Source organism: Gadus chalcogrammus, chromosome 15 (assembly GCF_026213295.1).
Source record: "Gadus chalcogrammus isolate NIFS_2021 chromosome 15, NIFS_Gcha_1.0, whole genome shotgun sequence".
Classification (NCBI taxonomy): Eukaryota; Metazoa; Chordata; class Actinopteri; order Gadiformes; family Gadidae; genus Gadus; species Gadus chalcogrammus.
The window spans coordinates 28,153,935-28,298,113 of record NC_079426.1 but is presented as its reverse complement, the minus strand read 5'-3'; the positions used below and the strand labels follow the sequence as shown (position 1 = coordinate 28,298,113).

Below are 144,179 nucleotides of genomic sequence, written 5' to 3'. Positions count from 1 at the left end.
CGCCATGTATACACTTATTCCGCATAGATTGGGGTTTAACTTAGAGCAGCCGCAGTAGTTCACTGAGCTCCGTCGGTACTTTTAAGCACACCGAACTTCACCGCTGTCAAGGAAAGTGGATTTATTGCCTGATTCACGTCTTTGTTATCACTCCGTAAAAGTAGTCCGGTAAGCGTGTCCGGTTGCTAAGTCGACGGGACATGGGTGTTTATTAATGAGGTGTCCGCGCGCGTCCGAGATAACTGTAAATGAGTAGGCTACTACTAGTACTTTTGCAGGCTGAACGTTAAAATACTTCTTAACTTAGAGAGATGGCAGCTGCAGTAGTGCGCAATTGGACCTTCGAGGATTCCTGGTCACTAAATTCCCGTAAGACCACTCTCTCCCACCAGTCTTGGCTGTGGACTCGCATCCAAATTCCTCTTGTTTGCGGCGGAGCATATAGGGTAAATATAAAGATCTGACGAGAAATTGACGTTGCTGCACTGTCCTCCTCCTTCTTAATTGAAGGAGCAGGCAGAGAAAAGCTCTCTCCTGCTGTGCTTTCATTAAAATCAAATGCAAAATCCCCGATAGTGATAAGACATCCATTATGTCGCCGCCGGTCCAGAGACGTGTCAGGTGTGCGCGAGAGACATAACGGACACTTTTGTTACTGCCATGTATACAGTACATTCGGAACACATTTTAGGAACAGATCTATGCCGCATAGAAATCTATGCGGCATAGATCTGCCATGTAAACGCGGCTAGTGTTTGGGAGTAACAGAATACATGTAGGGCCTACCGGCGTTATAATTGTTTGTATGTTCCGATTTTAATTGGACCCCAGGAAGACTAGTCTGCCGCTTCTGAGAAAACTAATGGGGATCCATAATAGGGAAAAAGGGCAAAAGGAATAAACAAATAAACGGCAATCCTATCAAGATCTTCTCTTGACTCTCGTTCTCCTCTTCCTCGTCGTCCTCCTCGCCTAGCTCCCACCAATCCACTGCCTCTCTGTCCTCTCCCTCTCCCTCTTCCTCTCCCTCTTCCTCTCCTTACCGGCGTTGAATCGCCTGATGATGATCTCTGACATTGGACGGACATCGAAAAGTAAACGGATAAAGAATGTTTCATTACTAATAAGCACATAGTTCATGCGTTGTAGTAGAGTAATATAAACTCTAGCCTACTAAAAAAAAGTTATAGGCCTGCTATTGCTGATTAGATTGAATTTTTCTATTTCTCTACTGATTGCCTCGACAATGCAACATTAAAAGTTACTTCCGACGGGCCGTTTGTCCGACTTTTCAAAAAGGAGGCGCATTAGGCCGACGGTTCAATATGCCGAATAGGCCTACATATAATGAGTATTATACCTCTCTCTCTCTCTTTTGTCATTTTTGCTCTCAGAGAGAGAAAGAGATACACAACTCTTTATATGTAGGCCTATTCGGCATATTAAACCGTCGGCCTAATGTGCCTCGTTTGACTTATCGGACAAACGGCCCTTCGGAACAATGGGTTGCGTTTTCGTCACATTGTTTAAATAATGACTATCGTGAATGATGACTGAAATAATTCACTATCTTACACTAATGATTCAATGCCGTTTGACGTTTGTTAAAAATAACCAACCTCATCATCATCACTCGAATGACTCGATGAGGTAGTAGGTGTCATGTCACAGCTTCTTGGCACATACTGCCCACCGTAGTTTTTGGACAAGCGAGCACTATTAGTTTGAATGCAATATACAATTGTACCACTAGATGGGAGTAATTTTTACACAGTGTCCCTTTAAAAACAAATACGATGGTCTTCCCCTTGGACCAGCGTGAGCCGTGAGCCTCCGCTGATTTAAGTTTCGATGCGTCAGCGCCGGCGGCGCTGTCATGATGACGCACGCTGATGACACACAGCTCGTAGCTGTGTTCGAAATCGTTACCCTATCACGGATATAGTGCACTATATAGGGTGCTCGCTATTTTGTAGTGTTGTTCGAATTCTCACTGGTTAATTTCATGCCCTATATAGTGCACTTAAAATACCCAAAATGTGAGTGTACATATGATGTTCCCTACGTGTTACTCCCATATACCACAATGCAATGCAGTCTTGTTTTTCCGGAGGAGAAGAAGAAGCTCAATAACCGCAAGCGGCGACAACGACTAAATTTAATGATGGAGTCTCAGGCTTTCGTTTAGAAATATCAACAATTTATTTGGGATTTAACAAGAAAATGAAACATTCAAAATTAATAGGAAAAACCTTGTTCAAGGAAATGTAACATTCAACATCAATACAACCTCCAGCTTTCATCTAGAGTGCCCGGTTTGTTTACACAATCTGGGCGCATCTGTCTGCGTCACACAAATACCCGGCGCATTTACTGACGCAAATGACATTTAGAAATGTTCAGCGTAGTGTCCGAATTCTCGTTTGTTCGTTCCCTATGTAGTGCACTATATCATGAACACTATAGGGAATAGTGAGTGAGTGAATAGGGAACGATTTCGAACACAGCTCATGTGCCACAGCTGTGACCCGGAAATGGTGCAGCGGGGTGTGATGTCATTTCGCCGTGCTAGCAGACCGGTAGCACTCCTCTCGCGGCAGTGAATGAATACGGCAGGTCAGCGCTACATAGTATGTTTTTGTGTGCCAGTTAATTTCAATTACAATTTGCGGGGCTTTTTAAGTTGAAAAAATAGCTACCACAGCGCTTTAAAAAAAATAATAAAAGAAATAATAATAATAATTAATTAATTATTAAAATATAATTATCGCCTTTTTATCGGCTACTTGAGACGATCGACGATGGAATCCATCTATCGTCGATAGTCGATTCTATCGATAGTCGATTCTATGATTGGGCCTAATCAATTGTGTTGAATATCTTTACCATTCAAATGATTGCAGTCTATTCTTTTCGTAGGATGCTCTGCTGTTGGCCTTGATGGGGAGATATTTTAACGCTTTTTAACCCCATTATGGATATCATACGACATGAGCCCGGCAGCTCCCCGACGGCGGGCCGCCCGACCCCGGTCCACGGCCGGGCTGCAGAGCCCGCGGCCGGGCTGCGGAGCCGGGCTGCCGCGGAGCCCCCGGCGTGATTATTAACAGAGAAAACACTTACATTTGTGGTCTTCCATCCTGTTGCATCTTTTCGCCCGCCATCTTGCCTAGGATTTTTCTTGATTTTCCATTTTCTCGCAAGGTATTTTGGGAGTAAGTCAATACTGGAGCGTTCTCAGTTTTAGTGTGTGCCCATCGAAAATATATTTTTTTAAGGGATGTTAGCCCTCCCCCTTACCCCTTACGCTAGCTTTTAAATGGTTTTCGGACATGGCTCCACGGCGCGTGAACGCAGAAGAGTGAGGGGAAGGGCTGAGATTTTCCTATGAGCAATAAAATTGGACAAGGCCTTAATCCGTAATCCGTATCCGTAACTACGGAGACCTCTCCAGCATTCGAAGTTCTCCGTCGGTGTGTCGGATACGCAATGCAATTCGCCACCCGATTGATCTCATATGCTGACTACAAACCATGTAAACAGTGTTGTAAATAAACTTCCAAAGCTTTTCAAAACTTATTTGGTGTTTTATTGGTCCTTAATGTGCAAAGTAAATAAGGTGTAAAGTCAAACCGGAGAATCGATTACCTAGCAAGAGATGAAGCTTACGTGTTCATCCAATATTTTTTTACTATCCGTCAACGCAACGGACACGGCAAGCGCTGTGATTGGTCCTCTAACAAAATCATTTCCGGAATCACTTTCCGGTTTGACTTTGCACCTTATTTACTTTGTACATTGTTTACTTTGCACATTAAGGACCAATAAAACACCAAATAAGTTTTGAACAGTTTATTTACAACACTATTTACATGGTTGGTAGTCAACATAAAAGATTCAGATTACGGATTAAGCCTTTCAACAAACATATTTTGTCGATCACCATTAGGCCTACGTCAACAATTTTTCTGCGCTACATGTAATAAAAGAGCTGCCATCTCGCTAATTTGTAACAGTAAATGACAGTATGAGATATGGAAAATAAAGAAGATCTTAAAAACATAATTTTACCATAGCAGCTTTTTATTTACATATGGGAACAAATAAAGAAATCAATTTACTGCAAAATAATAAGTTGTGTGAGGCTGGGGCAAGCAGCAAATTAACATTTTGTGCAACAATCTTTTGACATAAAGTGTAGGAAAAATAACTTTTTTTAACTGTACACAACATATTTGAAAACAATATTTAATGGTAACATAAAATAACTGTATGGGAACGAAATAATGTGTGTTGTTTGGGGCAAACAGCATATGGATATTTTCCAAATATAATTCTATTCACATGCCCCTGCCAGTCTCAATACCAATACCAATACAACTGCGGACTCGTGGACTTGGAATTTCCCACTTGGCAAGTCCGGACTTCCAAGTACAAACCTCAGAGGCCGGGAGTACGCACCTGCAATTGGAACAGCAGCGGACTCGAAGACGTCACCACCTCAGCTCGTCTGTCAGCTGTGCTACTGCCTCATGTAGGCATATACTACTGAACAATGTATACAAATTATATAAAACAAAACACCAGCCTCTTTCGTTATAAAAAAAATAATATGTTAATATTTTGAATGAAAAGTTACACGTCTTCACACGGCACACCAGCTGTACCCTACACATAAACAATCAGTGGCTTGAAAAAGATTGTATGAGATTGCCGTTTCTCAATGTCCCTATATAGCCTATTATTATATTATTGGAGAGTAGGCTATTGATATAAGAATTACGAACGAGCGAGAATAGAATAGACACACACACACACACACACACACACACACACACACACACACACACACACACACACACACACACACACACACACACACACACACACGATCGGATGGATCTGACCGGGATTTCCTTTGCCGTTGCGATGGGTTTCCTCTATCAGCGACTTATACAATATAAACAAATGATATAAAACAAAACCCCTCTTTCATTTTAAAATAAGAGTATGTAAGAATTTTTAATGAATAGGCCTCCATTTTTGTTATACTTTTAAAATGTTCCTATATAGTCTATTATTGTTTAAGCATGAGCTTACATACTGATATTTTAAAACATAGGAATGCGAAATGCATCCTGGGATATTTAACGGTCCCAAGTCCACACAAGCCACCTCCAATGCATCCTCGATGAAACGCATGAAGAACACTTCCGGGTTTTAAGACAGTACTTGACTTGATGCGTACTTTGAATTGGAACAGTACTTGAGCTACGACTGATGACGTTTCACAAGAACGCAAGTACACAAGTAAAGAAAAGAACGGGAATTGAGAAACGTCTGTAGAATCCTTAATATTGCCACTTCAGCAGGGGCAGGTTGTAGTGCAGGAAGCACAGCTTTTCAGCATTCTCTCCCTTGAGGGAGCTCGTTTCTCCTCATAAATGTTGCCAATAGTACTGAACACCCTCTCACTTAGCACAGAGGAAGGTGGACAGCAAAGGTATCTCCTGGCCAGGCCTGACAGTCCCTTGAAGCGGAAACTGTGGCTCTTCCACCACTCCAGTGGGTTCCCCTTTTTTCTGTCTATGACAGGCTCCCTCATATATCGTTCCAGCTCATCAATGATCTTCTCTGGTTCCTCTTCCTGAGTGGTTGAAGAGAGCATGCTGTCATACAGACTGTCTAGAACACTGTGGGCCTTTCCCTCCACCACTCTCTGTCTTTTTGGATCTCCCTCTTCTTCACAGGCAGTTTCTGCTTGTATTGTGTCTGCTTGTGTCTCTGGTGGATTCCTCTGTGCCTCTTCTGTTACCCAGGCTTTTGCTTGAGCTAGTGTCTCTGGTGACAAGGGCCGCTCCTTGTAGCGTGGGTTGAGCAGACATGCGAGCACCACCTCTTTTGCCTCTTTCACCTTGGAGAACCTTATCTCCAGGCGCTCCAGCATGGTCTTTCTTAGAGTCTTGATTCCTCTACTGTTTGGTCCCTCTGACTCTAGCAGACACTTCAGCACTGCTACACAGGGTATAATGAAGGAAGCAGAGGAGTCGGCCCTGCTCATTTCAAGTGTTATATCTTCCTGTGGTGTCAGGGTCTCCGCCAGGTTTGCTGCCACATCCCGCCAGGTTTGCTGCCACGTCCCCTCTGCACTTGGACATACAAAATGGCTGTGGTCACAAGAATAGGCTGTGATTGCTCACTTTTGCTCAAGCATCCTGGCAATCATATCCAGTGTGGAGCTCCACCTGGTTTGCACCGCCTGGATTATGGAATGGTTAGGAACACCAACCTCTTGCTGAATGACAGAGAGTCATTGTTGTTCTACAACTGAGTGGTTAAAGTGTGTGGCTATTCTTTTGAGGTTCGCCAGGATCTCCCCCACCATCCTCTGGGAGCGGAGGCCATCATCGATTATCAGCTGAAGTGTAGGAGCAGTGCAGCTCAGGCCAGGCATCTCTGCAAGTCTCATGCCTTTTATCATGTTTGCGCCACTGTCCCTCAACACCAGGTGTACACGCTGTGTGTCAATGTCCCATTCGGTAAGTAAGGTTAAGAAAGTCTCAGCAATGTATTCCCCTGTGTGGGACCCAAACATGGCCTTTACATTCAACACAACTTGGACTCTCTCCTAGTGCTTGTCAATAAAACAAGCTGTCAAGCTCATGAGAGCCTCAGTGGATCCAGACCAACAGTCATTGGTAAAAGCAATGCTGCTTCCTGCATTTTCCACGGAGAGAAGTTGCTTTACTCTTCCTGCAACTTGTGAATACATTTCTCCCATCAGCTGAGTGCGGAAATACTTCTCACTTTTTTGAGGATACCTGTGCTCTGCTATGGCCTGGACCCTTCACAACTGCATATGGCAAGATATCTGTGACAATCATTTCAATTATCAAATTTACAGCTCCTTTGTTCTCGGGTCATTTAGGTTCCACTTTGTTCCTATCAAACACTTGCAAGTGTGGGCTGATGCTGATAATTTTTCATAGGTACTAGTGCTTCTGCCTTTCTTTGTTTTTCCTCATGAGCCTGTCTTTGTGATTCCTCATAAGCTTCATTATGTCAAAGTTTTAGGTGTTGCCATAAGTTGGTTGTGTTTTTTGCGTTTTGACGGCTTGATCCCTGGCTCAAAGAAGCTGCACATGCATTACAAACGGCTTCACCAGTAGGGCCCTTGGTGAAGCAGTCCCAAACCTTGCTACGAGCCATCTGTAAAAATAAAGAAAAATGTGAATTTAAAAAAGTGAGACATAAATATGCATTGGCTTATTCCGTGTGCAAGGCATATACATAAATATATCTTATATACAATTTATGCATTTTTAATAAGATACCGATAATCCAATGTAAAATAAATAAATAACCCCAGTGTGCTGCGCTCCTGAGCAGTGACTAACACGTGAGCACTGAGCAGTTTGGCCGTTATACAGTCTATATAACACGTTAACATGGGACCTTAAGAAAACCGGCACAACATGCTCAAATAAGGCGTCTTGTGTACAGGGGTGACATGAGCGCGCAGCTGCCTGAGTGAGTGTGCTTTCATATTGTACGGTAAAATTCATTATCCTCTTTTTGTCTCAGGCTAAAGTTGTTAGTTAGCAAGGCAAGGTTAGCTTAACTGTATTTGGAGGGTAGTGGGGGGTAAGCTGTACTTTTCCTTTGTTTAAGCATGACCTACACGTTTATATGGACCAATTGTTCATTCAAAAAAACTAGTTATTAAACTTACCGTGGAGGGAAACTCTGCTCGGTTCATCCAATGAGCTCAGCACAATCCAGCTACATGCGCTCTGGGTCTCCGGTGTTGTGACTAAAGATGAGTGTGGAGGGTGTGACTGAGAGCCTTTCCTAAGTAGGATGGAGTAAGAGCGCACTCTGGAGGATACATAGCGCAATTACATTTCTAGTAAAAAGAAAAAGTAAAAAAAAAAAATCTGCATTAACCTGCGACTTTTTAGCAGATGTTGATTATTTTAAAAAAGGCTATAATCGCCCGATTAAATCGGCAGGCCGATGAATCGGTCGGGCCCTAATTTTGATGGTTCTATAACACTTTATGGGTCAATTGGTCGCTGTTTCGACTCCCCCTAGCGCATCTTGGCGGAAAAGATGTAGCAAGTAGCGAAGGGATTTATTACATTCGTCATGGATAAGCCGACTAAAAGGAGACAGAGAAACCCAATGTCGGAGAAACAGAAGAAGAGAAAAGGGAGACTGTCTGACGGAGAGGCCAGACACGAGTAAACGTTGGGCGAGCTTCTCAGGAATAGCGTGAACTGAAAGAAAAAGAAGACTGCAAATCGGATGCCGACTTGCCATGGCTGTGTTGCTCTTGAAATTGTAAGTACCCTTGGGTGAACGTTGTCCTGTTGATAGTTTCTGTAAAAATGTGCTTGCTTGACCGTTTTGTTGTCGGCCCTGTGTGTTTCTAGCTTGCTTGCTGCGGTGTTAGCAGGCTCGCTACCAAACACGTTTGTTTTCATGGTTGTTTTGCTGTTCGTCTGTCTCGTCCCCAAAATTCAGGCTAAATCCCAGAATCCAGGTTTTTGTTTATTTAGATCACAGATTTTTCTAAGAGTGTATCCTATATCAAGTGATATGTCCGGCTGGCCATATAATGCAGTACCCTGCATGAGAGCTGCTAGTTAGCACATATTTGTCGGTAACGTGAACCTCCATTATAGCTTTAACCATGTTATACCTTTGGTGTAGTTCCCCGCTTGTAAACATCTTTGTAAAAAAATTGCTTAATTTTTTTTTTTTTTGCAGCCGTTGGCAAACAGCATTGTTATGAGGCTTGAGGGTTGATGACCCAAGACGGCTCAGCCTGCCTGCCCCGGTAAAGCCACCACCCACATCCAAACTTGAAGAACTTGAAGAACGAAGAACTGTCACTTGCATTTCTTTCAATATCCAAAATAAATATTTTTCTAACCAAAGTGTGTATTGAACAAATGAAATCAAGGTGGTGCAAACATCTGTTATTTAAAAAAATTGAAACATTTTAAAACCATATTATACCATTCTATTTATTTACAATGTTTATTTGCAAGCATTTACACATAAACATTAATGTGTCCCCAATCTTCCAGACAAAGCATCTGCCTATGACAACTCTCCTGCGGGGACTAGCGACAGCATACCGTCTCTATCTCTGAATCAAATTCCCTGTAATTCTGTACACAAGTGACGTACTTGAGCAGATACATAAATGTACCATTGCTGCGCAAATTGTTCATGCTATCGTTATGTATTATGTTGGCAAACACTCTTATGATCGTTCTGTTGATCGTTCTGTTCAACATCCAAAGATAAAACAATTCTAATCGAGGATATAATATCTCCCTGTCAACTATAAAAAAGGATGGATTTATTGTAACCTTTCAAAATGCATAACCTTGTCTACTCTTTATGAACATCTACCTCGGACATGGCTCCACGCATTCGCCGGCTACTTTGAAAACAAATGCACATGGCTAGCGTAGAAGTGGATGGGCAAGGGTCATCAACGATTTGTTACGACAGTGTTGTAAAATATCTCCTCCGAAGCTGTAGGGGGAGCTCAATAAGAGCGCAAACCAAGAAAACAGCGAGGAAGTGGCCAAAGTTGCATAGTTCCCCTTTGAATGTCTATGGAAAATAGCATGGGGGTTTTGAATGATTGTACGTGACAAACTCTGTAGGTGGCGAAGAAGTAAAAGCTGCTCAGGTTTTCAACTACACACTTTTTCCATTTAGAATCCACTTGGGTTTTGGATTGTCGGTGCCGTTAAAGTAGTTAACTATTATGAAGAAGCATTATGCTAGCACAGATCTGAGCCAACTTAGGACGTCACGACTCTCCAGTGTTTCCCCTATATGCACCTAGCAGTGGCGGCCCGCCGCTGCTGAATTGGCAGATTCAGAGTTTGCGGTTCAATAGATCATCAGTGAAACATTGTTGCAACACAATTGAGTGTAGTAACCCAGAGAACCAGCTACAACATTGTTTTCATCCAAACGAACCGTCTTTAGCGAACGGTGAGTTGCATTGGCTTCTTTGAGCTGTCAGCTTTCAGCCCGAGCTTAGGGACTGTCTTTAAAGTGCAAAACTGAAAACGACCACAATGGTAAAATTTCAATAGCGTCGCTATTATTGACTCTAGAGCCCCAAAACTTGTTCAATATAGGTATGGCCTCTTTATGGTCTTACTGCAACCTTTAGTTTTTAAAATTATATCCCTTCTTTAGAAAACGGTAAAGCCCTATACCAGGGGTCGGCAACTGGCGGCCCGCGGTCCATAACTGGCCCGCCAGACATAATATCTGGCCTGCCAGATTATAGATTAAGTTAATTGATTTTTTTTATGATTTTCTTTTTTGGAATGTCGAATATCTATATCTGTTAGCTTAAATGTAATGGGCCGGGTACAGTGAACTTTTTTTTTCTTTCAAAACCGTTTCTGAATTTAATTGTATGAAATCCTGCTACTGCTCCCGGAAGGTGAGAGACACACTCATCACGGTCACGCGTAAGCTGTGAGGGGCTGAGCGGGAGTTATTGGAAACTATGCAATATTAAATGACACGGAACCTCCCTCTGTAGGCCTATATACAACAACCATGGCGACCCGACATTACGTATTTTTGTTTGATACTGCACGTAGAGAAAGGCAGCAGCTGTTGACAAAAGTTTTAAGATGCCAAAGTCTGAGACTTTGCTGTAGAGTCTGTGATGAGGCTACTTCGCCTACAGGTCTTTTAACGGTGAGTAGGCTACGAACGGAGGTTTGTGTGTGTACGCAGTCAGTCAGCATCCGCCATGGTGTGTGTATATGTGCGTGTGCGTGCAGTCAATCATTACCCGCCGGGGTGTTTGTGTGTGTGTAATGAGTTTGTGTGTGCAGTCAGTCAGCACCCGTGGTGTGTCTTGTGTTGTGTTGTGTGAAGTGTTTTAAGAGTGGTTTGCTGCCTTTTTAGGTGCGCACTGCTGCTCTCTCTCCAGCATAAGGCCTTTCTACACTGCCAAGCCGGTTCTGTCAAGGCTTGGCACGCCCAGTGATTTCACCGTCTTATTTCAAGTTTCCTGTGTAAAATCGAGGGGGTAAAATCCATGGACATATTATAAAATGGACAACGGATTCCAAAATGGCGCCCATTCATTCCAATGTAAACTGCTCAATGGCGCAGAGCAACATCAAGGAGAGATATGCTTCCGCATCATGGGACCCTAGCCACTTCAGACTTCATGACGTACCGGATGCAGAAATATTCTTGTTTTTCAGCATTGTTAGCATTGTAGCATCGTAAGCGAGAGGTCTGAGCGATTGCAGTCGCATTGTTTACCGACCATGGAAGTACAGGTTACTATTCCCCCGATGATTCTCTATACGTTTAACAATTATTATTTTAGATTAGTTTGCCCCTTTTTGACTTTATAAGAAGAGCACCTTGTATATACCTTTTTGAATGTTAAAACAGAAATCATGATTACCACTCGTTTTTTTATATATTTCTGTTTCTGAAACGAGAATCTAATGCCCAATATATACACAGACCCATCAGCTGGTGTACCCAAGGAACTCACAAGGTGTTAGGAAGCAAAGGAGTCTGAAATGACCCCACATGGTATCATGGACCTATTATGTGTGGGCAGTGATGCCAGTAACGTGTTACTTAGTGACGCGTTACTGGCCTCGGACCACTTTTTTCAGTAACGAGTAATCTTAACGTGTTACTATTTCCAAACCAGTAATCAGATTAAAGTTACTCATGAAAGTCACTATTTTATATACTATTTTTTTTTTTTTTTTTTTTTTTTTTACCGGATCACCGATTGGCGTTGAGAGCGATGGAGTGGTGTGTGTGTGTGTTTTTGTCTGTCTGTCTGTCTGCCTGTTTATGTGAGAGTGCGTGTGCGTGTGAAGCGTAAATCTCCAAAGACTTCAATCTATCAGGTGCTAGAACGAGCTGTTTACATCACGCACGTGGAGATGCGTCCGGTGATCGCCCCATAAAGCGGAAGCGGTTGAAAGCCATGTGTCAGTGTGTGCACCCAGGGCCGTAGCACCTAATTCTGGGCCCTGTATACAAGAGGTACTCATGGGCCCCCCCCCGAATTCCCCCTACCAGCCCGGGGGGGGAAGAACAATTGTTAACATGGGGGAGGGGGGGGCAAAAAATTAGTATTGGACAAACCGGTTGTAATTTTTTATTTTGAGGCGGCAGGGGGTGTTGTCGCAGCTAAATGTAACTAAAAAAGTAACTTGTAATCTAACTTAGTTACTTTTAAAACCAAGTAATAAGTAAAGTAACTAAGTTACTATTTTAAGGAGTAACTTTTAATCAGTAATCTGATTACTTTTTCAAGGTAACTGTGGCAACGTCAGGTTTAAAAAAAAAGTAATACTGAATCTCAAACTTGATCCTAAAATGTATTTAACATGAAATATCGGAGGAGGCAGTCAGGTGTGCAGGAAGAAAACAACAGGAGTATGATGGACAGGGATCTGACATGGACAGGGAATTTTTTTATTTAAACATTCAGAGGAAATCAGGCCTACTGTAGGCCTATGTAAATAAGATTAAAGATGTCTAGGATAGTATAAATGATAACTGTAAATGGCAGGTGTACTTTGCTTTTGATGGAGCCATAATGTTCTATTAATAATTATTAATACAAATTATGATAAAATGCATTTTATTGATCGGCACCTTTCAGGCCACTTAAGCACACCTTACATGTATAATTAATAAAAGATTAAAAACACTTGGGTGGAGCGTGTTTGTCACTTTTCTGAAAGAGCTGGAAAGAGCTGGAGTAACGGAATAAGATGCAGCTGGGCAGGGCGCTGAGAGGTGATGCATGAGGCATGATGGTGGCATGGCAGACAAGTAGAGGAGCATGATGGACTGGGATCTTATGAGGAAACAAAAAAGATTTTCTAACTTAAGATAAAATATACTCTGAAGTTTCCAGTTTCTGTAAACAGAAGAGAAGGGGTTTAGTTAAGGCTTTGTATCATTAATAAGATAGACTGTGACAAACAATCAATAACAAACAAAAAAATATAGAAGGCCTGTCTTAGTTTAAAGCCCACTCACCACGTCAAGGTGCAGGCCAAGAGTGGGAACATAGAACAAAGACTCACATCACAAACTCAGACAGTCACAACATGAAAAAAACATAAATACATGAAACATGCATATAAGTACTAACTAGACTATAGACTCACATCACAAACTCAGACAGTCACAACATGTAAAAAACATAAATACACGAAACATGCATTTGTAGACCATAGACTCACATCACAAACTCAGACAGTCACAACATGTGAGAAACATATATATACATGAAACATGCATATAAATACTAGACCATAGACTCGCATCACAAACTCAGACAGTCACAAAATGTAAAAAAACATATAAATACATGAAACATGCATATAAATACTAGACCATAGACTCACATCACAAACTCAGACAGTCACAACATGTAAAAAAACATATAAATACATGAAACATGCATATAAATACTAGACCATAGACTAGACCATAGACCCACATCGGAAAACTCAGTCGGTCACAACATGTAAAAAACATATAAATACATGAAACATGTTCATAAATAAGAGACGATAAGATATTTTTGGGTTTCTCTTGTTTTATCTTAAAAACAAAATACATATAACATCAAGAAAAGAAGGGAAGAAAATAAAAGTAATAATAGATAAAGTAGTAATAGGCTATCATTTTTAATGTAATCTGTAGGAGTCACTATGAAGATTAAGGTCATCTTTTTGATCTTCAACGATCCAACAAATAAAATGTGAGATTACAACTACAATATAGAATAATATGTGTATCACAAATTGGTACATCACTTCAATCTAAAGTTTAAAACTTCATCGCTAGCATGATTGCTAAGCCTAACATATAACTTAGCTCTAACTTTAAGCTAATGTTTACTAGTTAACTTTTTTTATAACTAAAAAAATGATCTTTTACACACCTGTAAAGTGCTATCCTGGATTCCGTTCGATGCACGCAGTTGATAGCAACACAACCAGGCATTTTCGTCTTGATTGATGACTATCTTCTCGACTGACTTTGGTGGAAAAGGAAGCAGCACGTTCGCGTGATCAATTTATATAGAACGCATGCCCATCCCCCACTCCAGTCCAACAACAATATAAAATCATACCGTAATGCACCTGTTCTTTGTCTTTGGATCTTTTGAATAAATGGATCAATATATGGTGAATCACAATGATCGCAAGCAGAGGACCGTGAGAGTTATTGAGCAGCAGCTGAACCAGTCTAAAAATCGGACACGTTAACGGAGCACTTAACTAGGCCCTCTCGGATGCCAGGTCGAAACAACATTTGTTTCACTACGACTCCTTTCAGCTGCACACCCCTCCTTCTCCAGCAAAACATAATTAGAGAGGCTAATAAAACGCTTGCCCATTTTGAAAAGAAAAAACTTAATTATTTTTTATTTTTTTATGAGTGAAGACACCCGCATGCAAGAATGAGTTCCCGCCTGAGGGTAGGCTACAAACGGAATTAACTATTTACAAGTGCAAAAAAACTGCCAATATATTCTTTATTTTGCTGGCCACTTTTGGGTTAGGGACGGGTTAGGGTTTTTTATCCCGACAAAAGCCTCGTAAGGACAGTTCCTCTTCGTCTCTCTAGTAGATCGCACCATCTTTCAACGTCTTTGTTTAATATGACTGCATCATCTTCTCTCACATGATAAGTAGCTCGTGGATTTCACTTTCTCTCCGGTTAGAACTGCTCATGATGATACCGCTGCGTTGTGTCTGTGGAGACAGTGCAGCAACACCTCTACCAAACGTGATCAGGCATGAAATTTATGTGATTAGGTTATACACTTGTTTATATGTACATCTTTTAAGAGTCCTAGTGCTTGGTAGGCATATGACTAAGCCAGCTGATGGGCCTGCGTCACAGTTCCTGATTCACTTTCATTAATCAATTCCTTGAACTAGCCTTTAATAATGTTCTGGCCCACCACCTACTGGCTGGAAAAAAAATTGTCCAGAGGCCAAACTTAGTAGCAGACCCCTGCCCTATACCGTTTGAACTGTTATTCCCTATCATTTTGGCATCCAACACCAGGTATCAGCTAACAAACGCATTAAAGTGTAAAAGGCATCTATCAGAAATCAGGCTGCAGTGTCCAAGTCTTACGTCCCATACCGACTATGGAGCCAGATACATCCTGGTGGTTGGCCCTCACATGGTTAGCTCTCTTCTTGTCACTCTCATACTCTGTACTCATACTCAAGCAGTGCAAAGGGATGACTGAGTGGAGTGAGATATGTTGCCTATTTGTGACTGTGCAGTTCAGTTACCGTCATGCAATACAGCCAATCACAAAGCGCCCCCACAGAGCTGTTGATCTGAGGGGGATCTATTAACTGTGTCAACACCCTCTGTGTTGTTACCTTGCCGTGGTGGGGAGGCTTGTGTACTTCCGTGACCCTGGAGGCTATACCGGCGGGGGTAATACCCCTGGCAGGTCTTACCAAGCCGGGCAGGTTTTAGGGTAGAGGTCCGACTAAAGGCAACACCTGGTCCTCCAGGTTGGGGGTTAGGCGTGGGGCTAACAACCCCACCCCATAAAACAATACCTGTTACAGAAACGCAAACAAGAGTAAACCAAGATATCCCGCCCCGGAGTGAAGACGGACCTTCGTCAGAAGGACTTATGACGCAGGGTGGTGAAAGCCAGAAGCACCTGGAAGCCACTCTGCCGAAAACCATCCTCTCAACCGGTGTTACAACCACCATCGGTACATGGAACGTAAGGACCATGTTCGAAGCTGGAAAGACCGCACAAGTTGCCACCGAGATGAACAAGTACAACCTTGCCATACTCGGAATTAGTGAATCAAGATGGACGGGTTCTGGACAGAAGAGGCTTACCACAGGAGAGCTGCTGCTGTACTCAGGCCATGAGGAGGACAATGCACACCACACCCAGGGAGTCGCTTTGATGCTGTCCAAGGCTGCTCAGAGAGCACTCATGGGATGGGAGGCACATGGCTCGAGAGCAATAGCAGCTACATTCAAAACAAAGAAGGAAAGAATAAACATGAACATCATTCAATGCTATGCCCCAACCAACGATAGTGACGAAGAGAGCAAGGACGAATTCTATAGCAGAATACAGACCATCATCCAGAGATACTCAGAAAGAGACATTACCATCTTAATGGAGATCTTAATGCAAAAATAGGAAGTAACAACAGAGGCTATGAGAGGATAATGGGGCAGCATGGTCTAGGCGAGATGAACAAAAATGGAGAGAGATTCGCAGAACTATGTGCAAATAACAACCTTGTCATCGGAGGAAGTGTCTTCCCCCACAGGCGAGTACACAAAGCCACATGGGTATCACCGGACCTCTCCACTGAGAACCAAATAGACCATGTATGTGTCACCAAAAAGTTTAGGATGTCCCTCTTAGATGTACGAGTCAGAAGAGGAGCTGACATAGCATCAGACCATCATCTTCTCGTTGCCAAAGTCCAATTAAAGTTGAGGAGAAACTGGACAGGTGAGAAGAACCAGAGAAAGAAATTCAACACAGCACTTTTAACAGATCCAGCAGCAGCAGAAAAATTCAAGATCGAGCTAAAGAACAAGTTTCATGCCCTGCAAGAGCTAGATAAAGAAGGTGAGGAAAGAAACATAGATGGGATGTGGAAGGTGGTAAAGGAAACGGTAATTACAACCTGCAATGTAGCACTGGGACCACAGAAAGATAACCACAAGGCTTGGATATCAGCAGAGTCAATAAAGAAGGTGAAGGAGAGGAAAGAAAAGAAGGCAGCTCTTAACAGCAGTCGTACAAGAGCAGAGAAAGTAAAGGCACAAATAGAGTACAGGGAAGCAAATAAGAACGTGAAAAAAAGCTTGAAGACCGACAAGAGGAACTACATAGAGGCCCTTGCATTAGAAGCAGAAGAAGCAGCTAGACATGGGAATCTGAAGGACCTGTATGACACCACCAAAAAGCTGGCAGGAAAGACCAGTAAACCTCAAAGACCAGTAAAGGACAAAGAGGGAAAGCCAATAATGGGGGAGGAAGGACAGAAGAAAAGATGGTTGGAACATTTTGAGGAACTTCTCAACAGACCAGCCCCACAAGACCCACCACACATCCAACAAGCAGACAGGGATCTGCCAATAGACCTCAGTGTACCAAGAAGGGAGGAGATCAGGAAAGCCATTAAAAAACGTAGAAACGGCAAGGCTGCAGGACCAGATAACATCCCGGCCGAGGCACTGAAGACGGACGCAGAGACCATGGGAGAGATGCTCCACCCTCTCTTTAAGAAGATGTGGGAAGAGGAAAACATCCCATGCGAATGGAAGGAGGGCTATCTTGTGAAGATGCCAAAGAAAGGGGACCTGAGCAACTGTGGAAATTATAGGGGGATCATGCTACTCTCCATCCCAGGAAAGGTCTTCTACAGGATCTTACTGGACAGGATGAAAGATGTGATTGACCCCCAGCTTAGAGACCAGCAGGCTGGCTTCCGCAAAGACAGATCGTGTACAGACCAGATTGCTACACTGCGCATCATCCTGGAACAGTCACTCGAGTGGAATTCACCGCTATTCATCAACTTCATCGACTACGAGAAGGCCTTCGATAGTGTGGACAGGGAGACCCTCTGGAAGCTTCTCAGGCACTACGGAGTGCCAGAGAAATTAACTAACATCATCAGAAACACCTATGAGGGAATGACCTGCAGAGTGATCCACGAGGGACAACCTACCGGTGCTTTCAGTGTACAAACTGGAGTGAGACAGGGGTGCCTACTAGGGCTGTCACTTTTTCCAAAAATGAAATTCGAACGAATTTCGAATGTCCATAATTAATTCGAATACATTCGAATACATTCGGCCCCCCCCCCCCCCCCCCCCATAAAACTATTAAAAAAAAAAAAAAAAAATCACATACCTACTGAATTCATAACAGCACAGGATAAAAACACATCTTTGATAACACATTTGTAAACACAACAAGAGGAAGCTCCGACACACAAGTGCGGCTGTCTTTTAAGCATTAACAATAACTGCTCGGAGCGCGATATGCGGAGCGCATGTCGTCCATGGCACACACAGCCTATATAAACGAACAATCTGTGAGGCCGACCTCCAAAACGGCATGCTGCTCTTTTTATTCCTTACGGAAAGAAAATTACAAGTAGTCTCGCAGCTCTCCGTTACCGCTGCAGCTGCTTCTGTCCGCCGTGCTCAAACAGGCTGCCCATCGCGCCCAGCGCAGCAGCGGACTTTTTTCTGTCCCCAAACAGGCTGCCCATCGCGCCCAGCGCAGCAGCGGACTTTTCTCCCTGTCGTGTGCGATCAGTGTCGGTCTCCGTTTCAATGAGCTCGTGTGAGAGGCTTTCAGTCACGAGTTGTTTCTGTGCAGGGGAAAGGTGGACTAACCGGGAGAAGCGGGGATCCAGGAGGGCCGCTTTATTGAGGAAAAGCCACTCGCCGCTCTCTAGCGCATTTTTACAGTTCGAATGGAGAATTACACTTCGAATTCGAACTTTTCACCCCACCTTCGAACGAATATTCGAACTTCGAATAAAAAGTGACAGCCCTAGTGCCTACTATCGCTATTCTTGTTCCTGCTGGCAATGGATTGGGTAATGAAGCAATCCACAGCAGGAAGGAAAAACGGCATACAGTGGACAATGTGGGCGCAGCTCAAAGACCTGGACTTTGCAGATGACTTGGCCCTTCTCTCTCATACCCAGCAGCAGATGCAGGAAAAGACCAGCACCATCGCAACCAACCAAATCAACATCCACAGAGGGAAGAGCAAAGTCATGAGAGTCAACTCTGCCAACACTGCACCCATCATGCTGGAAGGTGAAGCTCTGGAGGAGATTGAGGTGTTCACCTACCTTGGCAGCATTGTCAACAAGCAGGGTGGAACAGATGCAGATGTGAGAGTCAGGATTGGCAAGGCCAGAGTTGCGTACCTCCAACTAAAAAACATCTGGAGCGCAAAAGACCTGGCCATCACAACAAAGATCAAGATCTTTAACAGCAATGTGAAGTCAGTCCTACTCTACGGTGCTGAGACATGGAGGACTACGGTGAATACAACAAACAAAATCCAGTCATTCATCAATACCTGCCTGCGACAAATCCTCCAGATCCACTGGCCTAACACCATCAGCAACAAAGAACTGTGGGAACGTACCAGCCAAAAGCCAGCGGACGAAGAGATCCTCCAACGACGTTGGAGATGGATAGGCCATACTCTCCGTAAACCAGCCACAAACACCACAAGACAGTCCCTCAAGTGGAATCCCCAAGGGAAAAGAAAGAGAGGTCGGCCGCGAAACACCTGGCGTAGAGACTTGGAGGCAGACGCCAAGAAAATGGGCTACACTTGGGGACAGCTTGAGATGTTGGCCCAGGACCGGGATGCATGGAGAACTCTTGTTTGCGGCCTAAGCCCCAGAAGGGGTAGTAGGCGATGATGATGATGAAGTTTGAAACATAACCCGGTTTTGGGTATTTAAACCCGCGTTCACCGCAGATTTCATGTGTTCACAATGGCATGCCCTTTTGATGAGAACTGCTGATATCGGAGCGCAAATTATACGTGCAATCCACCGGGAGAAATTGATAAGACCACGGCTCGACATCTTGGCATATCAAATGACTTTTTGCTGGAGTGGAGAGATAGGCCTATAGATTCTCGCGCAAATCTTTAATATATTTAAATAGCCTTACATAGCCAACACTACCAATAGAGGACCTGGCCTCAGTTCACTCCAGACTATTTGCGTAGCCCTCCATTTTTTGCAAATGGTAGTTTCATCTAGGCTATAATGTTGGAGATGCTGAGCACATCTCAGTCCTTTCAGATGACCCATCCAAGATTTGTATCGGCCTCCTATCATACAAAGAGCAATATTGTCTGAGTACTATGCCGAGAGGCACTTACAACACAAAGTATAAAATAGTCCTCAGGGGAGGACTATCTATAGTCTCTCTTTTATACTATAGTCTCCAGTGGACTTGCATCCACTGGAGAATGTTTGATCGTTACACGCACTAATCCATCTTGATCTGTGAAGTTGATGAATTGTCACTTTTAGGTTTTCTACCCAGTTACCAAAAAAATAAACATTTGGAATAGTATGCGCTGTGGCAAGCACATGGTATGCATGTGTTACTTCGAAGGCAAAAAAAATCTAAAATACAAGAAAACACAAACACCTACATTCAACCATTGGGGTATGGCCAGTGGCGGCGCCAGAAATAATTTGTTGCAGTTGCTTAACAGTTGCTGTATGAATTCAAGAAGTTGCTGGTCAAAAAAAAAAACCTTGATCAAAACACCTGAATTTGGCAGAGGCACGGCCGGGAAGACATTTTCGGCACGGGTTGGGGTGGTTGCGGTCCCGTACGAGGCAAGTTTACAGTACAGTAACAACACAGACTAATCGCACCACTGTGATTGAGTGTGATCGTATAATTTGACAGTTCAACGTGCGCTATCTTTCTCCCTCTCCCTCACACACGCACAGACATAAAGACGTAAAGACATAGAACAATATAGAGGAAGATCTTTAAGAAGGCCAACATGAAAATAGCCCAGCGGCATGTACACATTCACTGCTAATCCAGGTGGCACTGCGGCCACACGATAACAAACAACATAGTTCTCTCAATCAACAGCCCGTCAGCAGTCCCCCAACTACAAGGTTAGCTGTCCTGTCAATAGTGGTGAATTGCACATCTCAGACCCACCGTCGCCACGGTACATTCCAAAGCATTCACATTAGTTGCGCGATACGTCTCAAATGTAGGCCTATGTGGAACATTAATACATAGTTGCTATTATTGTTGATACTATTATACTTCATAATACTTATATTAAGGGCGGATCATACCAGGCTACGATAAACCCATCCTTTGGCATGAGCCAAACCTATAATCTAGTTCTACTTCAAAACAAAATCACATGGGCCCAGGTGCGCAGGAAGGTATTTTGAGTGGGGGTGCTGCGGTACTGTCTATAATATAAGATACAGTATTTACATGGGGGAAAAATATGCTTATATATACACAATATATAGGCTATGTGTTGCATATGGAAAATAAAAACTTGGACATAAACTTGAACACTCTCGGTCTCTCGCTCACTAGCGCTCGCTCACACACACAAAAAAATCGAATTGGCCTATATATCGGTTGCAAACTAACACTTTTTTTTCCACGACATCCGATCGACGAATATGTCATTAACACAGAGTATTAAATACGTCTACGTTAAGTATTCTGACTTGTACTTGACTATAATAAATCACCAGATATACGCAATGTCAGAGTTAATTTGAATGCTTTATTCCTCATGCCGTGCATGGTACAATCTTCAGGTTTCCGGTTCAATTGCATTTCATACAAGTCCTGCTTTTGGCAGTGCTAAACATACATTTTTTAATTTCAGTTCCAAGCAGCTTAAATCCAGACAAATTGCCCCCAATTAATATTCCCTCTGACTGGGGAATATAAATTGGGGCAAATGGACTCGATTTAGGCTGCTAGGAACTGACGTGGGACGCTTGGAATCGGGTGGAAATAGGCGATTGCATGTATTTGTGTGTTGGTCTTTTTCCACTATTTCTGAGAGGAGAGCATTAATTGGGATATTGTTGAGCGAAGCAATCATTCTAACAGACTCAGTGTGTATATCAGACAACTCGTGCTGGCTAAATTTTGTGGTGGGTTTACGCCAGTTACAAAAGCCTCCTACTACGAATGCGTGTGTCTTTCTATCAGTGTGTCTTAACCCCTTCTCTAGGACTTTGCAGCAGGTGAAGCAAAGAACGGCGTCTTTCTCACTAATATAATGCAACCATTTCCACTTGCCAAACCAGCTTTTCTGAAATGACCGCTCGAAGGTCTCGGTTCCAATTCTCCTCCCAGGAAAGTGTATGTCTGGACGACACGGCTCCTCAAATCCATTGACGCTAGCTGTAGCAGATGGCTGCGGCTCCTTGTCAGTGTTGGCTCGCTCGTGTTTGTCAGTAGCATTGTTAGCCGCTGAAACGTTTGCTGCTTTCTCTTCAGTGTGGTGGTCGTTGACTGAGGGCATTGACTCTTTTGCGCCATTCTGTTCGTTCACGTTCTTCTTTATTCTTTAACAACTTCCGCAAACCCTGTGAACCCGCAAACCCCATATAGCAAGATCTCCATGCATGCCTGTTATAGCTAAAAACTAGCAAACACATTTTTCCCACGTCTATTTTCGTCCCCAAAGCCTAATTATTTGTTATATCGTTTTAATATATATATATTTAATATATAAAAATTAAGAACAACTTTTTTTTTTCTTTTTTTTTCTGCAGCTAGGGGGTGCTGCAGCACCCTCAGCACCCCCCTTCCCGCGCCACTGCATGGGCCCCAAGTAAATATGCTGCGACGGGCAAACTTAATAACCAAACGGCCTACCTTAAATCGATGTCTTGATCACAGGACTTCTTGCAATATTCCACTTTAATCCATACGGTTTAACACACCAACATTGCTAGCAAGCATGTGATAACATTGTATTGCTAATTCAGAACTGTGTAGGCTACAATATTTTCTTCCGTTTCTTGACCTCAGCATAACCCCCCTCCGAACAACTGCCAAGTCCAACACAAGTCTGGCTATTAACGAGCCCATCCTCAGCCTCACCATCGCGAGTCGTGTTTGAACTTGATTTCTTTCGAAATAGTAAAAACTTGTCCATATTTTTTAAGCGCCAACGAGCCGGCAACGAACATCTCTGACTGATAATCTCGCCGCGAGATGTCCGCATATTTGAAATGTTATTTATTTTTCGTAAGACTATGCTATTAATGAAATTATTGTTTCATGTACATTAAATAATAATTAATTAATATTGTACATATTGCTTGGGATAGTTTGTGTTAATTGTGTGTATGTGTTTTTTTTTAATCTGTTCATGTCACTTACAGAGTGTGCGCATGCCCAACGCTCGGGAACTGGGCACGGTGAGGGGGAGGGGAGGAGAGGAGAGTCCCAGGCTGACTCGTGTTCATTTGAACGACAGTCCAGTCACGGCCCTGAAATGTTGACGCTACTCACTGATTATGCACTTAATCTGGTGATTCATATGACAGGAATGGTCGATATGGTGACGGGTACCGCATTCGGCCATAGGTTTAGTTGAACTTATTTAATACCATTTTACGGAAAATGGCATTATTTCAAATATGTTGTTTGAGTTTGACAAAAAATCAGGGGTTGCTCTGGGGCTTCTGAGTAATTGCTTGGAGTTCTAGCAACGGCAAGCAACCGTTTGGCGCCGCCCCTGGGTATGGCCCCTGACTCTCTGAGGAGGTACCTCCAGGTACCCCCTCCATGCCAGGGCGCCCTGAATTTATTTATTAATTGTTTATTAACAGCTCCTCCACCGGGGTCAAGACCATTTGAGGGCCAGATCCAGTCTGCTGACTGTCGGCCTTTTCACGATTGGCTTAAAAAAAAAGGCTTATTTAAATTTATACCAATACGATGGTGGGAAAAGCTTACCAGTTTGTATGTTTTTTTATACTTCATTTTTATACTTGATCCGCTGACCGCTTGGAAGCCATCGGAGTAGGCTACATATTTTTTTAGAAGAAAGGGGTTATGTGTTAGGATCTTTAAGAATGCTTAACTGGGATATTTATATAGTCATGGCTCAAATATTAAGGATCATGCTTTTGACGTGTAACTAACACATTTACGCGGTCAGCGATCCGCTGCCAGGCTTTGGTTCTCCGAGTTGCAGAGGCTTTAGCGTTCCCTTTTCTTGTGATAATGTCCTTCTCCTCGTCATAGCTCTCCAGGAGAACCTGAAGTTCCATTTCATTGAAATAAGCGGCCCGTTTCGCCATTTCGATCAGGGTTTCCATGATCCATACATCAAGTCTTTTTAGGTTTCGCGTGGACGCGCACAACCCTATGTTAACCAACCACGAGTTGATTGAAGCAATGCATAACCTCTGCTGTGGAACCAAAAACTCTGGGTTAGTCGGCACAGGGTAAATCAACCTAGAGTTCAGCGTTAACTCAGTGTTTGTTAAACCTCCGTTTGTGGAACACCCCTCTGGACGAGTGTTTCGCAAGCTCTCTTGCGTTGTTTGGCCGCATGCTTGCGCATGCGCGGTAGCCAGGCGACCGTGTGCTTCAAGATTCCGATTGGCCCCGAGAAATGTCAATTATAAGAAAGATTCTGAGGCAAGTGCTGAGATTCCGATTGGCCCAGAGAAATGTCAATGATAAGAATGATCCAATAATTTTCCGCAATTCTGCCCCCCCCCCCACACCCCCCAAAACAAAACTCTCCGGTTCTACACGATTCACGTGAACGACCAAATTGACCAATAAAACGGCAATTGTCGCCGAAAAGCGACAAGTTTGCAGCTTTGCACCATGTCACTCAATAAACTAAAGTTCAGGGTCCCTTTGATACCTGAAACCATGTAACATAATGACCATGCAGGAATGAATGTAATGATGAATGATTACACATCTGGACACTACATGAAACTTATTTCCCTGGATTGAAGAACGGCAACTCTCTGTAGACAACCGACCGTTAAAGGACAACGTTTACTTGATGCATCGGATATTTGTAAACGGCAAACATTTCAGAAATCATGTTTCCATATATCATATCAGATCACATGATATACAGTCAGGTCAGTGTTGCACAGATGTGTGTGCTGGTCACTCCTGAAGTGAATCTTGGCCAGACCGACGGCCACTCATCCAGTGACGTTCATTATTCCAGAATTCTCATGACAACTCTGCTCTCCACCTCTTGCAGGACCAGTCACACTCTGAGGACAGGAACGAGATGGACCTATAAGCAGGAGAAAGCAGAGCTGAGGCTCCTCCACCTCCTGGTGCTCCTCCCTCACTCGTGTGGTCCTTGGTCTTGTTTTTTCCTGAGGTCACACCTCCTCCAGCCTACACAGCCTGATGTTCTCCCCAGAGCAGGAGAACATATCCAGCCTCCCTTCCACCAAAGTGCCCGTCAAGTATGGAGAGCTCATTGTTCTGGGCTGAGGAGACATCAGCCTGATTCTGCCGGTCTATACTGCCTGCTCTGTTCATAATGAGGCTATTGTACCATTGACATGGGGGAGGCGGGGGGGGGGGGGGGGGGTGACAGTAGCTGAGGAGGTAGAGGTAGAGGTAGAGCTGGTAACAAGAAGGTTGCTTGTTCGATGCGTGGTTGACTCCGCCGTTGGTGTGTGAATATGTGAATATTCACAATATTCACACATTGTAAGTCGCTTTGGATAAAAGCGTCAGCAAATCCCCTAAAATGTAAATTTGACTTCTTTCGGGGGCTGAAATACAGAAATGCCCTCTCCCTCTCAGTGCCCCCAAAACCTTCCAGACCAGGGCTACCCATTACAGCTGGTTTTGTCCAATGCACCCAAACAACCTGTAGGAAGACTTATAACCATTTTTTGGTCCAGACGCACATGCACCCTTTTTTATAGATTTACGTTCCCCTCCTCTCTGTGGTCCTCTATAAACGTCCTCCTCCACAGCCACATTCCTCCACGTCACCATGCCTGGGCTGCTCTGAGGAAATGATTTGGAACATGTTCCACTATGCAACAAGTTTGAATTGTTTTAGTTTTCCAGTTTTTTTTTGTCAGGCTAACCATTCAGTCAGTATGGCATCTTATTTAATTTTACTATGACTATATCATCAATTCCATGTTGGTTAACATGCTTTTCATACATAAAAACCTGAAGAAACATTTGCAACTTCTTTGCATAAAAATTATGTCTATGTTTTCAGTGACCCATTTAGCCCTACTCAAAAAAACAGGGTGATTTATTTTACGCACACCGTGTCTATGATTTGGCCTCAGCATGAGAACAGGAACAAGCCTGATCAACTTGTTACGGCCGGCCTCGACATTACGCTTTTTAAGTTATGTTATGTTTCCCTTGCCCAATGGCAAAACATACTTGCCCAAATTGAAAAATGTAGGCCTTTTAAGAAAATAAGTATTTGTTGAATTATAATTCATTCAGATACAAAACATAACAATAATGGCTGTCAAGGTGTCAAACCAGCTAGCCCAACAGAAAAAAACACTAGGGCCTCAAAATGTATTAATTAATATATTCATATAGCGCCTACAAAAGTAATCAGAATATTACCCACATTTATTTCTAATGATCTTTGGTGAATATTTCAAACTATTAATTGCATCCCAATTTGCTGTAATACAAAATTATAAGCAAATAATAATATAAATAATAATAATAATATAAATAATAATAACAGCCCACCATTGGCAACTACTACAGCAATCAAAATGTATTTTTATGGATTTGTGGTGATTTCTTTCCCATAACAATTCCGCCTGAAGTCTGTGGGGTGAAATTTGTAGACGGCCCCGAAAAACAGATAGCAGCCGGAACGTAGATTTAAGTCCTGTTCTCGCAGATATCGATAGCAACATGTCGTTTTGATTTTTGTCGATACGGTGTCCTAAACTGTCCTCAACATACTACAACTGTAATGTAGTGAAATTGTGTTGATGAATCCGATTGCGGGGTAGTAAAAAACTGCAATCGGTTAATTTTTACCCGCTGTCAAGAGGACTCACGGAAACTTTCTTTGCCTTTTTGTTTCATATCCTGGCGGCGGCTCATTTTCAAGTGTCTTTATTTATTTATTTCCGTTACATTCACCTTGCACTTGGCCAGCTTTCGGAGGCTGAAGGAACATAACAAAGTAGCCGCGTTTACATGGACACTTCTGATCCGATAAGATTTCTAATCGGAATAGATCTATCCCTATAATGCAATCAGAACGTACTGTATATATGGCATTTACAAAAGTGGTAAGCGTACGTTCGTGTGTCTCTTGCGCACAACCGTTATGTTGGTCTGGAATTATATGATATATGTAGGGATAACATTGTACAGAACGCTGGTCATTATCGGAAAAATAAGCCCTGCCAGGGCAAACCGGACCCCGACGCGAAGCAGAGGTGTCTTGCTGTGCCCTGAAGGGTATTATTTTAGATAATGACCGGCGACATTCTATACATTATCCTGCGTATTACACGGCTCCTTTCCAAAACGAAACAATTCTTCACATGGTGTGTCTTTTTACAATTACCATTCATAGTGTTGATCAGCAGAGAAATAGTCTGCCAAAGACGTTGACGTCGCTTAGCAAGCGGACACCCTGGAGTGGTTAAATTACCAGACTACTTGCGGAGTGATAAGAAAGACGTGAATCAGGCAAAAATACACTTTCCTTGACAGCAGTCAAGTTGGGTGTGCATAAAAGAACAACAGGAGTGTACCAATTGCAAACTGACTGACTCTTCTTTTACTCTGACATGCAAACGGCGCACTGTTTGGCGCAAGTCGCTTTTTTCTCATACATTTTGGGGACCTGTGTGGTTCATGCAGATCCGAAGATTATTTCTTTGTGGGGGGGGGGGGGTCGATCAGTGTGCGAGTAATCTAATTGATTACTCTTCCAATCATTATAACGCCATTTCCGTTACTTCCAAAAAAGTTGCCGCGTTACTATAATTGAAGCAGTTTTTTCATCAGACCAACTAGATCTCTCTCTCTCTCTTTACTGTTCTTCCTTGGTTAGTCGGCACGAGACAATCGCATTAATGATACATTGGCTGAGGTAGAGTAACATGTCATGAGCCAATCAGAGGTAGAATTGGGCGGGTGTTGTTTAAACAAAGTCGAAAGCACGGACACACAACGACGACACAAGTCAACGAGAAACAGGAATGGCAAGCCCAAATAACTCAAAAACAGCCTTCTTTAAATGGAAGTGGAGTGAATTACTTTTCCCTCAAAGAAATGAAGGGAACGTGTGAAATCGTGAAATGCACGTTATACCCTGGACAAAGTGCCTCTCCACATCGGTGTCAAGTAATTAAAACATCTTGCGACATTGCATGCTTCTGTGCATGAACATAAACGTGTATTTTGAGTTCCATTAAAGAGGGGTGGAGGTGGGGTCCCAATTATTTGAGACATTTTATCATTTAAAAATGTACTTGAAAGTAACGCAATAGTCACCTTCCACAGTATCTATTTAAGTCTGGTTTACACTACTCCGTAAAGTGCTGTACGTAGACACGGAGAGCCCTCTCAGTCGTCTGAGACCCTCTCAGTAGATCTACTTGCGTATCCCATATTTTTTAACTATCCGTCGACGCAACGGAGACAGCAGGGACGGAAAGGGCTGTGACGCCTTTTTCAAACTACTTGCGTCCATCGACGGATGACCGAGGGCGGCTCTGACGTATAGGGGACTAGTCTTTGTAGATGCCTGCTGCAGCCAATCCAATTGCCTCCCACTATAAAGCCGATGTTTGGATAGAAATACAAAAGATGGCACAAACAACAGGTGACTAAAAGCAATACTATTATTCCACATTTCTTTAAATTAATATAACGGACAGATTTTTCCTGCTTCTCCCTGCTGGTTATTGCAAAATGGATCCAGTAGACGCGTGGATGGTATTTGCATAACCGCGATCTGATTGGCCGACGGATCCAGCGCTGCCTGAAAAGTTGAACATTCCTCAACTTTTTGACGCAGGCCACAGAGCCGAATGAACGGACGGACCCACAATGCTTTACGCGAGAGCCCCATGCAAAATCAGTGAGATCCTTCAACGAACGGAGGTAGCGTGAACAAGGGGTGACGCCTTGTTCACACTACATGCGTCCGTTGACGGATAACCGAGGGCGTGTCTGACGTATAGGGGATTAGTCTTTGTAGACGCATTAGCTGCTATGTACGGAGCCCCTCTGGTGACATCTGGGAAAAAAATATATATCTGTTTGCCCGACTTAGTGATCTGTTTGCATGACTTGATAATCTGTGGCCACAATTTAATAAATTGCGGGAACGAGATAATTAATTTGTGGCCACAGTTTAATAATTTGTGGGAACAAGATAATTCATTTGTGGCCACAGTTTAATAATTCGAGTGTGGCTGTGTTGTCTATTGTGACAGCAGGGGTTAGACGCATGTCGGCTATGGACAAGATATAAGAGATATCGTTCTATTTTAACCTCGGAATGAATTACAATGACATGCTAAAGTCACTTGCTGTTAGGCAAGGAGTTATTATAAGTAAGAGGCACTTAATTAGGCTGCTAAAAATGCACGGGTACAGCCGAAGACAATATGATGACCTCGGTGACGAGATAGACTTTATCATGCAACAGCTGAAGGGAAATGGAAACCTGCATGGATACAGATGGATGTACAGCAAATGCATGAAATTATTAAGTATCATTTGGAATCCTTGCAAATGATAATTATATCTGGCATACCGATTCATATGATAAATGAAAACCATATGGAATCTGCATCAATGGTTGCATAGACAGCTTTTCCCATAAAATAATTTGGCTTAAAGCGGCATACACCAGCAGTGATTCACGTGTCATTGGAGGCTACTTTATGGAGGCCTAGAGGAGTTCGGTGGCTTCTAAGGTCCGCCCCGACACTTGGTGCTGGTGTAGCTGTCAAAACGAGGTCCATCCTCTATCACGTCACCGAGGTCATCATATTGTCTTCGGCTGTACCCGTGCATTTTTAGCAGCCTAATTAAGTGCCTCTTACTTATTATAACCCCTTGCCTAACAGCAAGTGACTTTAGAATGTTATTGTAATTCATTCCGAGGTTAAAATAGAAAGACATGCGTCTAACCCAGGGGTGCCCAACCAGTCGATCGCGGTCTACCAGTAGATCGCCGACAGATCCCAAGTCGATCGCGAGGGGTGAATAAAAAAAAAAGTTTTTTTTTAATTTTTTTTTTTTTAATAAAATTAAATTTGCGCGGGACATATACGCGCGGTAGCGCATGTGCTGTTAACAGCAGTTGAAAGCCGTCAACAGTAGTTACACACTCCTAAACGTTGGCATGGCTGAGGGGAAACAAGCTAAGACCTACCATTTTCACCCTGAGTGGGAGGAAGATTATTGATTATCGTTGAGAAGGTGCCGTGCAGACGGAATGAAACCCCCACTGAAGTCCGTAGGTTCACGATACAACCCCCCCCCCCCCCCCCCCCGTCAACAATTGATGCGTCTAACCCCTGCTGCGACAATAGACAACACAGCCACACTCGAATTATTAAACTGTGGCCACAAAATAATTATCTTGTTCCCACAAATTATTAAACTGTGGCCACAAATTAATTATCTTGTTCGCACAAATTATTAAACTGTGGCCACAAATTAATTATCTCGTTCCCGCAATTTATTAAATTGTGGCCACAGATTATCAAGTCATGCGAACAGAGGGGTGTTCCACGAACGGAGGTTTAACAAACACTGAGTTAACGCTGAACTCTAGGGTGATTTACCCTGTGCCGACTAACCCAGAGTTTTCGGTTCCAGAGCAGCGGTTATGCATTAGTTCAATCAACTCGGGGTTGGTTAACACAGGGTTGTGCGCGTCCACACCAAACCTAAAAAGACGTGATGCATGGATCATGGAAACCCTGATCGAAATGGCGAAACGGGCCGCTTATTTCAATGAAATGGAACTTCAGGTTATCCTGGAGAGCTATGACGAGGAGAAGGACATTATCACAAGAAAAGGGAATGCTAAAGCCTCTGCAACCCGGAGAACCAAAGCCTGGCAGCGTATCGCTGACCGCGTAAATGCGTTAGTTACACGTCAAAAGCAGGATCCTTAATATTTGAGCCATGAATATATAAATATCCCAGTTAAGCATTCTTAAAGATCCTACCACATAACCCCTTTCTTCTAAAAAAAATATGTAGGCTACTCCGATGGCTTCCAAGCGGTCAGCGGATCAAGTATAAAAAACATACAAACTGGTAAGCTTTTCCCACCATCGTATTGGTATAAACTTAAATAAGCCATTTTTTTAAGCCAATCGTGAAAAGGCCGACAGTCGGCAGACTGGATCTGGCCCTCAAATTGTCTTGACCCCGGTGGAGGAGCTGTTAATAAACATAAATTCAGGGCGCCCTGGCATGGAGGGGGTACCTGGAGGTACCTACCTCCTCAGAGATAGTCAGGGGCCATACCCCACTGGTTGAATGTAGGTTTTTGTGTTTTCTTGTATTTTAGATTTTTTTTGCCTTTGAAGTTACACATGCAAACCATGTGCTTGCCACCACGCATACTATTCCAAATGTCTTTTTTTTTTGGTAACTGGGTAGAAAACCTAAAAGTGACAATTCATTAACTTCACAGATCAAGATGGATTAGTGCGTGTAACGATCAAACATTATCCAGTAGATGCAAGTCCGTTAGGACTATTTTATACTTTGTGTTGTAAGTGCCTCTCGGCATAGTACTCAGACAATATTGCTCTTTGTATGATAGGAGGCCGATACAAATCTTGGATGGGTCATCTGAAAGGACTGAGATGTGCTCAGCATCTCCAACATTATAGCCTAGATAAAACTACCATTTGCAAAAAAACGGAGGGCTACGCAAATAGTCTGGAGTGAACTGAGGCCAGGTCCTCGATTGGTAGTGTTGGCTATGTAAGGCTATTTAAATATATTAAAGATTTGCGCGAGAATCTATAGGCCTATCTCTCCACTCCAGCCAAAAAGTCATTTGATATGTCAAGATGTCGAGCCGTGGTCTTATCAATCGCTCCCGGTGGATTGCACGTATAATTTGCGCTCCGATATCAGCAGTTCTCTCATCAAAAGGGCATGCCATTGTGAACACATGAAATCTGCGGTGAACGCGGGTTTAAATACCCAAAACCGGGTTATGTTTCAAACTTAACCTGCGCAAAACCTGGTCCGACCAGGTTTGATTCAGAGCATATGTTATGCTGAGTATGCTGAGTTTTGTTAAGTCACGATCAGACTAGTGTCATTTGCATATTACAAAAAAAAAAAAAAAACGGTGACACTGTCACCTTTTTTCCTCTGAGGAGTTTGCAGGTCTGGTCTTATCTCATCTTATTTTTTCTTGCATGCCCTGACACACTGAACCTTAACAGACCACCTTAACACACCTAAATTCACATGCCCTAACCAGGCCTCGACATTAACGGTTGCCTGCTTGCCCAGGGCAAGTGAACTCTGCTGATCGGGCAACTTAAATGTGACATGTAGGTGCCCCTTTGGGCAACAACAGCTGTGCCTCTGTTATCAGTAAAACAGGAGAATAAGAATAATAACAATAATTTGTGTTCAGATATTTCCGTATAGCCAGCCACATATACCAGCCATATACGGAATAGAAGAAAACAGGGATGCAAACGTATAGGTAGACAAAAAATACGTATGTATGACAAAAAAATGAGAGAGCTACCCGAAGTCGGTAAAACATATTATGGCGTAATATCCTATCAACATGAGAAGACCTGTGCTATATGCTTCAGTAAATAGGAAATTCTATTTAGTAGAAGAAATGGCCGCGCATAACAGGTGATGGGCAGGAATGGAAAGGTCCTCCAGAAGAATATCCTTTTAAGACCTCTCATATGAGCGTGACAGCGATAAGGCTTTTAATTGGTCAGCCTGAAGGCTGATTTTTACTACTCCGTAAAGTGCTGTACGTAATAATAATAATAATAATAATACATTTTATTTATAATGCACTTTATATTCAAGAATCTCAAAGTGCTTCAGAGAAAAAAAAAAAGAAAAAAAAACTATTAAAAGGGGAACCTCAAAGAAAGTTTAGCTAAATGCTCTTTTAAAGAGATGGGTTTTGAGGTTCCGTTTAAAAAGAGCTGTAGTCTGTGGAGCCCTCAGGTGGTCAGGGAGGGCGTTCCATAGTCTAGGGGCAGCAGCAGAAAAGGCCCGATCACCCATGGTGCACAGCTTCGTATGTCGGGTTTGGAGGGTGTGAGTGGATCCTGAACGGAGTGTACGTGAATTTGTCGGGGGGGTGAGGAGTTCCTGAAGGTAGAGGGGGGCAAGTCCGTGAAGGCACTGGTGGGTGAGGAGGGAGACCTTGTATTCAATTCTGAGTGGGACAGGGAGCCAGTGCAGTGATTTCAGGATGGGGGTGATGTGGTCATGCTTGCGCACCCTCATCAGGACCCTGGCAGCACTGTTTTGAATGTATTGGAGCCTCTGGATGCTCTTGCCAGGGATCCCAATGAGGAGTGCATTGCAGTAGTCCAACCTGGAGGAGACAAAGGCATGGACGAGCTTCTCTGCATCAGCCAGGGTGAGTGATTGGCGGAGTTTGGCGATGTTCCTGAGGTGGTATAAAGCTGTCTTACAGAGGTGTTTGATGTGGGTGTCAAAATTAAGTTGTGGGTCCATTTTAACACCGAGGTTGGTGACGGATGTGGAAAGGGGGATGTTTTTGCCAGAGAAGGTGATATTGGTGATGGTGGGGGAGCGGAGCTGATGTGGCGTGCCAACAAGGATGGCTTCCGTTTTATGGCTGTTAAGTTGTAGGAAGTTGAGCTTCATCCACGCCTCTATCTCCTCCAGGCAGGTGGTCAGTGTGGATGTTGGCAGAGGGGCAAAAGAAGTAGGGGTTGTCCTGATGTAGAGCTGTGTATCATCAGCATAGCAAGGTAAGATAAGCCATGCCTGCTAATGACACTACCCAGGGGGAGCATGTAAAGTGAGAACAGTGTGGGGCCCAACACCGAGCCCTGGGGGACACCGCAGGTGACGTTGTTGGTGTGTGATTTTGCTTTGCCCAGGGCAACGTGCTCAGTTCTGTCAGTGAGGTACGAGGTGAACCAGTTCTTTACATTTCCTGATAGTCCAATGGTGTATTGCAGGCGGTGAAGGAGAATATTGTGGTCAACCGTATCAAAAGCAGCTGTTAAGTCCAGGAGGATGAGGAGAGATGGGGAGCCGGTGTCTGCTGCCATCAGGAGGTCATTTGTGACCCTGACCAAGGCTGTTTCTGTACTGTGGCCATGGCGGAAACCAGACTGGAATTTTTCAAACAAGTGATGTTGTATGAGGTGATCCTGGAGTTGTGCTGCAACTGTTTTTTCCAGAACTTTTGACAGAAATGGGAGATTTGAGATGGGCCTGTAGTTGGAGAGGACTTCTGGATCAAGGGTAGGTTTTTTTAATGTTGGTCTGATGACAGCAGTTTTTAATGCAGATGGGATATGGCCGGCCAGGAGGGAGTGGTTAATGATATTGGTGATGAGTGGAGAGACAGCAGAGATGTTGGCCTTCAGCAGAGCTGTAGGGAAGGGGTCTAGTGCACAGGTGGATGGCTTCATTTTCCTGATGACGTCCTCCACCTCTTCCTTTGTGATGCTGGAGAAGGAGCAGAGGGTCTGGACAGAGTCAATCGGTGGGTCAGCAGTTGGAAGGGGCAGGGCAGTAGTGGTGGAGAGGTGTGAGCGGATGTTATTCACTTTTTGTTTAAAAAAGTTGATGTGCATGTTACACCTCTCAATGGTGACATCAGATTGGGATGGTAATGGGGGTTTGAGAAGGTGATGGATAATTGAAAAGAGCTGTTTGGAGTTACCAGGGCTATTGTTGATTATTGCGGAATAGAACCTGGACCGTGCATTATTCAGGGCTTCAGCATATGCCCTCCTGTGTTCCCTGTATGCCTGTTTGTAAACGGTCAGACCAGAGGCCTTGAGTCGCCGCTCAAGGACACGCCCAGCAGCCTTCATTGTACGTAGTTCACTGGTGTACCAGGGTGCGGAGCGCGAGAAGGAGACTGACCTCGATGTTAGGGGGGCGTGGAGATCCAGGAGACTGCTCAGGGACTGGTTGTATAAGTCCACTGAATCAGCAACAGAGAGGGAGTCAGTTGAGCCAGAGGAAAGATGTTGAAGGTCCAGGGCCAGGGCATCCATGTTGATATTTTTCACATTCCTGAAGTGGATCTGCCGCTTTGGTTTGGTGTGGGAGGAAGGAAAAGGGAGCTCCATTGACACAACTCTGTGATCCGAGACGCCAAGATCATAGACCTGTAGGTTGCTGATGGGGGCGGAGCTTGAGATGACCAGGTCAATTGTGTGTCCTCTGGAGTGTGTGGGGGCATCAACATGTTGTTGTAGGTTGAGGGAGTCTAGCAGCTGAAGAAAATCAGCAGCGGGCTGGCATGAGGGGGTGTCAACATGAATATTTAAATCACCCAGAATGATGGTATTGGCAGAGGTAGTACAGAGTGTTGTGAGGAGATCAGACATTTCCGGGATGAAAGCAGAGTTGGGTTTTGGGGGCCTGTATATGAGTAGAACAGTCATGGGATGGGGGGGCTTGCATGTGAATGCAAGACATTCAAAGGAGGAAGTTGTAGGCAGCACCATGGGGGACAACTCCAGGTCCTGTTTGTGGATGACAGCTAGGCCACCACCGCGTCCAGTTCTGCGGGCTGCCTCCAAGTAACTGTAGCCTGGGGGACAGGCTTCGTTTAGGGCAGAGTAAACCTCTGGCTGGTGCCAGGTTTCTGTTAGACACATGAAGTCAAGTCCTTTTTCCCTGATATGCTCTTCAATCAAGCTGGATTTATTATTCAAGGATTGAGTGTTGAAAAGTTAAAATTTAACCAGTGACTGTGGAGTTATTCTCTGTACAGGTCGCAGAGCCTTAAAATCCACTCCGCGCAGGTTGGAATCCACTCCATGAAATCTATCCAGCCGGGAGTGCGGGGATCTCGCGATGTTACGTCTTTTGCCCTCAGCCGTCTCAGCGGACCTAATGGATGTGATGAAGCCGGCAGGCTGACCATAAATAAAGTTTCTCCCTGAGCCTCTGTGGATATATCGAGGTCTACGCAATAGTCCTAGCTGCTTAATGGTGGAAATACAGGGTGGGATGGAGCGATTGTTGTACTTCAGCAGCTGTGGGGCGAAGTACGTCAACATCGAACCTGATGTTGAGTGATGTTTGCCTGTTTGTAGCTAGGTACGGACCCGACGCATCTGGGGAAGAGCTGGGAGGCAGTGCAGAAAATCCACGAGACAGTAGAGACAGCTTAGCAGGTTGACCAGGGCATATTCCTCACCAGGATCACCGAAAAAAACGCCAGCAGTGACCAGAAAAATGTCACATCAGCTACTTGTTTTTAGCCGTTGTTATTAGCCGTTACTAGGGACGCCAAAATAACAAGTGAGCTACACGGCTCTTCACAATAACACAATAACACTGGAACAACTAAAGACAGTCCATAAGCTTGCTTTTCGTCACTGATGTAGCTTGCAGGGAACCAAGTAGAGATTATATGTCAACAAAAAATCACTTTTTAAAGTAGACCCGGAGAGCCCTCTCTGTAGCTCTACGTGCGCATCCAATATGTTTTAACTATCCGTCGACGCAACGGAGATGGACGGAGATAAGATTAGATAAGGTTTGGAAGTTTATTTACAACACTATTTACCTGGTTAGTAGTAGTGTTGGGCGAGTTACTTTAAAAAAAGTAATTAGTTACAGTTACTAGTTACTTCTCCTAAATAGTAGTTACTCATTTACAAATTATAAAAGAAGTTACTAGCTACTTCTCCCAAAAAGTAACTAAAGTAGATACTCAGTTACAAATTATAAAAGCAGGCCAAAGTATACTACTCCGACTCCGTAACTACGGAGACCCCTCGAGCAATTGAAGTTCTCCGTTGGGATGTTGGATACACAATGCAATTCGCCGCCCGATCGATCTTATTTGATGACGACTAACCATGTAAATAGTGTTGTAAATAAACTTCCAAAGCTTTTCAAATCGTATTTGGTGTTTTATTGGTCCTTAATGTGCAAAGTTAACAAGGAATCAATAAGGTGCAAAGTCAAACCGGGAAGCGAAGTTACGAATCCTATGGTGTGTCCCAGCTTTCTTGCGGCATTTCTCTGAGGCACGCCCCCTTTTTGTCTTCATCTTTCGGAAATCTGAGAGTAGACCGAGAGCAGTGATGACGCTCTCAACAAAATGGCTGCACCCGGGAAGAATTTTTTTATTTTTGTATTTGTACCACGTTGGTAATATTAATGTCGATTTAGTCACCTGTTGTCTATGTTTGTGTTCATGTGAGGCACAAAGTATTCAGAAACATTTGCCTCATCCTAAGCGGTAGAGTGACATAAACAGCCCAAAATCCGGTTTAGAGCAGAACAAAGAAGACATTATTTACGGACTTCTTGTTTTCACTCAGAGCTGCTTTCATTAAGACAAAACAGTCACAATTTGAATTCCCTTTTTTGTCTTCATAGTCTCGATTTATGTAAAAAACATTTGTATTATTGTAAATAGTATATTATTTCTTGTGAGAAACGCTATACATCCATTTTTGTTTCAATAATTAATGTTAATTATGAGAATATAAGGAGTTGAGGGGCCGGTAATGTGAAAGGAGAGGGGGATCCAGGGGTCATTCTTTTCTTTTCCACTATTCTATTTGTATGCGTAAACATCGGCCCCAATGACCTCTACCTACCTCTCCTGTGCTGGGCCCGGTTTCCCGATAACGTGCTGAAAACGATTGCTCAGCGATCGAGTTTCCATTTCATGCGCATGACAGCGTTCTAAAAAATATTGAAGTCTTTGCGAATAAAACATTGCTCGAAATCCTTCTAGTAGGCCTAAACATTTATTTAACAATAGGCGAACATAGCACAGCCTACACTGATTTAATAGTGAAGACCTTTAACATCTCGCGTATTACTACACGCGAGATGTTAAAGGTCCCATGGAATGAAAATCTCACTTTATGAAATTTTTCTTACATAAATATGAGTTCCCCTAGCCTGCCTATGGTCCCCCAGTGGCTAAAACTTGCGTTCGGTGTAAAACGAGCACTAGGTGTTCTGCTCGCCTTTGAAAAAACTGAGGCTCAATCGCGCTGATTTGGAATGTGGTCCCATGTGTCATCATAAAGGATCTAAGCTCCTCGAGAGTCGTACTGGGGTGACCGGCGACGTTCTATACATTATCCCGCTTATTACACAGCTACGTGCCAAAACGAAAAAAATTACTTCACAGGGTGTGTATTTTTACAATTTATTTGTTGCCAGCATTCGTAGTGTTGATTAGCAGAGAAATAGACCGCCAAAGACGTTGACGTCGCTTAGCAACCGAAGACGCTGAGGTTGAAAAGTTACCGGACTACTTGAGGAGTGATACCAAGGACGTCATTATAGGCAAAAAGTCCTTTGTTTACCCTGACAGCGGTCAATTATACTTCAACAATCCCCTTCTCTTCCATGTTGTGGTTCAGTCTACTTCAGATTGATGTGGACGTGGAAGAACTAGAGAGGTCGGAGAACCCAAAGCGGCCGATTCATAATATAGTCTGGAGGCTCACACAGCTTTTGGCCGTGATAATATCTATTATATGATATAGTGTGTTCTAAAATATAAACAGAACACGGCTAAAGGCTGTGTGCACCTCGCCATTGCGATACATCCACTGTAAACGGAGCGCATGGTACCGTGGATGCAGGCTACTCAGGGCCACACCCCCACCCTCCTCCTTGACCCGCCCTCTCTCCTCCTCATTTGCATTACAGCTACAGACGCCGAAACGGCGCATTTGGGGACAGCTCAACGTGCGACTGGCTCGTTGTGGCTGTAATTCTGCACCACGGCTGAATTTCGGGAACGTCTTCAAATACTGTGTTTGGGACCTACTAATATCTATATTAAGGCATCCATAAAGTAGCATGCCATGGGACCTTTAAGGTAGAACTTAAAGTAGAGGTTACGAATGACATAGCGTTAAGAAGGCTTTAAGAAGGTTTCGGGAACCCGGGCCCTGTACTCTGTGTTTTGACCTCTTGGCTCCCTGTCCTTCTCTCTATTCTCCAGGTGGACGCTGAGAGCCAGGAGCTGGTGGACGGCTCACTGCTGGACCTCTGCGGGGCTACCCTGCTGTGGCGCACGGCCGAGGGCCTGGCACACACGCCCACCCTCAAGCACCTAGAGGTACTGCGGCAGGAGAACAATGCGGCGCGCCCGCAGTGCCCTGTCGGCCTCAACACACTGGCCTTCCCCTCATTGCGGCGCAAGGCGACGCCCGACGAGATGCAGCCCTGGGCGTACCTGCGCTGCGGCCACGTGCACGGCTGCCACGACTGGGGCAGCCAGCGGCGGCACCACGAGGAGAGCCGGGGCCAGGAGGGCCGCCAGCGGGAGTGCCCCATGTGCCGCTCCAGAGGCCCCTACGTGCCCCTGTGGCTGGGCTGCGAGGCGGGTTTCTACCTGGACAAGGCCCCGCCCACGCACGCCTTCAGCCCCTGTGGCCATGTCTGCTCCGAGAAGACGGCGGCTTTCTGGAGCCGTATCCCGCTGCCCCACGGCACACACACCTTCCACGCCGCCTGCCCCTTCTGCGCCCTGCCGCTGGGGGCGGAGCCACGCTACGTCAGGCTCATCTTCCAGGGGCCGCTTGATTAGAGGGGCTCTATAGGGGGACGGGGGTCTCACTCCACACTCGGAGCTCCTCTTTGTTTGTTTGTCACATCTCATTGCCTTACTTACTACCTGGATCCTCTGGTTTTGTTTTAAGTGACCTTTTTCATTAATGAAAACGTTTTCTATATTTTAATGCAAATTCAGAAACACAACATAGCAGAAGGGATTGTCTGCTTTTTAAAAAATAATATGGAAAACTGTATTTATCTTTATGTACATCTCTGTACAGAAAAAACATTTATTCATCTCTTTAGTTTAAAGTATGCCTGTCTTCAATATTCTGTAGAACTTGTAATTTGAAAGACAACTTTGACGAGTGATCTTCAGAGATGCCGATTCTGCGGGGTATGTATGAGGGTCTCTGCTTTATGTGGTCTTGCATTGCATTTTTCTGTGTTAACTGGTCATCTGTACTTTCCTTTGCACAATGACGCTACATCAGCCCTACCCTTTAACAGTCCAAGAAATATGCAGAGACCTCCAACTGCATTGTGGGATGCGTCTCACATGGCTGTACGGTACCAATCGGATAGCCTTAGCTCGATGCCTGCTCCCCTTTAAGGTAGAGAACACACTCAGACCCTGCAAGGCAAAATGTGGGTTTATCTGTGAGAGCTCTGTGAGAAGGTGCAGTCCTCATAATATACAACTCGTTCTGTAATTTGGTGACTTCAGGTAACTGAGTCTGTAGTCATGTAGCAACTTCTCCCTGCAAACACATCAGAGAACAGACAACTCATATGACTGGGAGCACCAGAATGAATGACAGAATATCACTGATTTCTGTCCATTTTAAAAAGGTGTGTGCAGCAGGAAACAACGCTAAGGCCTCAATATATAAGGCTGTAGTGTCATATGCCCACTATGGTTCGTCACACACTGCAGTTCTCCACACTGCACACAGAGGATTTATGCACTGAATTATGCTCAGCCATACAGAAAACACACTGTACATGATCAATAGGAAAACCTCTTGACTCACTTTGTCCAAACATGTGCACTTCTGACCTAAAGGCAGGTTTGTTGTTTTTATATACTTCAGATAGTAACATTTCTTCACATGTTTGGCCAAGAGCCATGACTGCGCTGAGCTTAAAATATGCATCAGAACTATTTATGAAGTCTTCTTAAAACAGGTGTGTGTGTGTGTGTGTGTGTGTGTGTGTGTGTGTGTGTGTGTGTGTGTGTGTGTGTGTGTGTGTGTGTGTGTGTGTGTGTGTGTGTGTGTGTGTGTGTGTGTGTGTGTGTGTGTTCCCAAAGAGAGGGTTCCCTCTGAATCGAAGAACACTCAATATCCCAACATTATCCAACTGTTCAACACTGTTAACCTCAGGGATTACCAACAGGAGACTACCTGTGTGTGTGTGTGTGTGTGTGTGTGTGTGTGTGTGTGTGTGTGTGTGTGTGTGTGTGTGTGTGTGTGTGTGTGTGTGTGTGTGTGTGTGTGTGTGTGTGTGTGTGTGTGTCAGGGCCGCTGACAGGTTTGGCTGGGCCCGGGACAAAATTCTCTCAATGCCCCCCCCCCCCCCCCCAAAAAAAAAAACACACACACCTCTACTTTCTCAGTCCCTACCCTACCCTTAAATGACGGAAATTCAAAAAAATACTCATTACTCAACAAACAATTTATTTGAACATTTTAACATTAACTTTGTGTGCAACTATTTAGGTGCGAAATGCCATGCGCTAGACTTTTGTGGTGGCAAAGTCATCAATGAGGTCATTGAAGTCCAGCTTCTTTGCAAGCTTGTGCTCTATGGAAAGCAATGCCAGCCCGTTGAGCCTCTACTGTGACATCTTTGAGCACAAGTAGTTTTTTATTAGCTTCAATTTGCTGAAGGCTCGCTCACCTCCAGCCACAGTCACAGGCATGGACAGGAAGATCCTGAGCAAAATGCAGAAGTCCCCATAAATGCTCTGAAGCCCCATTTCGTATATGGCATTCAAAAGATCCAGGGATCCAAGATTTTCTTTGAATGTTGCACTGTATATTTTTTTAATGTGCAGGATTTGGTCTTGAATGGACTCCGTCAGGTCACTCTTGTACTTTTCACTGAGATTTTTGCATGCTTCCTTGATGCTGTCCTCCGGCATCTCCCTGAACTTCCAGAGGACACAGAACTCACTGCAGATCTGCTGCATGGACTGAAATCTTGTTTCTAAGTGGGACATTATACTGTCCATTGCAGCATTAAACACTTTGTCCCGAAAGAGGTCCTCTGGGCTTTGCACCTCTGTCTCTGTCTGTTGCTCATCAAAAAAGCGTTTCCTCTTTCGAGTCTTCACTTCAATCTTGGCACTGATGCCCATGTCAGTGGCAACAGCAGTTGCCTCTTTCAAAAAATTGTTCCAAGAGAAATGCAATAATGCAATCTCCCCCTCCAACTCTTTAATATTAGCTGCTTGGACATCCAATGAGATTGTTGAGGACTGACTTATAATGTTCCTGTCCTCGATACATTGTAGCACCTTCGTCCAAAATGTGAGGAGCAAGACAGCATTAAAGGATTGAAAGTAGGTTTTCAGCCCATGTGCCTCAGCTTTTGTGTCATTGCTCAGGTTTCCTGTTGAAATGAGTGTGTCAAGTGCCTGTGTCAAGTATCACGCTTGGCAAATGTTTTGCCACTGGGCGCACAGCTTCAATCCGAGCACTCCATCGCATGTCTGATAAGAGGTGAAGAGAACATCCCAAAACTTTTTTGAGGATTCCCCACCGTTGAGGACTTCCACTGAACAGTTTGTACAGCTGATTTACATAGCCAAAGAAAATATCAACTTCTGGGCAAGCTCTGGCAGCATGGACACCAACCAAGTTTAAGGTGTGAGATGCACATGGGGAGAATCTGGCCAAGGGGTTCTTATCTAGTATGCGCGCTTGCACCCCTTTCACCTTTCCAGCCATGTTTGCACCATTGTCATAGCACTGACCCGTACAATCAGCTAGGTCTATTCCATGCTGGTCAAGTGCTTCCTCCATCATGTTGGCTATTTCCTCTCCTGTTTTTTTGGAAAAATCTTTGAACTGAAGGAAACGCTCATTAATTTCCCATGCATTTTCAGTGGAGGTTTGATTGACATACCTCAGTAACAATACATTTTGCTCCACATTAGAGATGTCTGGGGTTGCATCACACATAATTGAATAAAATGAGGTCTCTTGCCTTTCCTTCAAAATAGCCTTCAGGACACGTTGTGCACAAAGTTCAATGAACTCGTTTTGGCTGTCAGGTGAGAGGTAATGTGCTTGCAGCCTTTTGCCCTGTAGCCGCTGCTGTCTGATGTTTTCCACATGATCCTTTAGGACAGCGTCATACCTCGATAATAGCTCAATTAAGCCCATGAAATTACCATTATCTGGTTCATCAATTTTGTTTGAGCTGCCCGTGAATGGCATATTTCTGAAGGCCAAGTACAGGGTCACATCCAGCAGTCGCTTCAGTAGTGCTTTGTTTTTTTCAATTTCTGTGTCCAACAATTTCTGTTGTTCACTATCAATTCCAGCTGTATGCAAGACAGAATGTTGCAGGTTTTTCCATTCCAATAGCAATGTTTGTGTGCCACATTTCTTTCATGTTCTGGGAATCTTTCATATAATTTTTTGTATTTGACTTTGGAAATCTGCATCCCATTTGTAGAATTTAGTGCACTTGTTGACCTTTTCTCTACTTCATGAGAGAAAAGTAAACATGGAAGGCAAAATAAGGCTTTCTTCGTCCTGCTATAGAGAATCCAGTCCCTATCGTTTTTTTCCCGTCCATTGTGAGAGGAAGAATATGTTAAATAGTGGGGAAATGCCCTGCCTTCTGCATCTGCTGGCAACTCTTTTGCCATCTCTGAAAATGGGATTCTTTTCGCCATTGCACGCACAACGGTTACTCTGTCAGCATCTTCCATTTTTGCTGGCCATAATGCAGGGTCATGGTAATCAGGGGAATGAGCCCCTCCTCCTTCGCTGTGACTTTGTCTCTCACTGGTACCTCTGACTCTTCCTCTACTCTGGGGGATGGATCCACTCCTCCTGAATCACTGTGTCTTTCTCTCTCTCTCCCTTCACTCTCCTCCCCTTCTCTCTCACTGGTAGCCTGTTCTTCCTCTATCTCACTGGTAGCCTGTTCTTCCTCTCTCTCATCCTCTTTGGTAGCCTGTTCTTCCTCTCTCTCATCCTGTTTGGTAGCCTGTTCTTCTTCTCTCTCATCCTCTCTAGCCTCTCCTATAAAGGTGAACATATTTCGATAAAAAGGGCTATATCTAAATTAACAGGGGTCAAAATGAACCATTTAAAAAAGAACAAATTGAAAACCCCTTAATTTGACGAATTAACACAAAAGAATAGACTGATCAACTTGGCTAACTCTATCCCAAAGACTACAAAAGTTTAAAAATCTAAGGTTGTTTTTTTTGTTCCCAAAATTGTCAAACGCCGAAACACAACCACAGAATTCCCTTGTGCTGCTCCAAAACACATGACGTCGGGATGACAAGCCCATTTATTACAGATAAACCAAAAGGATTATTTACAACTTTAATTGGATAGGCTATGGATATGGACTGAGTGAAGTTATGGCTTTCAGAATCATACCACAATAAATCTCACGCTATTGTATTCAATTCATTCGCTCATTAACTGCACATTTCATCTACCATTTTTCACTTGACCAAGGGGAATCATGTCAAGGGTACTTTTATTTATCGCCAGACCCGCGTTTATGTCCGCTGAACTTCCAGAGAATGTTTGGGGAACAAGGCGGAGCCCATTCATCTGGCGAGTTTCAAGTTAACGGCAATCAGAAACTAAGTTACAGGTGTGGGGAAAAACGGTCTGCCTAGTTACTGGACCAGATGAAATGAGACGGAGAGGTAATAAAGTCTATCGGCACGAGGACCTTGGATTTATTAAGTAAAGTGGCAACGGTTATACAGAGTCATAAAGTGTGAGAAATCGAATATGTCTAAGTCCCTAATCAGCGCTGATGGTTCGTCCGGAGCTTCGCCTCCGTGGAAGGTCTGCTTCAGAAGAAGGGTGAAGAGTCCCTGTGTGGTACAGTTTTTATGCTGTATCCTCCTCTCGATGAGGTGTGTGCGTTTGAGGTGTGTGTGGTTCTGTGTGTTTTGCTTGGTCTTGGCTCCCAGGCCCTGGGAGAGCTTCGTAACGGGGGAGAGCTCCTCGTGTCTCCGGTGTGATAAATTAAAACGGGGGAGTGCCCCCCCAAAATGTCTCCTGTGTGATAATTTATTGTGGCTCTCAGGCCCCTGGTGTGGGCAGGGGTATCTCTTGGTTCCTCCTAACGGGGAAGAGCTCTCAATATGTCTCCTGTGTGATAAATTAATGTGGCTCTCCCGTTCTTGAGGATGACTGGTGCATTGTCTGAGTGTCCACCATCTGCCAGCCTGGGAGATGGGGCCTTCAGCTCCGGCCTTGACCTGACTATATATTATCATGTTTGTGTTTGTTGGGTTAGAGCAAGAGTTGACTATATTGTAATGTGTCCATGTGATGTGCTCATCAGGCTAGGGTAGGAGTTAGCTATATTTATAATGTACATGTGATGTACTCAGCAGGTTATTTTTCCCAACATATCCCCCTCAAGTCGTCGCAAGACGACTTTTACTCATTTGGGGTACGAGGGATAGGACTCCAGCACGGGACTACCATCATAACACCATTAGAAATAACAGAAAGAAGGCAAATGACCATAAAAACAAACAACCATGAGCATGGGACTAAAACAACTCGCTGGACCGGGTGTATGGGGAACCACGTGGGAGAAACGCTACCCATGCTTCAGACATGGGTATGCCATACACACCCCACCTAGGGGGTAGCATCCACCCCGGCCTTACATCGCGAGCAGACAATACCAACAATACTGGCAGCAGATGATACACAACAAAACCAACACCAAACCATAACAACAACAACAAAATGCAACAACAAAACTAACAGTAAACAATAACGATATAAACAAAAATGCAACAATCACACAAACACTACACAATAACAATCACAGGAAAGAAATGTAACCATGAAACACCTAAATAATAATAATAATATCAGAAAGATATGAGGTACACAACGAATGGCAATCCCCCTCAACCCATCCCTAGATGACCACACACTAAGGATGTGAGGAGGAGTTAACTGGTCGTGTAACAATAAGCAATCACACGCATGGGGTACTCAGGGTAGGCCCGGGGCACGGGAACAACTAAGAAACCACGGAATAGTCCTGAGCGTCATCACGGGCAGGTGGACGCAAGGCGCCACCTGAGCATTAGACCCTTTTATTCAACTGCGCTCAGGACCTCATCTGATAAACGGGCAATCAAGGCCCCTGGAACACTAAGGATGTGAGGAGGAGTTAACTGGTCGTGTAACAATAAGCAATCACACGCATGGGGTACTCAGGGTAGGCCCGGGGCACGGGAACAACTAAGAAACCACGGAATAGTCCTGAGCGTCATCACGGGCAGGTGGACGCAAGGCGCCACCTGAGCATTAGACCCTTTTATTCAACTGCGCTCAGGACCTCATCTGATAAACGGGCAATCAAGGCCCCTGGAATCTCGCCCGTGTGTATCCCCAAGCTCCATCTAGTGGGACAGCGATATAAACAACAATATTTGCGTTCCCGGCGTCGGTTGCGTAGACGCGGGCATAGATATGGGAGTGGCTAAAAACAGTGAAGCGTACAGAAGCGAATACAGCCAGGGGCGCCCTCAAGCCTTAAGGGAACGGGCCGCAGCCCCTGGTACCGGAACGCAGATCCCTGGTCCGGGCGACGTGGGTGCATCAGGTGGGAGGGGGGTGGTGCCGTTGGCGGGGACGGGAATGGGGCAGCCCACCTGGAGAGGTTACTAGCACGTCACAGGCGGGGGGGGGGGAGGGGGGTGTGGTGGTGGGGTTTCAGCATACGGTGGTGGGGCCCGCTTGCAGTGGCTGGGATGGGGAAGGGAGGGGGGGGGGGGGGTCAGGTGATCTTCATGTATTGGTGCGCTGCATTGCGTGGGGGCTCTTGGACAGTGGGGCAGGGGGTCTATTCTATGTTCTCCAGCCAGATCAGGTCGGGCCCCTCTGGTGGTCCCTCGTCCAAACTCTCGATCCCCAGGTAAGCTTGGATGGCACCTGCTGCACCTGTAGCGCCCATCGCTCATTGGGCTCTCCATCCATCCTGTGAAGGGGTCATTAATGCCGGAGCTCTCTGCCAACTCTAATCTGAGGGACTGTAACCCTGCCAGCACCCTGGCCACCGACCCATCCGGTGCTGTGTTATTGGGGATAAAAGTACAACATGTCGTCTTTATCATCCCACACACCCCTCCTTGCTCTGCCAATAGCATATCTATATCTATATAGTCCCTTGACCTTATCCGTGGAAAAATTGACAAAACGTTGCTGATTATAGTATATACTATTTATACAATCAACATTTTTGTTAATAGTGGACCACCAAAACAGGACTGATTCAAACCCTGCCGAAATCTGATTGCATCATCCTTGGGTAGTTGGTCGGCTCCGGGCGTGTCTGCATCTGGCTCCTCCTCTGGCCCTGGAACTTTGTGTTTCTCTTGCTGGAATTACAACTTATGTACAACAGTTAGATGTTCAAACATATTTTCCTTAATTATATTTCTAATTACTCTAATGGAAGTCCCTTTTGGCACCCTCGAATGTTAAGTGAAGGCATGGGTCGACCCTTACGCCTCGTGCCCACTGCACCGTCAGTCAACGGACGTGGGAAGGCGTGGCTGACGGATGGGGGAGTAGTCTTTGCAGATGCATCCGTCAGCCAATCAAATCGGTTCGCCGGGTTCTTCCCGCTTCTTCCTGCTTGTTGCGAGGCAAGATGACCCGCTTTCCCGCTTTCCAGTATCGTCAGAGCCCGAGTCGCGTCACAGTGCTTACATTTGCATACGCGATCTGATTGGATGACGGAACCGTCGCTGCCGAAAAAGTTGAACATTTTTCAACTTTCTGACGGTGGCGAACGCTCCAACTGAACGGACGGATCCACAATGCATTGCGCGTCCGTCCCCATTCAAAGTCAATGGGCAACGGTCAACTGACGGATGTAGTGGGCACGGGGCGTTAAGCATTTCATGCGGGGTTAGATGCGTCGTTCTGTTAGTTTCATGCGATAACTCATTAGTGTCAGTGGTAGTGCATCAATTCAATTTAGTGCTTGCCCAAATGTTGTTAATTCATTGTCTTGAGCGTCCCATTCACTCTTTCCACCATACCTTGTGGTTGAGGATTGGGGCGTAATCTAGTCTTTATTTGACATGCAAATGTTGAATCACTTGTTTGAGTGTTCTCTGAATAAACGTTTTGTCTGAGCTTATTTCTGACGGAATTCCAAACCTTGTCATGCCTTCTCTAGTCCGAAACTTGATTACTGTAGCCGCACTTTGGTCTTTTGATGGGACTGCTTCTACCCATCTGTTGAACACTGTGTTGTTTTTTAATATATTTCACACTCATTTTAGCTGGATGTCAATCATTGTTTGCAAGTATGGTGAAGAAAAACCTTGTTTTCTAATTATTATTATTATTATATATATATATATATTTTTTTTTTTAATTCTCCTCAATACCTCCCCCCTTGCGCAATGGTCAAAACCATGCGCATTAAATGATAAGCAAATCTAAGAACGCCGTTGGTGCAACCAACGTAGAAACGTCTAACCTTAACCATCAGCAAATTAAAGCCAATCTTTTGGGAAGGGAAATCGAAACCAGTATGTCGAAAACCAAAGCCCAATATGGGTGGGTTTACCATCAGCCGCCTGAAACCACGCTGTTCCAAAGTCATGCACTAAACCGAAAAACGTACATGCGTTAGTGGGCTTCTATACCACAAAGATAAAATAAAATAAAACGCGACATGCCCCGTTCCAAGACCACCTCTGCTGCCAGAGCTGACATATCTGACCCCTGTTCCTCCTCCACCTTACACCCCACCCGGCACTTCCTATCATTGTTGCAGCTCGTGACTTCATGATCAAGTAAGCCAGTGCCCACAGCGACTCTGCCAAGTAATCGTGACTGTGCCTGCCTTAGGTCGTCCCGGGTGTCAAGGTGGGATCTTACCCGTCGTTGGCTAACCAGCCTTCCATACTGGCTCGCTGCAGGATGCCATACCTGGGATACAATCAATCCCCACCCATATGGTGGTATAGATCGCAAAGTGGAGGGATGGAGACAGAGTCTTCAGCCCCAACTGCCCTATGCAGCCAAATGTGTGTGCGTAATGAATACTCCTCAGGGAAACTATAAAACAAAAAGTCATTTATCAGAGTTAAAATTATTAAAGTGTTGCAGCAGCAGTAGTGGCATTTGAAAGGTAAACCCACTACTTCCGAATCCAAATTGACAACATAGCATGTAGGATCCCTTCCCAGCAGATGTGGCATCAATCCACCTGTCATCCTTGACCAAAGAGATACACCCCATATTTTAATAGGTGTAGTCCTACTTGTACAGTTTATCAAGATTACGTTTTTACTTTATTTATATATATTTTTTTAATTATTATCCTCATCTTTATCATATCCATATTTATTCAATTATTCTTTCCTGTGTGAAAATAATATGAATCACTTAGTTAATAGCAACACCTTCTTAGGCCAATTGCATTAGATTAGCATCACTGTTGTCCTATTAAAGTATCAACGTTATTGTCCTTATAACCTCCTCATGAACTTCGATGTTCATCATCATGAATGATAACTGTTGTCCTAGGAAGACAAAAAACAAAACTAAAACTAAAACAAATTAGCCATAATGTGAATATCCACTGTGTGTCTCCCTGTTTCTCTCTCCCTCCTTCGGGAGAACACGCTCTCTCTCCCTCCTCAGTACGGGGTGCTGTTTGGTGCAAGACAACAGATAAGGGTGGAATGTGGCTTCTCTCTCTCTCTCTGTGTCTCCCTCCCACGTTGGGTGCGGCCATAACGCCTTGAAAGCGAGTGTGCTCTGGGGGCTGGGTGTGAGAGAAACCATGGGTAGTTCCTTTTCTCGGCCAGCAGAGGGGTTGTTCAGGTGAAACCTATGGACAGAGACTACAAGGAACTTCAAACATGGCAGACAGGGAACTACAAATTTATCAAAGCCTGAAAACTCAACAGAGCTCTACCTGCATTCCTTGGATATGTGGTATTTTATGGCGTATGGCCACCACACGCTTTCAGTTGAACACACTCTATTTCCTTTCTCTGTACTGTGTGTTAGTGTGTCTCTCTGTACTGCCTGAATGGTGTAGCTCGACAAATGGGGGGGGAAATGTGTTCTCTCTCTCTCACCCTTCCTCACTCCCCTTAGGGTCAAGCAGCAGCTAGGACCGTTAACAGATAAGCCTGGAATGCAACATCCTCAACTCCCCATCATGGAACAAGACCTAATAACTATCTCTCACACACAAAAAGATCCTTCTGTCCCTTCATTCACAATTAACTTTTCACTTTATTATATATAACTTAATACTGCTCCCCCTTTCCAAATTTCTATATACACAAAACTAGAAGCTGACCACCGAAATTGGTACAGGCCTCGTCAGGCCGAACCAAAACACCCTCACAGGTTCTAACTTCCATACAATTCTAGGGAGGGGAACTACAACATGAGGTGGAGTAGAGGACTTCAAATATGGTGGACGGGGACCTCAAATGGGAGGACTACACATATGGGAAAGGGGATTACACTCTGGGCCTGAAAACCATACAGAGTCCCTTCTCGTGGTCCTGAAACAACCGTTCATTGTTAGAAAAACACGCACTCTATCGCTACCTCCAACTGTCTAGAGGGAAAATGGTCCCTCTCGATCGTCCTCCGACTTTAGCTCTCCTTGATATCTCTCCTTGCTATCTCTCTCGCTCCCTCTCACACATACACCTAAACAGACCTTTCTCATTCTGTCTCCTCCAAACGCACACACAGAAACATCACCTCTTGCGTACACGCGCACAGAGACGCACACAGCCTTTCTCACTCTGTCTCCTCTAAACGCACACACAGAAACATATCGACAGACCTCTCGTTCTGTCTCCCGCAGACGCACACACAGAAACATATCAACAGACTTCTCATTCCGTGTCCCGCACCCACAATCATCAGACACGGTAAAATAGCGTTGAGCATAACAAAGCAAGCAAGCGTTGCACACATAGCCGGGTTATCATTGATTGATTTATTTCTATATTTAGCCGGCCCACAAATACGCTCGTTCTCTTTCTTTCTCTCTCTCTGGGCCTCTTACACACACACACACACAGCCACTCCGTCACTCTCTCTCTGGGCCTCTTACACACACACACACACACACACACACTGTCTCTCTGTGTGTCACTCGTGCCCCAGGCATACTGTTTCCTCTGCAAAGGGACTCTAACCCTGATAAAGGACTCTAACCTTCTTACCACATAGAATTATTTAATACACATTCATTACTTGGCCATCGGTAGTCTTGTATCACTATGACCGATTCTTATAGGCCTTAGGGTCTCGAGGGTATTTTCTTCCCCATGCAACAAGCCTAGTTTTTTTTTTCTTCTCTTTCCCTCTGGGTTCCACCCGCGGCCCAGGCATCCCTCTGGGTTCCACTCTTGGCCCAGGCATCCATTACTCGGCCATCGGTAGTCTTGTATCACTATGACCGATTCTTATAGGCCCTTCTCTTTCCCTCTGGGTTCCACCCGCGGCCCAGGCATCCCTCTGGGTTCCACTCTTGGCCCAGGCATCCATTACTCGGCCATCGGTAGTCTTGTATCACTATGACCGATTCTTATAGGCCCTATGGTCTCGAGGGTATTCTTTCACCATGCAACGAGCCGATATTCGATGTGTCACGCGTTCAGGGTCAATCGGGTTTATGGGGAAATGCTGGAATGCAACTCTATTCGTCCCCACGAGATATCCCGTAGCGAACCGCTCTCACAGTCTCACCTCCGAATGTGGTTCCTATATAACTATGCAGAGTTTGGATTTTATCAACAGGTTCTGCCTACCTTTTGTTGGGCGTACGCGAGGTGAGACTGCAGGAATCGGTCCGGTGCTCCGGGGTCTCGAGGCCGTGCCGCTCTCCGTCTCTCGTTTCCCAGTTGCGGTTCAATTCAGAAAAAATCACGTCGGTGGTCACCAAATTGTGGGGAAAAACGGTCTGTCTAGTTACTGGACCAGATGAAATGAGACGGAGAGGTAATAAAGTCTGTCGGCACGAGGACCTTGGATTTATTAAGTAAAGTGGCAACGGTTATACAGAGTCATAAAGCGTGAGAAATCGAATATGTCTAAGTCCCTAATCAGCGCTGATGGTTCGTCCGGAGCTTCGCCTCCGTGGAAGGTCTGCTTCAGAAGAAGGGTGAAGAGTCCCTGTGTGGTACAGTTTTTATGCTGTATCCTCCTCTCGATGAGGTGTGGGCGTTTGAGGTGTGTGTGGTTCTGTGTGTTTTGCTTGGTCTTGGCTCCCAGGCCCTGGGAGAGCTTCGTAACGGGGGAGAGCTCCTCGTGTCTCCGGTGTGATAAATTAAAACGGGGGAGTGCCCCCCCAAAATGTCTCCTGTGTGATAATTTAATGTGGCTCTCAGGCCCCTGGTGTGGGCAGGGGTATCTCTTGGTTCCTCCTAACGGGGAACAGCTCTCAATATGTCTCCTGTTTGATAAATTAATGTGGCTCTCCCGTTCTTGAGGATGACTGGTGCATTGTCTGAGTGTCCACCATCTGCCAGCCTGGGAGATGGGGCCTTCAGCTCCGGCCTTGACCTGACTATATATTATCATGTTTGTGTTCGTTGGGTTAGAGCAAGAGTTGACTATATTGTAATGTGTCCATGTGATGTGCTCATCAGGCTAGGGTAGGAGTTAGCTATATTTATAATGTACATGTGATGTACTCAGCAGGTTATTTTTCCCAACACAGGCTACCCCAAAACGTCACGTTTATAACCCATTCGTTACATCCAACTCTATCTAAATGGCAATTTCACATGTTGCCATGCCACTGGCTTATTTTAAACCATGAGCCGCGTTACACTGGCTGTAATTCAGCTGACTGGGAATGATTCTCAAATCAATTCAGCCTGATTGGAGTGCGCAGCGCGTGCCTGCCTGAAACATTTGATTTGGACATGGGCCTATTTGCGGGGTAATGTGCATATTCTAAGATTCAATTAGATATAGGCGTATGAAACACAGTGTAATAAAGCCGTTGTGGTTATCAAATTATTCAATGCCCCCTGTCTGTCTGATATTGATCTCCTTGTGACTTGCTCATGTGGTCCTGCGCTAATATGTTTGACACGCCGCCTGTGCCTGTGTTACTTGACGACGGGGCTGGAAAAAGTTGGCTGTGTCTTACCTGGCTGTGCTGCACAGCTGCCTTTACTGGTACCTGCAGCATCACCTGAGTCTTTTCTGAAATATTTATAAAGAGATCCCCTCAGGCTTTCGGCTTCTTCCTCTCTTTTTCGCCTTTCTTTTTTTTTCAGGGCTCCTGACTTGTGCATGTTGAATCAACTCGCGCACTGACCACTAATGGAATGATGTCGTCTTTTTTCTTCTCCAAAGACCAAACCATTTTGGCATAGGGGTGATAGGGGGTTATTGGCCGTTTTTTCAAGGGCAATGAAGGCAAACAATCTAGGAGTCATTAATTGAATGCAAATAAAGCACTTTTCTTCTCTAAATCAACACATTTTGAAGTATACATACAATAATTAATCCCAACTTCATGGGGGTCCAGTTATGCCCCCCCCCCCATTCCAGGGCCAGTCCAGGGCCCGGGACAACGTACCCGTTTGTCCCCACCTGTCGGCGGGCCTGTGTGTGTGTGTGTGTAGCCTATCTCTCACACACACAGCTTTCTGACCCACTGTAGTTTGGAGGTCTGGAGATGACCTCTTTTTGATTTGTGAAACAAATATTTTCCTTTGCAAAAGTAAATAGGCTTCACATCCAAAACCTCCTTTGCATTGAGATAAGGGCTTGGTTTTCTAAATTCATGTTTCATCCACTTCCTGAACTCCCTCAGCATCACTCTGTTCTGGAGAGCCCTCTGGCTTTAAAAGCAGAAGATGACTTTTTTCAACAGGTTTTGTACCAACTTTAACAACAAAGAATAAAAGTGAAACTTTTGAAAGCGTTGATCTTCTCTTTGGTGTTATTGGGAGGGAATATGGATGTCCTAATCAAAATGGCAGATCATATTTTGCTCTTGGTTATTAATAGTAAAACTAGGGAACCTGATACAAAATACCCTAACCCCAACCCTAAACCACAGTTCCCATCATATACATTCACCGACTGAAGATTACAAAAATGAAATGGACATTTATTGCTAGAATTGTTACAGTGCATTTCAATGCCAAAACTAATAACAATTGTCATCCATTTTGTTTTGGCAGACAATATATTGTCATACCTGACGGTAAAAACGTCCATACTGCACACTAGTGATGTTATGGTTTGCGTCGAGGCATCGGGGCGTGTGTCGAGTACCTCGGCTCCTCCCCCAGCGAAGCTCCGTATCGAGTAGGATTCACATAGGCGAAATGACGTAGCGTGTGACGTTCAAGGCTTCATCTCGGGCTGTTCCGCGATATGAATAGAATAGAATTTATTGTTGTTCACAATTGGCACATTTTTACAAAAAGAAGACCCTACCCAGTTCCAAGATCACTTTTATGGATATGTAATTAATCACACTCATTCTCAGTCATCATGCAGTTCTATTATTACAATTATTAGTAGGCTACTGTAGTTATAAGACAATCTATTTTGCCCGGGATGACTTAAAATCTTTGTCAAATGATTTGTTCTCTACCATGAGCTCTGGAGATATTTATGAACGGCACACTCACACGTATCACTGAAATTACTTTAATTCTTAAACGTCTTGATGTTGTACGAAGCAAACATCACATCATCACAGGAAACTCTTTCTTTCATCATAATTTAATTCACCACTAGGTGTCCCTAGCGTACTCATTTGAAGCTTCGAGGTCGAACCACTTTGATGGTTCATCTGGCTGCGAGGCTTTGACGTTTCTTGAGGCATCATCTCGGCACCACTACTGCACACAACCAAGTTGGCTGCCACCAAACAAAAGGACGCAGGGTGGTGGTGTTGAAAGACCGGTTTATTGAGAAAGGGCTGTGAATAATGACACATGGCCCGGGCCCTGTACCACGAAGCTCGCTTAGAGGGTTAGCGAGGTATGTTGAGCTCCAAGCCTGGGTTAGTTGTACCACGAAAGTCGATCTCTTTTAGCGTCGCTGTATCACCATGGTGACTTATGCTCGCAACCAAACCTGGTCGGGAGCAGTTTTTAGTCTAGCCGGAGATCGGCTACTTAAATCGGCGTGCGCAGCTTCCTAGCCCCTCCTCTGACAATGGCGTCACCATTTGTGGGTGTTCCCGTGGACCCCGGCGCACTTCTCGTACAGGCGACTCTCCGGAGACAAGGGTTTTACGGGACAGAACCGGGGCCCGTTTCAGAAAGCAGGTTCAACAAACTCTAAGTTAAAACCTTAACTCTAGGTTGACCAACTCTGAGCTGTAAAACCGAATTTTCGGTTTCAGAACAGGTGATAACGCTTAGTTCAATCAACTCTGAGTCAAGGTAACTCTGAGTGAAGCTCGTGCATGAGGATATAAAAAGCCCTCATCAATGGAACACAGATAACATGATTCACCATGGCAACAAGTACTAACAAGCCTCGATCCTCCTACTTCTCCCCAGCGGAGTTGCAAATCTTAATGACTGCATATGCAGAAAGCGAGCATATCTTTTTACTAAAAAGCAATACTATGGCAGCAGCCAAAAAGCGGGAGCTCGCGTGGAAAAAAATAGCTGACAGAGTTAGAGTATTTGAGAAAAATAAAATGTTTTCTCTTGAATGTTCCACTTATTCAACAATTATATTCCATATGTGTGTTTGTGCGCACAGGTGCAACCCAACAGGCCCCAAACGGACTTGGCTGCAACTAAAAATGAAATATAAAAATGTAGTTCAAACAGATAAGGTATAATTTAAGTACAAGCAATTGTGATGTTGTTTAGCCTGCCCTCATTAAACAGCATTTAGTGGCTGCATTCAACATGTGAGAGATATATTTAAGTAATTAGGGAAATGTGCTAAACAAAGAAAAATCCCAACACTGCAAGTATTTAAAATTGTCTATATGAAAGCAACACCTAAATGCCTTTTATACATACAAGTCTCAAAATTTGTGTTTTCTGGTTATCTTAAAATTTGACCACCATTATAGCCAACAGAAAAAAGGCAGAGTCAGTTGGAAATGATTGAAGCATATCATGTCTCTAACAGCTCTTCCATCTCGTGCATCAGCAGGGGGGTCAGGATTATTATCTGGATCATTGGGGGAAAGAGTAGGACATTGTTCTCCTCTAATAGTGGCAATGTTGTGGAGAACCAAACATGCCACTATAATGTCACAAGCCCTTTCCGGGGTGACCCTGAGCCTACGAAGGCACTGGAACCGGGCCTTGAGTATGCCAATGGTCATCTCCACTCTGGCTCGTGTCCTGCAGTGAGCCAAGTTGTAGTGTTGCTGTGGGCAAGGGTCAGGGTCAGGGTAAGGGGTCAGCAGATAGCGCTGGCAGGGGTACCCTCTGTCTCCGAATAGATAACCATCAAACTCTCCTATGATAATACAAGATACACTTTATTGTTTCAGTTGTAATAGGAGGAAACAAAATATTGATCATAGGATATAACTATATACTGGATATATAAACGATATATATAAACTCACCACGGGCAAATCTGGCACTCAGTGTAGACTCAAGAAACATTTGTGAGTCATACACAGACCCAGGCCACTTCGCTTCCACATTATTTATCATGTGGGCTGCGTCACATATGATCTTCACAGTGGAGAACAGTAATTAGCTATATAGTGAAGCATATTTCATTTGGAATATTAAAGGCTACTATTTAGGCCTACCTGTACATTAATGCTGTGGACAGATTTCCTATTCACATAATCTCCTTCATTTATTGAAGGAGCTATGATAGGAATGTGAGTGCCATCTATGCAGCCATCACACCTGGAAACCCTAAAATATATCAAATTGACTGATTAGTGCTTCAAGTCTCAAAGCTTTATGACATGAATGAATTACTGCGTAGACTGATACCTGCAATTCTGTGGAACTCTTCTTTGAGAAGTCTGGTGGGTCTGTGACTTGGGAACACTACAAACGTGCATAGTAGCCGTTTCAGTGCAAGTGTCACATTTCGGACAGCCCGACAGACAGTTTCCTTGGACACATGCTCTGCATCACCAACGTTATACAAAAAACTGCCGTTGGCAAAACAAAACAAAAGTGCAATACAAAAAATTTGCTCGGAACTGAGCGTGTCCACGATGTGTCATGTGAGCGATGTGAGGGCTGAGAATATTGTTTATATAAATTATTGATGATGCAGAGAAACGGAAACGCTCAAACAGGTAGCTACTCATCAGGGAATGATAAAACATCCAAGTATCTGCGCCTCGACATCAACTGGCTCTTCAATAAAAGGACACGCCATGTCTGCCACTGCCTTCAGTCTGCAGGCTTCAACTTAAGAGCAGGAGAAACTCGGGGTTAGTTGAAGAAAACCTGCCAGCGAGCAGGTTAGGTTCACGGAGTATGTTGCCAGGGTAACTGACTCAGAGTAAAGCTGAACTGGCTTTGTGAAACTGAAAAACCAGAGTTTCTCTCATCTCAGGGTTTACTAACTCAGATTTTTCACTAAACCTGCTTTCTGAAACGGGCCCCCGATCCCTTGGCATTGTCTGACGATATTCAGATTTCAGACTTTATTGTCATTGTGCAAACAACGAAATTGGGGTTCTTTATGAGAGATACAGATTCTCATGAGAGGGTGTTCGTTATTTGATCGTTCTTTTGGACCTTATGTAGACAATGATTACTGTTGCGCATTGTGTCTCAATGACTGTGCTAGAGTGGAGGTAGCGCGTCAGTCTTGAATTTCTGCTCGGGGGGTTCGACTCCCAAGTGACGCGAATTTATGTGAAGCTTAAAAAGTCCTAATAGATAGATAGATAGATAGATAGATAAATACTTTAATAATCCCAGAGGGAAATTATTTAAATTTTATTTATTATTTAATAAAAAAAATTATTATTTATTTTTATTTAATTCTCATGCATATGGAATACTTATTCACTAAAGTTTGTGGAATTATATTTTTGTGCTTATTTCGAACTTGAACCCATATTTTCAAGGCCGTGCTGGCACCACATCTATGGGGGTAAAATGCATGTTGATAGACCGGCGAATTTGAACCCCGGTCGCTGGCGTTCGGGTCTTATACTAATCCACTATGCTACAGCCGCTACCTCTCAGCGGTCGAAAACATGCGATAGGCCTACATTTCTTAAATAGGGTGTATTTAAAGTGAATTCCCTAAATGATAGAATAAGGCAGGATGGACGTTGCTTATGCATTTTTAAATCATCATCATTCTATTTGGATTAATGGCGAACAATTCTGCATTTGGCAGTTATTTTACAGACAATATGCAGAATCTTTTCACTTATACTCATATAGACTGCTTGATCTATCGTAAAGGTGAGAAAAATGACGCAAAAAACGCCCCTTTCACGTGAACGCGCACTGAACCTAAAGCGGAAAACCTGGTTCAACTAATTGAATCTAAAGTGAGCTTCGTGGTACCATTTAACTCTGATTGCGAGTTGCGGCTCTGTTGAGCCAGGTTTTACCAAGAAAGCCTGGGTATGTTCAGCGAGCTTCGTGGTATAGGGCACTGGTGCTGTGTGGATGATGGCTGGTTTAACCTGTTGCATACTGATTACTCAATGTGCAACAGGTGTTCTGCCTCACCCAGCCCCAGCGTCCAATCAGACTCCGCCACCTGAGGCTGCTTAAACCAGCCATCACCACACACACTCCCACGGTGACGTTTTGCTGTTTCCTCGAAAAGTCGATCGGGAGTGCTGTACTAGCAAACGTTGATATGGATCGTTTTGGACAACCTATACAAACAACTGCCCTTTAGGTTGGAGATCACATTGTCCGATACTATTACCAGATGTTACCCAAAACACACAAAATACTGTGTTTTTAATCTCCTTGTGTCTCCAGCTACTCGTGGACCTTTTGAGTGGTATTTCTCATTCTCTGGTTTTGACATGAACTTTGAAAGCGAACTTGATTCTGTCACAAACGCCTCGGCTCAAAGGGGTTGAACATAGGGAGACAGACACCGTCGGGTAACGTTTATTACAATAAACTATATTTATTGACAGGCAGTTCCATAAATCAACATGGGCGCAGAGAAGACAATGCGATCCCCTGCATCCAGCCGTCAAACCGCGTCCATCAGAGAGAGAGAGAGAATGGGGCCACAGGACACTGCTGCCTCCAATTCCCTCATTACGCCAGGAACACTCTACCTCCTCCTGCAGGCCACAGGGAACAGTACCATACATAAACAATATAAAACCACAGTCATATTCCAATACCCTTACAGGCAGAGGGAGGAATAGGCCTAGTGCTCAAGGCACAGAGCCGGGCGTCACAATTCCTTATTCCCTCCCACTCTTTTAAGACCTTTAACGGTACAGCTTTGAATAAATATTGTGACAATTGTTGTCACTCGGCAGTCTCTGACTGTCCAGCCTGTTACACTGTGCATAGAAGTTCCTGATTGAACCAAGCATAACAGATTTGCCTGACTACTTATTGTGCAAACACTATTTATGTGCAGTGCTTCTTATTCATGCATGCATTCAGTCTAAGTGGGGCCCTCATCCTCTTTGTCATCCTCATCGTAATCCGCTTATCCGGGGTCGGGGCTGAAGCAGGGGGCCCCAGATTTCAAGACCCCCAAGTCTTCCCTTTCCCAGGCCACATTGACCATCTCTGACGGGGGGATACCGAGGCATTCCCCGGCCAGTGCTGAGATATAATCTCTCCACCTAGTCCTTGGTCTTCTCCTAGGTCTCCTCCCAACTGGTCGTGCCTGGAACTCCTACCAATGGTGGCGCCCAGTGGGCATCCTTACCAGATGCCCGTAGCACCTCAATTGACTCCTTTCTAAGCAGATGAGCCTTTCCTCTGCTTAGAACTCCTTCAATTGGACTAAGGACTCCATTCACCGGTTTCCTGCTAAGAGTCATGGTGTCCGATTCAGCGGTACTGATCCTCATCCCAGCCGCTTCACCCTCGGCTGCGAGCCGATCCAGTGGGTGCTGAACATACTCACATTCAGATTCAGCTTTATTGGCCAGGTTTACATAACAAACAAGGAATTTGACTTTGTTTAACCCTTTGCTCTCAATGTTCAACACTTAACCTATTGTTACTATATTAAAAAGAAAACAAAAAACAGAAAGAACAGTACGAAATATAAGGTATACAGTATTACAATACAATATAATCATTTGCAAAAAATAATATACAATAATGTAAGGGGAAGAAACAATATAAGGGGAAGAAATGGTGCAATATCTGTGCAGTCAATATACTGTCAGAGATTTAAGATTTCAATCTAAATATAAATACAGGGCAAGGGAGTTCAGTGCAATGCCAATATATTAATAACAATATTGGAGTTGAAAATGTTAAATATACATGAGGTAGATGCAGACAGAGCTTGTTCAGTGAAAGGGTGGGGGCTATTTCCGAACATTTAACAGAGTGACTGCTTGGGGAAAGAAGCTGACTTTGTGTTGGCTGGTTTTGACAAACAGCGCCCTGTATCGCCTACCAGAGGGAAGGAGGTTGAACAGTTTCTGACCAGGATGTGAGGGATCTAGGGTGGATTTTCTGCCCTTTTCCTGACCCTGGACTGGTACAGGTCCTCGATGGTGGGAAGGTCAGCTGCAATGATCCTCTCCGCAGCCCGTATTGTCCGTTGCAGTCTTGCCCTATCCCGTATGGTGGCTGACCCAAACCAAACAGTGATTAAGGTGGAGATGACAGACTGAATGATGTCTGAGTAGAAGGTGGTCAGCAGCTCTTTAGGCAGATTAAACTTCCTTAGTTGTCGCAGGAAATATAACCTCTGCTGGGCCTTTTTCTGAATAGACTGTGGGGACACCATTTTAGGTCCTGTGAAATGGTTGTACCCAGGAACCTTAAGGAATTGACAGGGGACACTGTCGTTCTGGAGGGTGAGGGGGGGAGTGGGAAGGGACTTCTCAGAAAGTCATCTCCACAGTCTTCTTGTGGTTTAACACCAGGTGGTGCTGACGGCACCATTGGAGCAGCTGTTCCACCTCCTGTCTGTAAGCAGACTCTTCAACATCCAGGTGGTGTCATCTGCAAACTTCAGGAGTTCTTTGAGGTGGTTCTTTGAGGTCGGCTGCTTTGAGGTGCAATCATTAGTGTAGATGGAGAAGAGCAGCGGGGAGAAGACACACCCCTGTGGGGCGCCAGTGCTGATGGACCGGGTTTCGGATGAGATGCTCCCCAGTTTGACATGCTGCTGCCTGTCAATCAGGAAGATGATCCACTGACAGGTGGTAAAAGGTACTGCAAACTGGGTGAGCTTCTGATGTAGGATTTCAGGGATAATGGTGTTGAACGCCGAGCTGAAGTCCACAAACAGTATCCTGGCATACGTCCCTGGGTAGTCGAGATGGTGCAGTATGTATTGCAGTCCCATGTTGACAGCATCATCGGCCGACCTGTTTGCCCTGTAGGCAAATAGCCTACAATCGCTCTGTACATATATTCTTTTTTATTACACTCATATTTTGTGATATCTTGTGCTTTTACATTTTTGCTTATAAACTCATATGATGGGACTGATCTCATTCATTTGAGGATGATGCACCGGTTTAGAGTGGCTGCATATCTCTGATACCTTCTGCTATACTAAGACGGCATAGTCAAAATCCTACAATCCTGGGCATTGAAGGCAGACATTCCACGCCACCCTCAACAGCGCTGACAACGATAGGAAGGATGCTCCCGATGAACAACCTTCCGAAAATAAAGTCATCAATCACTACATGTCAAGCAAGCTAGTTAATCTTATAGTGGAGCTTCCCAGTGACCGGACTCATGCTCCACTAAGACACATCTTAGCAGACCACCAGAAGATGAGCCCAATGGAGACGGCATGCACTCTCTACCCCCTCATCAATATCATCTTACCAAAGCAGGCCACAGAAGAGGACCAACACAGGAGGGGAAAGTGATCAGGTATTTTTCTTGCTTAAAATCAGCCTGTCCCTTCTGGTCTGATCAGGTTGGTCAACCTCAGGAAAACTATCAGGCCTGGAAAGCAATAGTCAACAACCTTGACTTCAGCTAGTGGATAGATGGGCCTGCTAGGCAAGTGGTCGGGTAAGAGGTCTATGACCTTACACTCAGGATCAGGTCAGTCCAAACAAAGCAGTACTCTCTTGGACTTGAGATGATATAGAAGGGACTGCTTCTCCAGAAGCCATGGAGAAGAGCATAATGTATCTTTCATTCAAGTCAAGCTCCTCTAAAATACCTGTGTCTGCACATAATAATTAGGTGTCCTCTGCTGCTAAGGGCCTGAGGACGGAAGAGACAAACAATACAGAACCCTGAGAGTCGAGGCTCTCTTACTGCTTCACCATTTTACATATTGTAGAAGCATCAGCTTGGAGGACTGTAAGACATTCTTGGAAGATGTTTCCGTGCACTTGTCATCAAGCATGAACCTGTGAGTCCTCCATCAGAGGCCCAGAGTGTGAGCAACTGGCCGCCCCTCCAACCAGGTCCACCACCCTGAACCTCTAATAACAGAGTTTAGAGATAATACCCCAAAACCAGGAGCAACATACCCCAAACACCACTTAAAGCCCAGTTCAGACCAAAGATTCACCTTGCAACAACTTGCAACTCGCAACTCCTTGCGACTCCTTGCGACGAGACTGGCTGCGACGTTCTAAAACTGGGCAGTTCACACTGGCTGCAACGCGCTGCAACGGGCTGCGACGGTAGGTGGTTTCCCTAGCAACTGTGAACGCTCTGGCACAGCTGAGAGCCGCAACAGCATCAACATATTTTGCTTGAGAGTAGGCTAGAGTTACTGGCCCTCATTTATCAAACGAACGTAGAAATGAGCGCAAATCTGAACGCATGATTCATCTTACGATAGGACCCACGTGAGATTTACGAAACCTTCGTATCACACCAATCCCAGCGTACGAAGGATCTTGCGTTGATAAATACGGCGGCTGAGATCGATCGTAATTAACGTAACACGCCCATATAAAAGCACGTCTTCAGAAGTCTCGCCCCTAACTTTTACGACATGGAGAAACGTCCAACGGTAAAATAGAGGAATTTTTCCGAGACCCAAATGGAGACGCTCGGGTCACTGGTGGATGCGAACCGTCTGGTTTTATTTGGTAGCCTATAGCTGGCATTAAAGGCCAGCAAAAGAATGCTATATGGAAGGAAATAACTGTTGCAGTGAATAGTGTTTCCAATGTTCGTCGGGCTACGGAAGAGGTTTGTTAATTAAATTAATTAAATAATAAATTAAATGTACAACTTATGTTATCCAGCTTAAAACATTTCACATATATGCTATTGTTTGCATTCCGTTAAAGTTATTTAATTCCGAATAAGGTGAAGAAAAAATGGTCCGACATGAAGCTCAGCACCAAAAAACGTGTTGCGGCTGTGAAGCCGGCCAAGCAAGAAACGGGCGGAGGCCGGTGCAGTGCGACTGCAGCGTAACTCCCCGAGATGACTCTGACCATGTAGTGCGCCCTGATGTAGACGATGCCCAACGTTGCTATTTTGGAAAATAAAAGAATCGTGCGTGCCCCCAGGCCATCGGGCTACCATGTTCAGGATTGACATTTTGGCATCGCAAATAATCGGAACATTAACTGAATGGTAGCTTTTGCGGTTGATGTAGGGCGTAATCATTAATAGATGGTTCATACGCACATGGGTACAATCAACCGCTCCAATCACATTTGGAAACCTATAGCATAAAAATCCCGTTTGATTCCAGTTTGCTGATCGTTATTATATGGGAATTTACTATAACGTTCGGAGAGGGACATTATAGCTGCCAAAACTGCTGGCATGGTTCGGCTAATACTTGGCTGGGAAATAGCAGACCTGTCCCCGATCTCCCGCTGCAAGATCCCGGTGGCCAAAAATCCCAAGGTAGAGCAAACCTGCACAGGTATTGCGTTTGATCGCCTAGTTTCTCGCCTTAACTGTGGCTCCAAAGCATTGCATAGCTCCATCAGGAGATGCCTTGGGAGACGAAAACGACTCAAGAGCCATTCATCGCCCTCCTTAAAAAAATCGGCGCGGTCTCGAAAAACTCTCTCGTCTGTGCGTTGAGGTCCTTAACAGAGCCAGATCTGCCATCGCTGAGACACGACCACCTATTTGGCAAAGCTCCTGTTAATATAGACAGCTGAATAAACATTTCACCTGTCACATTCTAATTATTTTCATAGCAATACTGTTTTTAATTAAACCTGACTTGATTGTAATTGTTTGAACGGCTGGGCTAATTCCAATTTATTTAGTAATTAATACAGATGTTGAACATGGGCTACTTGTGCTGCACTATTCATCATTGAAATACCCGTAGGCCTATGTTGCGCCAAAAAAACTTGCGTACACGAGCTCAGACCTGACGTGAGATTTCATCGCAGCCTGCGCTCACGTTCAAATTGATAAATGCCAAGCTCAACGTTGAAATGAGCGTAGATCCATTTTACGCACGTTTTCTGTCGTACGCTCGTTTGATAAATGAGGGCCACTGTGTTTTGTCATTCTCCACTACATCTGCATTGGAGTAATTAGCTGGAGCTTACAGTTAGTTAGATTACCCGTTGTTGGATACCTTGCATTTTCCGTTATTTGTATTTTAGTTTGATCTGTCTTTGTTTACCATCGGCTCAACTACTACTTGGAGATGGATAACTTAATTATAAACAGGCCCAATTATGTTAGTGAGAGTGAAATGGTCGCAGTTCTAAAATAATAAAAAATAATAAGGTCGGATTCCAGTCCGTTGTACCATAGACCCACAGAAAAATGTTCTGCCGTAGTAGAAAAATCATAAATTCTTCTTGAAAACAAGAAAGGCAGCCAGATCAACTTGTGACCCTACTATCCAGGTAGAGTTAAGACCATGAATTTGTTGTGTTTCCAAAAATAAGACGCCTTTACATCCAGTTAAAGGCGTCAATGTGACTTGCGTCACATTGATTTCCGAAGTCGCTACTTTGCTTACAGAGACGATCCAGTAAGGGGACAACTCCACATCAGGCGACCGAAATGTTAGAATGAGCGCAAAACAGTTTTTTTGGCTATTTTCAAGCAGTGGAGGGAAGCACAACATTAGGTTTTAAATAACTGGATGTAAAGGCGTCTTATTTTTTGAAAACGCAACCAATTTATGGTCTTAACTCTACATGGATAATAGGGTCACAAGTTGATCTTTGTATTTGACCTTTCGTGTTTTCAGGAAGAATTTATTGTTTTTGGCGTGGAATTTCTCTGTGGATCTACCGTACAACGGAATGAAATCCGACCTTATTACTATTTCCCACCATGATGGTATGAGTTCGAATCCAATAATGTATCCTATTTTAAGCCTTCGTTTTTCATTTATTTCGGCTTAAAACGGTTCTACGTGACAAGTTTCTTCCAATTACACTCCAAATACGAATGAGATGGGAATGTTTTTGACATGTTATTGAAAAACAAATCAAAGAGGTATTCGTAAGGACATCTGCGCGTCTGGTTCCGATTTCCAACAGCTGACGTAGCCACGACAACAAGCGACGCATTCGGCTGATGGTCACCAGTTAACACGGTCACGAATTGAACTAAAACACCACACAAAGTGCCAGCGCAATGTCGCAACATGCTTTCTTCTTGCTGTCCCTTTTGCTATACCCCTTACTGCCAAAGTCGGAAAGGACAGGTTGCTCCTCCAGCAAGCGAATTAAATTCTCCTCCCTCTCATCGGACCAGAAGTCTGCCATCTTCGGATATTTGTATGCTGGAGTGGACAGTACGGCACCGGGACGGAGTAAGGCTGTGACGTACAAGTTGTTCTGTGCTGGTATTGGCTGAAGAGAAATTGTTAAATCGCCGCGTTCTAAAACTGGTCCTTGCGATTTGACATGTTCAATCTCTGGCGACTCCTTGCAGCTCCTTGCGACTCCTTGCAACGACCCGTTCACACCGCCCCTTGCGACGTTCTAAAAGCGTCTCGTTGCAGGATGAATCTTTGGTCTGAACTGGGCTTAAGACAGATTGCAAACAAAATATGCCCTTTACTCAGAAACCCCATTCCTACTAGGGAGAGACATTCAGAGTCGTCTGCATCGGTGGACATTTTACCCTTTGGCGTACCGGTGTGGGTGTCAGATTGACTCGGCTGCCAGATCGACTCGGGGTCCTTGATGCGCAATGATGACGCACTTCCTATAAAAAAAGTTTCATTCATTCCTATTTTATTCTGCAATTTAGGTAAGTATTAACGATCTCCTTGTGTTTTCTAATCTATGAATAATAATCTAATGTGCAAAGATTGATCAGATAATATTTGTTAAACGTTAAATTTGTTAATTCATCACTATAGGATTACATTTAGGGCATTTAGAAGACGCTTTTATCCAAAGCGACTTACAATAAGTACATTTGTCATCAGAAGTACAACAGCTGTCGGTACAGAAAGGATGTTCATAGAACCAAGTGCAAGTACAACAATCGCTAGGCTAACCAATTCCTCGTGTTACAGCAATGATAGCAGCTACTGCAGTTGCTACAAAGTTAAGTACTATATTACAATACGATACAACACAATACAATACAGTGTACAACGGTGGCCAGAAGGGGGAGGGTGGCTATGCAGAGTCGAGGTGGACTCTGATTAGTTTTGTAGGTGATAATTACCCTATCCCTAATACCACGGAATTAAAAAAAAATCAGGACTTAATTCTGAAAACTGTCTTTGTCTTTGTTTATTACATTTATTTTCACAGAAATGGAAGCGTTTTACACTGAAGTGAAGCATTACCTGAAGCTAAACCAATACCACAGCCTAACCACCACCGCCCTCAACCCAGAAGGCAGGAAGGGTTACATAAGGAAGGTCTCAAAGATCTACCTTCAGGGGTAAGTCACAGTGTGTCAAACGCATTTGAGATAGTTTATCTGTAGTGTTCTGTATTTGCACTTTTCCTTTGCTTTTTTACCTTCCAAGTACTGCCCAAAATATTTGCTTGTATTTGACCTATATTTGTAGCAATTCACTTTTCAGGCCTGAATAACATTAAAAGCTATTTAATAATTGATTACATGCCGAGTATTGATTATAACCCTACACTTTCCATTGAACAATTACCCATTAGCATAAATTGCACATTTTATAATGTAATCAAATGCTCACACACTTGCTGCTTTCAGACACACGTGTAAGTCAATTTCACTAGATTTCCTGACGCTAATTGTTGTCATAATGTTACCTACATACACGGGGCCTGCCCGTAATTCCGACACCTCATTGTTCCGACGTCTCAATGGTCCGAAATATTTCCCATTAGATCGACATGCCACTATGCCGATGGTTCAATGTTCCGAAAACGGAACCCATTGGTCCGAAGGTCTGTTTGTCCGACTTTTCAAAAAGGAGGCGCATAGGCCGACGGTTCAATATGCCTACATATAAAGAGTTTTATACCTCGCTAGCGCTCTCGCTCTCTCTCAAAAATACAACATAGGCCCACATATCACGTTCACGATGAATATTGGAGAGCAAAGTGACAACGCATTCATTTCGACAGGGTGTTTCAGCCCCATGGACAGAGAGTAAGTATTAACGATCTCCTTGTGTTTTCTAATCTATGAATAATACCTAATGTGCAAAGATTGATCAGATAATATTTGTTAAACGTTAAATTTGTTAATTCATCACTATAGGATTACATTTAGGGCATTTAGCAGACGCTTTTATCCAAAGCGACTTACAATAAGTACATTTGTCATCAGAAGTGCAACAGCTGTCGGTACAGAAAGGATGTTCATAGAACCATGAGCCAGTACAACAATCGCTAGGCTAACCAATTCCTCGTGTTACAGCAATGATAGCAGCTACTGCAGTTGCTACAAAGTTAAGTACTATATTAACTGTCCATGGTTAACGAAAGGTTTACAAAATGCTTGTAAAAAGAAAAATGCATTATACAGGAATTCTATTAGACAGAGAACCAAAGAAGCAGAGGATAAATATAAAAAATATAAAATTAAATTAATCAGTATTATAAGGATAAGTAGGAAAGATTACTATGAGAATAAACTTGATCGTAATAAAGATAATATAAAAGGGATATGGAACATATTGAACAGTATAATAAGAGATGGTGTCAAACAAAACAGCTTACCTAAATATTTCAAAGAAGATGATATTGAAAATTACAATATGGAGGAGGGGGCAGATCGCTTCAATCACTTTTTCGTTAATGTAGGCCCTGATCTAGAGAGTAAAATTATGGATCGAGGGGTGGAAGGGAAGCATATGGGGGATCTGGTGACCAGAAATCCATGCTCAATGTTCCTTGAGAGAGTCGAAGAGAAGGAAATATTGGACATAGTAAAAAACTGTAAAAATAAACAATCAACAGATTTTAATGATATTGACATGTCACTGGTCAAACTGGTCATTGAGGGGATTTCTAAGCCACTTACTCACATATGCAATTTATCATTTCAAACCGGTTCATTTCCAAATAAAATGAAAATAGCAAAGGTCATTCCACTGTATAAAAATGGGAGCAAACAGCTCTTCACAAACTACAGACCTGTCTCACTACTGCCTCAATTTTCAAAAATACTGGAGAAACTATTTAATAGCAGATTAGATTCATTCCTGGAAAGACATAATGTACTCTCAGAGAGTCAATATGGTTTTGGAACTAAAATATCAACTTCTCAGGCCTTAATGGAATCCATTGAAAGAATCACAGACGCAATTGATAATCATCAATATGCAATTGGCATCTTCATTGACCTCAGAAAAGCTTTAGACACTATCAATCACAATATATTAATTAATAAACTGGAGAAAATTGGTATAAGAGGCATGGCAATAGACTGGATAAAAAGCTATTTGGACAGACGGAAACAGTTTGTGAAGCTGGGTAACCATAGCTCAAATTGCTTGGACATTGCTTGTGGAGTCCCCCAGGGGTCAGTATTGGGACCAAAACGTTTTATGCTGTACATAAATGATATTTGCCAAGTTTCCAAGTTGCTGTCTATGGTACATTTCGCAGATGACACTAATGTATTTTGCTCTGGTGATGAACTAGATGCATTACAAAAGAACATAAATGAAGACTTGTACAAACTGAAATTATGGTTTGACTGGAACAAATTATCGTTAAATGTGAGCAAGACCAAGTTTATGTTCTTTGGAAGGTTCAGGTTAAACACACAGTTAAAGATAGAAATTGATGGGGTTGCTATTGAGCAAGTGCACGAAATCAAATTTCTTGGTGTAACAATTGACGACAAGCTCAGCTGGAAACCACATATTACGCATGTAAAATACAAAGTAGCAAGAAGTATAGCAGTCATAAATAAAGCAAAGCAGGTTCTGGAACATAAGTCACTTCACACTCTCTACTGTTCTTTAGTCTTGCCATATTTAAACTACTGTACTGAAGTCTGGGGTAACAATTACAAAAGTTCATTACAGTCACTAATCATTTTACAAAAAAGAGCGGTAAGGATCATTCACAAGGTCGGCTATCTGGAACATACCAATCCACTATTTCTACAGTCTAAATCATTACAATTCACAGACATCGTCTCATATCAAACATCAATAACTATGTACAGGGCTAGGAACCATTTGTTACCAGTAAACATTCAAAACATGTTTAGTGAACGTGAGGGGGGGCATAGTTTGAGGAGAGAACTCAATTTTAAAATTCAGATGAGAAATTCCACCATGAAAAGTTTTCGCATTTCCATCACAGGTGTCAAGTTGTGGAACAATCTGAGCGAAGTACATAAGCAGCTTTGGTTGAACCGGAGGACTTTGAGGACGATGACAACGAGGAAGATCGCTGTGAGGACGGCCTCCCTCATAACTACGCGGCTGGTTTTCATGCACGTCGAAGAGTGATTGAGACTTTTTTTTAACCCCCTCCACCCTCCCACATGTCACTAAACATTCCCGTCAACGTGACCAATCCCCACCATATCCCAGCCTTTTGCCTGCTCCTTTGCATTTTTTTTAAATATTTTTATAATTAATATTTTTATTATTATTATTATTTATTTATTTTTACATTATTTTAGGCTACGTTTTATGAGTAGCCTATGTCAGTCTGCACAAATCCCCCCCACTTTCTCTCACACATTTTAAGTGCCCTGCCTGCTCAAACATTCCTGGACTGTCTCTCTCAAACTAAGAACATAATGGCCCACATTATGCTCAGACGCACGTGATACACCATTACCAATGTGTTATAATAAAACGCATCCAATACTAGGAATGTCCGCTGGTTACGCCACTGAGGCTATAGGAGGCTAACGAGGCTCTTAGCGTCCTACGAGTACCCTGGAGCACTCGTTAGCTACGAGCGTTTTCAAGACGTTCGTTACCAAAGATGCTTTCGGGAAACGGTGTGAAAACTGTACGATGCTCGTACGACCCACTCTGCGATCCACTTAGGCTAAAGATGCTTTCGGGAAACGGGGCCCAGATCCGATATGAGGTTTGTGTCTTTGTGTACTGTTGAAGATTAATCGGGATATAAAACACTTAGACTAATTCAAGAGAGAGAGAGAGAGAGTAAAATGAAAACGAGGGGTCCGGAGCAAGAATTGACAAAAGACTTTATCGTGAAGAAAAACAACAACGACAACAGCCTGAGTAGATCTATAGAGTCACTGCTCGAACATCGATTCCAGCTTCTCTTTATACACACATACTGAGCGGCTTCTCCTTGAGGTGTCTGCCTCCATTCAGTCATAAATCCATCTTAACCTGAATGGTCAGCAAATGGTCAGCAAAGATAGCCCAAAACACTAGGCTGAGGTCAGCATGCCTTAACCCCGTAGCTCCCTGCTCCTTTTAGGGGCCCCACCATCTGTTCTGAACCCAGACTCCCAGGCACCGTGTGTTTTCCACTATTAGATATACAGACCTCATAATAATCATAGTTTACCATAGAATATAATCATTAATTTCTACCACAGTTCCAAGAATGGAGAAGGCAACTTCCCCAGTGCACACAAGCAATGCACTTTATTGTAATTCTCACACATTCCTTCTCCCTCCCTCTTTTGATTATTCTTTCTTCAAGAAGATGAAGGTTAACTGAGCCGAATTTAACCTTGCCACTCTTGGCCTTGGCCCATATGTGCTCGAGACAACGTGTGCTCATCGACTCATGTCTGGCCGAGAATTGAAGTTGCTCAAAATTGATAAATGAAGTGAGATTTATTGTACACATTTAGAATTATGTCTGTTTATTTACACAGTCTGTTTATTACATTTAATCATATTCTTTGTATCCTTCTTTCACAGGAAAGACACCACCACTGGTTCTTATCAATAACCAAGGAAAGACACCACCACTGGTTTATATAAATAAAGTTCAGTTTGAGTGAAGTCTGCTGTGTGTTCTTCCTCGTATTAGTTGGAAGTTCTCATGATTTGACACATTTTCCTTTGTGGCTATTTGCTATACACGTACATAAAATTTGAGTTTTATGACTGACAATACAAATTCTCCCATGAAGACTCATTCCCCGATAAACACGCATAAAGATTTATTTTGAATGATAACATAAGAGAATATTTTGCGGATCCAGGACGACTTGCGGAATTGGCATATCCTGCCAGGACTAGCAGGGGCGGAGCCTTCCCCTGGACCGGTAGACTGGGGCAGATCTGGTGGTGGTGGGGTGGAAGGGGGAGCATCGAACAAAATACCTACGCAGCAAGAAACGTGTGTTGGACTACTCTTTATAAAGCAGGTGTAGGCAGGTGATTGGTTATTGGCAAACTGGCGCGTGTGAGTTTGAGTCCTCCTGGTAGAACTTGCGCTAAGGCTTACATTACTTCCATCCAGCTTCTGTGAGGTAATCCATGTAACTGCAGCATACTGTAGATAAAACAGAAAAAAATATGACCTATACAAGATGCAAGGGTATGAAATACTAGAACAGAACCATGATACTGAAGTAAAATAACAGGCAAAGACAAAAGATAAAAATATGAAAAACATGCATTTCTCCTGAAGTTGTAAATTGGATACGTATGACTACCAGGCTGTGACTATGATACTTACATATCTGAGGCAAAACTTAAATGGAGGAAATGACAGTGCCCTCAAACTAATTCTAAGACAGGGCAGGGCAGTCTGAGACCAGGGCAGACATGAGAGGCCTGAGGAAAAATCTAGAAATATCTTTCTGCCCTTAGACCAGGAGGCATTCACCTGCCCTCTGAGAACATCAGTCTCGAACAAATGTAGCCCTGGGACCAGAAGAGACAATAATGATTCAGGCTACAATGCCCTGGGGGCAGGAGAATGTTACTTCAGCCCTAGGACCAGAAGAGACTAAACTTTCCCCAGACAAATAATGATTTAGGCCACTTAGCCCTGGGACCAGGAGAGACTAAACTGGCCCCAGACAAATAATGATTTAGGCCACTCAGCCCTAGGGCAATACATTTGACGTTTCAGATTCTTCAGTTCAATTCATTTTACATTTCTGCATTTTTAGCAATGCTTTGTCAAGTCACTTTATTTGTTTCCAACCATTTACTTTTTCTTTAATGGTGTACATGTTGACATTTTTTACTCCATTTAGACTTTTGAACTTTTGTTCAAATCCCTTGACTTGATTCAAGCCATTTGACGTTTCTTTATGTCTTAATCTATGTGGCTTTATTAAAAAATATTTTCAACCTCAATTTGCACTACAGCCCTCACCGTATTTTCTGCAGGAAATGCTTTTTCTAGTTTCATACCGGCTTAGTTTTCAGTTGGTCTCATTGATTTACGTTGACGCTGGAGCGTAAGGACGTTCAGCAGTGTTGCCAGATTGGGCAGTTTTCCAGCCAGATTGGGTACTTTTGGAGGACGTTCAGGCAGTGTTGCCAGATTGGGCTGTTTTTCCCGCTCTATCAGGCTACTCTTAATCACGCACCGGCTCGCTATTCTCTTAAAGACACCTCCCCCCCCCACACACACACACACACACACCAGCAGTGAAGGGCAAGAGCAAGGTAACATGCCCAAACGATTGGCGCCCTGTTGCTCTCACCCCCATAGTGAGCAAATGCTTTGAAAAACTCGTTAAGGTGCTGATCTGCAGAATGCTGCCACCAGCCCTGGACCCCCACCAATTGGCCTATCGAAAGAACAGATCAACAGATGACGTCATTGCCACGGCAATCCACTCAGCCCTCGCCCACCTCGACAAGAGGAACACCTATGTGAGGATGCTGTTTGTGTATTATAGTTCGGCATTCAACACAATGGTCCCCTCCAGACTCGACAGGAAGCTCAGGGACCTAGGCATTGATCCCAGCCTATCTGGATCCTTGTCTTCCTGACGGATCGAAAACAGGTGGTGAAGATGGGTTCTAAGATCTCCGCCCCTCTGACCATCAGCACAGGAGCCCCCCAGGGCTGTGTCCTAAGCCCCCTCCTCTACTCCCTATACACCCACGACTGCTACACACGGCTCAAATGCAGTGATCAAGTTCGCCGAAGACACAACAGTGATGGGCCTGATCACTGATGGTGATGAGACGGCCTATAGGAGCGAGGTCGACTGTCTGGCTCAGTACAGCCAGGACAAAAACCTCATTCTCAACACCGAGAAAACCAAGGAGCTCGTAGTGGACTTCAGAAGGAAGAGACAGATTCAACACCCCATCACCATCAATGGGTCTGCTGTGGAGAGGGTAGACAGCATTAAGTTCCTGGGGGTCCACATCACCAGAGACCTCACCTGGGAGGAGCACACCAACCAGGAGGTGAAAAAAGCACAGAGGCACCTATTTCACCTTAGGCGGCTGAAAAAGTTTGGCCACAAAATGCCGCAAAATGCTGCAAAGGGTAGTGCGGACAGCTGAGAGGATCAGCGGATGTGAGCATCCCTCCATACAGGAAACCTACAAGGCCTGGTGTGTCATGAAGGCCCTCCGAATCATTGGGGACCCCAGCCACCCCAACCAGAAACTGTTTGAGCTACTGCCTTCAGGGAGGCGGTACCAAAGCCTAAGGGCCAAAACCCAGAGGATGACAAACAGTGTTTTTCCCCAAGCAGTCAGACTCCTGGAGAAACACACTAACCCCCAACCATCCATACGCACACCACAACTACAGACTGGTATTTAACCATCTATTGTATTTGCACAGCATTTATCTATTGCAATAACTCTACCTGTGGCTGCTATCACAACCACTTGAACACCCTACACTTCACACTTTATTACACCTCATTACTTTTTATTATTATTGATGCTGCTACTTACTTATTTCTTATTATACTTATTTTATATTTTTTACTTAGTTTCTTTTCATATGGTTTCTTATCTTTATTTATTTATTTTAACTTGTACTGTTGCTGCTATGTGTATGTTGAAGAACCAAGCCTAAGAATTTTACTCGTGTACTGTACAATAAGATGTAATATAAAGTGATTCTGATCCTGATTCAATACATTTGACCTTTCACATTCTTCAGTTCAATTCATTTTACATTCCTGCATTTTTAGCAATGCTATGTACTTTTCATTCAGCTGTCACTTTATTAGTTTCCAACCATTTACATTTTCATGTACAGCCAAAAGGCAGAACAGAGTGAAGCTGGATGGCTTCTATTCCACTGCTGACTCGGGCGGATGTGGCAAGGCCTGCAGCACATCATTGACTACAGGACCACCACCAGCACCATCAGCTCCACAGACAGCTTGCCGGATGAGCTCACACCTTCTACACCTGCTTCGAGACCTCCAGCCTCACCACAGAGAGGAGGCCATCACACACCAGGAGCACCCTCCCCCTCTCCCCCCTACCAACCATCTCATCAGGACAGGTACAAAGAGTCCTAGGGAACATCAACCCTTTCCATCAGCAATTGCACAGTTCCCACCTGCTTCAAGACCACAACCATCATCCCCCTTCCCAAGAAGAGCCCACCAAGCTGCCTGAATGACTACAGACCAGTAGCACTCACTCCAATCATCATGAAGTGCTTTGAGAGAATGGTGCTGACCCACATTCAGAGCAGCATACCGGACACCCTGGACCCCCTGCAATATGCCTACCGGCCCATCAGGTCCACCTCTGATGCTGTCGGTGCTGTTCTCCACTATTCCATCTCCCATGTGATAAAGACTCCTACATCAGGACGCTCTTTGTGGATTACAGCTCCACCTTCAATACAGTCATCCCCAACAAACTCACCAACAAACTGTCTACACCAGGTCTGCACCCCACCATCTTTGACTGGCTCCAGGACTTTCTTACTGGCAGGCCCCAGTCTGTCAGGGTTGGAAATAGGACTTCAGCCATCATCATCACAAACATTGGCACGCAACAGGGCTGCGTGCTCAGCCCCATCCTCTACACCCTGTTCATTCATGACTGTGTCGCCTCCCACATAGACAACACCATCCTGAAGTTTGCGGATGACACCGCAGTGATAGGACGCATCACGGGCGGGGACGAAGCGGCCTACAGGAGGGAGGTGGCCAGTCTGGTGTCATGGTGTGAGAAACATAACCTCACCCTCAACACGGACAAGACCAAGGAGATGGTGGACATAGTGGACATGAGGAAGAAAAGGAGTCCTCATCGGCCACTGTTCCTCTGGGAGCTTGAAGTAGAGGGAGGTTGAGCAGCTTGAAGTACCTCGGCGTCCACATCAGCGACAACCTCACTTGGACACTCAACACCACACAGCTGGTTAAGAAATCACTACAACGGATGTACTTCCTGAGGAGGCTGAGGAAGTTTGGCTCGTGGCCTGAGATCCTCAGAAACTTCTACAGCTGCATTGTTGAGAGCATCTTGACCGGGTGTATCAACTTCTGGTACGGCAGCACTTCTGCTTTGGACCGCAGACGACTGCAGAGAGTGGTAAAGACTGCAGAGAAGATCATCAGAACTCCACTGCCCTCTCTGCAGAGCATCTACCATCGCAGAGTCCACAGGAGAGCTGCCTCCATAATCAAGGACCCCACCCACCCCCAGCATGGACTGTTTACACTTCTACCCTCAGGACAGAGGTACAGAAGTATGAAGTCCAAAACAACCAGACTAAAGAACTCTTTATTCCCCACTGCCCTCAGACTCCTTTGCAACAGATAGGAGTCTGTTGTTATTTATTATTATTCTACCTCAAGACTGCCGCTGTCACGTTAAAATTGTACCGGGGGCGAAAATTGTACCGGCCTACGTCATCGTTTGTTTGCATCCTGACAACCTGACAACCTGCCCGGCAACAGACGACGCGATGCAGAAAACATGTTTCCAAACGACGAAATAACATAATACAGATAGCGGATCGCTATCTGTATTATGATAGATAGCGATAACACTTGTTTTTACTTTATTTGTTTTGTATTTAATTGTTTAATCGAAACAATAAAAAAAATTGCCCGCAAGACGGGCAATCGCGTCAAATGGCGCGTCAAATCACGTAGGAAGGTTCTTGAACATTCTAGACTATGAAACCTGCTTAAAACACTCAGTTGACTAGCTAAATTCGATTAAACAATTCAATACAATACAAATATAAAGTAAAAACAAGTGTTATCTAGCGATCCGTTATCTGTATTATGTTTCAAGAACCCTCATACGTCATTTGACGCGATCGCCCGTTTCGCGGGCAAAACATTTGTCATTTGACGCGATCACCCGTTTTGCGGGCAATTTTTTTTATTGTTTCGATTAAACAATTAAATACAATACAAATATAAAGTAAAAACAAGTGTTATCGCTATCTATCATAATACAGATAGCGATCCGCTATCTGTATTATGTTATTTCGTCGTTTGGAAACATGTTTTCTGCATCGCGTCGTCTGTTGCCGGGCAGGTTGTCAGGATGTAAACAAACGATGACGGAGGCCGGTACAATTTTCGCCCCCGGTACAATTTTAACGTGACACCGCCACTGTTTACATTTTGCTCATGCACTACGGCAAACTTTCTTGGATTTGCACCATTCCGTTTTATTTATTTTAACTTAAATGTTTTATGTTATCTAGTTGCTGCTCTTCTATCTACCTTGTAAATTGTTTATTTTATATTGCTGCTTTTTTCTATTTTATTTGTATATTGCATATTTTTTATATTTATTTCTTGCCATTCAGTCTGTGGTAAACAAAGGAAGAATTTCATTGTATGACTGAGAACACGTCTCTCATTGTCCATATGACAATAAACACTTTGAATCTTGAAACCTTTCTTAAATGGTGTGCATGCTTACATTGTTTACTCCATTTAGACTTTTGAACTTTTGTTCAAATCCCTTCAGTTGATTTAAGCCATTAAACGTTTCTTTATGTCTTAATCTATGTGGCTTTATTTAAAAAATATTTTCAACCTTAGCCTACTTTGTACTACAGCACACACCGCTTTTTCTGCAGGAAATGCATTTTCTAGTGTATATTTGCTACTGTTATCCATTCATGTTCTGAGAGATGATCTGAGACATGGTACAAATGTTTTGTCATGTAGAAACGTGTTACTGAAATGTATAATGTGATACCCTTTATACAAATGTACTAAAACAAATAGAAGAATGTATGTTTGTACCAACCAACCAACCAAGATTCGTCGCTGCTGGGAGCCTTCTACGTCACGATACAGGGCCGTAAACCTCATCATCCATGCTTCAGGGCATCTGGTTGCACGTAGCAGGAATGTATTGGTCGCCTCCTCCTTGTTATGAACACGTATCTCTACGCACGTTTTTGATTGGCAGACGCAGTCGCCTACGCGTTGATAACCATTGTTGATATTAGGGAATTTTAATATATTGTATCGTAAACGTGTCACTAATTACAGACGTACCCAGTTAATATTAGAATTATTATTGCGTTCTGCCGAATCCGGTCGAAATGCGGATGTTTTATATCCGGTGTTAGAGGTTATCATCACTCCTCATCAGGTCGCCCACGACTTCACCTCGACAGCTTCCCTCATATTCAAAGTAAGGACGTTTATCCAAAACAGAAACGTGTTTTCACACGTCGTGTGTGTGTCGTCTCACTTGGTTCAGTATTCAGTGTGAACTGCTGATGGTTGTCGCATAAAGAGGGTGGGTGAACGCGGATGTCGCTGCTCTCCAATTAATCAACACTCATCTCCTGGGGCTGTGGCGGGCCAACTTCACCCTGGGTGATCTCTGGATCAGGTTATCAGGTCATCATGTTATCAGGGTGGTGTGTGAATTTGACAGCATGATGTGACCGCATTCCTGGCTCAAGTAGCAATGCGTCGAGTCCATCATTCATTCATATCCTGAGTCCCGGGGAAAGTCGTACACTTTATTTTCATGGTTGTTTCCTGTGACCTACAGACGTCTGCTATGTGTTGGGTCGCCGCCGAGACGTCGGTTGTTTCGGATGAATGTAAACTGAAAGAAAAACCTCGACGTGTTAACAGTCCGGCCCAGGAGAAGAAGACAGGTCACTGTGACGTGTACGGGAATGGAGGCTGGCTCGAGCAGCCTGAGTAACTTAGCTCGAGCAGCCTGAGTAACCTGGCTAGAGAAGTATGAGTAACCTGGCGCGAGGACCCTGAGTAACTTGGCTCCAGCAGCCTGAGTAACCTCGCTCGAGCAGCCTGAGTAACCTTCGCTCGGGCAGCCTTAGTAACCTTGCGCGAGGACCCTAAGAAACTTAGCTCGAGCAGCCTGAGTAACCTCCTTCGAGCAGCCTGAGTAACCTCGCTCGAGCAGCCTGTGTAACCTAGCGCGAGCAGCCCGAGTATCGTAGCGCGAGCAGCCCGAGTATCGTAGCGCGAGCAGCCTGAGTAACCTGGCTCGAGACGACAGATAGTTAGGAAGTCTGCTGCGCCCAGGTTCAAAGGTAACGCGAGGTGATCCTATCTGATCTGTTATCATCTGTTCACCTACAGAGAGGGCTGGTGGCTACAGACGCCTTCATTCTCAAGGGTTCGTTGTGTTTTCACGCGGCTCATCCTAAAACAGAAACTTTCTTATGAACGACCGTCTGGATTTTACCCCGAGCTAGATTTTCCTGAAGAATAGACCATTCATGAGCGTATAGGCCTACTGCTTTATTCTGCGTCTGGAATACTACCTGTGATTATTGGAATTGTGTAGCAGTTTGACTTGCTTAGGCTACCGCAGTTGGAAAGTTATGGCACTTAACGTGGGAGGTGAGTTATGTTGATCAGTTCAAGTGTTGGTCGATTTAAAACACATTTTAATGTTAAATTTCCCTTCTCTCACAATTGTTATCTCATGCTTATTATCCGTTTCTGGTCACCACTTTGTCACATCTTGCATCCTATGCATATCTACTGATGATATCCTGCCGATATTGATGCTGTCATAAACCATTTTCACTGCTGTTGGTTACATTAGATATTTAGATATCATGTTTACTTTGGACCAACTTTATGTACAGTGTCTGGGTGGAACAAACATAGCTAAACTAGTCAATTTTAGCCATCTTAGGGAGTCTAAATACTCTTGTGACCACCTGTAAAACGAATACATTGAAGCATCACAAACTAACGAACGTACCCACATCTCTAAACCTGTTGTGTAGAATGTGTTTGGAGACGGTGGCCTCCTCTCAGTTGAATGTACCAGGGTTTAACATCAGCCAGGCCGCCTCCTCATACTTGCTTCTGCCACTGGTATTTCCCCCCTGCAGTTCTCGCAGGTTATGAATACGTATCCTCCTTATCCCTGCCCTGCTGTTTTTTTATGTTCAGATGGTACCTCTCGCTCCTCTCTCTGAGGCTGCCACTATTTAGTTTCTTCAATGTGCTCATTGCTCAATGTAGGAGTAGTGTGCCCTTCATTACGTCATTGTTTGTAAAGCCGATGCCCTTCCCCGTTTTCCTAGACCTGAGGAAGGGCGGGGCCTGCAGGGGAATGGCTCAGTTCCAGGAGGTCATGGTGCAGCAGCTGGAGAGCTCGATGGACCAGGAGCTGGAGCACCTCCTGCACACTGCGTCGGGCAATGAGAAGGAGGTACACGCCCCATGGGCCACATAACCACATATGGGCTCGGGAATATTGCCTTTCCTCTTTTGAGGGCTTTGAATATGTAATTGAATGTAGGACTTTCTATTTGAATAATATACAAATAAATTTCACGTAATACCAAACTCTTACCAAACGGATGCAAGCACACTATGACCATAGGGTAAGGAGGCAGGCTTAGATAAGGCCTCCACTGTATGTGTACACTGAGTAGTAGTTACCAACACTTCTCTCTCTCTATCCGAAAACCCAGCTGTTAGTCATTTGGAACTTGAAGGAAACACTGAGGGGAAGCATAACGTCACAAACCAAACACTTGTATGGGTGTTTGGTTTGGTTTCGCACACACAAAGACCAAAAACACAGCTAGAAACCATTAATATTACGTAGAGGACCAGCCGTAGTACCAGTCTACACCATGGTTTTACATAACCCAGTGTCATGTAGATTCAAGGAAGGCAATGCGAGATACAAGTTCTCTATTGTGAAAAGTGTCTTATTTCATCTTTTTATACCACTTATCTATCGGTTCTGCTCTTATTTTGTAGCAGCATGCACCCATGATGAGTTAAATAACAGATAATAAAGGATAGATTCCACAGCATGGATTAAAGATTCAAACTAATGGATCCTCAGTTTGATGCTATCAGATGGTTAGCGCCCCCTAGTATGTAGAGATTTATTGGAGTTATACAGACCATCCATGCTGTTTCCTGTTGCTCCTTTTTGTTTGTGCAATATGTTTTCCCCATATTTAATAGTAAAAAAAAAAAAGAATAAAGACTTCTAGTGGCTAGCAAAGGGATTTAAAAGGGAAAACTGTCGATGTTACTTTAACAAGATTTATTTTGTCTCAACATTGATCAATTGGAATTGTCCTTGTTTTGCTAGTGGGCTGTAAGCGAGAGAACAAGTTCCCCAACAAAAGAGACCATTTCCTTTGGGTTTCAGGTGTCCAGGAAAGATTTTGAGGGCTTCAAGAAGCTGTTCCACAGGTTCCTGAAGGTGAACGGCCCTTCAGTGGAGTGGATCAAAATCCAGCGCCCTCCAGAAGACTCGGTGAGATTATTTTGCTCTTCCTGAAGTTACTCATCTCAAATCCAAAATAAATTATTGATATTTTTCCATGGCAATCTTTCACTAAATATTTTTCCTTTCATTCTATGGCAATCAGAGTCACAATTCACAATCAATCCCATTCTGTTGATCAAAGAAGGCATTGTTATCCATAACGCTCCAGAAAACCTTGCGGTCAACATATCACAGTGAACCCATTGGTGGAATGTAGTAGTGAGTGTAGTGGGGAAGAGTTTACAAGAGGTCTGTGTCATTAGTTTTTATTGACAATAGCCAACAATGAAACGTTTTCCAACACGCCTCGCCCGGTCATCAGTGGCTCCTATTATAAACTATTTGATTATATTGGAAAGAACAAATATTTACACTGATTATATTGGAAAGAACAAATATTTAAAAACTCTATCCCAGTACCACAATGTGAGCGTCCATGTGTTAAATAAATCTTTGGACTGCCCTTTAACGTATAGATCAGTTACGTTTCAGGAACTTTTAGGTCTCTTTTTTTGTCGCGCTTCAATGCCGTTGAACTTCAACTGACTTATCTTGGCAATTCCTTGTCTGTTTCCTATTCCCTTTTCTTTTCTCCACAATGCTCTGTCTCCCTCTCACACCAGTTATATTCTCCCCATCTCTTGCGCTCCCCCCCAACACACACTTTTCTTCCCCCTTTGCTACCGAATTCTTTGCATCTTTCCCTCCCCACATCTTCATGAATTTATCTGTCTCTTTCTTATCCTCCATCTCAGCTCTCCGTAACCCGTCCTATGCTCATGGTGTCTCCACAGATCCAGCCCTACGAGCGGGTGGCGTCCCGGGGCCTGCCTCACAGTGTGGCCGACTGTCTGGACAAGCTGGTGGTGGTGAAGCTCAATGGCGGCCTGGGGACCAGCATGGGCTGCAAGGGCCCCAAAAGCCTGATCAGTGTCCGTAATGAGAACACCTTCCTGGACCTCACCGTCAAGCAGATAGAGGTACGGAAGTGGAGTCGATCAAAAAATCTAGATTTTTATATACTATATAAGAATAGATTCAAATATTTATTGTATAATGTGCGTATAATATGTCTAATAAAATCGAAATTCATCATTAATATAATGAAATGGTCATTATAATATTTGGCAACACCTGTTGTTCAAAGGGGAAATCCAGTAACCTGACTCCGCCAGATGTATTGATTTGCATTTGCTCAGCATATCCATCTGGGATCCTTCTGTTGGAGAACTTTTGGGAAGAGGCGAAAATACTGGTTAGCTGATTGGATAAACCATCTGTCCATCACCACCAATGCCATGTTGTTTAGACTTAACAGTCGCTACTCGTTGCGTCACACCTAAACCCGCCTCAAAACCAACGCTGATTGGCCGGTCGTTTAGCGAATGGCTCCAAATTTACTCCATCGTAGGCAGTGTTGGGCAAGTTACTTCAAAAGCGTAATGCATTATTTATTACTTGTTACTGTCATTTCAAAGTAATTAGTTACATTACAGTATTACTGTCTTTGAATTGTAAGGCATTACACTACTTTTACATTACTTTTGCATTACTTTCACCAAAATAACAGGAAATATGGATTTGGTGTTCTCAATAGATCTTCTTGTGGTCAATGCAGCTCATTACACAGCAGGAGGTGATGTGGTTGGCATAATGACTGAGCTAGGCTTAAGGCTAACAAATGTACAATATAATGGTCGCATTTATGGCTCATGCAATACATTTTATAATAGAAATACTGTATCTTTAGGTATTGAAATCAATAGATTGTAAAAAAAAAAAAAAAAGTCATGACAAGTTACACAACCCTTTTTACATTTCTATCCCTTTATTTTATTTCATTCACCGAGAATTCATAGCATAATGAATGACATAGCTAGACCTACATAATGGCTATGGCCATAGCCATTGGTCCCCCCCCCCCGTCAACCACTCAGTGCAGTTTAAACTTGGGCAGTGAGACGGAAGCCAGTAGCGCAGCTTTGGATTCAATTGTAGTGTAACAGACTGTTTGGAAAAGGAGGTGTGTCCCTCGTGAGTTCGGGGAAGTGTTACGGCTGATGTGTGGGTGTGTCCAGTGGTGTAGTCTACGTGATACGCAGGTATACGCCGTATACCCACTAGGAACGCACCAGGATTTGCGTATACCCACTTAAATATGTGCACGGATACGTATCAATCGTCTTGTGACAGATCTTTCAATTCTGTGTTTATTTTTCGCAAATACCGGTTGGGTATAACTGCAATAAAATACTTTAAGCAGGGGAAGTTATCTCCTACATTCACCATTCATAAAATTCCCCCTGCGCGCTCGCGCTCTGCCCTGTCTCTGTTACGAAGCGCGAAGCTGCCCCTGCATCTCTGCACGTTAGTTGGTGGGCCGAGCCCCTCCTTCTCGCGTGTGTGTGTGCGCGTGTGTGTGTGCGTGTGTGTGTGTGTCCAGTCCTCCCATATTAATGTATAAACCACATAACAAGTAGTCAACAGAAGATAATGTTTTAATCCCACTTTATATCTCCTTGTTACTTTTAGATGAGAACCCCTGGTCAGCCTTTCAGACTGGGTGTCAGGCTAGGGAATTTAAAAACAGGCATCCTTGGGTAGAGTGGAGGGAAAAAAGGTTAGGTAAATGTCAGCCAACATACAGTTGGTACACACAATTGAAATTCATAATGTTAATCACTATGCAAATGAGAGTAGCTAATTCATGGTCATTTTTAAGGTGCAGTAATTTCACACTTTTACACAATTCAATTACTGTATGGTATGTTAGATAACAACAGTAAGAGCTCAAATTAGAGCAATTGAAAGAGTGAAACATTAGTCTCCTGTCATCTCTTTCTCATGCACTGGTTAGCCATGGTTGTAAACAGTTCATTAAATTATTTTGAGTAGATTTTGTCCTTGTTTAGCATGTGCTATTGCTACCATAGATATACAAGGGACAACTTGTCATTTTTGTGTTCCATTTGTTCATACTGTTATTAAAACTGATAAACCTACTCGGCTTTCCATGATTGTTGATAATCGTTATACTCTTAAATCAGCGGGTTGTAGACCCCTGCGTTGGTGAGTGTAGTGCGACACCCCATAAGCGCCACACACGTACACGTACCGGTGGGACGGGTTTGTACGAGGCTGGGAGGGAATCATCACAGTATACCCACTAAAATAAAATAGACTACACCACTGGGTGTGTCTGAGATTAAAGTGAAGCGGATTTGGCTGCTGAACACAATATCTCGTCTCTGGTCCCGTTCATTGTTTTCTATAATACTACAGTATAGGCCAGAGATTCCCAAAGTGTGGTACTCGCACCCCCAGGTGTACTTGAGCTGCCACCAGGGGGTCCGCGAGATGAAAAACGATAAAAAAACATGAACAGTAAACATTTCCTTTCTAATCCCTTTTATTTTAAATCAAAAAACTATATTTTAAACTGTCAAGTGGGACGTCTTATGATAATGTTGTTAGTCATGAAGGAGGAGAGGGTTAGGGTTAGGAGAGACGGAGAGAATAGAGAAAGAAAATGAGCGGGAGTCAGACGATGCGCCGGAGGAAACCGAAGAGGAGGGAAGGAGATGGCAAAAAAGAGATCATGAGGGTGAAAACCAGACAGGGAAAAGAAAGAAGGAAATATGATGACAATTATCTGGGTCTGGGCTTCACTAGGATCGGCGATACAGATTGCCCGAAGCCTCAGTGCGTGGTGTGCAGTGAGGTTCTAGCAAACAGCTGTCTGAAGCCGTCTTCTCTCCGTCGTCACCTGCGCACGAAACATGGCAATTTAAGTCAAATGCCCCTTTTGCTATATTTGATTAAACATGAGTCGTTATATGGCGATAAAACAAAGCTTTGTTGCGTTTTATTTTCCTTCTTTTTGAAGTGGGGATTGGGGGTGCACCAACCCGGTTGGGACGTAGAAGGGGGTGCGCAGGAAAAAAAGTTTGGGAACAGCTGGTATAGGCGAACCCAGAACGCTCGGCTAAAATAGCATACCCATCTCGCAAATGTAGAGTCCAACTCTGCTGCTACTGTCATCTTCTAGCAGTAAGACGAAGTAAACATTTGCGCGGTTTTTTTTCTCCTCGGCGAATCTCGCGTGTTGGCGAATTTGTATAAAAACAACACAGCAGTTAATTTCGGGGTAAAAATGCATTGTAACGCGCGTTACTGAGATTTGTACCGAGTAAAATATTACCTTTTTTTTTTTGTAATGCCTTACATTACCGTGTTACAGCAAAAAGTAATACATTACAGTAATCACATTACTTTTGTAAAGGTTACTCCCAACACTGATCATCCACTGGAGAATGTTAGATCGTAGCCGGCGGCTCCATTACAAGCACTAATCCATCTTGATCTGTGAAGTTGATGAATTGTCACTTTTAGGTTTTCTGCCCAGTTACCAAAAAAAAACATTTGGATCATTTGCGCTGTGGCACGCACACGGTTTGCATGTGTTACCTCGATGACAAACAAAATCTAAAATACAAGAAAAACAGAAAAACCTACATTCAACCAGTGGGGTACCCTCACATGGCCCCTGACTCTCTAAGGAGGTACCTCCAGGTACCCCCTCCATGCCAGGGCGCCCTGAATTTATGTCTATTGCCAGCTCCTCCACCGAGGTCAAGACAATTTGAGGGCCAGATCCAGTCTGCCGACTGTCGGCATTTTTTTCAATTTAAATGCAGGAGTGACAAATATGGTATGATAATTTAAATCCTGGACTGACAAAATATACCAATACGATGGTGGGAAAATACCAGTTTGTATGTTTTTATACTTAATCTTTACTTGCTCCGCTCACCGCTTGGTAGCCATAGGAGTACATATTTTTTAGAAGAAAAGGGTTATGTTGTCGGAACGTTAAGAATGCTTAACTGGGATATTAATAGATTCATGGCTCCAATATTAAGGATCATGCTTTTGACATGTAACTAACGCAATCCGCTGCCAGGCTTTGGTTCTCTGGGTTACAGAGGCTTTAGCGTTCCACTTTCTTGGAAAGGAACCTGGAGTTCCATTTAATTGAAATAAGCGGCCCGTTTCGCCATTTCGATCAGGGTTCCCATGATCCATACATCACGTCTTTGTAGGTTTGGCTTGGATGCGCACAACCATGAGTTAACCAAGCCTGTGTTGATTGAACGAATGCATAACCCGTGCGGTGGAACCAACAGCTCTGGTTTAGTTGGCACAGGGTCAATCAACCTAGAGTACAGCGTTAACTCTTGTGTTCGTTAAACCTCCGTTCGTGGAATACCCCACAGGATGGTCTCACGAGGCTAGAAAGCCAGATGGCCGTTACAATGCAGAACAAGGTAACCTCATGTTGCCTTGGTAACATTCAACTGATCATTTTGACATGCATACATAAATGAATATCAATATCCCCCCAAAAAAAAGGCTTCACATGAATAATTGGATTTTAGAATGAGTCAAAATAATTTGGTTTGTTATCCAGACTGGTCTTAGCCTTGTCCTACCAGACCATTTCATTTGCGCATAGAGTCTGGAGCCACTCAATTGACTGATGTTAACTCACTTGAAGGCGGGTGTCTGATGAAGTTTAAAACTATTGGATCTGCCCAGTGCCACTCTGGATCTGCCATAACCAATCGCTAACGTTTGGCTGGGAATCATGTTGCGCACAGGCTGTAAACAAACCAAACACCGTGCGTGAAGATGTCCGTCAACGAGGGCTGACTTGAACGTCATTTTTCTCAGCTACTCCCTGTGTTCGCTGATTGGATGCATAAAATCTGGACTGAGAAAACCCAGGAATCTGCTGCAAACCCAGACTTAGTACTGAAGGGAAATGAAAATTGAGCGGAAGTACTCAGGTGGGCGGAGCCAGGCTAGACTGATCTATTACATAGCCAAAAAGTATGGAACGTAATCAAAAAAAATACTTCATTTGTCAGCTGGTCCTATGCTCATTGCTTGTTGAAGGATTGATCCTTGCAGCCTATTTATGAATTCAAAACATTAACACCACTTATTTATCTTTTTGTATCATTTCTATTTTAATTCAAAAGTTATCTCCAGGCCTACTTTAGCTTGGCACAACCGGTTCTTCCCGTTCTCCACGCCAGCTCAGGCAACCCAGGCAGAACTGTGCTAAGCAGTGATATATTAACAGGTGCAAACTAACTAAGCATCCATTGGTGATATGATAAAAAGTACATTAATCACCTCAAGAGAGTCAAAAAGCAGTCCAGGGCCCCGTTTCCCGATAACGATGGATCTTCGCTCGTACGATCATTCTCCCGATGGATCTTGCGATCCGTCGATAATTTCTTTGTCGCGTTTCCCGAAACTCCTCTTAACGTGAACGCGCATTCGCTGCACTCACGACGTCGTAGGATTGTAACTGTCTTCTGACACGGTGCTGAAATGGGCTCCGTAGGAGGGGGAGACGCAGGAATGTCGCAGGAAAATTGTGTTAAAAAGGGTTAAAATATATCCCCATCAAGGACAACAGCAGAGTAGCCTACGAAAAAAATAGACTGCAATTATATGAATGCTAAAGACATTAAAACACAATTGATTAGGCTTAAACCGACATATATCAGTCCTAATCCTGAATGCACTGTGCGTTTCACGGCATTTTCCCCCCTTAAATAATTCCTCTTCACACCTGTGAATAACCCGGGAGACGTCCATGATGAGGAATACAACGAAGCCCACCGTCTGGCCCGGTGCATCGTTGAGCGCACGATCGGGAGGTGGAAGTTGCGCTTTAGATGCCTTCACAAGTCAGGCGGAGGGCTCCAGTTTTCGCCGGCCAAGTCATGCGCCGTGATATGTTTGACGGCTATGTTGCACAACATTGCAGCTAAGGCTGGGGTGGCATTGCTTGAACCGGAGGACGCTGAGGACGATGACGACGAGGAAGATCGGTGTGAGGACGGCCTCCCTCATAACTACGCGGCTGGTTTTCATGCACGTCGAAGAGTGATTGAGACTTTTTTTTAACCCCCTCCACCCTCCCACATGTCACTAAACATTCCCGTCAACGTGACCAATCCCCACCATATCCCAGCCTTTTGCCTGCTCCTTTGCTTGTTTTTTATAATTTATTTGATTTCTTTATTTTATTTTTTTTTAATTTTTTTAAATATTATTTAATTTTTTACATTATTTTATGCTAAGTTTTATGAGTAGCCTATGTCAGTCTGCACAAATCCCCCCACTTTCTCTCACACATTTTGAGTGCCCTGCCTGCGCAAACATTTTCTGGACTGTCCCGTTTTATTTTGGCCATTTTAACATCTTTATTAATAAATTAATTAATAATCTTTATTAATTACCAAACTAAGAACATAATGGCGCAATGCGTTTTAATAAAACGCATCCAATAGACGGAATGTCCGATGGTGACGCCACTGAGGCTATAGCTGACGATGATCTTAGCGTCCTACGAGTACCTACGAGCACCCCTGGAGTACTCGTTAGCTACGAGCGTTTTCAAGACGTTCGTTCCCAACGATGCTTTCGGGAAACGCGGTGAAAACTCTACGATGCCCTTTCGACGCACTTCACGATCCACTTAGGCTAACGGCGCTTTCGGGAAACGGGGCCCAGGACTGAGTGAGTCTCACAGCTGGCCTGTCTCGAGCCCCCAGCTCTGTTGAGGCTCATTCATCTCTTCCACGGACAGCTTTTTGTCCAGATTCCTAAAATGCACAAATTATCTTTCTTAAGTAAAACCGAATCTGGGTGAGTGAAAACATAGGAGCAATGACATTGATTTGCTCGTTGATTCGCTGTTGCTATGGTTGAAACTTCAGTTCTAGTTTTCCCATACTGTAAGTCCTGTGATCTTACAATAGTGTCATAGTAGGTGGGGTGGGTGTAACCCAAGCTGTTTGTTATCCAGGATGTGATGTCCTGTCTGGTGCAGTGAGCGTACAGTAAGTCATCTATTTCCCTCTTTATTCTGTAGAACAGAGCAATGGGTGTATGAGTTGTTTACCTTAAGTAAATACCTCTTCTTTTTGCTTATATCTGTAAACACAACATTTGTTCCAATGTCCTAAACCGCTGTCCTGACACGGAACTGTATTCTAGTATTTTCCTCATGGTAATGGAAATTACTCATCCCATTTAACTAAGTCAGAATATTACCAAGAACCATGTGTTGCCATACAAGATAAGAACTTTATTTCATCCCATACATGGGAAATTCCATCCAACAATACATACATACGATAATACAAAATTAATTAAAAAAAACACTGAATTTCAAGTGTTGACAAATCAGTGAGCATCCCATCGTGCATTACTAGTGGGAGCACTTCCAACCTTTCCAAACGTGACTCTGGCTCAACCTAAACAACCACTTACTAACTTACTAACTCTAGCCTTCAGCCAACATCTTTCAACCAACCTGTGTAAGTGCAAGGAAAGGAGTGTGCAAAGGAAGGTGTTTTATAGCGTTTACAGCCAAATCCTGCTGTTGAAGATGCAGGATTTAAATTCATGGTTAAGATCACTGCACATCATATAATCTAATATAATCGTGAACCAGGATCAAAAGCCTTGAAACTAACAGTGACTCACCTGAATCTTAGACCTCTAGTTTTAATACTTGATGGACTCTAAGCAGAAATGTACACCATGTCACACAAGCTGGCTTCCTGGCTCACTGCCAACAACATAACAGCTCATTCATGCAGGTCCATGGATATACTAAGAAACACTTCACTATTCACATTATATGGCTAGACAAGGACATCTGTTGTTACTTTAGGCATGTGCTAAGTCAATTCATTCTTTTGAAATGAATGGACAACTCTTTTTGTGTACTACATTGAGTTATTTTTAAATACACTCCATGAATCATACATTTTTATCACTGGCATGTATATTGGTGGCTGGCAATCAGTTGCCAGCTTGAACAAACCCGAGTAATTGCAGGTGGAAATACTTATTTCCTGTTATATTTAATAACCATAACCATAACACAACAATATTGAAAAAATAAAATCAATAACTCCATTGCAACGTACATTTTCTTTATTCTGGCATACAGTATAGTGTAATGCTCAGTGAAATCTCAAACCCTGTCCAAAGGTAATCACAGGTGGCAATTGGCTTTTGTCTGTATTGAGATATTTGTCCAAGCTCTCCTTTTCAATCAAGTCCCACTCATTTTTTACTGTGTCTTGTTTAGCATCTAACCTCAGAACCAGCATTACTACGTAAACCAGAACTTCTGGGCCTGCCACGGCACAGAGCCTGGAAACCACAGACTGAAGGGGTGAAGATATAGCCTCATGAGACAACCTCTCCAGTTCACATTTGGTTTCTCTCTGGAGAACATTCTGGCCTCAAAAAAAACGACTGAAACGCGAGGACCACTCAGTGCTTATGAGGGAGCGAATGTCAGTTCATGCTTAAGAAGGGGTTGCTGACTAAAAAAACTTTTGCACTGGCCAAGGAAAGTGTTATTAATTTTGTTTTTGATTGCTACAATGTCAAAAGATTAATAGAAATGTGATGACTTGAAACAGATGACTTTTCTGAGAAAACCCCCCCCCCCCCCCCCAGGAAACCCCCAAATGTCTTCATGACTCGCTCAGGCGAAAAGTTGAAATGCTGTCACAGTAGTTTGAGTGTGTATTCACACAGAGCAGATCCAAAGTCAGTACTGAGAGGCAGGTCCGAGAGTCAGGGTGTGTGTGTGTGTGTGTGTGTGGGGGTGTGTGGGGGTGGGTGGGCGGGCGGGCTGGACTTATTTGACAGCAGGGTATTTGATCTCCTCTTTTCCCCCCAAACTCGGCACACTGCTTGCTGTGTCAAACCAAGTATCTCGTGAGCCATGGACTCCATTTTCTTCATAGGCCTGGGAATATTACCTCCTCAGGGCCTGTAGGAGAAAATGGATGCTTTACACACGTGTTTTTGTGTAATAGAGCTGTGAAGGTAGGAGTCTAACACAATTGCACTCATTGAGACTATGCCACTGTGCTACAGAGTCCTCTTTGTAAACACAAATATGGTACGACACGGAAAAGTACGGCAATACTTAATAATAACGTTCAGTCATAAGTCATTTATAAGCCTTTGGTTGATAATGAACTAAGGTTTAACGAAACATTTATTAGTCAGCCTTTAAATGATGAGATGATCATTAACCCTAATATACATTTGTAGGTGCTATGTTCATGGTCCCTTTTTTTTTACCATCAGATGTGATGTTGACAAGCCAGGTCAAAATGTGCCCCCTAGGCATAGCACTAGTGTGAGGGTCAAGGATGGATCGATCAGCCTACCGGCTGGTCCAGGATAGGCTGGAAGGCTTGAATGACTTCTAATATGGAAGCGAGAGATGAGTGGCAGAGAGGCGAGCACGGATGGGGCATCAATCCCTTGTCCGCTTTGGGTGTTTCTATTGGCCCAGGCAGAGCGTTTCTCCCCGACTGGGATCTCCTCCTCAGGCACCATGATTGGCAGTTCTTGGTAAACAGTTGAAAGAGCTCGGATATAGTGGCAAATTAGGGGGTCTCTCATCATTCACTTATCCTCTTTGAGAAAGGTGGTCTGCTTATGAGTGAAAAAAACCCTTGCAAAAACCTAAAAGGCTTACACCAAAGAATCTGACTGACATTTGAAGTATGCATACTCATTAATGTTCATAATACATAGGCTACTCCCATATGTGACCAATTTGGTCGCAGACTTCAGCTCTGTATTTTGACATAAAATGTAATGCATTTCATCTCGAGGTCATTTACCTTTACACCATTTGGCCTTGAAATTGGCATTTGATTGTTTTCCAAGTTATGTATGTATGTTCCAATGTCATTAAAAAGTCCTAAATTGAACTGGTTGAAAGCTGCAGGTAACCTGAAGCATCCTGCAGCTCACACACAGCACGTGCAACCTTAAGGTTAAGAAATTAACCAAGGTTTTCTGATATATGAGTGAGGTATCTCACTATGGGACACGCCCCTCGCGCTGTCCCCCAGAAGCAATTTTACACTACGCCAGTCGTAGGGTGACCAGATTTGAGTTTGTGAAAAAGAGGACACTTCGTCGCGGGGGGGGGGGGGGGCGAAAACATGGGTATTTTTTTCGTCCGTGAACTTACATTTACGTTTAGACATGGTGGCGATCCTAGGTCCAATTGCGCCCCGGGCAAGATTGTTGACGGGGGGGGTGGGGTTTGTATCGTGAGCCTACGGACTTCAGTGGGGGTTTCATTCCGTCTATACACGGCACCTTCTCAACGAGCACATGAGATCGGTCGCCCAATGACAGACTCTCTCTACAGTCAGCTCGCGCAAGAAGGTGGAACGTAAGGGAGATACCATTTCCAGAACTTGGAAGGCCGTAATAACCGTAGACATATACAATGGTAATAACTAGTAGGTTATGTGAAAGACCCAGAAACACAAATATGCGACGAGGCAAAAAAAAATAAAAAGATAATAATAACAATAATATATATTTTTATTTTTTTTTGCGACGAGGCAAAATACCGGACGTTTTTGGAATCCCTGCCGGACGCATTTTTTAGGTCTCGAAAAGAGGACATGTCCGGGAAAAAGAGGACGTCTGGTCACCCTAGCCAGTCGTGACTGGCCAACAGACGTGACGTCTGCCTGCAGAGGTGGGGCTCCCTCCTACTACATAAGTCCCGTCGTCACGTCATCTCTTCAGTCTATAGGCAAAACACCTCTTCCTCGCTCCGGGCAAGGAGGGTGGTCTGGTGAGATACCTCACTCATATTTCAGAAAACCTTGGTTAATTTCTTAACCTTAAGTTTTCTTTCAATTTCGCTCGGTATCTCACTATGGGATATAGTAACTCCTGTATTGCCAAAGAAGTACCAGTGCAAACCCATCAAACGGGCATGTTCACCGATCCAACGCTCAAGACTGTGTGAGACAGATTAGGCGCAGTAACATCCAACCTGTAGAATCTAGCGAAATTGTGAGGCGTCGCCCAGCTGGCAGCCGCACATATCTCTTCCACTGAGACCCCCTGAAACAGTGCCCAGGATGCGGACATGCCGCGAGTCGAATGTGCGCGCAGGCCGATAGGGGGTTCCAAACCCACGCTACTATAAGCCATGGCTATAGCCACCACGATCCAGTGTGATAAACGCTGCTTCGAGAGAGGCTTCTCCAGGTGTGACGTAGCACATGATACAAACAGCTGCTCCGATTTCCTGAATCCAGCCGTCCTATCAACATAGACGCGTAAAGCCCGCACCGGGCAGAGCGCATTCAGCCGCTCCTGCTCCTGGCAGGAGAAAGGAGGAGAATGGAAAGCCAACAGCTCAATAGGGCAGTATGACAACGCAGAGTCGAATACCTTGGGAACATACGCAGGATTCGGCCGCAAAAACTGCATACACGTTGGGCTAACCGACAGCGCATGGATGTCACTAGTGCATTTAGCCGAGGCCAACGCGAGCAACAAAGCCGTCTTAAACGAGAGCGTCTTAAGCTCTACCTGTTGTAAGGGCTCAAACGGTGGGCGTGACAGTGCATCAAGCACCATAGATAAATCCCACGGAGCAGCCAAGCTCCGCGACACCGGCCGAAGTCGGCGTGCACCTTTCATAAACCGGCAAACGATTGGGTGCTGACCTGCCGATTTGTCCCCAAAACCTATGTGACAAGCCGATATAGAGGCCAAGTACACTTTGACAGTGGAGAAAGCCCGGCCTTTATCGAGCAAGTCCTGTAGAAATGTCAGAATAACAGGCACGGGACTCTGGAAAGCTATTTCCCCAGCTTTCGCGCACCAATCCTCGAACACACGCCATTTCCCGTCATATGCGTAACACGTAGAGGAAGCCCTGGCACCCTGGATAGTCGTAATGACATTCCATGGGAGTCCAGCCGTTGGTTCATCCTTTCACGGGCCAGGCCCATAGAGCCATGCGCTCCGGATGAGGATGGAAGATTTCCCCATGCGCTTGCGTCAGGAGGTCCCTGCGTCAAGGCAGAGGCCATGGCTGGCTGCACAGCAACTGGACTATTTCCGCAAACCAATATTTCCCCGGCCAACGGGGGGCTATAAGGATCAGCGCATTACCCTTCTCTCGCACCCTGGCGAGAGTAGGAATGATCAGTTCTAATGGGGGGAAAAGCGTACAGGAGGACGCGCGGCCACTCGTATGCCAAAGCATCCAGCCCCATCGGGGCGCTCCGACCGGTTAGGGAATAGAACCGAGGGCACTGAGTGTTCTCCTCTGATGCAAAGATCCCTCAGATCTATGCTTGTGAACCAGCCTCCCGGGCGCACGAAGCGTATGAGAGCGGCGTGTGTCAGCATCCTGAAACTGTACTGTCTCATGTATCTGTTCAGAGCGCGTAAATCTAATATCGGCTGGAGGCCCCCTCCCTTCTTCGGGACTAGAAAGTACCTAGAGTAAAAACCGCCTTGGTTTTTCTCCGGTGGCACTACCCGAATTGCCCTTCAGTTTTTTAGAGGGGTGATTTCCTCCTGTAAAACCTGAGCTTTCTCTCCACGGGCCTGCGACTGCAGTATTGAAACGGGGAGGAGTGGACGCAAATTGGAGCCTGTAGCCTGCGGTTACAGTTTTTATAACCCAATCCGACGCACCACATGCCAGCCACTGTTGAGCCCGGCCAGACAGCAGTCCCAGCATCGTTGTTTCCGCTGTCGTGCCGGGCCGAACGGGCATAGTGGGCTGCGCATCGGCGCTCACGCCCACCAGGCACCGTCTTATTTCATTCTGTTCCTTTTTTATGTTTATATTTTTTTCAATTTTTTTGTTTTCACAAGCAGCTGCGCCCTCGGCTCGGAGCCTGGATGCGCGCTGGCAAACATTTTTAATGAACAATGATTTGGGGAAGGGGGACACGTGTGTGATGTTGGGCACTGGCGTATGCTTATACACATGCATGTGTCTGCGAGACACAACTGCGGCTCCACCGAGCGCTCTGCAGGTCCGACCCTTCTCTCCTTCGTGTCGTGAACTGTGAAGGCTGAACGGCCTTCTGCACGCCTTTTGCAGGGCTTGGAACACGCCCTCTGTAACTCTTCTTCGAACCGGGTTTGGAACAGAACATCTAGGGGGGACGGCGTCTGGCCGGGCCTGCCGCACCCCCCTGGTCGCAGCGCCTTAGGTAGCGCGCCGTTTCTTCACGGCCCCCTGAGTAGCCGAAAGGGCCGCACGGCACCTGGCGCCACCCCGGCGCGGGTGGCTTCCTCGCCCACGCGCCACTGTGCTCCGGCGGCTTGTTCTGGCCCCGGCCGGCCCCATGGGTTGGGTGGGGCTGACGCTTCTGGATGTGGTAAGCCGGCGGAGGAGCGCGGGACTGGGTGAACACCTGGCTGGGTGCGTTGGCAGGGAAAGGCGCTCTTCAGGGAAGATACAGTCGCAGCGCCTCACCCTCCCTCTTTTTCTCCTCCCAGCGTTTCAGCATGACGTCATACGCTGGGCCAAACAGGCCTTTCGGGTCCACAGGCACGTCGAGGAGATGTTTTTTTTCCCTCAGAGAGAGACTGGACAGGTTCAGCCACCTCGCCCTCTCCTGCGCGGCCATCAGCGCCATGGCCCTTCCGGACGTCTGGACAGCGCTCCTGTGAAGGGGCAGGCACAGGTCCGTCACCACGCACAGTTCATCCCACAGGGCTGGGGTGGGTGACGATGACATGTCGACCTCCAGCTCAGCCTGGTAGGCCAGCAGCAGCGACGACGCGTTGAGCGCCCTCACCGTCGTGGCCATCGCCTTGTAGCCCTTCTCGGTCATCGACGACTGGAAGGAGTCGGCTCTGGACGGCAGTGTAGGGCTCGCCGAAGTCATGGCGGACTTCTGCGTGGGGTGGAGGTGCGACGCCAGCAGTGGTTCAACCGGAGGCAGGTGGGAGAACCCCTTTTCCTCCATACCGGCCCAATCCAACCCCGATCCACCCTGGACAGGGATCTTGGCTGAGAGAGGCTTGCTCCAAGACCGGGTCGCTTCATCCAGGCACTCGGGAAAGTCCGGAAGTAGCAGGCTGGTCGAGGTCTTCGCCTTTGGGGGTCGCTTGCCCTCATAGCGAGATGTGGCGGTCTCCACCGGGGGCTCTGGTCACTCGATGTTCAGCCGCGCAGCCGCCCTCTTGCAGGCCTCGTGGAGGTCCATGCTGACGGCCGGGTTCAGGGAGGAGGTGCACGCCCCGTCCACCACCATAGGCGACGCGGTGCTGGGGGAAAAAAAATCATCATCCTCGTCCTCGTCAGAGCCGAGGCTAATAGATTCCTCCCCCGACTCGGACAAGCGCCCTCGGCTTCGTCAGGCCCTACCAGCAGGCTAGCCTCGATAGCGTCGGGCTGAGTCTACTCCAGCGGCTGGGAAGCGTCGGTGAGGTCCACCTCCGATCCCCAGCTGGTGCCCAGTTGGGCGGCGAGCCCCCGGGAACCTCCCGCTAGCTCCGGTAGTGGTGGGTCTGCTACCCCCATTACCGGATCATCTGCGAAGAGCTTCGCCTGCTTATTCAGCCCGCGTTTGCGGGTTTTATTTGAAAAACGCGCGCAACGGAATGCAAGGGCAGCCTTGGCATGTTCCAGCCCAAGGCAGCGAATGCAGGCGGTGTGGCTATCCTCCCCCAACATCTTGTTCCCGCATACGCAGGACTTTGCGTATGCAAAGGTTAGGGTAGGTTCAACCTCAGACTGCATGGTCTCTTTCCGCTTATGCCCAGCTGCTGTTTGGCGACAGGCCAGCTTAGACACGGGGATCGAAGCTAGTGTGGGTACTAGCAGCTGGTGTGGGTACTAGCAGCTACTGTTTGGTGACAGTCTAGCTCTTTTTAGCCTCACAGAGGTCAGAAGTAGCGATGTAGGCTAGCGTTCGTGGACCGAGGGGTTAGCTCGCTCTGGGAACAGTATGCTAAGCCGTCTACAACTTCTGTCCGAGAGGTGCTTCTAGGAGCGAGAAGAGGTTAAAGACTGAAGAGATGACGTGACGACGGGACTTGTGTAGTAGGAGGGAGCCCCTCCTCTGCAGGCAGACGTCACGTCTGTTGGCCAGTCACGACTAGCTTAGTGTAAAATTGCTTCTGGGGGACAGTGCGAGGGGCGTGTCCCATAGTGAGATACCGAGCGAATATTGAAAGAAAACGCATACATTCACCGCATACACACACGCACATGCGCATGGAAACATACACACGCACGCACCGCACGTCAAGACAAAGGCAGCGAAACATACATGGAAGCGCACTCACGCACGCACACGCACGCACACACACCGTACGTCAAGACAAAGGCAGCGACACACTCGCCGAGCTAATATGTTATATTTTTAAACATAACGGCTCCGCCATCGACACACTCGCAGGTATGAACACACAAGCACGCCACACACCGCAGCGACACTCGCCCAGGTAAGACGTTATGTTTTTAAACGTAACGGCTCCGCCATCGACACACGTGCAGGTAAGAACACGCTGGCGCACACACCGCAGCGACACTCGCCCTTAAACATAACGGCTCCGCCATCGACACACTCGCAGGTTAGAACACACACGCACGCGCACACACCGCAGTGACACTCGCCCAGGTTAGACGTTATGTTTTAAAACATAACTGCTCCGCCATCGACACACGCGCCCCGGTAAGAACACACACCGCAGCGACACTCAGGTAAGACGTAATGTTTTTAACATAACGGCTCCGTCGACAAACTCTCCCAGGTAACACCTTCTGTCTATAGACAGAAATTGCGATAAAAGAGGGAAGAGACAATTTCCTCCTTGAGCCTCCCGAAATGTCTTTAAACTTTGTTGCTAAAACTTAATATTACAGACCTCCTTGACCCTCCCCAAATGTCTTGCGATATTGATATCCCCCCCTCCCCCCTGCGGACTGTTTTAGTTTTATTTTTCTGATGTTTTGTGTGTATGCTATGTGTGACTGTAGGCTACTGCTGCCTGTCTTGGCCAGGACACTGGAAGAGATGTTTAATCTCAATGATGATTATTATTTTCAACTAACCAATCGTAGTTGCCTTGCATTTTAAAATGTCAATGCACTTTTCACCCCTGAATAACGATGAAAGCTATTTAATAATTGATTTGCATGCATATTATACTACACTTTCCATTGAACAATTACCCATGTTACCATAAATTGACTAATTTTATAATGTGATCAAATGCTCACACACTAGCTGCTTTCAGACACACGTGTAAGTCCTGATATTCTCCTGATGGGCCGTGTGTGTGAACAACATATCCTGACATTTGTACCCTGAAAATCTCCTGAATAATACCTCCCCTGAGATAGTATTTTCTCTGTAGGAAATGTAAATGATCTTATATGTGAATGAGGAGTAGAAAGTCTGTATTTCTCGCATCACTTCAGTGGGCATGTTGATGACGCTTCTGCATGTCATTGAATGGCCTCCTAAATGATATTCAGCCTGTTGCATTTTGTTCGCTGGAAGGTTAAAAAATATTTAAATGTTGCCACTGCTGAGTCATTTGTGTTTTTTTTATTTATAGGCAAAATGTTATTAAATTATGCGCTCAGAAATTGGTACATTATTGACTTGGGTTTCCACATTATTGTTAAGGGTTTATATCAGATAGAGGTTGAGCACGCGCAAAAACTCTAGTAATAATAATAGACTAGTAATAGAATAATTGCACAATGTAGTATCATTACAGCACTGGCTGAACCTCTTTGCTGATGATAATTATTACCCTTGGATTACAATTGGATTTCTATTGGCCTTACCTATGAAAGTGCAAGCATGTTAGTACTGCAACCATTAGGAAAAGGGTAGGAAGATATACATGTTTGGGTATTTTAATGTTGAATGAAGTCCAAACAAGGTGTTTAGGAGGAATCAATTGTGCTACAGAGTTTGGAGTTAGGATAAACCTGTAGTCAACCATATAAACCAAGTGACCATTCAACCGGCCTGTAGGGAAGGATGGTTCTTTCATGTTAAAACTGATACCTTCTGAATCCACTTCGGTAGGAAAGCAGATATTACCGATACTGATGTACTCAATTTGACACGTTCCCTCAAATACAACTTGCATATGACAATGATAAAAACCCTAATCCACGCTTGCATATAGTCCTTAGCAAGTCAATAGGTTCTCACATAATACACTCTAGATGTAGCGCAGTCTTAAAACAAGGTTATGAATGTTATTCTATCATTTGAAAGTATTTTATCACCTTCAGATAAACAACAAACATAAAAGTTGTGAAATATTTGTATGGATATTCTTTTACAAAGCAAATGTTAAATGCATTTGTGTATTGTGTTGCACGCAATGTGAATGGTCTTCTGTAGGTAACCAATCCCTGGTACATTAATGGGACCATCTACAGGTGTTTGCTATGTCTACATCAACATTTAACAGACCTTTCTATGTTTGTGGGCAGCTGCAGCACTCGTTGGACAAAACTCTACGAGATCCGTTATTGTCATTCTACTGTTCTCCCTCAGCACCTGAACAAAACCTACAACACAGACGTTCCTCTGGTCCTTATGAACTCCTTCAACACGGATGAAGATACCAAGAAAATCCTGCAGAAATACACACACCACCGTGTCAAGATACACACGTTTAATCAGAGCAGGTGAGGTTGCCTGCCTTTCTTTGATTTACTGACTTTCTTTAAATGATAAACCAACCAAAACCAGAAAACATGTAGACAACCGCTAATCTAGTACACAAACATTGACCAACACAATCAGAAACAATCACTTATTCAGAGACAGAAACTGAGACTCATCCAAGCATTCAGAATCTATCTGGTCAACAGCAGCAGAGGGCATCCCTAGGTTGCCATCAAAAGAGTGGACAAAAGGGGTCTGTTTTCAGCTTGTCTTTGAATATCTCAGCAGAGTCAGCTTCCTAATTACAGGTGGCAGACCATTCCAAAGATAAGGCGCTCGATAGGAGAAAGCTCTGTTTCCTGCTGATTTCTTCTTAGCTTGGTTTTGAAAGAAGGCCAGATCCCGAATGTGGTAGTCTAAATGGAGTAAACAATGTAAACATGGCCACATTTATAAAAAAAATAAAAAGGTGTTAGTGTGTGTGTGTGTGTGTGTGTGTGTGTGTTTGCAGTAGTAACTTGGAAAAGTATGTATTGACCTTATTCCTTCCCATCTAGTTAATCAAAATAAGCTCACAAGTTTATGACGCTTATACCGTTGGACCCCTTGGATTCTCAGCTTTACATGGCATTTCGTATTATGTCGATAGATATTGTTGTTAGCATTTAGCGTCTTTCTGGAGTAAACTGCATATGTAGCAATCACCTAGCCTCTAGCCGTATAAACGGGGTTTCCTGCCCACAAACGCCTGATATATGACAATAATTGTTTGAATCTATTAATCATTTTAATCGAATCGCCCCTGCTTGCTTCACAATGGCTGGCTATGGGAATTCACAAATCTGTCCTTAAAGATGAACTAAACTGAAATAATCAACATCGATAACGTTAGTTATGACCATTATAAAAAATATGACGGTATAAAAAATAGTTAATAAATCAATATATAGCTTTTTTTAGCAACAAAAGAAAATACGTCTTTTAGTATTAGAGCGCTGTTGACGTCACTGGCATGGTAGGACTAGGTCGTTTGAGCCTGTGAGGGACATGCCTGAAGTGTCCGACTGCCACCCGGTGGAGAGGGATAAATTTCAGGCTCCAGCTACACCTTCGGATCGTGTGGGTGTGACTGTTGTGCGTGTGGGTGCTGCCGGAGCATGGACACTGCCTTTGAATCGATCTGCTGCCGAGAGGTCCCGGTCAACCTTAACCATCTAATGGTGGAATTAGGTTGCATAACCATGCATAGGGCATTTCGGATGCTATGCGGCGAGAGAGGGGTTTTGGAAGTGGCCATGCTCTCTCTAAGGGACGTCCGAGAGGAGACACTGGAGCGCCCCATAAATAGCAACCAAGTAACAAGGCGAAAACGATCTTTCCCCCTCCTTTTTCCAGAGATATTCTCTTGAATATCTCTGTAAAGACGGACTCATTGCGGAAACGCAACGAGCTGTACAAACGCTATAGTACCTACATATTCAAGGCGCTGGTTCTCCACGAAAAAAGGTGGCACACAGGCTTGATGCGCGCCACTTCTTTTTGCATCCAGCCTGAGCCCTGTATAAAAACATTCAAGTCGAGGAGGAGATAGTAGTTGTTTAACCTTTTAGATTGAGTAGAAATACTTTTTAATGTAGTTCGTAATTAAATTGACCAAGGGGCTGTATTTAAAGCTACCAAAATAATACAAAAAAAAAAAAAAACTTTCAACGCAACTCTGGTGGATGTTGATGGATATTGCACAGATACATCTTACTATGAAACTACTTCTTTGAGTTAAACTCCCTCTGCATCAGTAATCGGCTAGTCGGCGAACATCAGGGTGAGTAGAAAGGGGCGTTTGTTGAACTTCTGTTTACAGACCCGCCATGGTTTAATTAACAGCTTGGAAACAGATCTGTGATATCGTCTGAGTAATAGTTTATACACTTTATGGTCCGAGTGCTAGCTTGTGGAGATTGACATGACAGGGGCTATCGGAGGGATAGTCAGTTTTAAGGCTGCCAGCCATGTATTAAGGGCTGATTTCCTATTCAAAGGTAGCCTGTGGAAATGTATGATTACCCCAGCTGCCTTATAATTCAACACTGCAGCCAGGTGCAATGCAATAAGATGATCCTCCTGTAGACCTGGTTGTTGGCTTTTCCGTAGCCATTTCGGCGAGCCTCAGAGCCTGACTCATTACCTGCTATGGCTGCTAGAGCCACAGAGTAGGAGTAGGTTACCATGCCAGTGACGTAGCTGATTGTTGAAATTCAACATGGCGGCGACCTGTGACACTTTCACCATTCAATTTAATCCCTTTCAGCATGTTCAGCCATTTTTTGTTATTGTACCAATGAGAAGGCAGACAATACATCTGTTATATCAACTAAACTTCAAATTTCAGTTCAGTTCATACATCACTTAAAAACACCCCTAAACTTTCGTTTTCAGAAATGTGAAACTCATTGAGTGGTTAGTGATGTTCTTTGATGTTCCTCATCAAGTATAGTAGCGAAATACAGTTTCTGTCGTGTTTTATTTGGCATTTTGTAAATCAGAATTTTGTAAATGAAACGGAAACCGGACCGGAACCGGAAACGGAGAGTGGGGTGGTTGTAGTCTACAAAATGCAGGTTTACAAAATTGCAAATAAAACATGACTGAAACTGTATTTCGCTACGATACTTGATGAGGAACATCAACGAACACCACTTTGACTCAATGAGTTTCACATTTCTGAAAACGAACGTTAAGGGGTGTTTTAAGGACAGGTTTGTGAATGCCCATAGCCAGCCATTGTGAAGCAGGCAGGGGCGATTCGAAATTAGCCCAATACTGAAGACGGGACCAATATTCAAAATTTCGTTGTCAACCACTCTATTTCATCCTAGACCAGTGGTCTTCAAACTGTGGGGCGTGCCCCCCCTGGGGGGCGCCAGAGTTCTTCAGGGGGGGCGCGACGTGAGAAAAAAATAAACCCGAAAAAACCACTGAAAGTCTATTCAAATCATCAGTCGTACTTCAACTGTAGAAGTAACATAACTACATCAATTTTCAACCGTTTATCTTCGTGCAAACCATTTAACAAATCTACACACTTGTATCTTCAATAATATTTATTATTGTTAAAATCGAAATTCTTAAACAGAATTTCGACATCATTTAAAATTTCTTCAGAATCACAGTTTTAGTTTCATACCGCTTCGTTTACAGCTGTTTTCATTGATGCCGTCAGCCCATTCTGATACACCTACTTCTAGACATTGTAACTCATTCATTTTTCAACCGTTTACAATCGTTCAAACCAGTAAACAAATCTACACCCTTTATCTTCAATACTATTTAAACGGAATTTTGATTTTATACTTTTTTCAGGATCACAGTTTTAGTTTCAAACCGGCATCGTTTTCAGTGTTCAAATGTATTTAAAAAAGGTTTAGCTAAAACATGCTTAGATAAAGTTGTTAAATTGTGTTAAGAAATGTGTTTAAAAACCCACAAAGATGTTGTAATGTTTCAAAAATATGTTTAAAAAATACGTTTCAAAGATATGTTTAAAATGTTTTAAAATTATGATCAGAGATGTTTAAAATGTGTAAAATAATTAAGATAGCTTTCAAAACACAGGTATTTAGAACATTATTTTTTGGGGGGGGGGGCTCAGCTGAAATTTTTTCTCTGAGGGGGGGCTCACTCTCTCACACTTTGAAAACCCCTGTCCTAGACAAACCAGAAAGGGGGCTCATTGTTCAAAATACCAGAATTGTCCTTTAAGCTCTGCAACGTCCGAAAATTTTAGCTTTTGCTATGGGCACCTTTGACCAGAGCGTGTGACGTCATAACGCTAGTCTAGCCTCAAAATACGTAAATGAGACTAACTGAAAATAGGTCCTATCTACACAAACAATGTGTGATATGAAAAACTCCAAGGAGTCCAACGGTACAAGCCTCATCATTTTGTGAGCTTATTTCGATTATTTCGAACAAGATGTGAAGGAATAAGGTCAATACATACTTTTCCAAGTTACTACTGCACACAGACTCACTGCATTTTCTGCAGGAAATGCATTTTTCTAGTTTATTATTATTATTCGGTGTCTTCCAAGATTATAACCTGTGTGTACAAATGTGACTGACGGGTCGGAAATTAGACTTGTTGTCGCAATCTAAATTGGCGCAAATGGAGGCAGCAGTGCGGCCAATCAGAACAGATATCATCAGAGACATCTCTTTCTAATGGCTTATGGAGGCCCAAGGAGCTTATCTAACAGATTACACTGAAATAATAGCTCTCATCTACAGTTATTTTATAAGTACAATATCTAAGTATTGTCTACTAAATCATAAAATAACCATGATATTGAATCAGAGATTCTCTCACAATAAAGCTACAGCCAGTTTGTTCTCTTCAAGGTTTGTTTTTGGTGAGGCCTTTGTGTTTAGATGTACGATTCCGAGGACCCCGACTTGCCAGATATGAACTCATTGGCTGCCAGCCATTTTCAGTGCAGAGAGCTCCATACTGCCAAGCGTTTTACAGCATTTTGACTGATTTCCAAAGACCAACGGAACAGTGAGTTCTATGACTATGTAAAACACTGAAACCACCAAAAGACAGAGTAGACTCTCTTCTTTCATCAGGAACAAACCGTTTGTTTCTACCTTTTTCCGTTCTTTAGTAATTGGCAGTAGAACATACCACAACATGTTTTTGACCAAAAATGGAGAAAACAAGCTTTTTGTGAAAATAAACTTTTTTGCTTTAGTGACCCCTTCAACACCTGAAAAGTGGTTTCCCTCCATAAAACAGCAAAAACAACATTGAGACAGGTATTTTGACAGGACAATAATAATTTATTTGCAAATTTATAACCAATATATACAAAATATTCTGTATGTTGTCGCAGCTAGATCTGTGTGTGTGTGTGTGTGTGTGTGTGTGTGTGTGTGTGTGTGTGTGTGTGTGTGTGTGTGTGTGTGTGTGTGTGTGTGTGTGTGTGTGTGTGTGTGTGTGTGTCCACCCCTACACTAAATAGTTCAGCTTAGTGTGGTAAGCTGTGAAACACTCCCCTGCGTGCAAGGGGATATGACAGGACTGACGCCACATTTTTGTCTCGCTGCGCAGACCCCTGCGAGCACAGACCCTACACCTCCTTGCTGGTCTCCCCTTCTTGCTGGTGGGCATCAGGTGTCTGAGTTTGTGTCTGCTTAGCCCTCCGTCTAGCCTGCTCTCTGGGTCAGTGTTATATGGTGCTCTCGGAGTATGTCGGCCTTCCTCCAAGTCCCCAGACCCCTCAACCCCCACACCTGCCACTTCCTCCTCCTCCACCTCCTCCTCCTCACACCCCCCCACATGTCGCTTTACTGTCCAGCGCTTCACTACCCTGCGAATGAACTCCAAGAGGGTTTTACCCTCCCCTGGGTTTCTGGCTCGGTAGAGGACATAGGCGTTAAACATGCATAGTTGGAAGAGATAGGCTACAAACTTCTTTGACCAGTTCAGCGATCTTCGGATGAAGGGATAGTATGCAATATTTTGGTCCAACTTGTCTACCCCATTCATGGATGCATTGTATGCAACAACACACTCTGGCTTGAGCTGAGCAACCTTGTCTCTGTTTCACCTCCTCCACACTTCAACCCACTGCATGCTATCTTGGTGGCAGGTAGTCACCATCCTCACCAACCGTTTGTCCTGCCATGCTACCACCATCACCCTCTCATTGTGCCGCACAACTTTTCCCCCCACCCCCAAGTCAGTCTTTGTCATCACGCTGATGATCTGAGGTTCCCCCCTATGTTTCCTCAGTGTTCCACAGACGTTGGTTTGCACTCCCAGTAAACGTTCACAGTGCTACAGAATTGTAGAAGTTATCCATGAACAATGTATAACCATGACCTGGTAGACGATCAAGGAGAGAGAACACTATCTCTGGCAGAGTACTAGCTTCCCCAACATAAGGACGCATATTGAAGCAGTACCCTGTGGCAGAGTCACACAGTATGTAGGATTTGATTCCATACTTCACAGGCTTTTGTGGGTTATACACCCTGAAAGACAGGCGCCCCCGCCACTGCATCATACCCTCATCAATGCAAATGTTTTGGCCTGGTAGATACATCTCCTTGAACTTTTCCACGATGTAATCCAACACTGGGCGAACTTTGTACATTTTGTCAGATGCATCCTGTGATGCATTATTGTTGAAATGAAGGAACCTCCATATTATCTGAAATCTGTTCCTTGGCATAGTCTTGCCGAAATGGGGCGTGGCATCTACCTCATCAACACTCCAGTACATTTCAAGGCTAGGCTTTTTGATGTAACCAGTGAGAAAAGTGAGTCCAAAGAAAGATTTCAATTCTGGGACTGACACTGGTTTCCATGCATGTCCTCTGCTATATGGCAGATTGTCAGGGTGTGCTTCAAAATATTGACTTGCGTATAGGTTGGTCTGATCCACAATATTTTGGAGCAGCTCGTCCGTCAGGAAGAGCATCAGGAAGTCAGCTGGCAGGTCGCTATCCAGCTCCGCAGCAGCCCTCCGGGGTCCAGGGGTTGCAGTGAAGGGGAAATTGTTTGGTTGCCAGCCAGCTTGATGCCAGTCATCCCCGCAACCTCTGCTTGATGCACGACCTGTAAATTATAGAAATATATAAAATTACCATAAAACATCTATTTTTATTGCTGCGGTGTGATGTGAAGAATAATTTTTTTTACCTTTCTTCGCTTTGCCAATAGGAGTCGGAGCTCTGCTGGATGCACGACCTGTAAATTATAGAAAAATACACAATTAGCCTACAATAAAAACATCTATTTTTATTGCTGCGTTGTGATGTGAAGAATACATTTTTTTACCTTTCTTCGCTTTGCCAACAGGATTGGGAGCAGTGGGAGGGGGAGGGGGAGTGGGAGTGCGAGCTCTGCTGGACGCAGGATCTGTAAATTGCAACATTGTATCAGTAGGCTACTGGCAACACATATTAGCTACAGTAACGAACTACTGGGACTAAATTGCGTTCATGTGACGGACTGAAGGAGGAGAGAAGGGGAAAAGTTAACTCTTGCCTCCCTCACGTCTTCCTGGAGACGCGTCAGGGGATGAGGCTCTGCTGTTCCCGGTTGACGGCAACCACTCATCCGACGAATCCGGGTCAGGTTCGCTGAATTCATCTCCTGATGATTCGGAGGTGTCTTCTGAAATACGCCGTGTAGGCCTACTCTGTCTACTTGGCCCGGGTGTTTCGTCAGAGGCTTTATCGCAACCAACCGCGACACTGAGACGCATACTCTGTTCAATGTTAGCTGTCGGAAATTTCGCTTACGTTTCGCCATGCTCACTTACTTAACCCATTAGGCTACTGTTTCCTCATCTCTGATCCAATTTGGCACAGCGCCCCCGCCCACCTGGCGGCTCAGTTCAGTAGTACATTCTCTGTTTACAAGCCTGATTTTTTGTGACAAGGGACTCCAGATCGCTCCCCAGCCCGCCCCGTTGAAAAATTTAATTGACGTCTCTAGACGTCATTGGCAGTCAACGGTTGTATTTAAGTTGACGTCTATAGACGTCATTGGCAGCCAATGAGTTCAAGGTCCCATGACATGAAAATCTCAATTTATGAGGTTTTCTAAAATAAATATGAGTTCCCCTAGCCTGCCTATGGTCCCCCAGTGGCTGAAACTTGCGTTTGGTGTAAAACGAGCACTAGCTGTTCTGCTCGCCTTCGAAAAAACGGAGGCTCAAGCGCGCTGATTTGGAATGTCTGTATTCATGACGTCACCAAGAATCTCAGCTCCTCCCCTTACTCTGCCTGGCCCGCCCAGAGACGTTGGCCCGCCAATGAGACGTGTGTGTGTGTGTGTGTGTGTGTGTGTGTGTGTGTGTGTGTGTGTGTGTGTGTGTGTGTGTGTGTGTGTGTGTGTGTGTGTGTGTGTGTGTGTGTGTGTGTGTGTGTGTGTGTGTGTGTGTGTGTGTGTGTGTGTGTGAATACACACACTGTAACGCAAGTGTTTCTTGCCGGTTCTTTGACGTGTCTTGTATTTCCACAACAACTGTTGTGGGGGTTATCTGAGCCATGGTTGAGAAGGAATTGGGGGAAAGGAACTTTGGCTTTGACTCGCTGAAGTGCATGAACTGCGACATGCCGCCGGTTGCCGCGAGGCACCATCGCCCGGCAGCGGGCAGCAGGCAGCGCGCGGTTCAGTCGACTTCAGGTTGATGTGAAAGTGGAAGAACCAGCGACGTCGCAGAATCCGACAAAGTCGTTTGTGATTCATAATATCGTCTGGAGGCGCACACAGCTTTTGGCCGCTTGAGCCCCGTTGAGGGACCACCGCCAGAGGCGGAGGTTCCTAAGACCGGCAACGATCTCTTTCTCCTCCTTGTCGCGGTTCAGTCTACTTCACTTTGATGAGGACGTTGAAGAACCAGGAACGTCGGAGAACCCAACAAGGTCGTTTGAGATTCATAATATCGGCTCACACAGCTTTTGGCCGTGATAATATATATTATATGATATATCTATGTAGGCTATATGATAATATTTAGATATAGAGCTCCAGGACTCCCGTGTGTTCTAGAATATTTACAGAACACGGCTAAAGGCTGTGTGCGCCTCGCCATTGCGATACATCCACTGTAAACAGAGCGCATGGTACCGTGGCTGCAAGCTGCTCAGGGCCACACCCCCACCCTCTTCCTTGACCCGCCTCGCTCCTCCTCATTTGCATTATAGCTACAGACACCAAAACAGCGCATTTAGGGGAAGCTCAATGTGCGACTGGCTCGGAGTGGCTGTAACTCTGCACCACGGCTGAATTTCGGGAACGTCTTTGAATACTGTGTTAGTTGCCCACTAATACCTATATTAAAGAATACATAAAATAGCATGTCATGGGACCTTTAAACAAATTGGCACTAAAAAAGAACGTGCTGACTTGTCCTCTTTGAAAAAGCTTGATAACTAGAGCCGGGCAAGATGGAGACTGCGTATAGTCCAGAAGGATTTCAAGATGGATGCCACATGAGCTTCATAGAGTTCATAGTTTGCTAACAATAAATACATTGCAAACGTTTACAATAGCTGATCAATTTAAAGTGCAAGGCTAGTCTTGGCTTGTCATTTTCAAAAGAGAATAATCACTCTCATCACAATGTATTGGTCTTTTAGTGTCCTCAGCCCGTGAGCTTTGAGTCTGGGGAGGAGGAGCAGGCAGACGAAACTCTCTCCAATAATGTCAAATTGGACTGCAGTACCCATTTTGAATGCTCTTGTCAATGTAACAATGTTTTCTTATCCTTTCATCTTCCCACTATCGTTATGTCTTAGGTGCTCGGATCCTCTCTTCCCCCCTCATCTATCTTTTGTTCCCCCTCCTCTGTTAGGTACCCGCGTGTAAATAAAGAGTCCTTCCTCCCTGTCGCCACGGAGCTGGGCCTGACGGGTCAGAGTGCTGAGGTGTGGTACCCCCCTGGTCATGGGGACATCTACGCCAGCTTCTACAACTCTGGCCTGCTGGACCAGCTCATTGCTCAGGGTAAGGAGTACATCTTCGTGTCCAACATCGACAACCTGGGTGCCACGGTCGACCTGCACATCCTGCAACAGCTGGTCAGCCAGCCCAACGGCAAGCGCTGCGAGTTCATCATGGAGGTGACGGACAAGACCCGCGCCGATGTCAAGGTGCGCTCGTGTTCCACCGCTCGTTTGGTGGCTGGTTCTTTTTACGGTTTTACCAGTGTGCACATTTCTACCTTTCTAATATGATTTACAGTGGTAGACTGAGTGTTACAACGGTAAACTGCTGGACTGACTGTTGCTACTGTACGCTGGTAGACTGTTGCTACAGTACGCTGATAGACTGTTGCTACGGTACGCTGGTAGACTGTTGCTACGGTACGCTGGTAGACTGTTGCTACGGTACGCTGGTAGACTGTTGCTACGTTACGCTGTTAGACTGTTGCTACGGTACGCTGGCAGACATGTTTTTACAACGGTCGCTGGTAGACTGACTGTTGCTATGGTACGCTGTTAGACTGTTGCTATGGTAGACTGTTGCTACGGTACACTGGTAGGCTGACTGTTGCTACAGTACACTGATAGACTGACTGTTACTACGGTACGCTGGTAGACTGACGGTTACTACGGTACACTGGTAGACTGACTGTTGCTACGGTACACTGTAGGGATGTGCATTTCTGGCAAAAACACTATTCGTTATTAGAAAATCTGTCAATGAAGAACCCCACATACGCACGCACTCACGCGCACACAAACCTCGTATACACGCACACACAATGACACAGGGGGAGGCTTTTATGATTTGTATGAAATCAATCTGTTTATTTCAACAACTGCGCCATCAACATTCAACTTCAAAATTATTTCAACGTGAACTTAGGCAGATAGGCCTACATGCACCGAAAACAGATCGCTATTTATTTTACCGAACACAACCTGCATGACGGTGAACTAGACACGTCTTTAGCATATGGAAACCATGGCCAAAAAAATAACTTCACATGTTGTGTTTTTTCTACAATTTATTTGTTACCAGCATTCGTAGTGTTGATCAGCAGAGAAATAATCTGCCAAAGACGTTGATGTCGCTTAGCAGCCGAGGACGCTGGGGTTGATAAGTTGATAAGTTGCCGGACTATTTCCGGTACGATGATACGATAGAAAAAAAGAAACTTGTGTAGTTGTGAAGGCCCATGCAAGTGAACGGAGCATTCAACAGCATTGAGAAGAGCCGTGTCATAAATAACGATTGTCACATTCATTATTCGATATTCTAAGTGACTCCGACTATTCGACGATCGTTGCCCATCCCTAGTACACTGATGGACTGGTACGCTGGTAGACTGTTGCTACGGTATGCTGCCTGGTAGACTGTTGCTACGGTACGCTGCCTGGTAGACTGTTGCTACGGTACGCTGGTAGACTGTTGCTACGGTACGCTGGTAGACTTGTTTTTACAACGGTCGCTGGTAGACTGACTGTTGCTACGGTACGCTGGTAGACTGGCCGTTGCTACAGTACGCTGGTAGGCTGACTGTTACTACGGTACGCTGGTAAACTGACTGTTACTATGGTAGACTGACTGTTACTATGATAGACTGCCGGTTACTAAGATACGCTGGTAGGCTGACTGTTGCTACGGTACACTGGTAGGCTGATTGTTACTAAGGTACGCTGGTAGGTTGATTGTTACTACGGTACATTGGTAGACTGAATGCAGTTTGGATATTGTTTTTTCTTTTCTGATATTCAACTGATATTCACAATCTGAATTAAACTGGTGTGACGCGGAGAACTAAAGACTATAGAGACGTTTTTTCATTATTTCTACACAATAGGCGAATTATAAAGCAGTCTATCCAGACCCCAACTAAAATGCTATTTTACTCGATACGTCAAATTTCATAAATCCTCAATGGAGAGATATTAAAATGGCAGTTGAGGAAAGTATGGACGAGCAGCCAGCTCTAGGGTGGGTGTCGCGCTCATGACTGTATAGGAAACAAATCATAACAAGCAGGATCCAGACAAAGAGATCAATATAATAGTAAAGCTTTGTGTCTCTTTTCTGAGGAGCACTGCTTGGCAGTTTTAACCTGCTAGACACATAGGATTCACACCGGGATCACCACTTTAATTCCCCTTGTACCTTGTCATTTTGAGCTATCAGTTGAATATCCAATAGCTCTAACTTGAAATGAGACTTTCAAACTCTTCCAATACTCGCCAGCAGAGCTGTGCTGAAATTTTGATGTTGAAACATACTTGGCAGGCATTGTTGTGCCTGGCAGGTGGGCATTGTTGTACCTGGCAGGTGATCATTGTTGTACCTCGCAGGCGGCCATTGATGTACCTGGCAGGAGGCCATTGTTGTACCTGGCAGGCAGTCGAGACTTGAACGCAGGGGGAAGTCCGCCTACCCGGCCAGCCTCTAGACTTCGGCAAACTAATGCCGCATTTCAGATGCATCGTACACCACCCGCCCAAGCTGTTCTTAGGCGCATTGTTGGCATCGCTACACGACGAGTCAGGGAAGAACATTGGCTAGTCATTGTTATTGTTAGCTACATTAGCCTCTCTAGCAAACGAGCTCGAAAAGAAACAACAAAACGTTACATTGTATTGCACACACAGCAAAATATAAAAAGCAGATTAAAGGAGCAATGAAATCAAGTGTGTAAGAGCATTTGGTACAATTTTTTGGTACAAAAGACCAACTTGGTACAAATCAAAGAAAATACATCTTGACTACATCAATTAAGGGCGCAGCCATTTTTGTTTGTTGAGTTGTAAGGTTATCCTCGCTCTCCTCGGAGAACTCTCAGGAGCCTGAGTGGGACAGGTGATATTACGACCGAAAGGGGCAGGGTCTCTGTAAAATGTTGCGAGACAGCTGGGAGATTTCCCACTTTGCAACTCGCCGGGTGGTGTACGATGCATCTAGATTGCCTCATAAGCTTTTTTTTTGTCTCCCATAAACAATGCATGACTGGGCAACGGCAGGCTTTAATTAGACAATTTAAAGGAGTGACACCACGTGGTACGAGAGAAAATATCCATATTTGTTTTTTCATTTTAAAATACTATTTCTAGACTTCTGTACTCTCACGCTTTCAGTTTATCAAATATGATAAATAACGAAAGGCCCTCCAATGATCTATTCAAGCTTTGAAAGGGCTCCATCAGCAAAAGGTTTCCTAGGCTCAGACTAATCCTGTTGAATCCTAATGAATCAATGCTCCTCGTTGCACATAACGAAAGATGCTGATATCTGCACTGGTATGCAGGGTGGGACACTGATCGAGTATGAAGGTAAACTCCGTCTGCTGGAGATCGCCCAGGTCCCCAAAGCCCATGTGGACGAGTTCAAGTCTGTGTCCAAGTTTAAAATCTTCAACACCAACAACCTGTGGATCAGCCTGGGCGCCATTAAGAGGCTGCAGGAGCAGAACGCCATGGACATGGAGATCATTGTCAACCCAAAGGTACACACGCACACACGTGTCATGAAGGTCCCTCTTTCCACTAGCAGGTGGCGTACAGAATAAACCGCTGTGGTTACATCAAAAAGTAAATCTTATTTGGGGCTATGCCCCCTTAAAGGTCCCAAGGCACCTTCACTTTATGAGGTTTTCTAACATTAATATGAGTTCCCCTAGCCTGACTATGGTCCCCCACTACCTAGAAATGGCGTTAGGTGTAAAACGAGCACTAGGTTTCCAGCTGAGACGTGCCAATTTTAGTGTGTGTGTGTGTGTGTGTGTGTGTGTGTGACTGTAACGCAAGTGTTGTACACTTCTTTATTATTTGGATAACAACAATCCCTTTTTCCTCGATGTCGCGGTTCAGTCTACGTCAGATTGATGTGGAAGTGGAGGGTTATCTCAGCCATGATTGAAAGGAATTGTGGGGGGGAAAGAAACTTTGGCTTTGTCTCCCTGAAGTACATGAAACGCGACATGGAAGAGAAAGGGATTGTTGCCCACGATTGTCTCCCACCGGAGCCCCGCTGCCCGCCGCGAGGCACCTCCGCCGCGAGGCACAAACGCTGTGATGAACCATCGCCACGGCGCTGCATGCTGCCGAGGCGATGGTGCCTCAGTAGCGGGCAGCGGGGCTCCAGCACGAGACGATCACGTTCAAATATCGCAGGCAACAATCCCTTTCTCCTCCATGTCACGGTTCAGTCTACTTCAGATTGATGTGGAGGTGGAAGAACCAGAGACGTCTGAGAACCCGCCGCAGTCGTTTGAGATTCATAATATCGTCTGGAGGCGCACATAGCTTTTGGCCGTGAAAATATATATTATATGATGTAGATATCTATGTTAAGTGGTAGGCATAAGTTTAAGCACCCATTCTAAAGTTGACTAAAAAGAGGAATAAAAAAATCTTCTTTTGGAAATAGATCTTAATGCCTTAATTAAACAAATAAAGGACACCAATTAGCTTTGTGTATGAATAATGTATTGTAAATAAATACATTTTCTCCATTTAAATACAGGGTGCATAAGTATAGACACCCCTAGATACTATGCATCCTGGTGAAGTCACCTAGGCCTTTGGAATTAAAATAGCCCCACAACATACACTTCACCATACCTAGAGATTGGCATGGTTCTTTTCAGTTAGCTTAATAGCTGTTATTTAGCCTAATGATTTATCAATGCAAATCAAACCATCGAATAGGCTAACTGAAATGAAACCATGCCAATCTCTAGGTATGGTGAAGGGAAGGCTAAGGCTAAGGGAACTTAATCAGGAGGCATAGTATCCTGGATCCATGAAATAACTGGCATTTAAAAACAAAAATCTGCCTGCCTCTTTTGGATTTAACATAGGGGTGTCTATATTGATGCACCCTGTATTTTAATGGAGACCATTTAATTATTTACAATACATTATTCATTCACAAAGCTAATTGGTGTCCTTAATTTGTTTAATTAAGGCATTAAGATCAATTTCGAAAAAGATTTTTGTTATTCTTCTTTTTTGTCAACTTTACCATGGGTGCCTGAACTTAAGCCTACCACTGTATGATATGATATTATTTAGATATAGAGCTCCAGGAATCCCGACGGAGCACCTGGAGTGTTCTAGAACAGGGGTTTTCAAAGTGTGAGAGAGTGAGCCCCCCCTCAGAGAAAAAAATTCAGCTGAGCCCCCCCCCCCAATTTTTTTTTCTAAATACCTGTGCTTTGAAAGCTATTTTAATTATTTTACACATTTCAAACATCTCCGATCATAATTTTAAAACATTTGGAACATATTTTTGAAACATTTGAAACAAATTTTTTAACATATTTTTTAAACATATTTCTGAAACATTACAAAATCTTTTTGTGTTTTTAAACAACACAATTTAACAACTTTATCTAAGCATGTTTTAGCTTAACCTTTTTTAAATACATTTGAACATCTTAATCGGTGTAAACTGCCAGTTTACAGATTAATTCAGGGTCCCCGACTCTGAATTTTCTGAGTCGAATCAGATCTGCCTTTTCAGTCCAGAGATTCGACTATTCGGCGGGGTTTGTTTACCGGCGTTGCTATGGTGACCTAAATTATTATAAGCAACTGAAAACGACGCCGGTTTGAAACTAAAACTGTGATTCTGAAAAAAGTATAAATGCTATCAAAATTCCGTAGATAGTATTGAAGATACAAGTGTTAAGATTTGTTTAATGGTTTGAACGTTGGTAAACGGTTGAAAAAGGAATGAGTTACGATGTCTAGAAGTAGGTGTATCAGAATGGGCTGATGAGAACAGCTGAAAACGAAGCATTATGAAACTAAAACTGTGATTCTGAAGACATTTTAAATGATATCGAAATTCTGTTTCGATATTATTGAAGATACAAGTGTGTAGATTTGTTAAATGGTTTGCACGAAGATAAACGGTTGAAAATTGATTTAGTTATGTTACTTCTACAGTTGAAGTACGACTGATGATTTGAATCATCGTCTTTCAGGGTTTTTTTCGGGTTTATTTCTTTCTCACGTCGCGCCCCCCTGAAGAACTATGGCGCCCCCCAGGGGGGGCGTGCCCCACAGTTTGAAAACCACTGTTCTAGAATATTTACAGAACACGGCCAAAAGCTGTGTGCGCCTCGCCATTGCGATACATCCACTGTAAGTACTAGCGCATGGTACCGTGGCCGCAAGCTGCTCAGAGCCACACCCCCACCCTCCACCTTGACCCGCCTCTAAAAAAAGGTATGTTTGTGGAAAACTCCTTGTGGGACTGGCTCGTAGTGGCTGTAATTCTGCACCAAGGATGAATATCTTGAACGTCTTCAAGTACTGTATTAGGGGCCCACTAACACCTATATAAAGCCATAAAGTAGCTTGCCATGGGACCTTTTAAAGGTTGAATCCTAAAATGGCCGCTGGTTGTGAGTCACTTTCCCCAATGGCGCTCATTTGTGTGTTTTTAATAGAATACCATCAGTGTGTGCAGATAAAGGAACAGAGAGATGAATACAAAGGGTTCATGTTGTGAAGATCTTATGGCTTTTGGATGTATTCCTGAATGCAACATATAGCACCTGTAACTGTAAATGACCCTGTTGCCCGGTGTGCTCTCCTCACTGCAGACGCTGGAGGGCGGGCAGAACGTGATCCAGCTGGAGACCGCCGTAGGGGCGGCCATCAAGTGCTTTGACAACGCCATGGGCATCAACGTGCCTCGGAGCCGCTTCCTGCCTGTCAAGACCACGTCCGACCTGCTGCTGGTCATGTCCAACCTGTACAGCCTGGACGCCGGCTCTCTGACCATGAGCAGCAGGAGGGAGTTCCCCACCACCCCCCACGTCAAGCTTGGCAGCTCCTTCAACAACGTAAGCCCTTGAGGTTCACCCTCCCTGCCACAGTGTAGATCACTGTGTTCCCCGCGCCACTGTCCTACCATTATCCCCCCATGGTTCATAGTAACCACAATAACGTCAATAACTGGAACTAGATGGCAAAACAGGCATGCAAGTACTTTTTGATTACCACAGGACACTGTGTCTGTGTGTGTGTGTGTGTGTGTGTGTGTGTGTGTGTGGTTAGGTTCAAGAGTATCTGACCCGTTTCGAGAGCATCCCTGACATGCTGGAGCTGGACCACCTGACGGTTTCTGGAGACGTGACCTTTGGAAAGCACGTCTCGCTCAAGGTAAGTCCCATAGAGCAGGGGTTTTCAAAGTGTGAGAGAGTGAGCCCCCCCTCAGAGAAAAAATTTCAGCTGAGCCCCCCCCCCCAAAAATAATGTTCTAAATACCTTTTTAAACACATTTCTTAACACAATTTAACAACTTTATCTAAGCATGTTTTAGCTTAACCTTTTTTAAATACATTTGAACATCTTAATCTGTGTAAACTGCCAGTTTACACAGATTCATTCAGGGTCCCCGACTTTTCTGAGTCGAATCAGATCTGCCTTTTCAGTCCAGAGTTTCGACTATTCGGCAGGGTTTGTTTACCGGCGTTGCTATGGTGACCTAAATTATTATAAGCAACTGAAAACGATGCCGGTTTGAAACTAAAACTGTGATCCTGAAAAAGTATAAATGCTATCAAAATTCCGTTTAAATAGTATTGAAGATAAAGGGTGTAGATTTGTTTACTGGTTTGAACGATTGTAAACGGTTGAAAAATGAATGAGTTACAATGTCTAGAAGTAGGTGTATCAGAATGGGCTGACGGCTTCAATGAAAACAGCTGTAAACGAAGCGGTATGAAACTAAAACTGTGATTCTGAAGAAATTTTAAATGATGTCGAAATTCTGTTTAAGAATTTCGATTTTAACAATAATAAATATTATTGAAGATACAAGTGTGTAGATTTGTTAAATGGTTTGCACGAAGATAAACGGTTGAAAATTGATGTAGTTATGTTACTTCTACAGTTGAAGTACGACTGATGATTTGAATCGACTTTCAGTGGTTTTTTCGGGTTTATTTTTTTCTCACGTCGCGCCCCCCCTGAAGAACTCTGGCGCCCCCAAGGGGGGGCACGCCCCACAGTTTGAAGACCACTGCCATAGAGCAACCTAAGCCCCTGCACAATACAGGACAGGAAGTCAGTCAACAAGGTATATCTAGAGAAGCTTCTTGGGGCCCCTAAAGCACACATAATCAAGTGTTTTTTGAGTAGAGAAAACGCTATACTTATTCAAAGCACCAGTTATTTATTTAGCCTTGCATTGCAGCTCTTGCATTACAACAAAGAGCAGAGATCGTCTCCAAACAACCACCTACACCCACTGCTGTTAATTCTTCAACACTCAAATAAAGCAGCTCTCAAAAGTCCATATGTATGGCTAGTGGAGGGTCTGCTATGGGGCGCTTCATTCAAGATTGAGGAAGGGTGGAGCTTTGCAGACCCTTTCAGTCACTTTTAAGTCACTTTTATTGGTTAAATATTAGTAAAGTCCTCAGACAGACATAAAGGTGACCAATGGTACTGATTTATGGGGACAAAATATCACTATCGAGATAAGAGATTTCCGCCAATAGCTCTTCACACGCTTGTATTTGATTGGTTGAATGAAACTATATCCACTAAACCAGGGGTTTTCAAAGTGTGAGAGAGTGAGCCCCCCCTCAGAGAAAAAAATTCAGCTGAGCCCCCCCCCCCCCAATTTTTTTTTCTAAATACCTGTGTTTTGAAAGCTATTTTAATTATTTTACACATTTCAAACATCTCCGATCATAATTTTAAAACATTTGGAACATATTTTTGAAACATTTGAAACAAATTTTTTAACATATTTTTTAAACGTATTTCTGAAACATTACAACATCTTTTTGCGTTTTTAAACAACACAATTTAACAACTTTATCTAAGCATGTTTTAGCTTAACCTTTTTTAAATACATTTGGACATCTTAATCTGTGTAAACTGCCAGTTTACAGGTTAATTCAGGGTCCCCGACTCTGAATTTTCTGAGTCGAATCAGATCTGCCTTTTCAGTCCAGAGATTCGACTATTCGGCGGGGTTTGTTTACCGGCGTTGCTATGGTGACCTAAATTATTATAAGCAACTGAAAACGACGCCGGTTTGAAACTAAAACTGTGATTCTGAAAAAAGTATAAATGCTATCAAAATTCCGTTTAGATAGTATTGAAGATACAACTTTCAGGGTTTTTTTCGGGTTTATTTCTTTCCCACGTCGCGCCCCCCCCTGAAGAACTCTGGGGGGGGTTCTGAAAACCACTGCACTAAACCAAGTCCCTCTCTACAGGGGACGGTGATCATTATCGCCAACCATGGAGATCGGATCGACATTCCCGCTGGTTCCCAGCTGGAAAATAAAATAGTATCCGGCAACCTCCGTATTCTGGACCACTGAGGGTCCCATCGCCCCCCTACCCCACCACACTGGACCAACCCCCTACCCCACCACACTGGACCAACCCCCTACCCCACCACATTGGACCACCCCCCTACCCCAACACTGGACCACCCCCTACCCCACCACAATGGACCACTGAGGTTCCATCTGAGGGTCCATTCCAACACCCCCCTGAGGGTCAACTCCCCGCTACTTCCTCACACGGACCACATCATGGATCATAGAAGATAGTGATACATTTAGATATCAACCACCACATGGAGATCCATTCTTATCAGGACATGGTCACAGCTCAGTGGGCGAGGGCGGGATGCACAAGCTGATCCGAGGCCTTCAAGAGTGCTGAAGAACTCTTGTCATCCGGTAGGTTGAAGCTGTTTAGGTCGAGAGATGGTGTCCTAGCATCATCTGTAATCAGCTTTGCTCGTTTAATGTCAAGCTTCCAGATCCAACCTCAAGGAGATGTGTGAAATGCTGCTGGTAGTACGTAGATGCTGCTGGTAGATGGGGAGAATTACTACAGTAAAACTCCATGTTTAAAACAAATAGGAAATCTGTGTTGGGATACGCAGAGGAGGAGTATAACTTCACATTACTTTACTTTTTAACTTTCACATGAATCTTTTTTGGCACTTTTCATTTTAATTCAGCTTTAACCTCTATAAATAGTGTATAGCCAATGCTAACCTTATTTTGGAATCTGAATAGGAGCAAAACCAATGTAGTGATTAACTATTTCTGTACAATCCAATTCAATGTAGTGCCTATGAATCCCTGTCTTATACATCGCTGGGTCTCACGTGGGATTTGACGCAGAGACCTGTTAGATTTGCATCGTTAATATATTCATTGAAGATGATTCGCTCTGAAACTAAAGTGAAATGTTTAGTCTCTCTCTAAATTGTTATCTCTGGTTTTATCATACTTTTCACGAGTAGGCTATTTTCAATCTGGTCTATGCATCATGACAAATAGTCCTCATGATGTTACTTGTGTAGAAGAGTTTTAACAGCATGTGGAATCCAATGTGTTTAATATAACTAATTACTATGAAAAATTAAGTATTTCTGCATTGCTGTGCTCTATGCCCTCCAGAGTAGACTTACTCACCATTGTGATACTTTGAAGTCGTTAATATAAACATGTGCTTGTCTTGTTTTGACGTTTTTACATTAATATGGTATGCTCTTTGGAAAAATGTTATCCAGGTGGGATTAATGTAGATGACCATTTATTTCAATTTGTTTTGTAGAAAATGAAAAAAAACCTTGTTCATTCCTTCATTCCTTTCTTTCTTTCTTACCCTTCCGGCTAGTCCCATTCAGCTATCAGGGAAAATAATCAGTATTTTATCACCAGTTCTCATTTAACACTCCCAACAGACAAACATACAAAATGTCATGTTGACCTCTTCTGTATGAGCAGATACTGCGTGTTTGATCTGATGAGATGAGAATGTTAACAGAGAGAGTTCCTTGAAAGCATTATGTGTTCTGTGACGTGAAATCAACCCAGTTCTGAATAAAGTGCAATATAAAGTATTAACCACCTCCCTCCTCCAGGATTTATCTTCCATTGCTATGGTGACCGCAATATCAACAAGTGTGTGGGTGTGGATGGGTGTGTGGGTGTGGATGGGTTTGTGAGTGTGTCTGTGTGCGTGTGTTGGGAACATCCAGGCTGTCACTGGCCAGTCACCACCAGCTCTATTGTTTACCAGTGGCTAGCTTGCTGTTCTGCTTAACAAGCCACCCCCATAGCAGATTTTCTGCACCTTATATCATGATGCTGGTGACTGTTCTATGTCATGATTGTGTGGATAGCCTCACATCACTTCACCGTCTGTAGAATTATGTGTCCATCTTCAGATCCATGTACCCTACGATGAGTCCAGTGATCTCCAGGGCCAAGCTTGGCTCTATGGACCACCCCTCCCCCCCCCCAGTGGTTATCTGCTCAGGTAACCTTCACCTAGGAAGCTTTGGAAGAGGAGCAGGATACATATATGCAAGGAATGTGTAGTTCTTTTTTTTTTTTTTTTTTACTTTTTATTTCCTCTTATCAGTTGCAGTCATACAGTACATCACATCAGTACATGAATTTAAGTGCTACGGGTACAAATCTTAAGCTGGTGGGGTTAACAGTCCATGGATGTCTTGGGCCCAAACCATCCGGATCCATGCATATCAGAATTGAGTTACTCATTAACATTTCCACAAACACCACTCATCACACATGACATTACACAAAGAAAGCATTCTGAAATAGAAAGGCCTGTAAAGGTCCATTGCTTAAAACATAAATAAACAAAGAAACATATCTCCATACATGTAGCCTACACATCCACATGCACATATGTATCTAAATGTAACATTGTCCACAAACACAAAACATCCCATAGGATATTACTTTAAGAAAGTATTCTGTGAAGAAAAAGGCCTGCAGACGACCATTGCTTTAAAAGAAAAAACTAAGAAAAACAAAAATAAATATAAATCTCTAAATGTATATATCTATATGCATATCCACTTGTATACACACACACATCCATGCGTACCTTCATCATACCAAATGGAAGTGTGTAGCAATGACAGACCAGTTGTTTATGAATGCCTCTGTTTTAAGTTGTAATAGTGCAGTCAAGTGTTCCATCCTGTACATATCTTGAATTCTATCCCTCCATTGGGTTATTGTGGGGGGCTGTGGCTTCAGCCAGGAGGCTGTTATTGCTTTATTTGCTATTAGAAGAAGGGCTCTCAAAATTTTAGTTTGGTTATTTTCTTCAAGGTTATCAGGCAATATCCCTAAAATGAAGTGTGATGGTTCTAATGGTAAGTCAATAAATAAACATATTTTTATTTCCTTTTGTATTTTTTTCCCAGTATTCTGATAACTTTGGACAGTCCCAAAATATATGTGTGTGGTCTCCCACCTTGCCACAACCCCTCCAACATAGTGCTGAGGTATTGCTCCATTTAGATGTTATAAATGGAGTTCTGAAGTATCTCATTTTAATCTTCCATCCAAATTCCCTCCAGTTAGGACTACTGGTTACTCTGTGTCCCTGCTCACATGAGTTTTCCCATTGTTCACCAGAAATTATTGTGTTCATCTCTAGTTCCCATTTTTCTTTAATATCCAAATTATTCTCCTTTTAGTTCTTCTTGCAATATCCTGTATAAATGTGATATGAACCTTGCTTTGACCGTTCCTTCAATTGTCGATATGAAAAAGTGTTCTATTTTGGATGGTGGTGAGCAGAGCTTTTCCAATCCCGTTGTGTATGTAAATAGTGTCTTAATTGTAAATATCTGTAAAAGTCTCGGGTTGATAACTCATATTTCTCTTTAAGCTGTTCAAATGACTTCAAAACACTTCCTTCAAACATATGGTCCAAGACTACTATGCCCCTCTCCCTCCATCTTTCAAAACACCTGTCCAATCTAGCAGGAAGAAATTCTGAATTGCTTGCAATTCTTATAGCTCTGGATATATTCATGGGAAGTTTTAATTTCTTCCTCACAACTGACCATATTTTTAAAGTATTTTTAACCCATATGTTGGAAATCTTATTCTTCCCACAGGCCAAATTCAGGAATGGGAATGAGTCCAGTGGTGTGTCCGGGCATTCACTTTGCTCCATTCCCACCCATATAGTGTCTGTTTCTTGAGACACCCAAGCAACCATTGCTCGTAATTGGGCTGCCCAGTAATATTTTTTCAGGTCAGGCAAGTTCAGGCCTCCGTTGTCTTTTGGGCACAGTAGTCTTCCAAGTTTAAGTCTGGGAGGTTTGCTCTGCCATATAAATTTGGATAACCATTTGTTCAGTGTGGTAAAAGTGGCCACAGGGACATATATAGGTAGTGATTGAAAGAGAAAAAGCAATCTTGGTAGGACCTTCATTCTTATCGTTTCTATTCTCCCTATCAAAGAGAGTGGCAGGATTTCCCATCTTGTTAGGTCTGCTTTTATGTGGCCCAACAATTTTCCATAGTTGACCTTGAACAGTTTTGATAAATCATTTGTAATAATGATTCCCAGGTATCTATATCCCTGTGACCAATGAGCATTAAGCCTTCCTGTTAGTTGTATAGGCCATTGTCCAATTATCATCATTGCCTCTGATTTTGATTGGTTGATCTGATAGCCAGAGAGTTCTCCATATTATTTTAAAGTGTCCATCAATGCAGGAACAGATATGACAGGATCACTTATGTAAGTCAGGATATCATCTGCATAGAGAGATATCTTGTGTTCTCTATTTCCCATGTCCTTTATACCTTTTATTACCTTATTCTGTCTTATAGCTGCTGCTAAGGGTTCAATATTCATAGCAAAGAGTAAGGGACTGAGGCAGTCCCCCTGTCTCACCCCCCTCTGCAATTCAAAGAACTCAGAACAGCATCCATTAACTCTGACACGCGACTTTGGGTTTTTGTATATGACTCTGACCCAATTTATGAACTCCGAGTGAAACCCCATTGCCGATAGTGTTCTGTACAAGAAGTCCCAGTTCACCGTATCAAATGCTTTCTGTGCGTCAAAACTTATGAGCATTGATGTCTGCTTATTTTTCTTAGCACAGGTAATAACATTTAGGGTTCTTCTTATATTATTAGCACCCTGTCTGCTGGGAATGAATCCTGTTTGATCCGGGTTAATCAGTGTGGTAATATGTTGTTGGACTCTTCTTGCTAAAATACTTGTCAATAATTTCTGGTCATTACATATCAGGCTAATAGGTCTATATCCTTCGCAGAGTGTTGGGTTTTTACCTTCTTTATGAATCACAGATATAATGGCCCGTTACCATGTCTCAGGGGGGTCATTCTTGGAGAGAGCATATCGAAACACCCTGGTTAAGATCGGCACCAAATCATTTATAAAGCATTTATAGAATTCTCCACTAAATCCGTCCACCCCTGGGGAAGAATTATTTTTCAATCTTTTTATTGCATCTCTTATTTCCATTTCCGAAATTGGTGTAACCATGCTTAGTGATACTTCTTCTGACAGTTCAGGGAGGTTTAAATTAGCTAGGAAGGTATTAGTATTGTCTGTTGTAGTTTGTGATTTGGGTTCATTGTACAGATTTTGGTAAAATGATGCAAATGCATCTGCCACCTCTTTGGGATGAGATACTGTTCTTGCCACTGTTGGATGAACAACCTTAGATACAGTTCGGTTGGCCTGAGCCTTGCGAAGTTGGAAAGCAAGGAGGCGGCTGGCTCTGTTGCCCATCTCATAGTATCTCTGTCTCGAGAATCTAAGATTCTCGAGACAGTTCCGCAAGTCGCTTTCTCTTCTGTTGTGATGATATCTGTATTATTTTCCCTCTTATAACTCTGCTTTATATGATAAAAGCTTATCCAAGGATTTTCTTGCCTCCTTAAGTTCTGTGGCAGTATTAGTTGCTCTATTATTTTTGTGTTGTGTTTCTAGGAGCTTTATCTTGTTTTCTAGGCTCAACTGTTCCGCAAGTCGCTTTCTCTTCTGTTGTGATGATATCTGTATTATTTTCCCTCTTATAACTGCTTTTGCTACCTCCCATAAAATTGAAGGGTTAACTTCTCCATTATCATTTGTCTCAAAGTATTCTTTTAATTGTCTCAAATCCTCTACTGTTTCTGCGTTGTTCAGTAGAGATACATTCAACCTCCAATATCTGAAAAAAGAGTGCATGCCCAGGTCTATCTTCAGTATGATTGGGGCATGGTCACTCAGAGTTATAGGTTCAATGTGACAATCAATTACTTTGTACATGTATTGTTGAGGAAGACAGAAGAAATCAATCCTTGAATAACTGTTGTGTACATTAGAAAAAAAGGTGAAATCTTTCCCTGTAGGATTTTTAGTTCTCCATGGGTCTACAAGTCCCAGTTCAGAAATGAAATTATTCAGTGTATGTGTTTTTGGACTTTGAGGTCCTTTTTCTGTTGGGTTCCTGTCTTTTTTCCCATCTTGCACTGCATTGAAGTCCCCTCCAGTTATTAGCATACCTTTTGAATTTTCTGCAATGATGTTCGCAATTTCTTTGAAAAAACCTGGATCATATTCATTTGGAGCATATACATTCAAAATGGAAATCTCATTTCCTCCAACACTTCCAACCACCATGACATATCTTCCTGATTTATCCTGCACCACCTTCTCTGCACTAAAGGTGCAGAGAAGTGATCTCCAGTGATCCAGTGATCTCCAGGGCCAAGCTTGGCTCTATGGACCACCCCTCCCCCCCCCCAGTGGTTATCTGCTCAGGTAACCTTCACCTAGGAAGCTTTGGAAGAGGAGCAGGATACATATATGCAAGGAATGTGTAGTTCTTTTTTTTTTTTTTTTTTACTTTTTATTTCCTCTTATCAGTTGCAGTCATACAGTACATCACATCAGTACATGAATTTAAGTGCTACGGGTACAAATCTTAAGCTGGTGGGGTTAACAGTCCATGGATGTCTTGGGCCCAAACCATCCGGATCCATGCATATCAGAATTGAGTTACTCATTAACATTTCCACAAACACCACTCATCACACATGACATTACACAAAGAAAGCATTCTGAAATAGAAAGGCCTGTAAAGGTCCATTGCTTAAAACATAAATAAACAAAGAAACATATCTCCATACATGTAGCCTACACATCCACATGCACATATGTATCTAAATGTAACATTGTCCACAAACACAAAACATCCCATAGGATATTACTTTAAGAAAGTATTCTGTGAAGAAAAAGGCCTGCAGACGACCATTGCTTTAAAAGAAAAAACTAAGAAAAACAAAAATAAATATAAATCTCTAAATGTATATATCTATATGCATATCCACTTGTATACACACACACATCCATGCGTACCTTCATCATACCAAATGGAAGTGTGTAGCAATGACAGACCAGTTGTTTATGAATGCCTCTGTTTTAAGTTGTAATAGTGCAGTCAAGTGTTCCATCCTGTACATATCTTGAATTCTATCCCTCCATTGGGTTATTGTGGGGGGCTGTGGCTTCAGCCAGGAGGCTGTTATTGCTTTATTTGCTATTAGAAGAAGGGCTCTCAAAATTTTAGTTTGGTTATTTTCTTCAAGGTTATCAGGCAATATCCCTAAAATGAAGTGTGATGGTTCTAATGGTAAGTCAATAAATAAACATATTTTTATTTCCTTTTGTATTTTTTTCCAGTATTCTGATAACTTTGGACAGTCCCAAAATATATGTGTGTGGTCTCCCACCTTGCCACAACCCCTCCAACATAGTGCTGAGGTATTGCTCCATTTAGATGTTATAAATGGAGTTCTGAAGTATCTCATTTTAATCTTCCATCCAAATTCCCTCCAGTTAGGACTACTGGTTACTCTGTGTCCCTGCTCACATGAGTTTTCCCATTGTTCACCAGAAATTATTGTGTTCATCTCTAGTTCCCATTTTTCTTTAATATCCAAATTATTCTCCTTTAGTTCTTCTTGCAATATCCTGTATAAATGTGATATGAACCTTGCTTTGACCGTTCCTTCAATTGTCGATATGAAAAAGTGTTCTATTTTGGATGGTGGTGAGCAGAGCTTTTCCAATCCCGTTGTGTATGTAAATAGTGTCTTAATTGTAAATATCTGTAAAAGTCTCGGGTTGATAACTCATATTTCTCTTTAAGCTGTTCAAATGACTTCAAAACACTTCCTTCAAACATATGGTCCAAGACTACTATGCCCCTCTCCCTCCATCTTTCAAAACACCTGTCCAATCTAGCAGGAAGAAATTCTGAATTGCTTGCAATTCTTATAGCTCTGGATATATTCATGGGAAGTTTTAATTTCTTCCTCACAACTGACCATATTTTTAAAGTATTTTTAACCCATATGTTGGAAATCTTATTCTTCCCACAGGCCAAATTCAGGAATGGGAATGAGTCCAGTGGTGTGTCCGGGCATTCACTTTGCTCCATTCCCACCCATATAGTGTCTGTTTCTTGAGACACCCAAGCAACCATTGCTCGTAATTGGGCTGCCCAGTAATATTTTTTCAGGTCAGGCAAGTTCAGGCCTCCGTTGTCTTTTGGGCACAGTAGTCTTCCAAGTTTAAGTCTGGGAGGTTTGCTCTGCCATATAAATTTGGATAACCATTTGTTCAGTGTAGTAAAAGTTGCCACAGGGACATATATAGGTAGTGATTGAAAGAGAAAAAGCAATCTTGGTAGGACCTTCATTCTTATCGTTTCTATTCTCCCTATCAAAGAGAGTGGCAGGATTTCCCATCTTGTTAGGTCTGCTTTTATGTGGCCCAACAATTTTCCATAGTTGACCTTGAACAGTTTTGATAAATCATTTGTAATAATGATTCCCAGGTATCTATATCCCTGTGACCAATGAGCATTAAGCCTTCCTGTTAGTTGTATAGGCCATTGTCCAATTATCATCATTGCCTCTGATTTTGATTGGTTGATCTGATAGCCAGAGAGTTCTCCATATTATTTTAAAGTGTCCATCAATGCAGGAACAGATATGACAGGATCACTTATGTAAGTCAGGATATCATCTGCATAGAGAGATATCTTGTGTTCTCTATTTCCCATGTCCTTTATACCTTTTATTACCTTATTCTGTCTTATAGCTGCTGCTAAGGGTTCAATATTCATAGCAAAGAGTAAGGGACTGAGGCAGTCCCCCTGTCTCACCCCCCTCTGCAATTCAAAGAACTCAGAACAGCATCCATTAACTCTGACACGCGACTTTGGGTTTTTGTATATGACTCTGACCCAATTTATGAACTCCGAGTGAAACCCCATTGCCGATAGTGTTCTGTACAAGAAGTCCCAGTTCACCGTATCAAATGCTTTCTGTGCGTCAAAACTTATGAGCATTGATGTCTGCTTATTTTTCTTAGCACAGGTAATAACATTTAGGGTTCTTCTTATATTATTAGCACCCTGTCTGCTGGGAATGAATCCTGTTTGATCCGGGTTAATCAGTGTGGTAATATGTTGTTGGACTCTTCTTGCTAAAATACTTGTCAATAATTTCTGGTCATTACATATCAGGCTAATAGGTCTATATCCTTCGCAGAGTGTTGGGTTTTTACCTTCTTTATGAATCACAGATATAATGGCCCGTTACCATGTCTCAGGGGGGTCATTCTTGGAGAGAGCATATCGAAACACCCTGGTTAAGATCGGCACCAAATCATTTATAAAGCATTTATAGAATTCTCCACTAAATCCGTCCACCCCTGGGGAAGAATTATTTTTCAATCTTTTTATTGCATCTCTTATTTCCATTTCCGAAATTGGTGTAACCATGCTTAGTGATACTTCTTCTGACAGTTCAGGGAGGTTTAAATTAGCTAGGAAGGTATTAGTATTGTCTGTTGTAGTTTGTGATTTGGGTTCATTGTACAGATTTTGGTAAAATGATGCAAATGCATCTGCCACCTCTTTGGGATGAGATACTGTTCTTGCCACTGTTGGATGAACAACCTTAGATACAGTTCGGTTGGCCTGAGCCTTGCGAAGTTGGAAAGCAAGGAGGCGGCTGGCTCTGTTGCCCATCTCATAGTATCTCTGTCTCGAGAATCTAAGATTCTCGAGACAGTTCCGCAAGTCGCTTTCTCTTCTGTTGTGATGATATCTGTATTATTTTCCCTCTTATAACTCTGCTTTATATGATAAAAGCTTATCCAAGGATTTTCTTGCCTCCTTAAGTTCTGTGGCAGTATTAGTTGCTCTATTATTTTTGTGTTGTGTTTCTAGGAGCTTTATCTTGTTTTCTAGGCTCAACTGTTCCGCAAGTCGCTTTCTCTTCTGTTGTGATGATATCTGTATTATTTTCCCTCTTATAACTGCTTTTGCTACCTCCCATAAAATTGAAGGGTTAACTTCTCCATTATCATTTGTCTCAAAGTATTCTTTTAATTGTCTCAAATCCTCTACTGTTTCTGCGTTGTTCAGTAGAGATACATTCAACCTCCAATATCTGAAAAAAGAGTGCATGCCCAGGTCTATCTTCAGTATGATTGGGGCATGGTCACTCAGAGTTATAGGTTCAATGTGACAATCAATTACTTTGTACATGTATTGTTGAGGAAGACAGAAGAAATCAATCCTTGAATAACTGTTGTGTACATTAGAAAAAAAGGTGAAATCTTTCCCTGTAGGATTTTTAGTTCTCCATGGGTCTACAAGTCCCAGTTCAGAAATGAAATTATTCAGTGTATGTGTTTTTGGACTTTGAGGTCCTTTTTCTGTTGGGTTCCTGTCTTTTTTCCCATCTTGCACTGCATTGAAGTCCCCTCCAGTTATTAGCATACCTTTTGAATTTTCTGCAATGATGTTCGCAATTTCTTTGAAAAAACCTGGATCATATTCATTTGGAGCATATACATTCAAAATGGAAATCTCATTTCCTCCAACACTTCCAACCACCATGACATATCTTCCTGATTTATCCTGCACCACCTTCTCTGCACTAAAGGCCAGAGTTTTACTAATTAAAATCACCACCCCTCTTTTTTTCCCATTTGAGGCACTATACACTCAATTTACCCATTCCCTCTTTAATTGTATATGTTCTTTCTCGGATAAGTGGGTTTCTTGTAGCAACGCAATTGAACACTGCAGTTGCTTTAACTGATAGAATATCTTTTTCCTTTTTATAGGATGGTTTTGCCCATGGACATTATAACTCACTATGTTTAGTTTATCCATAAGGATAACAGTACCCCTTCATTCTGTCTTTAAAAGTTCACATATATTTTCCAGAGATATACCCGTACTCAAAAAACATCTTATGTGACTGCATAGTTATAAAATACACATGTAATATCCACCGTTGTGGAAAACAAGAACATACAATCAAAACAAAGAGGAAGCAGACTTCCAAAAACCCGACTGATCTAACGAACATAAAATCAGTCTCAACTAGGACAGAGAGTTGTGACAGGTCTCTCCGGGGGTGTGCACTCAGTGCGGTTAGGCTACACGCAAGTCCAATGGCTTTGCTATAGCCTGTAGTGCTCTTCAAAGAGGAGCGTTCAAGAAACAAAAAAGAAAAAGCTCCTCAAATTAGGAGAACTTGTTTTTTTTTAACATAATGTTAATAAACTTTCTATGATAAAACTAGCCAGAACATATTAATCTTACCAGTAAGTTGAATCTTCATTTCCCTCAAAGTCTACCCACAGCCCAGTGTTTTTACTCGCTCCTTTCTTTATCGCCGTGAAGGAAGCTATTCAGATCTGCATTGGACATCACGTTGGCTCTGTTTGATGTTGAAGTCTCAGCCCAGCTATTCCGTAAAAGTTCCGCCCGGATCGACTCCCGTTCATCCAGATGCACATGTATACCAATGGTATGAAGAGTTGGTGCCGCATCCGACAGTGTCATGAAGGTCTTAGTTCCCGTCCTCAGGTGAATTTTCAGCTTGGCGGGGAACGGCGATTGAGCTTTTATGTTCTTCTCTTTAGGCTGCTTTATCACCTCCCTAACTTGCTTACGTTTCTTCTGGATGTCAGATGTGTAGTCTTGGTCAAAGAAGATCTTCTGCCCTTTGTAAATTACTCCTCGGTGTTTCCATGCTTCTTGAATGACCAATTCTTTAGTTCTGAAGTCGAGGAATCTGACTATGATCGACCTCGGAGGGCTCCCTGGGTTTGTCGGTTTCATGGTCAAAGATCGGTGTGCTCTCACTATATTTAAGTTCAAATCCTCTGGTAATGTCAGTGCTGTTTGGATGAGATTGCTTATGTAGTTCAGCATATCATTGTTTTCGTTATCTTCTGTTACTCCGTATATACGGAGATTGTTGCGTCTAGCTCTGGACTCTAGATCCACACATTTTGCTGTTAGGCTGGCATCTTGTTGTAGCAGGTAACGAAGGGCTCTTTCATGTCGTTGTGTCTTATCCTCAGCAGCCCCTAGCCTCTGTTCATATTCCGTTACTCATTGTTCAAGCTGTGTCGTCCTTTCAGCAACCTCACTGAGCGCCGTTTCAACTCTTGCTAACGAGCTCTTGGTGTCCATAGAGGCTTCAGAGTGTTCTTTTCTAAATGTGCGCAACTCGGCTAGCACCGCCGCCATGTTCTCGTCACTGCCTGAGTCACTTTGATGGTCTTTGCAGGGTCTTGGAGTTTTGTTGTTCTTTTTTTCGGTCTCCTTTCGAACAGTAGTCATCTCAGAAAGTTGTTGTGGGTATTTTTTGATGGGAAACAAAAGTGTAATTAAATTCCGGCCGGTTTTTTAAAAGTTCTCCTCCGGGAGCTCATGAATCAGGCTGTTGCCTCGGTCATGACGTCACAGGAAGCCGTGTAGTTCTTTTAGATGATCCAACGACCCTCACTAGCCCCAAACGGTAAGAGTGGAACCGTTATCAGGAGTTCCTCCTTAGGAACTACATTTCCCAGTCTTCCTGTTTGGTGCTAGTGGGGGGCATCCCAGGAGGAGGAGCTAAATTCCTGGGTGATTCCAGGTGTTTCTGCTACAGGTAAAACCAGGAACCAGGCAGGGGGGCCCATGGAAAATAAGAATATTCTATCAGAAATAAATACATATATATATTATTTAGATAAATGCAAAACTAGTGAATACCTTTATGGCACCACTGCCATATAACTTGTACATCTTGTCGCTGCCCTTCATTATCCTTATCTTTACCAATGACGTGGACTTTCAACCGCTTATCCACCAACCGACTCTCCATAAGTACCAGGAAATAGCGGAACATTGTCGCAAAGCACGTCATTCAGGGAGACTGCGTCAACCTTTGAACTGGAGGCAAGGACCACACATGTGCTGCCTGGCTTCTATAGGTGTCAAACTCAGACATGCTTTGCCTTCTTTTAGTTGTAGGGCAACTTCTGGGTGGTCATTGTCAATGTGGATTCGTTGCATGAACTCCATGAATTGTGCTTTAATTTCAGGTTTTGTTTAAGACCTATTTTCAGAGAGCGTTCTGTGGCTTTTAGAAAGGGAGTGAGCCACCCAGCTGGTTGGGTCATCTCAGAAGAATTCCTTTTCCATTAGCAGGAGGAAGGTAATGTCTCCATGGAGGGGGGGGCGATCTGTCCGATAGAAAATAGTCTCTCCTCGGTTATTCTCTGTAGTTGTGCTCTTTGTTTCCGTCTATGGGAGAGATTGCAACGTGTGTTTTTCAAACTGTAGTATTCTTTGACTATCGTTTCTGTCAGTTGAGTGGGCCGCTGTCCAGGATTTTATGTCCAGTGCTTGAAGTGGAAAAAAATAAGTGCCAGTAGGCCTACTCCCTTATTCACATATAAGCGACGTATGCAAATCAGTTAAAAATTCATTTTAAAATTCTGAGCAGAAAAGTAAGAGGTGCTGAGCTTCAAAAACTATTTAATCAGAGGGACAACCATTTCAATTATTGGAGCACACTCGCTTTAGTTCACATATGGCACCATAGGCTCTGCGGTTAAACTTCAGGTTCTGGAGCTGCTGTTTCATCCGCATCTTACCTTGCCTTTGCAGGGAGAGGCTGAAAGGGATCAGAGGTAGATAATAGGTTAGCTGTGAATTTGGTAATGAATTCAGTGAGGTAATCTATAAATGGTAAATGAATAAACCATAACTTGTCAACAATTGTACTTTAGTGTAACACGTCAGGAGAGTTGACAAATACTCACAGCCAAAGACATAAGTAAACAAAAAATTTAGCTTTAACAGAAATATTGAATGTCAATCTTGATTAAAAAAAAGAAAAAAGATTGTGAACAGACTAAATATTATAAGAGAATTAACCTAATCAAAAAAGTTGTAAAAATTAGATGAGATTAATGAGATTACTTTACTAGTTACTGCATTTGAAAAATAACTTCACTACTTATTACTTTACTTTCCCGTTTCTTAATTTACCGTGTAGATAAATGGACAAACATCATAGCTCTATCATCACCTTGCTATGATAGGCTAACGTGCCGAGGCAAGCATCCTAGGCCGCACGATTATACATTTTAAAAGGTTTGTGTGGCATAGGATAGGATTTCCCCTTGTTCATTTGGTTTGTGTTGAATCAGTTGCTGTGGAAACGTGACGTCACACCAAGGCTTAGTATATTGCCGGAGCATGGCTGACTCCGACCGCTACGCTAGCTGGCGCTATAGCCCTTTCAACAAGTGGTACTAGAGCCACCGGCTATTTACCCAACTCTGCAAACGCACTTAAACAGAGTAGAGTACCGGCAGCCTGTGACAATTGCCGGTACGCAAGAAAAAGTGCCGGTGTGGGTATCGGATTGACTCGGCTGCCAGATCGACTCGGGGTCCTAGATGCGCAATAATGACGCACTTCCTGTAAACGCTGTCTTTTAAATGCGCATGCGCGTTTCATTCCCATATTATCCCAAAGTATTAACGATCTCCTTTTGTTTTCTAATCTATGAATAATAATCTAATGTACAAATTATTGTTGCCGATACTTGGGTTATAAAGAAGAATCGTTAACTCCATTCACTGAACGGGGCGATCCACTTTATTTCCAGCGCTCCCAACACAGAGTCAAAACAGCAATCCACACGCAGACACTTCCGTTCTCCTCCTTCAGAATAAGAGTCCCTAACAGGAACTGGGTTGTATAATGCATTCATTAGTGCTTATAGACGTGTTTCCGATGGCTTTGTTTGTGCGAAAGAACGGGCTGCGTTCAATGAAATCAAAACCAAAACTGATTGAGCCTTCTTTTTAAGTCCATGATTGAGCCCCGTTTATAAACAACCCTTCCGGGTTTTGTCCGTTGGCTTGTGTCGATACGTCATCTGTAAGCGCAGGACCAGGTACCCACACCGGTGTGGGTGTCAGATTGACTCGGCTGCCAGATCAACTCGGGGTCCTGCACTTACAGATGACGTAGCGACACTTGACGTGACATATTGACACGTGATGTGACGTATAGACACAAGCCAACGGACAAAACCCGGAAGTGTTGTTTATAAAGCACTGATGAATGCATATATTTTTATTTTCACATATGTTAAAGTAAGGATTGGCATTGTTAAAGTTAGATATTAAGACTGTATTTTCTAGTTTCTATCAACTGAAAATTAAGAACTTGAACAGTCATTTTATTGAAGAGATTTATTTTGCTTGTGCAAAAAGTGCATGTGCTTTTGTGTGCAGTTGGGGTTACCAACAATGCCTGTGAAGTAATCAGTCGGACAATGATGTGGCTTTAGGAAAATGCTTCAAAACAGCACGTATAAATAACCGCTCTATTTTCCACGATTCTTGCCGGCTTTTCAAGCATCATATGCACTTTCAAAGGGTTACTAGAGTACTTCAACTTCGTCAAGGACAGCTAGCTGGATCTACAGGCCCTCATCACCACTCCCTCATCGGCGCTGCCGGCGAGCGAGCGAGCTACCGAGCTGCCGGCGAGCGAGCTACCGGGCTACCACCGGGCTACCACCGCCGACGAGCTACCGGGCTACCACCGCTACCCGGCCATCAACATGTCTCCAGGTGCTGCGGATTCTGCTAAACCTTCCGGGTCTCCTTCGGACTTGGAAAGCCTTTGGCAGAGAATCGATCTAATGGAAGTCAGATTACATCAAAGACTCAATGTTTTAGAGCCGCAAATGCTAGTTCACGCTATGCTAACAAGCCTATTGGTGACTTACCCGTGCTAACTAGCACAAAGAAGCTAGACTATGATACACATTTTCCAGAACTAACGGGACCACAGCCAACATCTTCAAAATATAATGGTCAGATAAAGCAAGCCTCAGAATGGTTTAACAAGCTCGGTGCTAGACCGAAGAAACCAAAACAGAGTGAACTCAGGTCCCCAAATCTAGCCCATAGATCAGCGGTAGCATCCAGTATACCGAAGAAAGCCACTAAACAGACATATTCGATCGCCCCTCGTTTTCTCTAATTAGAAAATAAATATGAGCCACTGTCTGATTTAGGCGAAATGGAAAGGGTATCCATCAATCATACCCGCGAACAAAAACACCTCCGTCAAAACAACAAACAGACGACTTCAGGGAACAAGGCCCAAAAGCCGCGTCATTGCGTAAATCCCCAGCCCGCAGCGAAGTGTGCGGACAAGGGACGGATACACGGATCGGAACGAGACACGGAACTGATGTCTAAAATACATCGCCAAAATACGGAAAGACGGCAGACCCTGGCTTCAACGCCAAAAGGTATATTATTGATTGGAGACTCAGCCATCAGAAATGTGAGAGGTAAAAGGATTGAGACATGCTGTTTTCCTGATGCAATGATCACAGACATAACAAATGACTATGCAAAAATACTATTTGATCATCCTGGTGCAAGACAACTTGTACTACATCTGGGCTCAAATGACTCCCGTAAAATAGGCTCAATAGACATGCAACGGGATTTTATAGAACTTTCTAATAAACTTGGAAAGCTAGACATTGAAACATTCATGAGTGGACCCGTGCCTACTGTGGGCAGAGGTGACTATGAGTTTAGCCGACTTCTAGGGCTAAACACATGGCTTTCTGGAGTGTGCAAACTCAAGGGGCTGAATTTCATTGACAATTTTAACATCTTTTGGAGGCAAAGAGATCTTTTTAGAAGAGATGGCCTCCACCTAAACAGGTTAGGAGAAGATCTTCTAACAAACAACACGCTCTTCTGCCTCGATAATTCCTCCCCCCCCCTGCCTTGATGGTTTCGAAAAATCATCGCCCCCTTGCACTGTGGAAGAACCTTCAGCCTTACCACAGTCTTATGACTCACAGCTGACTGAACTGCTCACTGTGGATGACCTCTCAGTCTCCCCACAGCCAGCCCCGGTCTCCCAGCCCCAGCCTGTGGACTCATCCACGGAGTCACTTTCACTGTTCCCCTCCCCACAGCCCTGCGAGTCAACACCGTTAACGGTCTCCCAGCCCCAGCCTGTGGACTCATCCACGGAGTCACTTTCACAGTTCCCCTCCCCCAACTCCCCGTTTTTGGAATTTACAATTCAAATGGAGGACCTGGTGAGAAAAGGCACCAAATACACCCCAATGCAAGCGCAAAAGCCCCCAGCTTTTCAATCTACAGCCCCCAGCGCCCCACCTCCAGTGCTACCCACTGCCCCCCCCTACCCCACCCCCAAAGCCCGCCGCCGCCGAGGGATGATACCCCTATCAACCACACCAATCCCCCCATCACGCCACCGCAGAGGGATACTACCCATATTCATATAAAGCTGGGACTTTCCATCCTCAAAATCCCTGTTCACATCAATAACAGAAAAATGAAATACAGCTCAGATCGCTCCTCTAACAGGATTTCTATAAATGTCTCTAACTTAATCTCTGTACCCTGCTATTCACAATCTGTACTGCGACCAGCCACTCAACAACTTAAGCTTGCCCTTTTTAATGCTAGATCCCTGGCAAATAAGTCATTTTTAATTAACAACTTGATTAGTTCCCATGAACTGGATTTTTTATTTGTGACTGAAACGTGGCTAGAAAAAAAAAGCAAGGCACCGATTCTTATTGAATCAGCCCCTCCTAATTTTAGAAGCCTGGATGTTGTTAGAACACACAGGAAAGGAGGTGGAGTCGCCACCTTTTTCAGGGATAGTTTTAATTGCAAGCAGATATCATTCGGAGAATTTTTATCATTTGAATATCTTTCAGCCATTTTTAAATGCTCCCCTCGAATACTTTTAATAATTTTATATAGACCACCTCAATACTCTGCTATGTTCTTCAACGAACTATCTGAATTTCTTTCTATTATTACTACTGAATTTGATAGTTTAATTATTGCGGGTGATTTTAACATTCATATAGATAAATCAGAGGATAAGAGAGCCAAAGAACTCTCGGCCTTGTTGGATGTTTTTGGCCTTCAACAACATGTGAAACATCCAACTCATAATCGAGGTCACATTTTGGACCTTATTATCACCAAAGGTCTAAACATTTTTAATGTTATTGTAACTAACATTGCCTTATCTGACCATTCCTGCATATTCTTTGATATGTCTATCTCTCCGGTTACTCAAATCCTATCGAAAACCATTACAAAGAGACATTTCAATGAAAATACTAATGCACTGTTTATGGAGTCCATCTCCCTGGCACCCACTACGAATCCTATTTCAACCTCAGTCAATGACCGTCTACAGGATTTCAACTCCAAAATCAAAAAAGCTATTGATGCTATTGCGCCGATTAGGGTTAAATCCATCTCGGGCAAGCAAAAAGCTCCCTGGAGAACTGCTCCAGCTGTAAAGGAACAAAAAAGGAAGTGTCGCAAAGCAGAGCGCAGATGGAGAAAATCAAATCTCCAGGTCCATTATGATATCTATAAAGAGAATCTTCAAATATATAATACAGTAATAAGAAGCGCCAGAGAATCCTTTTCTCTAAGATCATAAACAATAACATCAATAACGCACGCATCCTTTTTAGCACTGTTGATAAGCTAACAAATCCTCCAGCTTAAATTGCTCAGGAACTCCTGTCGACTAATAAATGCAATGAGTTTGCATCCTTTTTTAGCAATAAAATAGAAGGCATTAGACAAGTTATTAACTCCGCCTTGTCCGGTACGAAAAACATGTCACCTTTGTTCCCAGAAAAGGATAATACAATAACTATGACACAATTTAACACCATCGACTATAAGACTCTCGATGAAATCATATCACATCTTAAACCTTCCACCTGTGCCCTCGATGTTTTATCTACAAGTTTTTTTAAGAACATTTTTAGCTGATTGGCGAGTGAATTAATACAAATAATCAATAATTCCCTCCTATCAGGAAATTTTCCTGAAACCTTGAAAACTGCAGTTATTAAGCCTTTATTAAAAAAGAGCAGCCTAGACCCATCTTCACTTAACAATTATAGACCCATATCTAATTTACCCTTCATAGGTAAAATAATTGAAAAAGTTGTTTACCAACAACTCAGCAACTATTTAACCGTAAATGACCTCTTTGATAACTTACAATCAGGCTTTCGCCCCTTACATAGCACTGAAACGGCCCTCATCAAAGTACTAAATGACATCCGTTTAAATACAGATTCCGGAAAAATGTCAGTTTTAGTTTTACTAGATCTTAGTGCTGCTTTTGATACTGTAGACCATAATATTTTAATAGACAGACTCGAAAATTGGGTTGGGCTTTCAGGCACTGTCTTAAATTGGTTTAGATCCTATCTACAGGACAGAAACTACTATGTCTCCATTGGCAATTTTGTATCTAGTCAAATTAAAATTACCTGTGGAGTTCCCCAAGGATCAATCCTGGGCCCTCTTCTATTCAATCTCTACATGCTTCCATTAGGACACATTCTAAAAAACAACAAAATTGCGTACCACAACTATGCGGATGACACTCAAATTTATATAGCCCTGTCACCAAACGACTATAGTCCCATCGACAATCTCCGTCAATGCATTGAACAGATAAACAGCTGGATGAGACAAATTTTCCTCCAGCTTAACAAAGATAAAACTGAGATAATTGTCTTTGGTGCAAATGACAAAAGATCAAAAGTCAGTGCCTACCTTGATTCTCTCTCTCTTCAAACTAAAAACCAGGTTAGAAATCTTGGTGTAATTCTAGACTCTGATCTAAATTTCAACAGCCACATAAACTCAATAACCAAATCAGCCTAATATCACCTGAAAAATATAGCAAGAATTAGAGGCTTCATGTCTAAACAAGACTTTGAAAAGCTCATCCATGCATTTATTTCGAGTAGGCTTGATTATTGTAATGGTCTTTTGACAGGCCTTTCTAAAGGAGCTGTTCGTAAATTGCAACTTGTTCAAAACGCCGCTGCTAGAGTCCTAACAAAAACAAAAAAATGTGAACATATTACACCTATTCTCAGATCTCTACACTGGTTACCAGACTAGAGCAGTGGTTTTCAAACTGTGGGGCGCGCCCCCCCTGGGGGGCGCCAGAGTTCTTCAGGGGGGGCGCGACGTGAGAAAAAAATAAACCCGAAGAAAACCCTGAAAGACGATGATTCAAATCATCAGTCGTACTTCAACTGTAGAAGTAACATAACTAAATCAATTTTCAACCGTTTATCTTCGTGCAAACCATTTAACAAATCTACACACTTGTATCTTCAATAATATCAAAACAGAATTTCGATATCATTTAAAATGTCTTCAGAATCACAGTTTTAGTTTCATACTGCTTCGTTTTCAGCTGTTTTCATTGAAGACGTCAGCCCATTCTGATACACCTACTTCTAGACATCGTAACTCATTCCTTTTTCAACCGTTTACCATCGTTCAAACCATTAAACAAATCTACACACTTGTATCTTCAATACTATCTAAACGGAATTTTGATAGCATTTATACTTTTTTCAGAATCACAGTTTTAGTTTCAAACCGGCGTCGTTTTCAGTTGGTTATAATAATTGAGGTCACCATAGCAACGCCGGTAAACAAACCCCGCCGAATAGTCGAATCTCTGGACTGAAAAGGCAGATCTGATTCGACTCAGAAAATTCAGAGTCGGGGACCCTGAATGAATCTGTAAACTGGCAGTTTACACAGATTAAGATGTTCAAATGTATTTAACATGTAACATGCTTAGATAAAGTTGTTACATTTTGTTGTTTAAAAACGCAAAAAGATGTAATGTTTCAGAAATATGTTTAAAAAATATGTTAAAAAATTTGTTTCAAATGTTTCAAAAATATGTTCCAAATGTTTTAAAATTATGATCGGAGATGTTTGAAATGTGTAAAATAATTAAAATAGCTTTCAACACACAGGTATTTAGAAAAAAAAATTGGGGGGGGGGGGGGGGGGCTCAGCTGAATTTTTTTCTCTGAGGGGGGGCTCACTCTCTCACACTTTGAAAACCCCTGGACTAGAGGATTGAATTCAAAGTACTCCTAATAGTCTATAAATCGCTAAATGGTCTCGGGCCAAAATACATGTCAGACCTCCTTTCACCTTATACTCCAGCTAGACCCCTAAGGTCAGCTGGGACCAGTCTATTAATCACTCCAAGAGTGAAAACAAAACACGGTGAAGCAGCTTTTAGTTATTCTGCCTCGTGCAAGTGGAATAAACTCCCCGATGAACTAAAACAAGCCGAAACTCTAAATACCTTCAAAACCAGGCTTAAAACCTTCATGTTCTCCAGTGCCTTCGACTAAACACTAGCACTTTGTTTCACTCTTTTATTTTCGACTACAACACTAGCACTTTGATTCACTCCTTTATTTTGAGCTATATTCTTATTTATTTTTTATCTTTTATCTTTATATACCCTCTATTTTTATTTCTTTTTATATTTTAATGCTCATTTGTATTCTCTTATCTATTCTCCCTGTTTTGTATCTCTTATGCTCTATGTAAAGCACTTTGAATTGCAATTGTTGTATGAAATGTGCTAGACAAATAAAATTGCCTTGCCTTGCCTTGCCTTGCTTGTACAAAAAATAAGTAATACGTAGGGGAGAGTGGCACTGATGCCCAGTGTCCACTGGGTGTCCTTTGCCGTTCGGTCTTTCTTGCCTTTGGGACCCTATACACTGGCTCCAGTAACCCTGCAAGCAATGCTCGGGCTTCGTTGGTCCAGTACGCAAGTCTCCATCCATGGCTTTTGAGTGAGATAGTAACATAATAGTTAAAGGGGACTTATTATACCACCAGGTGTGAGTGTGATTAGCCTTACAAGCCGTTTCGAAAACGGCCTAATATGACATCAGTAGTGGGTGTGTCCACCTAGATCTGTGCTGGATAGATGAGCAATGTTTACTTCAGTCCACTGGGTAGGCTGGTCGATAGATCTATCCAGCACAGATCTAGGTGGACACTAGGGGTGAAACGGATCAGTGTGTCCACGGTTCGGTTCAGATAACCGTTTTGGGCCTCGGTTTCGGATACGGTTCGGATTAGGATCATGTCCGTGGTAGTAAAAAGGCGGACTTTTTTTTGACGGAGGGTTTGGGGGAGAAACACAAAAATGAATGAGACCCACAGGCTATTTGCAATGTGTTAATTGACTGCAATCAGACAACTTGCAAGGCTTTTTTGTGCAATAAATGTTCCCCTAAATGCATTTGAAAACATGGTGCACTGACACATGTAAGGGATAACGGCCGACGAGGCTTAGAACTCTGGCGACGAGCGCAGCATGAAGCCAGAGTTGCCTCTACCTGTCCATTATTTCCATCGAACCGGTCGACCTCGAAGGCCGTTATCCCGCTTATCACCCGTTTGTATTTATCTCCCGTATATTTAGAATATAATTGTATCAATTACTTTCTTTAAATTTAGGAATCGTGCGCTTGAACTTCAGAAAACAACCTATTACAGCTACCTCATTGGCTCGGGCAGCACTGGAGAGAATGCATTCCGCTGGGTCCTAAACACCCTTTTGTATCGGACGTAGGCTACAGTAGGCAAAATACGCTACATAAGGCAATGCCTTCATGAAACCGAAATCCGCGGATCTCCAGAATGCTCCGAACTGTGGTAAACGAACCGAACGGATTCGGATACAATTCGAATCCGCTGCAGGCCTAGTGGACACACCCACTAGTGATGTCATATTAGGCAGATTTTCGAAACGGCTTGTAAGGCTAATCACACTCACACCTGGTGGTATAATAAGTCCCCTTTAACATTTATAAAAAATAAAGTTTTTTCATACCCATCAATCTGGAAACGTTCCATTCGTGAAATGCACCACCATTTCCTGATGTCTGCCATGTCCAGCTAAAAGTAATGGAAGAATATATGCATTAGGTTGAGTACTAATTGTCATTTTCTGCCAAAAATCAGTGCGTCATAACTTCTCTGCTCAAAATTAAACATTTTGCATGCAAGTTACTGTTTCGAGTAAAGTCTCCATAAATCAACGTTAAAAAGAAACAACACAGTGGTGTTGGTTTTATGTCTCCTTTCTCCCATAAATAAAATACTGACCTCGGTGAAAAGAAATGGAGCATCTGTGCAGGTGCAGAATGCGTACCGTAAAAGGGAAACATATGAAGTTATGACAGTGTCAAATAATACCAACACACCTTAAATAGAGACTACATAAGATATTTACCATCAGGATGAGGACACCACAGTAATTGCCGGTGGTTTGGCACGGGAAACCCTGTAAGACATAGGCAAGGCTTTAGATAGGCAATACCACCGTGACATGGGCTAAAGGAAAATAAAAACATGCACATGCAAGTTGCCGTGTTCTTTTTGGAAAAAGTCTGTCAAGTCAGGATCGCTTTAACTCACTTTATTTAGCAAAGGTTTGGACTAGCATACATGAAGCAAAAGGAGGGGAATTGTACAAACACGCGTGGAGATACACTTAGTAGGGCATTCAAAAGGATGCTTTACCTGGAGCGTTCTTCCCCCCTGGGCTATGTGTTGGGACTTATAGTCAGGGGGCCAATTCTGAAAAGGGCTTCCGTCAAGACTTTTGCGGACATGTTTTGTTACAAGCTGTCATCCTATTTTTTTTGTTAGAAGACACCCATAGGTAAGATATTCGGGTGGTTGTCAAGCAAAAAAAATATTTTTGTGTCTTTTACCAACAATTTCAGGCCAATTTTTTGGTTTCCTTCTCAATACGACATGCCGACAATAAATGTTGAATATCTCCACAACCACAAGGACTATATGCATAAAATGTGGTATCAAATGAAAGCTAACACTCATGGGATGTCTGCTGACATATCAGAATGAACATTTATTAGAAAATAGAACTAGAACATGAAAAAAACAATCTCCGCCTAAAGAGAACCAGTTTTCAAAGTGAATATCAGCTTGGAAATAGGGATGGGCATGATTAATCGACGATCGACTAATTGATCGTTAAGAATTTCGTCGATTACGTACATTTTTCATCGATTAAACTAATGCAGTGTGCAATTAAACATTTTACCACACGGGGGCAATATTTAAATTTGCGGCTCCTCCCCCGCAATAAACATCCCGCTTTGAACGGTGAACTCTTTACGCCTAGCAGCTATAAAAAGCTATAAAAACTACAAAATGACTATTAATGCAGGCTATGTGGAAAATGCGCCGACTTTGGCTCAGCCTGGCTCCGCCCTCTTCCGCTATGTAGCTAGGATGGCTGCCATTGAGTACGAAAAGTGTACATCGCCACACACTTTGACCGTTTTCAGTACACTTATTTTCGCCTGATCTGAATCAGAACGCCCTAAGTACTAAAACTTAGACTAGTAAGTACGGATAGTATGGATATTGGAACACGGCGATGTAATCATGAAGCGGACGAGGCCACGGCGAAGACCATTATGATTTAAAAAATGTCTTCCTGGGGAGCACTATAGGCCTACCACTCAAGGCGAGGTTAGCATCGAAGCAGAAATAAAGAACTTTCTGAGCCCCTGGATTGTGGAAAGTTGTACCCCCGCCTTGCCAAGTTAGCACGGAGGTATTTGTGCATCACGGCAACGTCGGTCCCCTCAGAGCGGGTGTTTTCGGCGGCTGGACTGACGGTCACCAGGCTGCGGTCGCGTCTGACCCCAGACTATGTCAACATGCTCATCTTTCTTAACAGAAATCTGTAGACTGGTTGGTTAAGTTATAACATGATTGTTTTTTTAATATTATTATTGTTATTATTTTGGAAGAAGCTAGGGTTGCGTTTATTTTTAGCTATGTTTATGAGCACCTGCTTCGAGCTGCATGCTCCGTTGCTTAGAGCAGAGTAGCGCATAACTATTGAACGGATCTGGTTTAACTGAGTTGTTTATCTAATAATAAAGATCCCAATGAGGAAAATACGCTGCATTTGTATTTATTTCATTTTGAATATAATTTTTTTTATTTTTTTTTATGTAAAATATTAACGATTAATCGACTAATTGATCGTTAATTCTCCCGACGATCGACTAAGACAACTTAATCGAATGCCCATCCCTACTTGGAAACATAACATAGTATCCCAAAACCTCTATAAATCAGTACCCCTATCTATGGGAATGAGTCATGCCAAGTTTAAAGCTTGTAGTCAGAGACGGTGCAATGCTGCACAAGTTATAATAATTAAATGTCCAGGCGGAAATGTAGAACTCTAGATGGTGGTCTATGGTGCTATTTGACTTCATTAATGTACCAGGTTGTAAAACAAATTATATTTAATTGACACATCACTATAGTTACTGCTGTCTCCCTTCTCTAGGGTTAGGGGTTAGTAAGTAGTTAGTCGTAATAACTATGTAATAGTCACATGGCAAAGGTATTTTAACACACACAAGCTCATATTTATGTTTTAATATTGTTTATTTAAGTATTTTCAATTCTCAAACCCCAGCGTGTGTGTTTTTCCCCATCCAAGCAGTGGCAGTCAGGTAGGCAACCAACAGAAGGCATTATTGTAAGTCGCTTTGGATAAAAGCGTCTGCTAAATGCCCTAAATGTAAATTTAAGGCATCCAGGGACCATGTCCATGTGCTCAGTCCTGGTCAGGGACACAAAAGAAGAGTTTACTGTTTTGGTAATGAATACCTTCCCAATACAAAAATGGCTTACCCCAAGGGCATAATATAAATCTAATCTACAAAACAAGAAAAACAATTATGCCAAATAATAATGATTTGAGTACCTGAGTATTCTTGCACCAAGCTGCACAGGCACACCCACATGCCCCACTGCAAAATATTCCACTTCATCGACATCGACACTGCCTGGTACTGCACTGACTTTCTTCACATCCGCATATCGTCAGCTCCAAGCACTGTACAGGTTCTTTGGTTAAAAGCTGGGGGACAAGCATTCCATCCTTCATGTGCCAACCACAACTGGTTGGTGAGGGAAACTGTGGATGGGTCACTATTGACTGTTTCCAAACCTTCGTTTGATAGTGGGCCCTAATGAGGTGCAGAGACAAGGCATCCTGAGTTGGTGGTAAAGTATCCACATTGGCTTTCACTTTCCGAAACAGGGCACAGCGAACTTCATGGATTAAAGTGTTGGTCGTTTTTGGATCATAAAGTTTGCAGAAAAACTGTTCTGCTGAAGATAGAATAGCCTGGACTTGGTACTTCATCCTCACCAA

The 144,179-nt window shown here is 43.6% G+C and overlaps 2 protein-coding genes and 1 pseudogene across 4 annotated transcripts; 2 read left to right on the top strand and 1 right to left on the bottom strand.

Moving 5' to 3' along the window:
* Positions 1-5,351: 5,351 nt before the first annotated feature.
* On the bottom strand, positions 5,352-8,473 carry LOC130404252 (zinc finger BED domain-containing protein 4-like; annotated as a pseudogene).
* Positions 8,474-24,669: 16,196 nt separating this feature from the next.
* On the top strand, positions 24,670-39,430 carry LOC130404251 (E3 ubiquitin-protein ligase pellino homolog 1-like). The gene is made up of 3 exons (XM_056608893.1): positions 24,670-25,126; positions 25,469-25,518; positions 38,843-39,430. Exons 1-3 carry the CDS (start codon positions 25,045-25,047, stop codon positions 39,428-39,430), a joined length of 720 nt encoding a protein of 239 aa, XP_056464868.1. The 5' UTR covers positions 24,670-25,044.
* A 37,950-nt stretch (positions 39,431-77,380) lies between these two features.
* On the top strand, positions 77,381-119,804 carry ugp2b (UDP-glucose pyrophosphorylase 2b). 3 transcript variants are annotated; one of them, XM_056608748.1, is made up of 10 exons: positions 77,381-77,666; positions 79,558-79,685; positions 80,649-80,756; positions 81,563-81,748; positions 99,215-99,348; positions 108,700-108,997; positions 112,123-112,320; positions 115,432-115,674; positions 115,889-115,993; positions 118,066-119,803. In XM_056608748.1, exons 2-10 carry the CDS (start codon positions 79,587-79,589, stop codon positions 118,171-118,173), a joined length of 1,479 nt encoding a protein of 492 aa, XP_056464723.1. In that variant the 5' UTR covers positions 77,381-77,666; positions 79,558-79,586; the 3' UTR covers positions 118,174-119,803. The 3 variants fall into 3 exon arrangements, with proteins under 3 accessions (XP_056464723.1, XP_056464725.1, XP_056464722.1); XM_056608750.1 differs by lacking the exon at positions 77,381-77,666 and adding an exon at positions 77,676-77,774 and having other exon boundaries at positions 118,066-119,804; XM_056608747.1 differs by lacking the exon at positions 77,381-77,666 and adding an exon at positions 77,781-78,859 and having other exon boundaries at positions 118,066-119,804.
* Positions 119,805-144,179: the final 24,375 nt, after the last annotated feature.

Bases quoted from the DNA above. Each gene is read 5' to 3' on its own strand.
- LOC130404251 (XM_056608893.1), top strand. From the start codon at position 25,045: ATGTTCTCCCCAGAGCAGGAGAACATATCCAGCCTCCCTTCCACCAAA. The intron at 25,127-25,468 runs GCTGAGGAGACA...AAAACCTTCCAG, and splicing joins TGGAGAGCTCATTGTTCTGG to ACCAGGGCTACCCATTACAG. The intron at 25,519-38,842 runs GTAGGAAGACTT...TCTATTCTCCAG, and splicing joins CCAATGCACCCAAACAACCT to GTGGACGCTGAGAGCCAGGA.
- ugp2b (XM_056608747.1), top strand. The intron at 81,749-99,214 runs GTACGGAAGTGG...GTTCTCCCTCAG, and splicing joins TCACCGTCAAGCAGATAGAG to CACCTGAACAAAACCTACAA. The intron at 108,998-112,122 runs GTGCGCTCGTGT...ACTGGTATGCAG, and splicing joins AGACCCGCGCCGATGTCAAG to GGTGGGACACTGATCGAGTA.